This window comes from Periplaneta americana, chromosome 17, assembly GCF_040183065.1.
Source record: "Periplaneta americana isolate PAMFEO1 chromosome 17, P.americana_PAMFEO1_priV1, whole genome shotgun sequence".
Taxonomy (NCBI): Eukaryota; Metazoa; Arthropoda; class Insecta; order Blattodea; family Blattidae; genus Periplaneta; species Periplaneta americana.
In genome coordinates, this window is record NC_091133.1 from 47,011,128 (window position 1) to 47,155,306 (window position 144,179).

At 35.0% G+C, this 144,179-nt stretch overlaps 1 non-coding gene across 1 annotated transcript; it reads right to left on the reverse strand.

Annotated features, from left to right (window-relative positions):
• Positions 1 to 87,575: 87,575 nt before the first annotated feature.
• TRNAT-AGU (transfer RNA threonine (anticodon AGU)) lies at positions 87,576 to 87,648 on the reverse strand. Its single transcript has one exon. It is a non-coding gene; the product is annotated as a tRNA-Thr (tRNA).
• Between the last annotated feature and the right edge of the window lie 56,531 nt (positions 87,649 to 144,179).

Consider the following 144,179-nt stretch of genomic DNA (forward strand, 5'->3'; position numbering starts at 1 on the left):
GGGTCGCGGCGATGTTACACGATGCATGTGCTTGTACAAGCAGCTCCCGAACTATGAAAGTGTTCCATGTCTGCGCCTCGTAGGCCAGCGGTAGAGTGTTTGTTTAATGATTCAAAGGTTGTGGATTCGGGCCTTCTTCAAGTTTTCATTTTATTTTTTAATCGTTCTTTAGCGATGTAAATGCTATTCAAATTATCATTTATATTCAGTTATCGTTCTTTATGGATATCACGTTATTTATATTTTGTTATCGTTCTTTAGAGATATGAATAAAATTCAAGTCATCATTTGTATTCTGTTATCGTTTTATAACGATATGAATAACAATTATTATTATTGTATCTCCAATGGTGGTTAGCCCTATTTTACATATGTATGTTAGGGCTATAGTTTCATACACAAAAAAGATAAGCATAAAGAGAAAGAGAAAAGAAAATTAAATTAGCTTACGCGATGTAAACAAAACATAAACAAACCGTAAATTAGGCATTGCGATTGCAAAATAAATATCAGGTATCAATTTGAAACATACAAAAACATTAACAACACACTTACGTAACACTTCTATAACACAAATACGCAGCCTTCCGTACCATACATCATACATTAATACACAATAGTCACACAAACACAATCAAACTATAATTACGACATTGCGACGACATCAAGCATCACATAACTGACTCACATACATAACAAATCAAGCATCCGTTACAACACATACACTTCAACATAATAACCATACTTTTAAAAGTTACAAATTTGGCTCCAAGAAGAATAAATAGGACACTGTTACTAATTACTATTCTTCTACAATTTCTTAAATATATCTGTAATAAATCTGTGAAATTCCGATATGAATAATATTCACGTTTTTTATATTGTTATCGTTCTTTAGCGATATAGATAATATTCAAGTTATCATTTATATTCTGTTTTCCTTCATTAGCATTATAAAATAATATTCAAGTTATTTATATTGTTATTGTTCTTTCGCAATATAAATAATCTGTATTTTATGTAAGTAATTATTATAACACAAATAACCATCTTTCTTTGTAAAATAGGTTATTTTGTTTAGATAATTACATAATTATTATATAATATCTTATATTAATGAAACAAACCGATATTTATCATTCATATTCTGTTATCGTTCTTTAGTGATACTGTATAAATAATATTCTAGTTATTTATATTGTAATCGTTCTTTAGCGATATAAATAACATAAATTTAATATTAGGTTTGGAAAAATCCACTTGCATAATACTGGTATTAGTTTTTCTTTTTGCATTATTACATTATACTATCTTGAACCACAATAAAATGAAAAGGAGTAACGAGGAATTGAACCTGAGACGTTGACATCTAAATTTCGACGTTCGTCCGCTGAGCTACGAGGGCAAAAGTGTGGAAACATTTTCGGAAAAATTGGCCCAATCACACTCTACGATTTTCTGATGATTCGTAGAAACTAGTCCAGGATGCGGGGGGCAAAGGCTAATTGAGATTTCCCGGTCTCTGATCGGGTCAAACATCCTGATAGAATTAATATTTAACCCTTGCCGTGACTTTCGGTGAAGTCCGGAGGGCCCAATTAGTCAAATCCACTCTCCTGATCTCCATGCTTGGGTCCCCTGGAATTTAATAAGATGCGAAAGAGATAGTGGTGTGCGGAAAGCAACGGGATGTTACCGCATTTATGCCTATCCTTCCCAAGAAAAACTGCAAATATGAACAAAGGAAGCTTTTAATAGAAGAAGAAGGATATTCTGCAGACCTCTGGAAAAAGAACTAAGGAAGAGACTAGTGAAGTGCTTTGTGTGGAGTGTGGCATTGTATGGGGAAGGAACATGGACATTACGACGAAATGAAGAGAAACGAATTGAAGCATTTGAAATGTGGATGTGGTGAAGAACGGTGCTTGTGAAGTGGACAGACAGAATAAGAAATAAAATTGTGTTTGAAAAAGTGAGTGAAGAAAGAATGATGCTGAAACTGATTAGAAAGAGAAAAAGGAATTGGTTGGGTCTCTGGTTGAAAAGAATAATAGAAGACATTAGGATATGTGGATCATATGCGGAGACTAAGAGGAAGGCAGAAAATAGGAAAGATTGGAGATTGCTGGGTTTTCAATGAAAGACCTGCCCATGGACAGAACACTTATGTATGTGGGTATGTTCAGAATGCCTGGAATATCGTGTCTAAGAACAGTCGCTATTTGCAAAGACTAGTCGATTCCATGCCCACTCGACTGCAAGATGATCGAGATAAGAGGAAGATAGACTAAATATTGAATTGTGGCTTTTTGTTTTGTTTTTTGAACGCTTAATTGTTTGAATGTTTTAAGGCCGACGCCAGTAAAGTTGTTTTGTTTATGCCACGAAAGATATTTTTATTGAGAATAAAATCTTTTTTCTTCCCATTTGCAGCCACAATATCATAATGATAAAGTCATGGCATAATATATTAATGAACCTGATGTTAATTACTAAAATAATCGTAAAAGAGAAAGGAGCCATTATGTATAGTTTGTCTCTATCAAAAACATAACAAAAAAGAACATAAAAAGCACGAGGTTGTAGTCGAACGTGAAGCTGTAGTCGGGTGGTCCGGCGATAGTAAGATATTTTTTCTCCTATATAAGTTATAGTATAGTTTCATTTTAGATATTTCTGTATTTCTGTAAGATGTTTAACTTACGCGAGTGGGATCAGCGAAGCGCGTAATAGGCTCTTTATTCACTCAGTCTGACAGGCGCCTAACGCATTTAAGACCAGTAGACGCGAGGTAGGTTACTGAACTTTAGTATAGCATAAAGGGGTTTTTCCTGTCTAGGAACGCGCTGGTAGCGTTGTTTGAATTTTGCAAACAATAGTAGCGTCTGGTGAGCGCGTCACCTTAGTGAGTATTTAAAAGGACGTGAGCCGAGCGTGTGCCCGGAGACGATTACCGGCCTGTGAGCCGAGCGTGTATTTTCTCAGAATATTACCGGCCAGTGAGCCGATCGTGTGTTTGTTCAGAAGACTGCCGGCCAGTGGCGTGTTTACTCACTAATATAGTCTACGGCCTGCGAGCCGATCGCGTGAGTATTAATAATATTTCCGGCACTTGTTCCGATCGTGTATATCTTATCATTCTCCGTTTTCCAGCCGATCGAAGTGATAAAGTGTAGATTTCGCACTTTTTAGCTTTGTGTTTTACTCTAAAAGTGACAGCAGCGATTTTAAACTGGCGTTAGACGAGAAGCCGAAATCACACGGAAGACAACAGCCAGTATTCCGTCGCTTGGACTCAAGCAAGGGAAGTGAGCCGAATAAATACACTTAGTGGAACTCTACTCCTTGGTTTCTTTTCGTGAGAACGACGAACATCACATTATATCCTACGCCCACAAAACCACAAGGTCCCTGAGAAGAGATCTCCTCTACCGTGGGACAAGATCTTCCAGCATCCGTCCACCGACTTCTCCTCTGCCGGCGACGCGACAGAGAGGAAGATAAACAACAACAACGCGTGCCACCAGGTAAACCGTCGCAAACGCAGGACCTCATGAATAAGAGGCCTGAACGCTACCATTACGCTATCGAATCACAGAGAGAATACTTCAATTATAACTGTAGATATCAGGCAACGTAGTCCAACAACATGTAACATCGCCTGTCTCCGAATTATAGCGAAGATACCCGAAGGGAACTTTGTTCCAGGAGAGCGGCCACTTTTCTTTTGACAGCTGTACATGTACCTGATAGTTCAACGATCCAAGACATCGCATCGGTATGAAGATCTTCATTTTCATAGCACAGCTGAATTTTGCGCCATGTCCTGGCAGATGTTTTGCGGAGATAATCAAGGATCACTTCGTTGAAGGCATCTTCCACAGCTGCTGGTAATTATGCCATTGTGTTATAGCGCTCATTTCGCATTGTGTCTTTGATGAACCTCCAGAGAGAATTATCAGGTGTTGTGAGGTCGGAAAAAGGAGCTTGAGCATCTGTAGATCTTCTTCCAATCCACCGGTTGGGAAACATCGATGGTAAACGAACTCTGATTAGCCATGTTTGTTTCTAACTGCACGGTTACCACTGTACCAACGTAAATATGAGGGTACCAACAATCATATATCATTCACAAAGTGAGTGAAATAAGAATGCTTGGATCCACACCTGTGGAATAACGGTCAGCGCGTCTGGCCGCGAAACCAGGTGGCCAGGGTTCGAATCCCGGTCGGGGCAAGTTACCTGGTTGAGGTTTTTTCCGGGGCTTTCCCTCAATCCAATACGAGCAAATGCTGGGTAACTTTCGGTGCTGGACCCCGGACTCATTTCACCGGCATTATCACCTTCATTTCATTCAGACGCTAAATAACCTAGATGTTGTTAAAGCCGTCGTAAAATTACCCAATAAAGTAAAAAGAATGCTTGGGGGGGGCTACGCCCACTTTGTAATCTCACTGTATAATGTAAGCTTTTGATGATTGTAATGAGTATGTGAATAGGAAAGTGTGAGAATGATCAGTAGTAGGACGGCATTAAGTTGGTTTAAGTAAATTCACGTGGGAGACGAAGACAAATTTCGCCCAGGAACATATCTATAAAATATCTAGCAAACTAAAAGAGAAGTTACTCTTCACTAATAGTGAATTGTTAGCAAGTCTTTGTACTTTTAAGGGCACACTTATCAATTTTGGAATATGAGTAATCTACGACGATTAGATCTCTATGAATATTGTCAGAAAAACATTTATACGAGTAGCAAAAACTTCTGAAACGACCTAATATAAAAGCGATATTTGTACTTAAATATTAAGGCCACTCTATCCGATTAATAAGTAATGACCAGTGAAAATACAACTGTTAACGCTCATTTTGTCTATTTACTGTGAAATATTCTACAGTACATACCGGTATATATGGAAGGGACACATGTACGTAATTTAGTATAAGAGAGACATTAAAATGATTACAACTCTGTATCTAGCTTCAAAGGTAATGACCATAGAAAATAGAACAATTTGTATTGTGCAAGTTATTGATTTCCCTTGAACCTCAAAATTAACATAGCAGTACTCATAGCTCTTCGAATTGATTTCCTATCTACTGTCCTCGATTCTTGAGCTCTAATGTATTAGAGGGAGGAAAGTTTAAGAGCAAAATACGAAGCGCACAGACCTGAATATAAGAGCGATTGGACTTGCCTCGGAGCTTCGTAACATCCATATTGAATAGTTATCGATTTTATAATTACGTCGTGAAATGATGTGACAGATGTGCTTCTGGAATTTTTAAATTTGTCACAGCAGTGCTTTTGATAAATTATGTGATGCTATAACTCTTACTGTAACCTACTGTAAATTATGAACTGGAACAGATGAAGTACTAGAAAACTGGTCAATGATGATGTAATGAGAGTCTCTTGATAGTCGATTTTCTTCTCTGTTACGCTGCCAGAGCTTTTGTAAGTAATTCTACACGCTTGTAATAAAACACGTGACCTAATTTAGCGAAAATAGATTTTTGTATAAAAGCGGTGTCCATATAAAATTACAGTATCTATCAGTATAAAACAGTGAGCTATGAACTAGTCTTTCCCTTACTCTGAAATAAGCCAGATGTTCAGGGACTGAAGGATGAATTCCGCTGATCATTTTACGTTGATTTAACTTACATTACGGAGAAAACTTTATTTTGGAAGAATACAGCAGTGACGTCGTCCCCGGTGGTCTAATGATTACCATACTTTTCACTCGATCCGAAATTCCAGAGTTCAAATCCAGCCAAGATGACTAATTTTAAAAGGCGATGATAATACATTGTTTGGCTTTCTTGGGAAGGGAAGTAAATTTGGAGTTTGTGTCATATAACCCTGTTCTTGAGCGATAAACTTCCGACAAAATTTACTGACCATTTCTCTCCCATGCCTAGATTCCGAGTTACATAGCATGTTCTACAAGCATATAATAAAGTTGTGCTTGCCTTAGTATCCACGTGCACTCCACATTTCCATGATATTTTAGTACAATAACCAATATACACAACATGTACATTTTCATGTATATTTATCTCCCTTGTATATAGACTATATTTATTGTATATATAGTATATATACACGAGATGTAATTATCTCTCGTGTATATAGACTATATATACTGTATATACACGAGATGTAATATATATATTGCAGTACACAAAAATATATTCTAACAAACTTAAGCTTCCGATTCAACGTACTCGGGACTTAAGCCTGGTTCACAATAAACTGGGAACGGAAATGACGAGAACGGAAATAGGGCTATTGTTAAAATAAATGTATTTAAATGTGAGCATTCACACTTAACTATTGTGAATGCTTACATTTAATTACATTTAGTTTAAAATTATTTCCGTTCTCGTTATGTTGTCGTTTCCGTTCCCGGTTTAGTGTGAACCAACCTTTACAGTCACAGTCGCAAACATTTGTTATGTTCAGAGTGAGCAATATTACATCATTCGTTAGTGTCCAGTCTGATTTCTAGCCCACAGATTATAACAATCAAATCAAACCCCAATCGTACCATTAGTTTCCCCACCCATATCCCTCTTGGCTAATATTGTACCCATGTCTCTAGATATTCCCTGACGCCCGATAAACGTTAACTACCGTTTCACAACAAACATAATGTAAGGTTCTTTCTCCTAAACGGACGCTATCCATCCTTTTCGTGAATTCCCATGGTTTATCTAAGGCAATGAAATAAAATATTTCGATGACACTTAAGAGAAATAAGTCATGGAATTTTATTTCCACTCCGCATGTTGCGATCACTGCTGATGACTTTTGGCTTATTTCACTTTCATTATGTCATATTCTGTCCAATCACAGGTTCTTCACTTCAAGCCCAGCATTCTCCTATCTTCCCTCTTTTCCCCCTTTCTCTTCGTTTCAGCAAACGATCCATATATCTTAATGTTTTTGTCATCTATCTTCTTTTACCCGGAAATTTTCCCTCGTTTACTATTCTTTCTAGTGCATCTTTCAGTAGGCAGTTTCTTCTTATCCAGTGTCCCAGTCAATTTCTTTTTCTCTTTCTGATTAGTTCCAGCATTATTCTTTCTTCACTCATTATTTCCAGCACAGCTTAATTTTTTATTTTGTCTGTTCATTTCACACGCTCAATTCTTCTTCATCTCCACATTACAATTGGTTCTAGTCGTTTATTTTCATTTCGCCGTAATGTTCATGTTTCTGCCCCATACAAAGTACTCCACTAGTCTCTTTCTTAGATCTTTTTATGTAGTATTTTTTACTATGAGACTGTTAATTTCGAATTTTGAAGAATATTCATATACGAGTAATATAGTATAATATAGTAAAATATTTGTTATTGTGTGTAATTTTTGCTTGCAATAAAATAAAAATTATCAATAAAAAAAAAGTCGCAGAAAAACCTCTCTTTTCCATTAAAAGCTTCCTTTGCCATTGGTATCCTCCTCTCAACTTCTTGACATGAGCTCATGTTACTACTTAGTCTCCTCCAATTATTTGGAGCTGTACACATGTTCCATTATCTCATTTCGAATTCACACGTTTACCTTCTTTATTTCTCTTCAGGTAACTGTGGCTTTGTCTTCTTTGCATTTATATTTATTCGATATTGCTCACAGTTGTCATTTTGCTCCTTTAGCATATTCCTTAGTTTCAAATCCTCTTTTTTATATTATTTTAGTAGGTTATTTTACGACGCTTTATCAACATTTTCGGATATTTAGCGTCTGAATGAGATGAAGGTGATAATGCCGGTGAAATGAATCCGGGGTCCAACACCGAAAGTTACCCAGCATTTGCTCATATTGGGTTGACGGAAAACCCCGGAAAAAACCTCAACCAGGTAACTTTCCCCGACGGGAATCGAACCCGGGCCACCTAGTTTCGCGGCCAGACGCGCTGACCGTTACTCTCAACTCCTCTTCTGCTAATAATGCCATAAGATCAGCAAATCTCATACAATTTACCTTCATTTTCCTACTGTCACCTCTGCCGTGTTCTGAAAACGGTTTTCACTATATCCTCCTATGTGTTGAACAGAATAGGTGATAAATGACATCCTTATAGTACCCCTCTCCGTATTCCACTTCTGACATTTCTTCTCCTATCCTGACTTCAAACTTCCTCTCTTTCCAATCCACACTAATTTTCTTTAGTATCACCGTAAGTTTATTTCATTCCATTTTATCAACATATTTCACTTAAAAAGGAAAACGTTTTACTTTGACGACATAAAAATGTGTCATTTATTTGTTAAGATTTGAAAGTCAATGTATCGAGAAATGAAACTAGATTCTTGAATTCGAATTCTTGTGATTTTAAGGTCTGCAGTGTAAGTCTATTATGGCACAGTCCGTCCCTGCGACTGTCAGACTGTGTTGTATATTGTGCTATGCTCTCCCACTCCTTATCACTAAGTTACAGCCTGCCTTCTATAGGTTTTCTCTAGTCAATATTTTCTATGCTTCTTCAGTGAAACATTATACCCTTCAGTGAGACAAGTGATCAGTGACTTAGATTTCACTACCGTTATATTACATTTGATATTCCTTAGACACTCTGCAAGGACACAAAACCGCATACGACTTTTAGCTTATAATTTCTTCTATCATCGTCACAATCATCACCATCATCTTCGTCATTTCTTGCCAATAAGTCATCAGCGTGTAACAGAAAATTTACAGACAAAAAAATCTCTTGTATTATGAATTTATGCCAAAGGCCACATAAGTTCTAAGCGGTTTTTTACAGTACGAGGTAACTAACCGAAGTTATTTAATTCCCACTGGGAATTATTTTCATATGAATTCTGAATTTTAGCGAAAAGGTGTTACAGATTTTTGGTAGATATCTTTTCTGTCCACAACTGTAGGTCATTTGTGCTTTACGTATGTACTGCTTCTGTTAATCTAGTAATCTTCATCATCATCTTCTTCTTTTTCTTCTTCATGGTTTGGGCTCCAACACGTTTCGACTCCAAACTGCTGAGATCATTTTTCTTAGGCCTTTCTGAGTTCCCTTTCCTTTGAGAGTTACAGGCCAACGTTGCTTTGAGTATTGTACTATTTCGCGTTATGTTTAGGTGTCCTATCCAGTATTCTTTATATTACATAATTGGATTATGTAACCCTTCAATATTGAGTGATTTTCCAATATCTGTATTTATTTTCCTATCATCTATTATTAATGATTTAAAATAAATTAATGTTCCTATTGAGGATTTGTATGCACACCTGAAGCATGGTTCAAGAAATTCCTTACTTATTTTCTTTTTATTTTCGATAATTTTTGCGATAGCTTTTATGAATTGTACCGTATACCTAACTAGACATGTCACTTTATTTTCCATATCATCTTTCGTGCAATGCACATTACAGTACACGAAGTTAAAATATCGGACTTGTGTAATGGATTGGCCTTCCATAGCCCTAAATTCTTATCGGTGCAGTCGTTTGAAAGCAATTGGAATTCATAGGGGACATAATACAATTTGTATGGAGGTGCTACTTTTTTCATTCATTACATAACGACAATTTCAACAGTATTTCCATTTTTTATTTTAATCTGATGATCTGTGAAAGTAAAATAACACTTTTTTCCACTTCGGTATTCATTATATAATGACACAGTAATAACTGCGTAGCTTCCTAGGCTCCATTAAATATATGCAAGCACGAGGTGAGTCCGAAATTATATAAAGGCAATTTGACTGTTTGTCTTCATACTGGAGATGTCTTAGTAGATGATGTTATCTTTTCTTTCCATCTTTATCAGATCTGCCCACATATTTTTTACCTCTTGGAATCATAACCTTAGCTATCTTAATTTGTCTTGTATTATCGCTCTATCAGCATTCCAATCAAATTCCCTCTTTCTCATTTTATAAATTTCACATCTGGTTATTTTGGACTGTTGTCTCACATTTTCATTCATGACTCTACGAGACCTTTAATTTTATTTAAATTTCAAGTCAGTGTGATTCCATATAAAAACAAGTAACGAAATCATTTTGTGTCATTGCCTTTGTTCATTTGCTTGAAAAAATTATTCGTATTCCACTTTATTCACAAAATGAGTTACGGTCAAAAAAAATTTGTCGTAGGAGACACTTATCCTGCTAATTTTTTATTATATATTTGAATTTGAATTCATTTGCAATCTACGGACACAACGAGTGCAATGGACATAGTCAAAATGCATAAGACAGTAATACATAACACTGACAGAGAAGAACGAATACAAACTCATAATACTAATAAAAGATAATAAAAGCAAATTGCAAAACAATATAGAAATATACAAAGATCTAAGAATACTCTAAGGGATCTTTAGCACAATATATTCATTAATATTAGAGAAAGAAAGTTTGATAAATCAATATGAGTTAAACTTATAAACGTTCCTCATTCCCAAGTCAGAAACATGAGGAGAAAATGTATTAATTGCATAAAAATAATAATAATTATTGTTCTTTTTAAATAATCCCCATTTAATTCAATCAAGGAAATGACTGTTTCAAATGTAGAGAGAATGAACATTATTTCTGAAAATGAATATGTGAATATTAACAAAATTTAAACCTTAGTAAACACAGTGAGTTGTTGCACTAATTATATTTTCATTAATATATAAAGGTTCTCGCTGTGGCTTCATTTGTGAATTCTTTGTTATTCTAATTTTGCTTTGTCAATGTGAGTACTGTAGCTCCGTAACAATAAGCTATAGAAAAGAACATTATAAACATTTAAGAGATAAGCAAATCTAATATAAGTCTACTTCTTAGGAGCATATATTTTGAGATTCCATAGACAAAATATAAGATCCTTGGCAATTACTTTATAAACTAGATCAATGTGTTATTCCCACGTAAGTGTACAATCGGCAATGATGACAAAGAGTTTGATACAGTTGTCATTGTCCATAGTATTACAGTGAATAAAAGTTAGTATGTTTTACTTATTGAAAAATTGTTCGTACCCAGCCATTTCGTAGCTTCACTAAGGGCTGAATTGGCAAGATTAGTCAATTCATGAACATCACTAATTGTGTCAAAACTGTAGCTTCATCAGCAAAAACCATAGAGGAGGCAGAAATATTAGGCTACATATTAAATCCTTAACCAATAAATAAGAACAAAATAACGCCCAAGAAGGATCCCTGAGCAAAATCATACAGTATTTTACGATCATGGTTTTCTACCCAAGAGCAGGTCTTTCATTGCAAACTCAGCATTCTCCAATTTTTTCTATTTTCTGCTTTCCTCTTTGCCTTCCTATGCTCCATATATCTTAATGTCGTCTATCATCTGATATCTCTTTCTGCCTGGAACTTTTCTCCCGCTCACCATTCCTTCCAGTGCGCCCTTCAGCAGACAGTTTCTTTCTTCCAGATCAGTTTCAGCACCATTCTTTCTTCACTTACTCTCTCTTATTCTGTCTGTCCATTTCAGACACTCCATTCTTCTCCATATCCATATTTCAAATGCTTCTATTCACTTCTCTTCACTTCTTCGGAATATACATGTTTCTACTCCGTACAAAGCCACACTCCAAAAAAAAGCACTTCACTAGTCTCTTCCTTAGTTCTTTTTCCATTGCTCCGCAGAAGATGCTCCTTTTTCTATTAAAAGCTTCATTTGCAGTTGTTTTATTGTCCTTTTGACATTTTACGATATTAATTAAATATTTTGTACCACCAATGAAGACATACGACTCACGGTTTTTAAGATAAGGAGAGGATAATTTAAACTCATTCCTACTAACTAAAATCACAATATCGTAATTTACTCAGTGAAATATTACGAGAAACACAATCGAAGGCATTACTTAAATCACAAAATGTAGGAGATATAGATTTGCGATCTTCAAAAGCTTCAAGTACATAATCAATTAAATTTATTGCAGCTTTGTTTATGTTAAAATTCGATCGGAAACCGCATGGGAAATTCGAAGATTTTGGCACTCAAAATATTAAGAAATTTGATTTTTTGTCACAAATTCAAAAATTTTAGCGAGAACGGGAATGAGAGATGTCGGCCTATGACTGCATTATTCAGTACTGTTTTAAAAAATAGGAATAGCCTTAGAAAATACTTAGAAAATGATAATTATATAAATAGTTAAAGTAATTGCAATGGTTGGGATAATATGTTTCAATAGTTATTGGATATATCTTTAGAATCTTTACTCTTCCCGTTTTTATAGATGACATAGGTAAAGGTATTCCCGTCATGTGCCATGAAGGTACTTGGGGGGCATGGAGGTAGAGCCCCATGCTTTCCGTGACCTCGGCACTAGAATGAGGTGGTGTGGTCGGCACCACGCTCTGACCGCCTTTTACCCCCGGGAAAGACCCGGTACTCAATTCTATAGGAGGCTGAGTGAACCTCGGGGCCGTTCTGATAGTTTGGCAACGAGAAAAATCCTTTATATATGACATACTCGTGTTAATTATAATTTCTAAATGGTGTAGTTATTATTAGTGAAAATACGATTCCTGAAAATATAATTTACGTTTTCGTTAAGACTGAAAAATTTTGCAATTGAACGGAAAACTTTTCAACGCTCTGCTTTATATGTATCCGTCTCTTGGGAAGACAGTTTCAATAGGAGGGATATAGGACAGGTTAAGTACCTGCATGACATACTCATCTTGAAATGGTTACACAATTCCCCTGATTCTTGAGAAGGAATGGTTTCTTTTCCCTTATTCATGTCGTATGTATATACATGGGCATTGAAGAAACCTCTTTCTTCTGTTCTCGACCAAGGGTTTCTTCCCTTGTTAATAATTCACGCTGCTATGGACTTTAGAGACAGCAAAACACACACAAGTTGTATCATCTTGTTTAGCTTCTGACGTCTCCCACTGATTGAAAGTTTCTTTTGTCCACTATGCTCTTTTTTGTGCTCTCCTATGTGAACCAGGTCGAAGTCTCGTCCTCGTCTCTTAGATTGAAGCTCCTCGATTCAGTTTTGCTCTAAAATAGTTTTCCTTAGCTTCTCAACACTGTAATATTGTTATAACCAGTAACGTACTGTGTAATACGTAATTCATCATCTAAAAAAAAAAAAAAGGAAAGAAAGAAAGAAAGAAAGGGAGAGTTCTATATCTGAAATTTTTACAGGCCGGCTTGTAGCGTGAACATCTGTTACGCATACTAATGATTCAGATTTGATTCAAGATCGGTGTTAGTAAGGAACTTTTCACTCCTTTATCGAATTACATGGCTGGAAAATATATTTCATGTCCACTGTATTTCTATTCGGAAAGATATTGCTATATTCGGAAAAACAGTGATACTAGGACGTTTCTGAAACAATGAGTTATGACACAAAACAATCACTATTAAAACGAATAAACAAAATGAAAAAAAAAATTGCGCGGCAGCCCAGAGCCAGCCGACTGCCGGCCTCACGTCCATATGCCACAAAGAGGTGAAAAATCATTCAACCAGTGCGGGGATAACGTGTGCTTAGTATGATGATTACGTCAGTATTTAAATTTGGCTTGCGAAACAGGAATTCTCTACTTACCGTAGCTCCCAAAGGTCTTCACGATGCTGTGTGAACACTCGTCTCATACATCGGCAGAAATTTCAGGAGTATATTCTTTCCCCACATAGACTCGAACTGACGCTCATGTCTTAATGCAAGTGAAAGGCATGAAGCCTTAGACAATTCAGCTACTTCGCGGAACACTAAAATTAATAAGATTTAGAATAATAAATTAATTTATGCGCGATATAGTGTTCTTTTATGCAAGACATGTAAACTACAAAAAATAATACTCAAGATAAGTCAATGTTGTTCTGTAACTCAAGGTTTTCCCAGAATAAAATGTGTTTTGTGAGTTTCATTCTTTTGAAAATGAAAATAGACGGTTGTTATTTACTTTACCCGAGACGTAGCTGCTCTGTAGCAATCGTTTGTTACTTTGTTGTGTCTCTGTTGTGTATTAGTATAATGTTGGTCGCAAGTTCACTGGCAATGTCATTCACGTGCAGTCAAAATATAAACAAATAGATTACTATCATTCCTAAAAACATGGTATTTTACAAATTAAAGATAAAATTATAAGGAAAAATTAAATTAGAATATGCATTTTATTCAGTAGAACGATATGTACTGCCTATATAATTTTCGCAGCTTATATCGTTTACTCACTGTATTGTGTAATATAATATATAATATTATAATGTAATAGGCCTATAATATAATACAATATAATATAATATAATATAATATAATATAATATAATATAATATAATATAATATAATATAATATAATATAATATAATATAATTAATGATATGATATGATATGAGGCCGACCTGGTTGGCGAGTTGGTATAGCGCTGGCCTTCTATGCCCAAGGTTGCGGGTTCGATCCCGGGCCAGGTCGATGGCATTTAAGTGTGCTTAAATGTGACAGGCTCATGTCAGTAGATTTACTGGCATGTAAAAGAACTCCTGCGGGACTTAATTCCGGCACATCCGGCGACGCTGATATAACCTCTGCAGTTGCGAGCGTCGTTAAATAAAACATAACATAACATAACATGATATGATATGATATATGATATGATATATGATATGTTATGATATGATATATGATATGATATGATATGATATGATATGATATGATATGATATGATATGATATGATATGATATGATATGATATGATATATGATATGATATGATATGATATGATATGATATGATATGATATGATATGATATGATATGATATACGAGTATTATAATACAATATTAGTTAGCAATTGTTACAAATCCCACGTCTTTTATTTAGCTGTGCTTTTATCACTGGCCATGTTTCTTCCAACCATGACCTGGAAGTTAATTTGCTTATGAATGTGTACTGCTCGCAACTCGAATCTGAGTGAGATGTTTTCTTTATCAATAGTACAGTCTCAGAAATCCCATTTTCATCTGAAACAATGATTGAGTGAACGGGCCACCATTCCAAATTCTTTGAGTTAGCATTCAAAAGCACTTATGTGAATACATAATCCCCACAGGAATGAGGGCAGGGCAATCTATCACGTCAAATTCTCTTAAGTATTTATAATGACATGTAGGCATGAGCATAGATAGGCAAACGGACGAGTCATTAGAAGAATCGATATGTAATTGTCGATAAGAAAAATGTATAGGAACAATACATCTCTCTTATAAAATTGTTATTATTATTATTATTATTATTATTATTATTATTATTATTATTATTATTATTATTATTATTATTATTATTATTATTATTATTAACGGTGGTGATAACTATTATGTTATAATGCATCACATTTCTAATTTGGGGGCAAAGGCAGCCAGGACTTAGGACTAACATAACTACTTCTGTTCAATTTCTATGGTTTCTCTCTTATATTGTGTTCTTAGGGGCATCTAAACATATTATCTTTCTTGTACTCTAATTCATAGTGTAGTTTTGTTAGAGTACAAGTATTGAAATCAAAACCAAATACAGAACGCGTCAAACGAGACTTGACTCTGGTAAGGTGCTCGCTCGCCGCTTGTCGCCAGTCAATTTGTTCTCTGACGAAGTCATACAGACACTTCATACAGATAAAACTTAAGCATTCTAAATCAACGTAAAACAGATCGTTGCGACATAATTCCAACACGTACCTCTTGAAGATCTGACCTCGAATTTCGCATCAACCATGTCCGGATATTGTCATGATTTTGAGAGGGTTGTCTTTACATACATAGGCCCACATACATACATACATACAGCTGTGGAGTAACAGCGCGTCTGGCCGCGAAACCAGGAGGCCCGGGTTCAATTCCCGGTCGGGGGAAGTTACTTGGTTGAAGTTTTTTCCGGGATTTTCCCTCAAATGCTGGGTAACTTTCGGTGCTGGACCCCGGACTCATTTCACCGGCATTATCACCTTCAACTCATTCAGACGCTAAATAACCTAAGATGTTCATAAAGCGTTGTAACATAACCTACTAAAATAAAAAAATACATACAAACATACATACGTACATACATACATACATAAGTGTTCTGCGCATGGGCAGGTCTTTCACTGCAAACCCAGCAGTCTCCAATCTTTCCCCTTTCTCTCAGTCTCCGCATATGATCCATATGTCGTCTAACATCTGATATATTCTTCTGCCCGAACTTTTCTCCCGTTCACCATTCCTTCCAGAGCATCCTTCAGTAGGCAGTTTCTTATCAGCCAGTGACCCAACCAATTTCTTTTCCTCTTTCTGATTAGTTTCAGGATCATTCTTTCTTCACAAACTCCTTCCAACATAACTCCATTTCTTATTCTGTCTGTCAACTTGACACGCTCCATTCTTCTTCATATCCACATTTCAAGTGCTTCTATTCGTTTCTCTTCACTTCGTCGTAATGTCAAGGTTTCTGCCCCATACAGTGTCATACTCCACACAAAGCACTTCACTAGTCTCTTCCTTAGTTCTTTTTTCTTTTTAGTTCTTTGCATGTTGTCTTCTTTATTGCTTAAAACTGAGCCCGTTTTACGCTACGTCTTCAACAGTAAAGACGTAGACCTATTGCTTAAACGTTTTTGTAGCTTCTGGAAAACTTAGCCGAAATTTGCACAAATATTTCACTATGAATTTTCACGTAGTAGTGTAACTAGCCATGATTATTTTTACGACTACGGCCTCTTGTTGTGAGAACACCAACAAAACTGATCATTGTTCGGCAATCTGATTCATTTTGTGTCTATCCACAGGTTCCGCTTATCGATTTCTTATGATAAACGAGCGAGCGGGCATGTTGCGAGAGTCGTCTTGTTTTCCGCGCTCTATAAGAATGTGTAATTATTTTAATTCACTTTTTAAAATAATTAAAAACTGGATAGGCAAAAGGACAGTCTCTAGGGAGATAAGAATATTATAATCTCGGTGGTAATTATGACGAAAATAATGAAAATACATGAATGTTGATAGTTCGAAGTAAAATTAACTGCATTGAATATGATTGAAATTTAGGCCATATCTTTTGTTTCTTTATTCTAACTGTAATAATAATAATAATAATAATAATAATAATAATAATAATAATAATAATAATAATAATATCGTGGCACGACAGTCCATGAAGGACCATGACCGACCAGCCGACTGCTGGCCTCACGTCCGCATGCCGAAGCAGAGGTGGACGATCATCCAACCAGAATGGAGATATCGTGTGGTTAGCACGATGATCCCCACAGCCGTTATAGCTGGCTTTGGTAACCGGATTTCGCTACCTATCGTAGCAGCACGATGCTGGGTGGGCACCGATCCCATACATTGGCCGAAATGTCATGGGAAAATTTCTTCCCCCATGTGGACTCGAACCTGCGCGCATTCCGTAACGCGAGTCAAAAGCGGATGCCTTAGACCATGACGCCACGGCGCGAGACTCCTTATTCCAAAGCAATTTAAATTTCAGATTTATAGTTTCTGATAAAGTGAATGGTTTATTTACCATTCCGGAACCTTCACTTCCTAGACGCGATATATGTTTTATTTACTCCTAGTTCTCTGTCTGCACAAAGAAATAATCTTGATCTGAAACTGAATGCCTTAGAGAGACATAGAAATCTTGTGAGTGCTTAGGGGTGAGGACCAGTAGACAAACACAGTATTTTTATGTGATTAAAATCCCGTATTCACATATATCCATGCAATAGCAGTAAGGATACTTGGACATCGTCCACACAATCTTTCTTCACGGAGAAATCCAAGGAGGCTGGCTGGGCTGAGTCCAGATCACTCGATTCCTCCTGACCAGTCTTCCCAAACAGTTAGTTTGCTTCCTGTACACTACCGTAAATCCTCGTCAGGAAATTGGTCCCATCCTGGTATTGACAACGGCATAGGGCGTTGTTTTAGTATTCGACCAGATCAAGCCTCTCCACCCTTCCCTCACAGCCTTACTAACCCATATAACTATCTTGTTCCTTTTTTTATCATTTCATTGTAATTTATTGTAACCGATCGGATTTCTTTAAACGAAAGCGTAGCGAAAAGCTTTCTTTTGTGTTCCAGGGGCTTTGTATTTCGATTTTGAAATATGAATTTAATTCCGGAACAACGCTGATTCGACTGCATTCAATTTAACGGTTACGAGAGACTGTAGCTCAAGTGGAATTCGGGACTCGGTTCATGAACTTTTCATATTATGATAGTATCCTGCGGCCAGTGATAGGCATGGCGTGGAATGAAGGGGGAATCTCTCGAAGTGAATCGAATACATCTGTCAGAAAGAGAGATGCACAAAGAATTCAAAATATGCCAAACATCTCGACAAAAAAAAAAAAAAGCATATATTGTGAAATCATACTCCCAAGATCTTTACAGTTTGAATTCTGAAAGAAAATAAAAATAATACTACTAACAATAAAATAATAAAACAGCAATGATTATTATTAGGACTACTACTATTGTTATCATCCATTATCATTATAATTAGCCTATCACAATTACAACTAATCTAATTTCATACCAAATTTCATAAATATAATTAAAATAATAAAAATAAAATAAATGTAAGATATGAAAGAAAAAAACATAGTGAAACATATATATAAACAATTCACTTTAATTCCTTATAAAAATTTCAATAAACAATCGAAATAATAAATATAAATGTAAGACTTAAAAAAACATACCCACGCAATAAAAACAAGTAGAAAAAAAACACACAATAAAGACAAAAGAACATTATCCCCTAATTACCTTATTTGCGTTCAGTGTCAATACTACTCATTGCAACACTACTAAGTAACTCTTCACCTTATTTCCTCGGATCCCTCCTCCTCGGCCAGTTCCACCCCCAGCCCTAGGAAAATGAATTTATTATTGATCTATTTATAATTAAGAATACTACTATCTGACGGTATAGGTTTTTGCTGTCATGCATAGGCTATGGTGTGGCTGATAGAATTCCAAACTTATTGTGGAAATAAATTGAATAAAAAAATTATAGCATCAGTTTCAAATACTTCATAATATTGTATATGCTGTACTAGTTTCTTAATGATGTCTACATTACCATAAAAGCCATATCTATTTCAAAGTCTACATGTGACCAAACATCTTGTTTTGAGTTACAGGCTTCTAAAATTCTATGCATTGTAGTCTAATGTTTACCTTATACAGTCTAGAAACAACCCGGCCCATATTAAACTTCAAACATTTCTCGGAATAAAATTAAAAGTACTGATATCTACTGTTCACATTTTCAAATAACACAGAACAGCATATAGGCCTAAGTGAAATTTAGAATTAGGACAAAAAAGGGACTTGAAGATGGCGTTATTTAACATTGTAGACTATACCCTAAGTATGGGTTCAAACTATTTGGGTAATACTCCCTAAACATGTAGAGATAATTTTATGGAAAAAAATCATTTATTCCCTAAAATCAGTGTTCCCATAAATATTTATACTAAACAGCGTTACGCGAATATTTTAATTACGCTATTTAATTCATTTTTTTTCGTTTTGTAAAAGAGAGCATATTGTCATATTCAAAGATGACTTTCCCTATCCAGGGAGCGAATTAACGGGAGGATGGGGGGGATTTCCCCCCTGTTGGAAATTTATCCCCTCTCAAAAATTCGTATTAACAACACTGCCAGAGATAACTTCTATCCCCCCTCACAAAATACAATTTTGTTTTAATACGAGTATACTTTATAAAGTAAAAAGTAAACAAAGGAAATAATACTGATGTATTGTCATCAACGGCAACCTGACAGTAATCAATAACTTAGCAATTACACATCCTATCATAAACCTGCTCATTGATAAAATTAGCCTATTATTAAGATCAAGATGCAAGACAAGCAACTCAGTGCGACCAGGCGTTGAGCAGTATCGAATGAGGATAATAATAATTTTATGTGTGGTATTCTCTATCTAGGATTCTAACCCCCCTCATCAGCAATCTTAATTCGCACCCTGACTCTACCCTACATTCCGTTCTATCACGATTTTGAAAGCCAGGTATTCGCTTATGCAAACACAGTACCTACTTTTGAAGGTTCTTTGTTAATATCGTCTTTAACGAGAGGCATTAAGTATTGAGAATATTTCGCTGAATAAATATGATATTCCTTAAAGAAACATTAGGATTTTGCATTGAGTAAAAGCAATACGTGGTATACAGTACAAAGAAGTATATATAAGATTCCATATTCATTTCATTGTTCTTTAATACCGAAAAATATATCTGCGCCTGCATTGTCTTTACCATTGCGATTTATTTGACGAAGAAATGTATGCATGTAATACACACACCAATTTTGTCCTTCGTAACGTCTGAACTAAAAGCGAAAATGATTGTGGTTTCCCTCAATGTCTAGATTGTCAACGCACCACAGGCAGTAAATTACAGCCACATGAAAAAAAGAAATAAATTCATGTGATAGACGAACAATTTCTGGTCTCTGTAGTAAGCTTTATCTTCAGTCCCTCGTGAAACGAGTCCTCAAAACAGATATAAAATTTCTGTTGTGAAATTTCCCTTCCAAACTATGAACTTGTATAAGTGTACAATGTTTTCCTTTTATTGCTCATTTGTTGCGTTTTACAATGCCGAAGCTTTAGTCCCTGAACTCATAAAGTTCGTGTCTTATTTCTTTTGTAACTGCATAGCAGTCTTTCTCGACTTATACTTTCTTCATTCGTCAGTGTACCGCCTGTCCTTTCATTGAATTTCCTAAACGCGTAGGATTTAAGTTTACAGTTTGTATACAGGCAATGTTCAGACTTTTTATATAAAATATTGACTCTGTCTGGGGGTGTGTTGAAGCTCACACTGCAATGTATTCTCGTTGGACTGTTGTATAAAGACAGAGAGGATAGTCTGATAGAGGTGTTAACAGAATCATGTTTACACCACACAATTTGACCCTAGAGACCGCCGGTCGGCTGGGATAGGCTAGACTATGTCTGTTTCCAGGGCTCGGATAACAACCCTCCGATAAAATATATTGCGCGGCCATTTGCAACCCCCATCCAATAGTCAACAACACCTGGTGAGGTTTGTCTAGAATTATGGTTATAGTTGGGGTGTTATTTAAACGTGTTTTTTTAGCGTGTGTCGTAAAATAAATAGGAGTAACAATTGTACGAAGCTTATAAAAGTGCCCAGACGATACAAAATTATACGTTTGAGCTCAGAAACAATATGCTACAAACTACCGTGTAGAGTGATAATATCAAGAACAATCAACAGTTTTCACGTTTAAAGCACTTCGTTGCCGAGTCGTTTAGTTCGTTCTTGGAGCACCATATGCACCAAATTGAATCTATTCACACGCTTACATCATAGCGATCTAAAGTTCGTTTTAATATTAGGTGGGCCAGTTAAACGGAAAGATTTCAAGGCGCAGAAAAAGAATGAAATATTACTATTATATCAATTTAATGAGTAGAAATGACAAGTACATGAGTAACCATTAGGTATGCAACAAAAAAAAAATCTTAAAAATTACGTCAGCCAAGTGACCTCCATTGAAACGCACACATTCTTCGAGTCTGGCCACGAACTGTTGTATAACTGCTCTCAGCATACTGACAGATATCGCAGCGACCTCTTCTCGTATACGTTGTTTCAGGGCTGGAATTGTTCTGGGTGGATTGCCCCCAAACACCTTCGTTTTGAGGTGTCCCCATAGGAAGAAATCCCATACCGTTAAATCAGGTGACCTAGACGGCCAAGCGATATCCCCTGTCCGAGAAACGACGCGGCCCGGAAACAAAGCATTCACAGCGTCCATCGAAATTCTTGCGGTGTGGCTTGTTCCTCCGCCCTGTTGAAACAGTGTGTTTTTATTCACTGGAAAACGGGCGAGTTGTTTAAAATAGTTTTGTATCATTTCAACATATCGCACTGGGTTAACAGTCAATGCATTTCCGGCTTCATTCTCAAAAAAGAATGGGCTGATTATTCCAGTTGATGAAACCGCGCACCATACCAATACCTTATGGGCATGGAGAGGTTTCTCATAACCATTGAAATCATTTAATTGTAGTTTGCAATAACGATGAGCATCATTTAAGAAAACATGGTAGAGACAAACAACTTGGTTTACTAGAGAACGCGGAGATAGTGACGTCACTGCCTAAGGAGTCATAAATTGTAAAGTAGGTAGAGAAGAGACGGTTATATTCGTTCTCACCTTCTCCATATGAACAGTATACTACCATCAAATCTTTCCGTTTGACTAGCCCACCTTGTATATACTTCAAAAACTTTGCAGCCATGTCATACGAAAGTCAGAACACAATTATTGAAATTACTGAAACTTCATTGAAAATCTATGCACGGAAATTACTTCCCGAAATAATATTACTGTTTCAGTTGTTTCATGTTGGTCAACCTGACAACTGCAATAGCGGTACTTAACAATTTAATTATTCTCCCGCTGTTCTTACTAAAGTTGGAGGTAAACAAAAGTAACAGGCACGATACTCTTCCATTCGCTACCGGAGAGGTAATAGACTAGCGGAAGTGTAAAATATACAGAGTGGAAGTAAAATAATCCTGCAGATTGAAAGGGATCATAAAGAACATTTAAATTAATAGAAAACCTATAATACATTGTGAGATTGAATGGACGCTTAATTAGAATATTAAGTTTGAAGTTTCAGCAGTCTGACTACATTACCGCTAAGTCACTGTTATTTCTTCTCGTAATACAGATGTAAGAGGTCAACGAACTCAGGTCTGCCTGCCTATGTGAACTACCTCTCACCTCCCTCTCTGACTACAACGTTGTGATCTATTCCCATCATTTAATGGCTTCAAATTAGTGGTTTAAATTTATACGGAAACCGTCCACGCTATTGAAATACTTAGACGCCAGAGAGATAAATGATTCTTTATTAGATTTTCATTGATATGGACAAAAATCTCTATCCTACTGGCAATAGTTGCCAAATAAGAGGGTTAAACGTTTGGAAGAAAAAAAAATTCTGAGAAAACTATGAACTTTAAACCAATATAGTATTACTTTTTTGTTACATACAACATGAGCTATTACCTCTGAAAATCTGCAGGATTATTTCACTTCCACTCTGTGTATATATGGGTTTAAACGTCTTTGATATCTCCGATCTTTCAAATTTCTTGCTGCTATCACTGCTGTTACCCTAACTCGCCAGGTAGTTCTTGGTCTTTTCCTTTTCCTTCGTTTTGTTATCCATTCGAATACACTTTTGGGAAGTCTGTCTCCATTCATCCTTTGCACGTGACCATATCATCTCAACTGATGGTATGTTTGACTTCCATTTTTTGCATAATAACTTCGTTTCTCATTTTTTTCTTTGGGGTGCTGACAGCTTGACGCCAAAAACCAATTTCTGTTGTCAATAATTTAGCTTTATTTGTTTCCTTCAATAGTCAGATTTCTGCTCCATAAAGACTAATAGTTTTAACAGTATAACTATTATGTTATGTTCAGACAATTGTACGCAGTCTACTGATATGCCCAAATATCGTACTCACGCGATATGACCGTAGATGTTAAAGAGTATATAAATAAACTTAACAAAAAGCAAACAAACCATTTCAGAGCCTCTTTTTAAACCTACAATAACATCAAACACAATTTCCTACAGTAGATAATTGTAGAATAACTTAAATATTTTTACTCAGAAATAAACATGGAATGTCATTACACAATTAAGTATTGCGATATTTGAGACTCAGTATATTGGAGACTGTTTAGTTTCAAAGTACTTCTAACATGATTGAATGGATATCAAGTTTTTATTTTTTTAATTCTACAGGGAATTTATATAAATATATTTATTTATTTATGAGTTAATTATTTAATTAATGTATTTATTTATTTACTGTATTTATTTAGTTTGAGTTTACGATGTAGTAAGCTGGAATTGGCTACCTGCTAGCATCAGGGACAGTCGAAATAAAATTGAATTCAAACGCAAACTTACTAGGCACTTTTTTATTCTAGATACATTATTTATTTATTTATTTATTTATTTATTTATTTATTTATTTATTTATTCTGGTGTAGTCCATCAAGCCTTCTCTTCCACACCACCAGAAATACAAATACAATAATAGAAATAAAAAAATACACTATAAACAAAGTAAAGCCACAAAAGAATTATACACAGGTTGCAGTCACACAAACTTTAAATGAGTGATTATGTATCATAATTAATTGTATCCTAACTAATTAACTAACATAAGCAAGAAACTTACAATTTTAATCAAGAGTAAAAAAAAAGACAAATCAACACTTCTAGCAATACCTAAAAAGCATTAAATAAGACAAAGTTTTCCAATTTAATTTTGAATTGTGATCAAGTCCGGCAGTCCCTGACGTCATTAGGTATCGAATTCCAGATGCGAGATATTTCTACAGTGTAGGAGCATGAGTATAAAGATAATTGGTCAGTAATTGAGACTCGTTCAGGCATTGCTTCATGTAAAATAGTTATCTTTTTCTAGCACAAAAATTTCAATATTCGATAATTTCATCACAATATAATTTTATTTTTCTAGGTTTAATTTGTACTTAAATGAAAAAATCTTTCTTTGTTCTGAACTTCTACAATAAATTGTCTAATCTTAATTTAATAATCTGGTAATCTTTTTGTACTTTGATTTCTATTCTAATTGTAATTATAAATTTAATACTAACTGTAATTTTATTGTTCGTATTGTAGCTGTAATCCCCAGGTAGAGAGAAAGAGAAGGCCTGATGGCCTTATCTCTACCAGGTTAAATAAATAAATAAATAAATAAATAAATAAATAAATAAATAAATAAATAAATAAATAAATAGTATTACTAAAATATTAAGCTATATTTTAAAATAGCCATATTGCGTTAGTATAGCTTTCAAGATTAGAATACTTACTTACGACTTTTAAGGAACCCGGAAGTTCATTGCCGCTGTCACACAAGCCCGCCATCGGTCCCTATCCTGAGCAGGATATCCATCTCCCTCAAACCCATTTTAAAATTATACTCCTTTCTATTTCTCGGCCTTATGTTGGGGTTTCGTAATAAGCTGTTTTTTTACGGTGAAGGGTTGTTAGCCCTTCGCCCAACTCCCAAGCTGGAGGACCACCCCTCATCGGCTGTCCATGACTGCTTATTTAATATACCCTGCATATCTGGAGGTAGTCTCCTCTATCGCAACGGCGCCTGTCTGCCGGTCTGAAGTTGCGTTCGGGCGCGGGTTCGATCCCCGCTTGGGCTGATTACCTGGTTGGGTTTTTTCCGAGGTTTTCCCCAACTGTAATGTGAATACAAGGTAATCTATGGCGAATCCTCGGCCTCATCTCGCCAAATATCATCTCGCTATCACCAATCTCATCGACGCTAAATAACCTAGTAGTTGATACAGCGTCGTTAAATAACCAACTAAAATAAAAAATAAATCTATCCGGAACCTGAGGATTCAAGATTAGAATACACTAATAAAATTATATCATAAAACAAATGAAGTTTGCAGCCGTGAAAGTAGTATTCGTTATTCCAGTTTCTTTCTTACATTACGCTATATACGAAAAATGGGGAAGTGTAACTTAATATGAAACTTTGATAGGAACTTAGATCGTATTATTATTATTATTATTATTATTATTATTACTATTATCATTATTATAGTTATATTAGCTCCATTAGCTTATATATTATATAGGCTAATTAAAATTGGTTATGCAGCTTAATTCGAAGTAATTGAAAGTCTATAGAAATAATGAATTCAAGTGTGTACAGGACAATGATGTTACCATTAATAACACGGGAAGCATTAATTGATAGAAGATATAGTTAAGTTTCGTGTTTCACAAATGCTCTACATAATCTTAATTCGCATAGCTTTAACAATCTATAAAATTTAATTAATTTTCACTGAAGGTCGTAATGTTCCACATAAAATGAAATAATTACTTCATAGAAGTGTCATTTGCAAATGACACATCTCTGTAAATTAGATATAGATTTGCTAGTTGTAACCTTTTATTTCGAATTGAAAACTGAAATCCATTAAGGATTAAACGAGCAATAAATGTCGATACTAAAGTTCGCAATGTGAACATATATTTGAATTACAGTGAGTTGATTGTTCGCTCGTAAACAGGTTTAATTTTCTTTTATGGCAATTTCAGAGTCTAGAACATTTAGCCTACAAATTGGGTAAGACTATGTACTGTATGAGAAAAGTTAATACAAAACTAGTGAATTCCTTTGGTAGCGTATGTATCGAATTTGTCTACGTGGACCTTAGATTTACATTGTTCTAACAGGTTTCACTTTTCCTACATAATGGTATATGTTACCCCATAAATCAAGATTATGGAGGAAAATGTAGAAATATGTAACAAAATAAGCAGCCGAGAATTTTCACAGATTACCTGACATTCGCTTAACGATTTGGGAAAACTTCGGAAAAAACCCATCTAGGTAATCAATCCAAGAAAGGATCAAACTCATACCTAGATTAGATAGATAGATGGATGGATGGATGGATGGATGGATGGATGGACGGACGGACGGACGGACGGACGGACGGATGGACAGACAGACAGACAGACAGAGATCGGTGGGTGGGAGGGCGGGCGGGCGGACGGACGGATGGACAGACAGAAAGACAGACATGGACTTATTAAGCAATATTATTGGCCTATATAGAGATGTACCTACTATATTATCAGAATTTTCTCTTAAATCCAATATACGGGTCTCCTGACCGTACGTACTGTGAAAAAAAAGTCCTATTTTGTAGGTTTCACCCTCTCAGCTGTGATTAGATCCAACCACTCTCAAAAAAAAAAACACAGATTAATATGAAAATAGCACATACAAAACACATTATATAATATATCCTAAACTAAAACAGGCATAAAAGTGTATAATTGAGTAGTTACCATTATCCCTTCAAGAGGAACAATCCAGTCTTTTGTTCCCATTCTCTATTCCCCATGAGGTCAAGACATGCAAGCGAACTCCTATTCTGACTTAGCATCGAGAGCGGTAGAAGTTTTCTCCGGATATGTTCCGATTCGACACACTGCAATACAATATATCTCCAGGAGTTCTTTTTCCCCGCACAGTGGACAAAGGCGCTCTCCTTCGTTGACAATTTTATTACCTTTCCGTGCCCCCAATCTTAGCTACATACCTGGTTAGTAAGCAATCATGCGTAGAGCTTGAGCTACGCCAGTTGCTTTCATTGAAATATATCGGGAAATAAATTTAATTTATAAAGTAAGTAAAGATTACGTAACCTTAAGGAATGCGAAGTGTAGCATTCTACAGAGAAACGGATGAGAAGAAATGTCAAAAGAGAAATAAATACGATACAAATTTCTTGGCAGAGCAATGTTTGTAAGAATATTCAAATATACAGAAATTAAGTTCTAAATGTACATTTTAATTTTATTAAATTCTGAGTGTTCACTGCAGACAAGCTAAACAGAACTTATTAAACCTATTATTACTTCCGAATGTGTGATCCGCAGACTCCCTCCGCGAGTGATTCAAAAGGAGTCCGCGACAATCTTCTCGATGTCACAAATCTGAGACATAACAGGAATTAAATCGCCTAAGGGTTTGCAAGTCCTGCCTTAGACTTCAAATTCTCTAAATGCGTTATCATCTCATTCATTAGATTATTTAATGAGTGCAACATATTTATGGTCCTAAGTTATGCAAAGCAATTTAGGGAGTCCATCAAAATGAAATATGAACTTTCAGGGGTCCGTGACACTCAAAATGTTGGCAACCACTGCTCTACACTGTCTTCTAATTCAGATGCATCACAACTTTAATGTTCAACTGAAACTATGTCTGTTGTAATAACCATATTTTCTTCTGTATCTCTTTGAAATGGCAGTACTAATATTGTCTTACGTTTGTTTTTGATATTTTATCTTATTTAAATTTAACTAATTTTCAGAATAAAAGTATAAAAGTACTCCAAAAGGCAAACAATGACATTTCACAGCTTAAACATATTCATACGCCTGGAACGTTACAAATAAATTAACCAATGTCACTCAACATAGACCTGTAATATTTACATTTGTAATTATATTTGTTGAGGAAGTAATATGATGCAGTTGTACCAGCAAGAAAATAACACATGAATTCATAAATACGCGCATATAAAAAAGAAATACAATGCGGGTTAAAACTGTAGCGGGTTACTGTAAAAGTAATTCGTTGATATTATTTTATTAACAAAATAATTAAAAAAATTATCTTCACAATGATATGTAGTATATTTAATGATATAATGAAAACATGTACAGGTCCTAGGGTTGAATTCTTAGCAACAATTACAAAGTTATACAAAATTAGAATACGACTGTACCCTGCTTCATATGATAAATGTTAATCATGAAATGTAAATATAAATGTTTATTGAATTTTGCATTATTATACGGATTTAAAGCGGCTTTTAAGTTGCAGTTCCGTCCTTGTAATTATTTGTAAAGTAAAGTAAAAAAAAAAGATCGTATCTAAATCTGTAAATCATGAAAATTTATCAACTTGCTACTATCTAAAAAAACAAAAGATGATAAAATTAATACCAGTCTAACCTTCTCGTGGCTCTCCGACGAAGAATAAGGTGTGAAGTTCGAAGTGGCATTCATTCATTATGTTCTGCCCAAGGGCAGATCTTTCACTGCAAACCCAGCATTCTCCAGCCTTTCCTATTTTCTGCCTTCCTCTTTGTCTCTTCCTATGATCCACATATCTTAATGTCGTCTATCATCTGATATCTTTTATGCACCGAACTCTTCTCCCGTTCACCATTCCTTCCAGTGCATCTTTCAGAAGACAGTTTCTTCTCAACCAGTGACCCAGCCAATTCCTTTTCCTCTTTCTGATCAGTTTCAGCATCATTCTTTCTTCATCCACTCTTTCTAACATAGCTTCGTTTCTTATTCTGACTGTCCATTTCACACGCTCCATCCTTCTCCATATCCACATTTCAAATGCTTCTAGTCGCTTCTCTTCACTTCCACATAATGTTCATGTTTCTGTCCCATACAATGCTACACTCCACACAAAACACTTCGCTAGTCTCTTCCTTAGTTCTTTTTTCCAGAGGTCTGCAGAAGATGGTCGTTTTTGTATTAAAAGCTTCTTTTGCCATTGCTAATCTCCTTTTGACTTCTTGGCAGCAGCTCATGTTACTGCTTACCACTAAATATACATATATAGGCTGACACGTATTTCAGCTCTCAATTAAAATCATTTAATTCAATCAATTTGGAAACAGGTAGTGTTTGAGTAGGCCATAACTGTATTACCTTACGGGTTGAACTATTTTCATATTATAATTTAACATCAGCAAGAGAATCTACTTTGAACTGTACTGCGTTCCATAATATCTGACAGGCGAAGTAAAAATTGCCGGGGAAGAAGGGAAGAGGATACTTACTAATCAACCAATGGCAGAGGTCACGTTACAGACTTATCTTGAAGTTGAGTGGTCTGAAGCGTTCTATCTCCGCCCAACTTCAAGGTGAGCCTAGAATGTGACCGCTGCCATTTGTTGATTAGTAATTATCCTTCTCAACCTCTTTACCGGCAATATTTACTTCGCCTGTCAGATATTATGGAACGCAGTATACAGTAAAATTTATTCGTATTGATTATAGGATTGTGGTATACGAGTCTCTTTCCAATAAATACAGTTCTCCAAGACTGTAATATATTTTTCTCCAAAGACGTATATGGCAGGAGACTTTAAGATCTCACAGATGTTTTGTCGGGAAGAAGAATTTTCGTATTTCAAGCTTTTGTTGAGACTTAATGGCTCCGACGTTTCAGAATTAATTCGAGATTCCTCCATCTGGATAATGTTATACAGGGTAATTCACGAGGATTTACCGTCCTTTACGGAGCTTATTTCTTAAGACATTTTGAGCAAAAATGTCGTATAAACATAGTTCCTATTCTCAATATTTTCAGAGTTACACTAATTTAAAGTTGTTTGTAAAATACGTGTTTTCTTTACTTTGAAGATAAAAGAATAATACAAATAGAGAATGAACCATCCAGAAGTATAATTTCTTTAATTAGCAAGTATTATGAAGCTAAAAATGTGCTGTGAACTCTTCAGTTTCTTCGTACAGACATCTTTTTCTATTTATAACTAGAAAATTACAGTATTCTTATGCAATTATCACAACAATTATTACAAATCACACTACTTCCACCGACTTAATTATTTGCAGTTCAATTTTGCATCCTAATTTACAGTCTTGGAGAGTTTACAACACATTTTAAAAAATGTCGCCATCCGCTTGAGTACACTTCGTCGCACGCTTGTGAACGGCACTCGTCGCTCTACGTAACTGCATACGGCTGGCTATCTTTGATTTACATATCGCTAGCACTGGCTGCTGACTGCACGCTGACCAAAATCACGCGTTCACAGCAATGTGTTCCAATATCAAAACGTAACTCTGTAAATATTGAGAATAGGACCCATGTTTATATGACATATTTTGCTCAGAATGTCGTCGGAAATAAGCTCTGTAAAGGACGGTAAATCGTCTTGAATCACCCTGTATAACGAACCAAATAGAGTGGACGACCTTTTAGTTTCGAACAATATTACCTGATGGTGGAAGATGCAAGTTATTTAAGGCTTTCAAGGAACCCGAAGGTTTATTGCCGCCTTCACAGAAGCCCGACATCGTTCCCTATCCTGAGTAAAATTAATCCAGTCTCTATCATCATATCCCACCTCCCTCAAATCTATGCAAGTAGATGCGAGTAGTTTGAAAAAAAATTGGGATACCATTAAGTTTTAAAGCACGGTTAAACATCCAGAACTATTCTTAATAATAATGGCGTTATAACAATCTGGACAAATGCATGCTCGGAAAGTTACGTATCACCCTCGTACGAAGGCAGAGAAACGTTTTTCTCTTTATAGCTAATTAAAAATGTAATTAGAATGCTTCCAACAATACATGCAATATTGCAAGTAATTAACTCGTTATGTTGCTACTTTTTTACATTTCATCGTATCATGCATAATAATTATTACTGTGAATATTGTTGGTGTAATGATACTGTTATGATTCCTGTTATTATTATGGTACCATAAATTAGATTTCAAAAGTGTGGATTGCACGTTTTCTACAGTACACTAAAAAGTATAGAATTATTTTGTGATTAGTCATAACTTATTTTATTATGGAAATAATTGATTATTAAATTCCAAAATTATACCGCAGAATTCAAAGAGAAACAGCACTTTGGGCAGTGTTTGGTGTGATGATAATGTGTTTCATTTTGCATAAAATTGTTTAGAAGGCAAGGAAATCAGGTGAAAGTGTCGGTCTTTGTGAGCAAGGTTTTCTTATTCTAGAAAATATAGTATACCAATTTCCATTCTTGTCTTTCTTTTGGAGGGCCAAACCCGGAATGGATCCATGCATTAAAAATTTCATTAGCCCATTGTTAGTCCTATTTGCGATTATTGTTCCAGTCCGATCAGTAGCCTGAGTGGAATTCATGATAACAGCAGTTGCTAGACAAAATGACGATTGGTATTACTAATGTTCCGTTTAGAATTTAATTTTTACAAGAAAAATAATTTTGTATATATTTACATTTCCCACAAGTGATTGGATTAGGTAGGCCTATATCGTAATAAATAACTTCAATATTTATTAAATACAAATATCATTGAAATGTTTCATACATAGTATTCTCAATTTGTGGTGAAAGGGAATCATTTTGTAAATTAAAAAAATCATAAAAGTAAATCATTAATGCAACATTAGAAATTCTTTACCAAATATCCCGTACATTATTAAGAAAGCGAAAAAAAAAATAGAAAAATAATTTTTTAAACCTCTCTTTCAATTATTATAGTTTTTTGTTGTTTTCCTATAATTTAATATGCGTTGATTGACTGATGCCCTTTCAAAATAGAAAAGAGAGAGAAATTCAGATTTATAACAAACTTTGACAAACAACTGGGTCCCTGGTTAGACTTCTTGACTGTAGTTATAGCCAACAATAACGCAAATGACTCATTATCCCATGAAGAGTTCTCGGTTTCATGTCACCAAATACCATTCGATATCAAACAATTCAACCGATGCTACATAACGTCGTAGTTGATACAGCGTTGTTAAATAACCAAATTAAAATAATACCTTTTTGATTCAAACGCTCTTTCCTTTAACACATCCAAAACAACTGTTATTCAGTTTTCACTAAAGTTCAGTGGTCTTAAATCTCCTAAATCTTCTTTTAGACTCAAAATTCATCATTCTGATTGTTCTTCTCACAATTGTGAATGTCCCATAGTATTTAGGCATTACAATCGACCAATACTTACGATGGAATAAACATATTACATATTTATGTAATAGATTACGTAAAACAATTTATATCTTTGTTATGCTTCGGTCATATTTACCGGTTAATATTTTAGCTTTAGCGTTTGTCTGAACCAAAATATAAAACCAATGCAGCTTTTTATCTTAGCATGAGTCAAGGACCGAGATTATTAAAAAAAATTTATTCTAATATAACTTTAACCACGAATACTCACCAAATTAATAAAATAATTTTAAAAAGTGTATTGGTTTTATAGTTTGGTTTTAAACATATTAAACACTTTTTAATCTGTATTCACTCCCAATTTTAATTTTATTTTTGTCTGTATTGGAATCCCTTCCTGAGCATGAGTCTTACTTATTCTGGAGTGGGCTAGTTTATCTTACATTGTATTAACTTTTATTCATTTCAAACTTACTAGCAATAAAATAAATAAATAAATAAATAAATAAATAAATAAATTTCAATCCATTCTCCAGTATGGAATTTTAGGATGGGGAAATGCTTGTAATTCTAATCTCATTCCACTAATACTTATTCAGAAAAGAATAATTAAAATATGCCTTAATGAACCAATTGATTACTCATCCGAGCTTTTATTCACGGATTTTAATGTTTTGAAAATTAAACTAAATTATATTGCCTTATTAAACTTGATACATAAATATCGCAATAAATTCAAATTGTATTATGGAACTAAAAAACCCGATTTTATACGACTAGAGGAACCAAAATGTTTTACATGCACAGCTCTTAGCCATGGTACTTTGGTCGAAGGTTATGTAATAAAATAATTGAAAAATACCCAAATTTGGAAAATATTAGTATCAGAAATTTCAAAAATAGCGTTAGGAATTTAATTTTTAAAGAATATATATTGATTTAATATGCATATGTATTTGTACGAGTTAAATTGTTAAAATTGAAATTGTATTTTTTAAAGTTAATTTATTCCTATATACTGTATATATTTTTTTCCTTGACCCACTTTGTGTCAAATAATTACCTTTGTTTGTGTTTATATAACTCTCTGAACACGATTTTTTACTCCTTCAAGGAAGAATTAAGATTGTATTTTTGTGCATGTTATTTTTCTAACAATAAACAATATAAACCTGTCCGCGTTAGTTTTTTTTATATGTCTATCTCTCCCTCTCTTCTACACTATAATAAATGAAATTTGAAACTTTTTTTTTACAAGGCGTACGGAAATGCAGTGCAGGGAAGTACAGCAGCCATGCATGGTGGCCCGCTTCCTTGATTCGCTTTTATAAAGAGTAGCAAATGGTATTAGGATTTGTGTGAGGTCTTCATACGTGGCATGCGGCCTGCCCGGTGGCTGATAGTGTCCGGGCTATGATGCCGGTATCCAATTCACTACAGCTCTGTGCTGGTCGGGGCGAGAGGCATTAAATCATGTAGAGGAGTCGAGGTACGGCCATAAACATGCAACACAGCCACAGCTGTACGTGCAAAGAAATTATAGGGCGGGGAGGGATGTGGTCACTGCCACCATCACCGCTACCGGCCACCACCAGACTTGTCCTGGGTTTATGATTTATTGCCTTGTTTTTCCCTTTTTTAGAGGAAACGTATGGTAGAGCAAGATTACAAGTAGAATGGGAAGGAATCTGTCAGTGTGTCGATGTACAAGTATTTCCTTGTCGATAAACGCTTCCCTAAAATAGAGTTGTTCTCAAATTGTGGTCCGCTCACTGTTTTGTCCATCAGTAACATTAGTATTCGGATAATAGATTTTGCTTAGTATAGTTATACCTGGTAAGGTTTATCTTGTCTCAGTAGCAATAAAACCAAGTTCCTTCAAATGAGGGTGGAGATTATAGGAGGGTTGTAAATTTTCAGAATTCCTTTCAAAACCTTGTTATTGTACAGGCTACCGGAACTCAATTTCTTGAAAGACAAGCTCAGTGACGGAACTACACAGGACGAAGAGAGATATTTTATTTTATTTTGCGCTACAGAACATATCAACTAGTCCCTTCCGCCACTAGATGGATGGACAGCATCGCTCCACTCTGCCATCGCCATAACAATACAGACGAAGTAAGACATATCTCCTTTCTCTCTCTTTTTACAGTGAGACAAGATACATCACACAGCTTTCAGGTCCCGGAAGTTCATGTACTTGAATATTCTTCTAGGAGATGAAACTAAAATAATAATAATAATAATAATAATAATAATAATAATAATAATAATAATAATAATAATAATAATGGTTTATTTATCCTGGCAAAGTTAAGGCCATACGACCTTCTCTAACACTCAACCAGGCGTAAAATTGCGATACAAAAAACATTACAAATTTAGAAAGTAAAGTACACTACAATTTTACTCTCAAAACTGAAGTAGATAATCATAATTAAGGGGCGGATGTTGATGAAAAGTCATCTTATTTTTCGCATTAGGACGATGCCTATTAATATTGTAACTTTTATATTTCAACAACAATGTGGTTTTTATTTCCACAACAACCACACACCCGCCAACAATGGGTATTCCACTCAACACTGCAGCACAGTAGTCGTTATTGCACTCCACAGAACGATAATGACTATTCACGTTTATTGTTGAGAAGAAAATGTACTCCTAATTCCAACTAATATTCACAAAGCACTATTTACAAAACAAAACTGTCAGTTCTAGTTCACAGTTCGTTCGCCTTGGCTAGTTCTAGCTCACTCACTCAAGTTCATGTTACGTAGAAACCCAAGACTTCCAGGTAACTGTCCACTGCACTTCGAACCCAAGACTTCCAGAGTCAGTTCACTGCACTTCGAACCCAAGACTTCCACTAGATACGTCTCCACTAGCTTCTCGCAGCTGACTGTCTAACTAGACTGGCTCAACTGAACTAACTCTGCGGCTCACTTGCCTCTTCTATTCGTTAGATCACACATTGTCGAATGTACTGCGTCCCGAAGTTTCTACAACAATCGGCTCGCGTGGCTTTGCGAAACTTCCCCATGTTCCCCCCTGCTCCGCATCACGTCGCATCTTCCCTCGCACTAGATGCGCGCGCAACTTCCCCGACGCGACGAGGTCTTCCAACATGGCGCCACAATATAGAGATTCTTTCTATGTTAATATCAACGTAAAAAAGTAGGCCTAATTATATTATATTTTTTTGCATTTTTTGACGTTTTTGAACTAATAGGTTATTTTTTTTATGTATTTTCGGCTTTCTTTTGTCATTTTTAATACTTTGAAGAACTTTTAGGTCATTTGGAATGCATTTTTACCTTCCTCTTTACAGATAGGTCTGTTAAATCATTTTCTGAGGAAATAGGTCGGTAGTAATTATCTACTGAATAAGTGAATAACAGTGAAATTTGAGTTTTATAGTTTGGAACAGACTCTATAAAGACCATCCCTCATTCCACTGAAGACTTCACTTCACACAACGGAAGTAATATAAAATGTTTGACAGTAGCTTAGTTTAAGTGAGGACTTTGACCGCTACTGTTCTTTTGTCAGTACCAGGGTGTCTTTGCAATTTGTTTGGAAGGGGGGAAACTTTCATCATGTCCTGAACAGGACGTTGTGTCCTCAACATGGTTCACAAGGGATGTCTACTGTAGTAGACAGTACTTTTAACACGAAGATTGCAAGAATGCACTCTGCGCCCACAATTTGTTTTGTCATTCACAGTCTCTCATCTGGAAGATATGGTAGCAAAAGTGAAGCTCGGAAGGAGGAGTAGACGGAGAATGAAGACACTGACATGGACCACCTCTGATTGAAACACATTGTAAACCCTCATTAAAATCTATAGTTCTCCATTAAAACCTTCATTTTGTTGCATGTTCTTTTCCTTTATCTTAGGCAAATTCCAGGAAGTTGTTTCCTCTCTCCGAGATTTGCAGGGCAGTCATTGAAACAAGGTGACTAATGTTTAAGACGTTGTGGTGCGAGGACGGTGATTAATATTTAAATGTCATTTTCTTTTAATTTTATGTAATTTTTCCATTAGTTTAAGTGCATCTTAATGAACATTTTAAGTAGATTTCTAGGTCATCAACATCTGCCCCCTAATCATAATACAATGTAAACAGCAAGTCAGTAGAAATGAGACATAATACAGAAAGAAAAAAAAAATAAATAAATAATAATAATAATAATAATAATAATAATAATAATAATAATGTGATAGTGGTAGTAGCAGCAGCAGGAGCAGTACAATGAACACATTATTTTTAGGTATACACAGTAAGGAAAATTATGATTATATATAGCTCAAGTTATCACATTAAAGATATACTATTATCGGGAAATATGATGAAACTAACTATAGGCCTACTGATAAAATATTTAGAGGAACTGTCAATTTTAAGTAAGACAAATATTGTCTTAAATTGTAAAAAGCTGTATTATTTTGCACTTCTTACAAATATATTTTATTTTAAATACAGAGACAGGACTGTAATTCTCTCAAAAGAATAAGCTAAAGTTTAATCCGTGTCAGAAGCTGAGTCCAAAGAGCTCCTCTTAAGACTAGAGTATGAGGCTTATTTTTTTCCAAAATTATACAATTTTGAGCGTAATAAAATATGCCTTGAGACTCATAATACAGGGCAAGTCAATTACTGGTACTTAAGCTAAGAAAACTAGGTAAACTTCCTTTATGAAAATCTTGTGCGTTTGAAAAATTAAAAGTTTAATTTCAAGAATGAGAAACGGCGATAATTTACTCGTTTATTTAAATTATGTACCACTTTCACGTATTATTTATTATTGAGATGTAAAATAATATTTTCGTATTGTACTCCATGACTCGTTGTTGTTGCTTTTTTTTTACTTTCTCTATGAGGCCGGGAGGGGGAACATCCCTATACACCGCTACCTGAGGTCTATTGTGTGCCTCTCGGATGAGTTGTAGCCCAACGACCGCACCCATGCGGAAGCGAGTTAACTCCCAACACCCTAACGACCAGTTCCGCCATCCCTCTAAGTCCCTATACTATTCCACCCCAACAGCCTCCCCCACATTCCCCTCTCAAACGGTCTGAGGTGTATGCCACCCCTCCCGTCTGGCCAACGGTCTTAGGTATAGGCCACCCTTCCTGTCGGGAGGGCAATGGGTTCCGCTGTTGGATGACCCGGTATTTATTTAATATGAAATAGGTAAATGTAGTTTTTCCGTTCAGTTCCAAGAAATTGAAGTAGACAGACTACACAGTTCGTATAAAAAAGAAATTTAACTTATTTCAATTATAATAAAATCATGCAATAATTGAATATTAATAGCTATATTAAGGTAAATCACAACTACGAATGGAAATTTAGACACCAATCCTATGAAGTTAACTACATCGTGTATTATATAAGTTGTGTTGTTTACGTCAACTCACAGCAATACAGGGACTTCTACAAAGCTTGAATCAAAATATTTTTCGGTATAATCAGGGTGAAATTTCACGAGAAAATTATTACTACTCTTCACTTATTTAAGCATGGTTCTACAAATCTGTACGATGCAATTTAACTTCTATTCTACACATGATATCTTACATGTCTATTGTAAGTACTTGAAAAACAAGAAAAAATTCTGATTTGCACAAATTTTACAATATAAGCCTAAAGAGAAATAAGAATTCGCAGACCTATGTAGAGTCTGAAGCAAGAATTAATTCGAGGACTTAATAGAGAAAATAATTCTTAGTACACAAATGTGGTGGTGATAGTGATGGTGACGTTGATGGTGGTGACGACCTAAACCATTTGAAGACTACAGTATTTACCTGTTATTAAACCATCATCTCACGAAAATCTGAGTTGTTTTTCTTTTAATTTAAACTATTTTTAAAGTACTTTGATTTTTTTAATAACCCCACATATGTTTAAGTGAATCTGTAAATAAATTTCCGTTCGTCATATTTCTCGTACACCATTCAGTTTCTTCACCTTTCTTTGCTTACGTCTGTTGATATCCCCTATCTACAGTATTTATTAGACTCTTAATTTCAGTGATGCTAACATTCTTTATGTGCATTAAAATAACTCAAGATATAGAATTACAATTGTATCTGTTCGAAACTAATACGTATTTCAGACGTTCTGTAGTTTAATCATTTAAGTGGGTATTAATTTACGATCCTTCGTCTTCGTTGGTTATAACACTGCTAGGTCAGCAGACGTCATAAAGGAGACACTTAAATTTTATCGACGTCCTGTCTCTCAAAACATATAACGGCCAATAATATATAAATGGATAGCAGTTTTATTAGGTCCTATTTCACATTTATAAGTCGTAGCTATTCTATAACAAGTATTTATTTTACACATACGAGTAAGCATACACTTTTTTTATAAACTTCATATCTCTTTTTGTGTGATCATTTACAAAACCGAGGAGAGATATTGGCTCCATTATATGCCCTGAATTTTTTTACGCCGTCTGGTAGTAACGGGGAAAATAATTTTGAAGTCAATTGGTATGTATGTGTAATGAGAACTCTCTGAAATATAGACTTATTGAAGCATACTAATGAATTTATATAAAAACAACATGCATTTAAATTAAACTCGTAGTCTTCTAAATTCGAGTGCAATTATGTATTTACCTGAGAGTGTTCATGTACATATATAGGTATGTGAATGTGTAGTATATATACAGGGCGAAAGGGAACGTATTTCATTAATTCACAGAGGTAATAGATCAAGTATTTTTTTTTTTCAAATAAGTTCAATAGTTTTGAGAATACGAAATATAATGTGTTGTTAACTCTGCACAAAGTAGCAGTGCTCCTTGAGATCACTGCTCCACATTGGGACGAATGTAACACAAATCATTCACTCCACAAGACATTATTATTATTATTATTATTATTATTATTATTATTATTATTATTATTATTATTATTATTATTATTAAACAAAAGGTACGAATTCCTTAAGATTATTTGAACCAAAATGCAACACTGCTACATTATTTAATTATAGTAGAAATTTAGGACCAAGAATATATAACAAATTTATATTTAAATACCCTAATCTTGTCAATTCTAATAGTTCTAGTAGTAAATTTATAGAAAAAATACGTATAGGTTTCATAAATAATGAAAAATTGTAAATTTAAATTTATATATTCTTATTGCGTAGTAGACATAAAACAAATTGTATTATATACTTCTTAATTTCAATTCAGGAATCCGCCCCTGCGCACGAGTTCTACTCTTTCAGGGGCGAGCAAAACCTTTTCTGTTTATATTATATTTTATGTTACAATTATTGGCAAAATAAATAAATAAGTGAATAAATAAATAAATGAATAAATAAATAAGTTAATAAATAAATAAGTAAATAAATAAACAAGTAAATAAGTAAATAAGCAAGTAAATGAATAAGCAAATAAATAAATAAGCAAAAAGATAGATAGATAAATAAATAAATAAATAAATAAATAAATAAATAAATATATTAAGCCTGGTGGTTTCTAACCCTGAACCTTTTAGAAGTTGACTGCTGTATTTATTAATGATAACGATTGGAACGGACAACACAGTTTAAGAGTACTTTGCTGTAACACACCAATCAGAGGAGAGCAAATGACGTCAGGCAACGCGACAAGTTCACTATGTGCCAATAAGAATCTCAGCTAATTCTAAAACCACTTAACCCAATTCTGGTTGTGCTTGTTATCAGAACAAAATACCGGCTATGTCTAGTTTTTGTTTAGTGAATTCTCCGAAGACAGGTCTTAACTTCACAAGTGATACCAACTTGGCACCACTTATGATATGAGGCTGCTAGAACAGGTGATAATGAGGTAGGATGGCCATTTCCTTTCCCTCTTCATTGGATAGATTGCCAATTAGCTTCAAATTACACTAATCAGACTTCAGATACAATGTTCTTCCACTGACACACATCGTCAAGTGAGATATGTACTGCCTGATAATAATTACAGATATACATATCACTCAGAACCTCAATCAGAGGTACTATGTCTACTACTCTTGCCTAAAAACAATGTTTTGCGTCGGAAGCTGCCAAAGATTAATAATAATATAGGGTTGAGGATGAGACAGGATCGATTTTGTGTTGAAAGAAGTCGAAACGATTAAAATATATGATTTTATTATGATATTATTTTATTATTATTATTATTATTATTATTATTATTATTATTATTATTATTATTATTATTATTATTATTATTTCCATATAAATATAGATTAAGGGAGCTGAGGATGAGACTGAATAGATTTTGAGTTGGAGTCGAAACAATTGAAATAAATTTATTATTTTTATTATTATTATCATTATTATTATTATTATTATTATTATTATTATTATTGTTATTAGTATTATTATTTCCATATAAATATAGATTACAAGAGCCGAGGATAAAACGGAATAGATTTTGGGTTGAAAGAAGTCGAAACAATTTAAATATATTGATTTTATTATTATTATTATTATTATTATTATTATTATTATTATTATTATTATTATTATTATTATTATTATTATTAAACTGGCTACTTAGAGGTACATAAATTTCAATGATATGAGATAGAGAAAGACAGAAACTTTGTAGTCACTTCGTCAGAGAATATTAAAACTAGAGTTTGTGATATAGAAGCAAAAAACTTTATTTACTTTCATACCTAATGAACAATGGCGATTAAGATTGTGAAACGTATAATCTCATTTTGTTGAAGCTTTGTACACCGCAATTGGATTGGACACTTACACAGAAAAAAAGAGACGTTTCGCTACACTAGCAGCGACTGTATGCGAAAGAGGCAAGCATAGCCTAGAACGGCTTGTGGATACTACTGTTAACATCAATTTGCAATTTAAATTACCCATAGAATATTTTTTGTTGCCTGTTGAAAAGCCTACGTCATCCAGAGTCAACGATTTGTATCGCGCATCTAATCTAAATACGGGCCGAGATGTGTTCAACGCAGCACATACACTCGCCTTTTTGTTATTAAAAATATCGAGCATCAAATACGGTTATTAGAAGATAAGGTTTCACGGCCTTAAACAACAGCAACAGCGGAGACTACATCCAACCTAATTTCCACGTAACCAAATTTTTAATATGATACCACACACTATTGTAGTAGAATTTTATTACTCTAGTACATAACTTAATTTGATTTGCCAGCAGGACGCTACATGATGAGACACTATTACGGCTTCTGCTCTTGTTTTTTTTTTTTTAATATTCCATTCTCCCCGTCACAAAACTAGTCATTTGTTACTTTTTATAGTATCAACGACTTTATTTTCTGCATGTTATAACTTCGTAGTTTATTCAATGTCAACATGGCTGCCGCTGTACATTGCGGTTAACTGTGAGGCAGTGTGCTATAATTTCATACTTTGAAATGAATTAGTATCTTGTAGTGTTATTATTTTATGTAACTGACAAAATAACTTTCATGCAAAAATAATTTATTTTACATACAAATATCTATTCATTCCATTATATAACTTCTAATTACAACAGATGTACCACCAAAGCTATTCGAGTGATAAACGTTTTTATTTTGTAATATTGTACAAACCGTGTGTATTATTATACAAAACCTGTTAATTGTTTATTTAAAGATGTTATATCAATGGTGTTATCTAGCGTTGAAGCAAAGATGATTGAATTGAATTCAGTTTACGGGAGGGGGCACTATGGTCCAGCACTACGATCTGTTACGGTCTATTGCGCTAACCCTCAAGCTAGACGCATTCCTAAACCCACACCGGCTGACTACACTAAGGTTCGCTGCTTTCCCAGGTGTCGAGCAGGCAACCCCCCTGGTCCCTAGGCGAGCCCCATCCGTGCGTCGCTAGCCGGCGATCGGGTAATGCTATGGAATGATGACGAAATGGAGAAATGATGACGAAATGGAGAAATGATGACGAAATGATGTAAATACCTAATATGGGGAAAACGGGAGAACCCCGAGAAAAGCCCCAAGTGCGACTACAAAGATGATAGTTTGGTTATTCGAATCAGATTATCCGGTTTTCTGGAAGACATAGAAAAAACCTACCATGTAATTAGTCCAATATGGATTCGAACTAGTCCCAAAGTAGCCTCACAATACACTACTTCCATACCAAACCAATTTCATAACAGAATCAAAATTTGTCATCACTTTTGTGTTATCCTTTTTACTTAATTTGATGAGTGATTCGGAACATTAATTTCTTATTTAATTTGCTGAGTTTATTGAATAAAAACTTTATGGTTCTTCTAAGCATGGGATCACGAAAAGAGAATGCTATACTGCCAGTGGTTTCAGGCGTTCACAAGCAGATATGGACTTGAAGTTTTGGATAAAACTTTTGTCATCGACAATGCATGGTCTCACCTTTCTTGATACACAGGTTCCTACAATTAGCGCCTATGGTCATCATTTAATCCTTATGCACTACGAGAGACATTATTACGTCCCTAGAATACGGGGTTTTGGATTGCCATATTCAGAGCGCGAGTTGTAGGAAAATTTTGTTCTAACACTTCCCTCTACTTACAAGTCTATTGTTCATACATTGTTCATCTGTTCATTTCTCAACTTAATGAAAAAGACATTAAACGCCGATACTTTGGGCAGACAATGAAACTGTTCGCATGTCTTGTCATACGATGGGACTTTTAGAGAAAATCTTTAGGTAAAGGATCTTTCATCTTTAGACTATTTCTCCTGGAGCGGGTTAAAATCTGCAGTATATAAAAATAAACCGAAAACCGTTGATAAATCTAACTAATAATACTAATTTTATTCTTCTGTAAATTTCAGAGAAAGTGCTTACAAACACGTGCAAAAGGATGGAACTCCGTGTACAACAGTTAGTAAAGCACTTCCAGCACCTACTTTGAACATGGTGAGTACTTTCAGTATTTTTTTTTCACACGTACATCATTCAGAGAGTGTAATGTTCTTATGTTACTAATAGTCATTGTATATCGTAGAGCAAAATATATAAATATTGGGAGAAAATTGGATAAAAACTTAGACTTGACAGGCTGCAGTAAGCCTCCTGTATGGTTAAAATGATCTTTTTTTTTTACCTTTTTCACATTAAGTAGTCATACGTCTCAATCTACAGTAACAATTCTGATTTATTCATTGGTAAAAGTTTTTAATAAATAATATATTTTTCCAAAAATGTCGAATCACCCCATTTTGTCCAACCGGTAGGATAAAACAGGGTAGGCATTTAATGTAAAAGTGCCTGTTTCTCATTTCTAAGTGATATGAACCTTGCTGGGTAACTTTCGGTGCTGGACCCCGGACTCATTTCACCGGCATTATCACCTTCATATCATTCAGAAGCTAAATAACCTAGATGTTGATACAGCGTCGTAAAATAACCCAATAAAAAATAAAAAAAGATATGAACCTATAAAGACTGTAATTTAGGACATAAACAGAATGAAAGACATAAATAGCGACATAAATAGCACAAAATATTAGCCTATTACCTAAAATATTTGTTAAAAAATTACGCAACAAGTTTGTAACAGTAAAAAAAAGTGATACATTTCAATATTTTGAAATTTTAAAGAATTGTAACAAAGTTGGAATATATAAATTTAAGACATGAAATAATCATGGCAGGAAGCATATGTAATAATGATACAGGAGTATTAAATAACAATAAAATGTAAACAGTTTTTTAGACTGAGATTTTGAGCACAATTGCCACAAATGAACATTTAATATTTCTCATCAGCATCACTGTACTGTTCATGAATCGAGTTTTTACATTGACAGCACTGAATCCATCCTTTGTTAGATACTGATTCTGAGTAAAGTTCATCACACTAAAGGCAGGAAGTCTCGTCTTCACTCTAATAGTTGGAAACACTTTCTTCTTTTCTTTGCACCGAGAACAACTTCCTTAGATTTTTTTTTCAAGACAATCTGAAAGAATCTTCAAATCTGCTTTTCCTTTTTTTCCTCTTTAGATCTAATTCTTTTTCCATACGTTGGTTGTTATATGATGACGATATCAACACTGTAGACATTCCTGTCTCGAGATGTTTGTAGTGGTTCTTTTTCCTTGGGGTAGTTTTAAAATATCCGAAGGGGGGATATTTAATAAATTAAGTCTATGGTAGAAAATTATGCCCTTTTAGTATTTCTTTACAGGAAAGGCATGTAAGCCTAAGTGGACATTGGATATTAATGCTAATTTGCATCCTAATCAAAATACTCCACTCCATTCGTTCATGCACAGGCCCATATTTCTTCGATGCCTTCTACACAGACATTCCATTTTTTCCTTACTTTTGCGACTCTCGCTTGCACAATTGATTGATGCACCTGAAATGTCTTGCTTGCCTTAAAGTATGTCCCATCCGACCACAAGACTGCCGCGTAGTAGTTCTTATATTTATTTTGTTTAGGCATCCTTAAGCTTTTATTTAAATATTCCGTTAAATATTATGAACTGTTTCTTCTTGTTGAGGACGTGAAAAAGAGAAACTGCCATAAATAAAGATGGAAATTTAAACATTGTGACGGCTTCAATGAGTAGGTTGTTCAGTAAAATAATAACTTCAAGACTTGAGAAGTTTATATCTCCCTACGTATCAGAAGAGCAGACAGGCTTCACTGCTGGAAGATCCTCTCTGGATGACATATTTGTATTGAGACAAATTATGGAGAAAAGGACTACCAAATCTCAAGAAACCCATATTGTATTTGTGGATCTAGAGAAAGCATATGATTCAATTCTTATCATTAGACTTTGGGATTTAATGGAGAGAATGAATGTATCAAAACCAATAATATTACATCTTATTAAAAGGAAGTATTATAATTGTAGGACACCTATTAAGTGTGGAGAATTTATATCTTCTGAGTTTAATACATCCAAAGGACTGAGACAAGGATGTGGGATGTTCCCATCTTCATTTAAGATGTATTTGGGTACAGTTTTAGCACATTGCAATGTTTGTTGTCGAAATATTGGGATTGGAGTGGAAGATGGATTTATTCATTCATTACTCCTCGCCGATGATTAGGCAATCATTGCACAAGATCGAGATGATATTAAATTTATGATGAGAAAACTAATTGATTGTTATAACTCGGCAGGCCTTGCGATAAAGTCCACAAAGAGAGAATATCTAATAAATGATGGAGATGGCAGGAATTTGAAATTTTCTAATGGCATAGTGAAGTTAGTGGATCAGTTTAAATATTTGGGATCGGTTCTCCACCAATCTGGTACAGAACGATTATTCAATCCTGACAGCTCAGCGTCGCGAAAGAGGGGAAGTAATAGGAGTAGTGGGGAGAGTTTCGAAGTAGAGATAAGGGCGAGCGGTCGGTAAAGGAATGCAGTATAGCTTAATTGTACTAGAAATATACCGCTCCACCGCACATGACATCTGACCGCTCCGAAGGCAAGAGAGTAACTAACCCAAACACCCCTTGACGTAACTAAATGGACTCGCCTGACCCAGGCGCACATCTCCGGAGACTGTCAGGACTAAATAATCGTACTATGCGTGCTTTAAAGATGTGGAAAATCGTGTCGTACAAGCTATAAAACAACTTAATTGTGTGCTTTGGCATAGGGATGTTAGAATGGAGACAAAGAAAATGATACTTGATGTAATTGTAGAGAGTATCTTGACTTATGGAAGGGAGCGCTGGACTCTGACAGAAAGGCAAAATGACCGTGGAAATGGATGGACTAAGAAGGAGTCTAGCATATCCCGTTTCCGAAGGGTTAGAAATGAAACGATTTTGGAAAAGTGGAACATACAGGAAGATGTGATCGACCATTTGGAATGTCGAAGGCTTCAATGGTTTTGAGTGTTCAGAGGATGCCCGAGGAACGATGGTCTAAAAAGGTTTTGAATTGGTTACCCCAAGGAAGGAGAAGAAAAGGACGACCTTGACTTACATGGAGAGGAGGAATTTCTGAGGCCATGGAAGTTAGAGTGTTGGAAAATTGATCTTGGGATGACCGACAATAATGGAAAAGAGGAATAATGGCAACCGCTGAAAGTGAAAACGCCTAAAAGAGTAAAAAAAAAAAAAAAAAAAAAGCAAGTAAATTTAAACAGTTGGACAACATGGTACGCGGTTTGTTCTACTGTGCACTGGCGCAAGTTAACCAAGGAGGTTAGAAATGAAATCATCGGTTGCTTAAACATAAAAATGAAGGCAAATTGAAATGGTATACTTAAAGTTTTTATGGTGTTTCTAAGTGCCATGCACTAATAACCAGGCTTCGAGACTTCGGACCCAATGGAGCAGTTCAGTGGGAAATCCGCATAACGGCACACTGAGTATAGTGGTAAAGCGTACAGTGGGTGGGGTACTGTAGAATGAATGCCAACAAATACGCAAAGAAAAACGCTCTGGATTTGAAGGTTTTGACGAATAATTTGGTTTTCATGCAAACTGTGTCTGAAACTATTACACGGTTAGAAAAGTCAGAGCAAGAGATGCTTGATGCCCTCAAATTAATTTAGAAAATGATGGGGAGAATTAATGAGACATCAAGTACACCGGTTACTGAACGTGCAAAACAGAAGTGGAAATCAATTTTATGTAGAAATAACGGATATGAAACATTGTGCAACATAAACAGCAAATTAGTGGACGTAGAATCACCCGAGAATAAAGGACTATCTCTTAGAGACTGCAATGATGTTAGGTTTTTTCGTTTTGCTCCTATCACGTCATGCGACGTAGAGCGCAGATTTCTACAGTACAAACTTTGGCAGATAACCGAAAAAGATTTACGTTTGAGACACTGAGTAAATGGAAATATCATATCATATGTACTTCGGTACATTGAAATAATATATATGATATGCGTAAATCACGAAGTGATTTAAGACGGCGCTTCTCCGTCGGATCCCGGCCAACTAGTCACTCACAACGAGTGCACCTCAGCACATGTGTGGACTTCGGTCCTATGTTCATAGACATCTATGACGTAGTGCAGAGGGCGGCCACTAGAGGGAACCCAAGATTTGGAACTTAATCAGAGACAATTCTGTCCGACGCCGGGGTGGTGTCCGGTGTGGCTTAGTGAAAAAGCATCAGCAAGTAGAGCTGAAAACCCGGGTTCAAATACCGGCGCCGGAGAGAATTTTTCTCCGTTCCATTACTCTTTCATCGTGTTACAGAAGTGTTTGCCGGTCAGACATTCTTTTGTCATGGTAGTGAAAGGACAAAGCTGGACGGGTCCACTTGTAAAATGCGTATTGGCAGCAAATTTTCGTATTATAATTTCTTACAACAAAAATCACTTAATGATTATTTAACATTTTATATAAACACTGCAATTATTAATAAGTAAATAATACATCATAAATTATAGAAACATATCAGCATAAAAGTACATGACAAATTTCGCTCTCTTTTTATTACAGTTGAACGTTTATGCTGAAGTAGATATAGACTATTGTTAGTTCGTTATTCAGAGGTGGACTTATTGATAAATATTGTAATAAATAGTTTGTCCAAGTCTTAATAAATAAAATATAAGGGCTCTCCTATATAGATAAGCATAGACGGACTCTTATATTTGATTTATTAAGATTAAAGCTTATCGGACGTCCATTATGGCTTTTAAATTTGTTCAAGTCTGTTAACGCAAAATGGAAATGAACATTTTAAACATCAGGCTAAATTACATAATCAGCAATGAGGAATTACAAAGAAGGAGTGGGATGTAAAACGCAGCAGCTAGAGCACAATATCTGTAATCACGCTGGAAACGATAAGTAGCCAGAATGCGCTAGGACAATTGGGTCTACGCTATAAGTGTGTGGGAACAGGAAGAGGAACAAATGACTCAGTCGGACGAATTTAGGGCGGCGGCTGGTGTTAAATCGTCAAAAAAAGCCAGGGAGAGAGTGCTATGGAAAGAAATCTCAAATGAAAAAAACTTCAGGTTAATAACCAATGTAAAGATTAATTAAGAACTAATTGGAAAAATTGGTGTCAGTATGTGAGGAATAAAAAAAACGGTCTCACTGAAATTGGCTGGCCTTGTGAGTATTTGAGACAGTCTACGTAAGGATGATTATTTTTTGGTCCTACAGAATATATCTGTTACGGTAACAATTAATATTAGTACGTAGAACCAAAGACCCGGGTTCGATCCCCGGTGCCGGAGCGAAGTTGTCTCCTCTAATATTAATTATTTGAGACAGGCCTATCATTGTAGTAAGAGGCCTTTACGCATATATATATATATATATATATATATATATATATATATATATATATATATATAGCGCTACGAGAAGGATTGTTCACTAATAGGAAATATTTGCATTACCTCAACTCGATGCACTTTAACACACCATGGAAAAAGGTTCACGCATGTCGTTTTTATATTTTGTCCTCCTGACATTTTTCATACGAGGAAATTTATGGAGATTTTATTGAAGGCAATCATGTAAAAATGATGCTAATGAATTTGCACACCGTAAGACAGTGCGATCAGCTGTACACAGAATATTTGTGAAGAATACTCTAACATTGCGTTGTCCTTACGTCTAGCGGCACGGTATTGCAATGGAACTTGGACAACATATTCTTTGACTACGGCGTTACATTTAAAGCGATTATTCCGAGAAAGGACATATAGTCTTTTGAGCCTTTCTTCTTGTTCTGATATATATAGCGGAACGATATAATTAAATTTGGAGACATTGTTCTTTGATTATGGCGGTACATTTAAACAGAATGTTCGGAAAAAGGACATATGGCCTAATGTGCCTTTCTTCCGACATATGCCTCAATTCAGAGATGTATAAATTTCGAAGCAGTCTGGTGTAGAAATTCTTTCACCATGAATGGATAATATCAAATTAAACTTGTTTCTGAATAAATGATAATTTATTCATTTGTAAATTTTTGTCATTTAATCAAGCATAAAGGAATATCAACTGCGAAAGAAGTAAATAATAATTAAGAGCAGATATTTAATCTCCAAGAATTTAGTAAATTTTTTATCAATCCAAATCAAAATTTCCCTTTTTCAGTAAACCGTTTTGTGCATAAAAAATTAACTCTTTCATATTCCCGCACGAAATGACGCATTAGATAGACAGTTTTTGAGAATAAAGCAAGGAATCTCGAGGAAATAACGAATTGCGGATACCACTGGGACGGAATCACAGAGTCTCGAAGAGTTTAGTGTATTTTATATTAGTCTATAATACAAATTCATTTTCATTGAACAGCATACATAAGAATTTAATGCGTTAACTAAGAGAGAAATTCGAAGTCACTTTAAATTCAGATTGAACAATTTATTACGTGTTTGAAGTAACTTCAGCGTTTCTGAAGGAAAGCGTCTAATTTAACTCGGAGGAAGTACTACTGAATTAAGAGAGCAGTTTAATTAGAATGCTGGAGTAGTATTAAACTGAAATATCCTCCAGGTAGCATCATTTTAATTAAGCCCAGATCTTAATAATTACACAAGATTGTGCCAAATATAAAGTCTTTGTGCTACTACAGCACAAATTTCGAAATAAATTGTCTGGGTCATGATTTGAAAGATGTGTTCTACATTTCATTGAGTTGCTTAAGAACATTTAACTTTAGGGCACTCAGTGTTACATATCATTAGGATGTGTATATATAGGATGGAAGTGAAATAACCCTGCAGATTTTCAGAGCGAATAACTCATGTTGTATGTAACATATTTGTAGAAAGCTCATAGTTTTCTAAAATTTTTTTTTCTTCAAATTTTAACACCCTTTTATTCGGTAGCTATCGCGAGTAGGATTGTGATTTTTGTCCATATCGATAGAAAATGTAACAAAGACTCATTTATCTTTCTGACGTATTTCAATAGCGTGGATGGTGTTTGTGTAAATTTAATTTAAATATCACTAATGCAACTAGTTTGCAACGTTGTAGCCAGAGAGGGAAACAGTTCACGTATACTTAGTTCGTTGCCCTCTTACGTATGTATTACTAGAAGAAAGGGGACTGTGTTAATGGCAATGTTGCTAGACTGTTCTAATTTTCAATTTAATTTTCTAATTAATCGTACATTTAATTACAAAACGTATGTACAGGCCTACATTCTGGTTTGAGTAATTATGCAAATTGCAAGTAATGCAAGTATTATTAGAAAGAAGACTTATTACTAGAATCCTGCGTTTGATTACTTTAAATGAAAGTTAGCCGTTAGGTGTGCATCGATCTTGTAGTTTCGTAGGCTGCTAACGAAGTCGCTCCAAATCAGGGATGGTATGAAAGGAACGACGACTGAAGTCGCTCCCACGCGGAAGTTATTTACCTCCTTGAGGCGTCCTACACTGTTTATGAACTCGCTCCAACACCCTTTCCCTCGAAGGTCGTGGACTACGTATTACAAAGTTACACAGATGAAGACAATACTTTCATTCTAGAAATGTAGGCACAGTTCTCAGAAACCTCCGTCCGTACCACAAATAACTACGAAGCGTTTTCTTGCTTAGTTAAATGGACTATTCTACAAATCGCACCCACATATATTTCAATTAATTTAAGTTTCTAAGAACATTCAAAGACCACACACCTTCTAATCAGATAAAAAAAACGAAAAAGCAGAGTAATAAAGCCCATCATGCATAAGATGATGGAATATAAAACACAATGAATAACAAGATACGATTTTGTTAGATGCGTTGCTTTTAAAATTTTACCTTTTTAGATTTTACCATATCCATTTTTTTTTTTTTTTGACGAAGTGACTCTGCACCAAGTAAGCTTCTGCATCAAACATTTTTAAGTCTGCGTAAAATGGGAAGGAAAATGTTTATACGAAATGAGCCCATGTGGCAGTCAAAGTCTGTATAAATGGGAAAGAAAATGTTTATACCTGAACGGGAGCGAGCCCATGTAATCATTTTGGATGGGCTCATGTATAAAAGTGGTAACCTACTTAGGACCGACTTCATGAAACCCCGTTTCGTATGGAGTTATAGTTGCAAGTCAATAGGTCACCTTTCAGTGAACCAGGGAGTCGTCCCTTATGCACCGATACAGTGTGTGTATTTCCGTGTCTTCGTATATCTGTGTTTGTAAGTCTGTGAACAACAGGAATGCCACTTGCATTTAATAACATCAATAACGAATTACGAGTATATATTTAAAGGCAGGTTATATGCAATAAAGATCATTTTTACTATGGATGGACGAAACTAAAAAAAAAAATAAATAATAATAATAAAATAAACCAGGAGGCAGCTCCTTTTACTTTCCGGAGTCATCATATATCATCCGGACATGCAATGAGAAAACCATTCAAGCTAAGATAAAGATACATTTACTGAAACATATTAAACAAGTTAAATATCTATGTAATGCAAACACACGCTCTCAGAGACGCTCTGAGGCTATGTAGGACAAATCTTGAGATACGTAACAAATGCAACGATATTAGTTAAAAATAACATTCGAATTTTTTCCTACAACCGCTTTTATTGATATTATTTATTAGTAGTAGGGATATAAAAAATCGAAGTCTTAAAAAATTTTGAACTCAATAAACAATTCAGGCGCCACATACACTTTTTAGTCCCCATGGCTACCTAGCGCCCGGAATTTGTCTACTCCTGACTGTTACAATAAGTAAAACGCATCTAGTTACTTTAGATCTAATTAAAGTTTGGAATTAACCAATCAAAAAATATAAATTTTATCACAAACTTAAAATGAAAGACATTATGAGTGCGTGCTTTACGAGTTTCTACATTTTACAATCAATGACTGTAAACATTTCGAATTTAGCTAGATTATAAGTAGAAGAACTTATGAAATTATGATGGGCATAAGTGGATTTTTGGAAGTTCATATAGCATAGGGTACACGATGAAATACCCAAAAGCCTAATTCTGATGAGAGTCACCGTAGAAGCCCTTTACACGCATGAAGGCGCAAAGGAACATGGAGGTAAAACTTCATGCTTGTTTGACCTCCGTATTAACCTCTGCATTCTCTCAAAAACGGCCGACCGAGCTCTCTGATCAGTCCTCGATTGTGAAGGAGGCAGCCGGAAATGATACGCTCGAGCGCATGCATTCGAGAATTATAACAGAACTGTTGAAACGTTTACTAGGTCGGTAGCGAGCGCTCGAGGTTGTTGCACTACAATTGCATCACCTTTTAATGCCTGATACCCAAAACGGGCTACTTTAAAGTTTACCGTTTTTTTTTCTATTTCTGATAGCACGAAAACGAGGAAGTATTTGAACATTTAAACAAGGAAACTTAATTTTTAAGTAAAACTATTTCTTTAAATGAAATAATGCTTTATATTATTAATAATGTTATTTAGCATTCATCTTGTAGAACTCATTAAATCAGTAACGAAAATGTTTAATGCAGCTTAGCAAATATGTGGTTGTATAAATAGAACAGAGATTTTGCGATGCGTGTCAGATTTCTTCAAAAGCCGACATAATCTATTTCAGCCACAGTATTTAAAAAAATCGAATCCACATGTTCACTTCGCGTAACATTATTACAGTGGTGTATATTAAGAGATACTTAATCGCAGACAATGATTGACTTGTAGCACAGATAAGGTGTATGCAGATTCTATTATTCCACATTCAACGACCATATCACAAAAGGTCAAGGATGGACCAAACAAAATTCGTGCTGAAGTTATTCCAAAATTAAAAAAAAAAAAAATGGAAAAATCGCCATTTCGTTTCAAAATTAATAATTTTTTTCAGTCTTATCTAGAATTTCCTCCTCGATTTCTTTAATATCTTTTGCTTTTTTCCTTTGCCATTACAAATATAAAACTGTGTTATTATTTAAATATTTTATTGTAATTTTTATTCATTCTGATAGCCTGTATACCTACTAGGTTCACTAAAAACGTGCTAGGACATCAGGTAGTTTAATAATTTTCATAGCGCATACTGTAAACACATCGATCGAAGACAGATACCCTTCATACGACCGGGATGAACGGTCGTCCGTGATTCTTCATTGGGTATTTTGCTTTCTGCGGAGTCAGAACACGCGACAGCCAGGCTGTTGCGTATAATACGGAGCGAGCGACCGACCGCGCGTACTATCATGACTCTCAGTAGGTCGTTCTTAATTAAATGCAGAGCTCTACTCCGTATAGGCCATTCTTTACTTAGTGAAACCTACTTTGCACGTGAGAAGCAGAAAGTTGACTGAGAAACTTCCCTCCCTCACTACGCTTCACTTGGCACCTAGCTAGCTCTCATAATCCTACCACAAGTTTCTTACTATAAGCTATTGCGCACGCTTTCATTTCTTTTCACGGGATAACGAATACCTATACTAGAATAATGTGTCGTTATTGGCTCCGGCCGCTTTTTACCTCCGGCAGAGAACCTGTATTCAATTTGATAGGATGAGGGGACCCAGGAGGCGTTCTCAAAGTTTTAACAGAAAATAAACTCGCCACCACCTGGGATTGAATCCGGAGCCGTAGCCTGTTGTTCTATAGTTTATTGGGGATAGGTAAAATAATCCTTCTCTACGAGGGCTGGAACCCCATTTTGCTATATTTATTAGGAGGGAACGCAAAATGAGCTCATTCGTTGAAGATATGTATTCGCTCTACTACCAAAAATCGAACCCGAATTCGTAACTGGAAAGCATTCTTTGTGGAAAAAGAAACCATAAAATTGTTTGTAATATTGTGCGATGTTTTTTTAACACAGTGTGATCAGAAGCAGCGCGGTATCCTTTCTTGCTGATTCAATACTCTAAAAAGCCATAACCATTAGGAGAAAAGTGTGCAGAGGTAGAGATTCGCAAAAGACCACTGTTCCCTTGGGACAGGTAACCCGAGACATCCGCAAGTTCATCTGTTAGCCCCTCTCTCTGTTTCTCTGTCTTGCTCTCTTCAGAGATCCATTTAATTTTAGATAGTGTCTCTCCGTTAGTGCGTCTGTTCATTCGGGGCCCATTGTGATACAAGGTCCTCCCTGTAAGAACAATGGTGTATTCCGCTTCAGTGTTTGATATTGTACTTCTACAGATGGAACGACTTTTTGTATGATTCATGAATCACCGACGAGAACATTAGCAAATGGGGATTTTTATATACAGAAATAAAAAGCAAAACGAATATAGGATTCGTCTTTTCTAGTTAAGGAACTATTGAACGGGAGAAGTGACTAAAGAAAGTTATGTCTATTTGGCAATATTATCATTCTCCCTTAATTTAATGGGATTTGGTCGTTGTTTTACAGGCACTTGTTTTAAGGGTGAAATTCCATTTACAGCATTCTTCTGAGTGACTTCTACAAGACTGAAATAACTTTTACAAAAAAGAGTCCATCGAGATGTTAAAAGTTACTGCAAGAGGGAAGAAATACATAACATTGCGACATAATTTGTTCCGAAAAGCAAATAGAGAATTAATTAAACGATGAGTTTGAGAACTGCCGGCCGTCAGGACTCAAATGTTGGCAATAAAATTCTGACTGCTAATATTAACGGAAACAAAATTGTGGTCATTCTTTTGTCGACAATTGTGACTTCTTGCCGTAATTTCGCCAATTCTCCATCTAATGTTTATTATCACAGTCTAAAGAGGAATGTTCAGCCTTCCAAAACTTTATTGTAACATGTTCTTTAGGAGATATTTCAATTTTTATGTGTCAAACCACTTCATTAAAATAATTATTAATGGAAATAATGAGTGCAAGAAGTGATACATAGCCAATTATCTAATTACACCTTTTACGCATTTTGTATAAATTGACTTAGCCTATATTGCGAATGGTATTACTGTTTGACTAATTTTATAATAATAATAATAATAATAATAATAATAATAATAATAATAATAATAATAATAATAATAATAATATCTATTTATTTATTATGGCGAAGTTAAGGCCATCAGGCCTTCTCTTCCACTTAGCCAGAAACAAAAGGTGCTGATACAATTTTACAGACTATTTTAACTATTATTTCAAACTTATACTTGTTTGGATGATGATGATGATGATGATGATGATGATGATGATGATGATGATGATGATGATGATGATGATGGAGTCCAAACATATCTAAGTGAAATCATTTAAGATGACTTGTACAAGAACGCAAGAAAAAAATTGTTATGAATTCTCTAATAATCAGGGGTAGTCTTAGTCCTCAGTTGTTTAAAATTAGGTTGTTTAGATGTATTTTAAATGCAAAGAATTAGTTTTATAGGTATCATTTTTATTTATTATTATTATTATTATTATTATTATTATTATTATTATTATTATTATTATTTTACACAGTCATTACTTTATTTTTCCATTAACACTTATATCTAGGTAATTGTCATTGTCTCAGTGTAACACGTGCTGTGCTGATCATACTAATTCTACTATTCCTTTAGTTGTGAGATTATATTCATATGTATTAATTCTTTCATTTTTTTTAAGTTAATACTGTATACTATATGTATTTTCCTGTTTGTGATTATGTATTCAGTCTCTTTTTTATTATATTTTTTATTATTGTTATTTTAAAGTTAATACTGATTGTGTATATGTATTCAATCTCTCTTTTTTACTTAATTATGTTTATTATTATTTTTAAGTTAACATTTGTATACCGGTATGTATTTTTTGTATGTGATTTTATCCTGGTTGAGTGGAAGAGAAGGCCTGATGGCCTTAACTTTGCCAGGGAAAATAAAACTATTATTATTATTATTATTATTATTATTATTATTATTATTATTATTTAAACTGCAAATGCACAAATTTGATGCAATTTTACAGAGTTAGAATGGGTCATTTAGTGTTACTTTAACGTGTGACAAATAGTTTTTACGTACACAGATTTTTTTGACACTCTACAACATTATATATATATATATATATATATATATATATACATATATATTATAAAACAAGTTAATAATGTTACATTTCATGGCATTAGTCAATCTCTAGGGAACGAGCGAAGTGAGTTTTCTAAGTTTTGACGAATGCTATAACTGTATAAAATTATAAACGTGTTTCATACGTTATTTTTGTACGACAGCATTATAAAACAATATTAATAAAGAAATAACATCAGATTTATAATAATGGGTAGTTTGATATCATGGTCTATGAGAAAAGAGGTTGCTATGGCAAGAATGATGTGTTCAATATTATAGTATGACATATCGTTTCACAATGTTAACTTTATGAGCACAAGTCATGACGTTTTAGTTGGCATGGTAAAGTTTTACGGCTCTGGTAGAATAATGTGACACATTATGCACAATCTTCACTAACGATAAAGACTGTTTATGGGGCTGAAATACAAAAAAATAATATATATACATATGTGTGTGGATATTTTTAAATTTTGCATATAGGCATAGTACACAATCTCAAAAACAAACTGCGTTACGAAGTTGATATTTTGTGTAGACTGTCGAGATTCAAGTACTTTAAATGCAGACTATTATTATGTAATCGATTTAAGAATAATTTATTTATTGCCATAGAAATATTTTGATGGATTTATTCAGCAATATTTCATATACAGATGCATTACACTATCAGAATTTCCTCTTAAATCCTATGTTTTTAATTCAATAAAACTAGAGAGAAAACTTATTGATGTTAATAGAAAAATGATTAGTTATTTAACACATGTTCTTAACTCGGAACTTGAAAGTATCGTAAAATGAAATACAGTCCTATCACTGAAAGTATAGCTCCATAGAGTTAATATGTTTTACGATCTTCTGTTACTTTTTTATTGGGGCACCCCGTATAATCTATTATAAATTATATTGGCAAATAAGGTATAATTTCGGTTTACAGAAAAACTGTAGCCTAGTTTTGAACAACAATTTTGCCGATTTCTTGTTGCCTCGATTTATATTCAACTTGAGTTAATGTTTGATGTTCCATTAATATACACTGAATATTTTCGGTTAAAATTTTACATTCCCTGCGTAAAGAAGTATGTTTTCCAAATTGAATAATGCATTTTCTATAATTCTAGTTGGTAACACCTGGTACTGAAAATCGTAAACTAATGAAGAATGTTTTAATCATGAGTACGGTCCGTTTTTATCTCCGTGAGATTGTATTAAGTCTGGATATGTTTGGAATAGGGCCATATTTACATTCGTGTTTCTCTTCACCATTTGCAACCAATAACAAGTCAGTTTCATTGTAGTTAACGGTGAGTAGTTATTATGATGAAGGATTACTGCGTGATTTAGTACGTATTCATGTCTCTTGTAGTTAGAAAAATTTTAGCAATTCAGTTTTCTTGCAAGTCTAGAATATTTATAATATCTAATAATTTTAATCTACCCTTATAGTTAGTTAAGCAAGTTTCCTATGAGATGCTTGTATATGCACAATAGTGGCATTGTGCATGTTTTCTTTTGATTGTCTTGTGTTTCTCGACGGTGAGCCTGCTTATGCTAACCACAGGTCCAAGGAGAGCCGCATTATGCTGTTAACTAATGAGTTTACAAAAAGAAATGAAAGGCGAGGTTTGTGAGGGCATAAAATGTTAGAAGTAGTAGTAGTTTGTTACATAGGCCTATATGATAACTTGGTATCCTTATGCTTTTGTTGTTAGTCAGCTGTCCGAAGACAGATTTGAACCTCATAAGCAGGCTTCGGCCAAGGAACACAGAGTAACCAGTATGAGGTTTAGAGTACATGGAGTATAAATGACGTAATGACCCTTGTGCAGTCACCCGACTGCAACAGCACAGGTGGGTCCGTAATGTGCATTACCGTTGTGTGTAGGCCTATTGCTGCTTGGCTGCGGTACGTGTAACAGGCTTCAGCGTAGGGACACCTGATTGAAGGTTACAACTCACGTTAATACTTTAATGGTAGACATTTATTGTCTACACTAGGAATATACTGTATATACTGCATCTGTACAGAGTGAAATATATTTTGTGCCGTACTATGACGGACTGTTTACACGTTGAGACACGAAGTAACGGCGCACTCCATCTCCCATCCACTCGACCGACACAACACTATCGTTTGTGCGTCCTGAACTTCATGCGTTTCTGTGCCCAGGACCGAAGCCTGCTCATAAGTGACTCCAATAAGGATACAACCATTCGAGCTGTAAATGTCGCAGATTTTCTGTGATAAATGTAGCTCGAATTATAGACTAAGTTGGGTCAAATGCAAGCCGCCAGTAAATATAGCTTGTGAGGCGCATTCAAAGTCTTGTCACAACTCGAATGCGCCTGGGTCCATTTCTCCTGATGCAAATACTGCTGCTGTGTGGACAGACGTGGCTTCAATGATGAGATGAATCCATGACTATCGGCCTGATATCGCACTCGGCGAAGATTCTCTTGCGAATACTGTATCGACGTTTATATTCTAAGATGGATAAACAGTTCGAAGAAGAGCAGTTTGGCTTCAGGAAGGGATTAGGTACGAGAGATCCAATTGGACTACTACGAACAATTGGCGAAAGATACTTCGAGAAGAATAAAGAATTGTGTATAGTACTTGTGGACTAAAAAAGGTTTTTGACAGAGTGGATTAGAATAAACTAATGGGAATACTAAAGAAAATATTCTTTAATGTCAGCTTCCGCATGTGTACATATGCGTTTATAAATTGACATTATACTAAATTATTGTAATTCTCTACTGTAAACTAAACGACATTATTTTGTTACTTCACTGTTTTTGAAATCATAATTTGTGTGTCCTTTACGTGACATTTGATTTTCGCTTTCTATCTTATTACTAAAAAATTAAAACATGACCATTCATTTTACATTGTTGTTTGTACTTGCATTACAATTCTGTTATTTGCATGACATTTATTCTTTATTTATTATGAGTTAAGAGATAAAAGTCTTTTGAGTTGTATATTCTTTGTCTCTCTGAGTCTACTTTGGGATCTACTACAGCAGAAATAAATAATAAATCTATTAATGTAAATTTCAAGTTTAACAATATTGATTTCATAATAACTACTCCAAGAGATAATGGGGAGGGAGGTGGCCCGGGTTCGATTCCCGGTCGGGGCATCGAACCTGGTTGAGATTTTTTTCAGGGTTTTCGCTCAACCCAATATGAGCAATTGCTGGGTAACTTTCGGTGTTGGACCCCGGACTCATTTCATCGGCATTATCACCTTCATCTCATTCAGACGCTAAATGACCTAATATGTTGATAAAGCGTCGTAAAATAACCTACTGAAAAAATAATGGGGAGAGTGGCCAGTTTCTTTCCTCCGCCATTGAATACATCGCTGACTAGTAACATTATTATACTAATCAGACTTCATATGAATGCACACAATTGTTCTGTAACACTGTTTATTATTATTATTATTATTATTATTATTATTATTATTATTATTATTATTATTATTATTATTATTATTATTATTATTATCAGGGAACGGATTTATATGGACTAAAAATATATGAAATATGTAAATATATATGTAGTTATTTTTACCAAAATATGGAATTAAATATGGATTTTTACCAAAATATGGAATTAAATATGGACTTAAAATTATAAAAAAATGACTATGTACGTTAAATATTGGTACATTTTAATCAAACTAAACAAAAAATATAATGGACGTACCTTATCTTCCAATGTAGTTTCAACAAAACACAATTTTTATTGTCTGTTACCACAACAATAGGTTACAAACATTTCTTTCAAGTGCTGAAAAGTGAATCTTCTTCTATTGTCTCTGAGGATAGATTTATACTGACTAAAAGAGCGTTCGACGTCACAAGAAGTAACTGGTACATAATTCAATTTCACAATGTCTGCTGGGGATAAGTCCAAGTTAATCTTCACTGTTGATTCACCACTCATCACAGCAACAACCTTTTGTAGTTCTTCATATCCAGGGTTTTTTGAAAGTACAGTGTCCACCTTAGCTCTTACTGCATCTGCAACTTTACCTCTACCACGATTCAGTTGTTCCACAGTACTATTTATAATTTCAAAACTTTCAGATAGTGAAAGGTGCCTATTTTGGAGACTTTTGAGCGTTTTTATGATGCATGAAAATGTATGCTGAATGTGAGCTAAGTCATTCTTCACACTTATGTCACAGGTAACTGTTTTCGCAGTATCAATTGAGACTGCATCTTCAGAGTCCAATGCAAGGAGAACATTGTTAATAGAGTCTATATGTTCGGCATAATATTCAACTGCTTCTAGCCATGTACCCCATCTAGTTAAAATTGGCTTTGGTGGCAATGGAATTTCAGGGTACATTTCTTTCAACACGTTAACTCTACTGGGAGCTTTGAGAAATACTTTTTTCACTGATGAAATCAACAAATCTACTTTAGGGAAATTGTCTCTGACCACTTCTGCCACACGATGAAATGGATGCGCCACACAAGTAAAATGAGTCAATTTAGGATATACAACAGATAATGCTTGTCCAGCTTTGACCATATAAGGGGCAGCATCGCTAATAAAGAATAACACATTATCGTACATAATACCCTTTGGCCATAGGATACCCATAGCTTCGTTGAACAGTTTAACTATAGTTTTGTTATTGCACTTTTCTAGAACATCACAATGTAAAAGAATTCGTTCAGAATATTGTTCACTTAACAAACCGATAACTACATTACCAACAAGTCTACCTTCTTTGTCGGGAGTCTCATCAATGGAAACCCAAATTGAACTATCTTTAATTTCATCTCTTATCTTCTGTATTGTCTCATCGTAGATGGATGGAGCATACGTCTTCCTAAGTGTTGACTCATCCGGGATTGTATGTTGAGTATATTTTTCAAGGAATTCCCTGAAGACCTTATTCTTTAGTTTGTAGAGAGGAATATCAGCAGAGATGAGAGAACGGCACAGGTCGATGTTAAACTCAGATCTTACATTCGATGTTGTTGGTTGTGTTAAAAACAATTGTCTCTGCTTGGAATTTAGTTGTTTGTTGGCCTGATGTTTACTAGTTGTAATGTGTTGTTGCACCAGGAACTTTTGTGTAGATGATACTGCACACTGACACAAATTACAAAATAATATTTTATTGTCAGTTGATAAACCATCTTCTTTAAATTCTGAAATGTAACTTGTTAGTTTTGATTTTAAATTGACTGAATGACGTACTTTTGGCATATTTACCGTCTTTATAGTATGATTTACAAAACTGAACCTATGTGTACTCTGACTGGCATTTAACTGTTGAGCTGCACAACTGAAGTCTGTTAAAAATTTTAAATTAAATTAATACAGTTTTGTAACTTACTTTCCCATTGTTGATAGGACTGCTAATTTTCAAATAACTCTGATGTTAAAGGGATTACTGAACATGTGTTTAAATCTCTATTGTTGAAATGTATTTTTAAAAGTTAATGGAATTTTGTTTTGTTTTATTGTTAAACCTAATATAATATGGACTGTTTTATATGAAATATGGAAAATATATGGAAATTAACGAAAATATGTACTAAACTCTAAAATATGGAAAAATATGGAAAATAAAAGTAGGATTTTTCAACCCTACACATTGTGAAACATAAAGATAATGCAAAATATAAATTATATTAGCTTTATAAGTAAATATGTATTTACATATAAATCCTTTCCCTGATTATTATTATTATTATTATGCTGACTCCCTCGGTATAATTATACTTTTATTAATACGATTGTTTTAAAGTGGTATTCAACGACGCTGTATCGAATATGAGATTACCTAGCGTCGATGGAATTATTGAATAGCAAGAGACGTTTGGAGAGATGAGACTAAGATTCGTCATGGAATTACTTGACATTAGTGTTACAGTTGCGAAAAAGCCAAGATATAACCCATCTATAGAATTCGAACCCATGCCCGGGTGGAAGCTAGGATCAGTATATAATTTTTCGCTACTACCTCATTTATTTTCGTGGCTAACAATATTATTAAAACTCACGAAGTGTGCAGGAAGTGCAGAACTACATACGAAAGCCGATTTTATACGTATTTACAGTTTCGTGCGGCTTGTTGTTGACGTTAGCGAGATAGGGTACGACAAGGGAATCAATGCCGATAACAAACTTCCAAGTGGAAAGTGTAGTGTAATGGATATAACAGAATTAAATACAACACAGTGGACAAAAACTGTGGGAACGTCACGCTGCCTGAATACATGCCGAGATGCGACAGGCATTCTAAGTGAAATATATGTGTGTACTTGATATTCACCTATGTAGAACAGCCAAACCTATCAGGTCCTGTTTATCAGGAAGTTTTTTGAAGCACATGAACCTAATTAAGCTCTTAGAGAGTTAACATCTCTATTCTATTTATGATTTTTTTTTTCAATTTTATGTCGTACGAACTCAGTATAACACATACTGATTATCAATTATTTCAATTTTAATCAAATGTAAGCACACTATACACCTGAAATTTGTTTTCATAAGTATTTTAATATAAACATTAATTTCATATCTATATATTATGTTTGGATTCGATCGGTAGCTTATTTTAAAGATTTTATAAGTAAATTTACTTGAAACCAACACAAATTGAAAAATTTGTTTCGCAATAATCTTCTTGTACAGTAGAGTAATACAGGGACATCACTTTATTTTTACTAACATTTCTAATATTAACCTGGCTATACCTTTGGATCAACGGTTGACAATCGTAAACATCATTTGCTACCCCCTTCCACGACCGGAGTTAGATGATACTGGCGTAATATACAAACAGGTCACTTTACTAGGTATAGGAGGGAAGAAAAGTAGTTCATCCATTTACGTAAACTAGGAAATATCGCAATTTTGAGTTTGATAATGTTCATTAGATTTTTGTTTAATCGAAATACAGTACAGTATTAACAATGAGTGTTTTTACTCACGAACTGAGCTGTCCATGCGGACGTATTCATTATGCAGTGTATATTATACTGTCTAAAACACATTAGCGTACACTAATAGAGAATGAAGTTAAATTGAAAAATAATCATAATATGGATATTTAAACACATTTTTGAAAATGGTGGCTGTTCATTTCGATACAGACTTCAGTTCTAATATGCATATTATCGCAATATAGACTATTGCACCTAATTCCAATTACCAGTTTCGTCCTTCGTACCAGTAACTCATGTTGAAATAATTCTGTACCTACTCTATATAAGGGTACCTTAAGTACTGTACTCGTAAATTCAATCTTCACTTCTGCCCGATCAGAAATGATAAAATTACTCAGACATGCTATCTACCGTCCGTCCAAGTGGTTATGTCACGGGGTCGTAGAAAGGGGGAAAATCACATGACAGTTAATTAACGACGTCCTTTTATTTAAGTTATTTTAAACAGTTGTATAATATTACGTAGACGTCCAATTCCTAACAGAAATTAATGTTTTCAGAAAAGAGTTAAGACAGCCCAGCCAGTAGCATTTACAGAGAGGCGAATAGAAGCGGGTGGGGGAAACCGAGATGCGACGTAGGCAAATGGACGACAGTAGGCCTACCTGTGCGACAATGATTCAATATTGAAAGCTCTTTCGTCACTGGAAAACGCGAACATATTTTTGGAACGTACTGTTTACTATGACCGTAAGGCTACTATGACTGTATATGCGGCCTTGGTTCTGTGTGGAGGACGATTGAACTTCATTAGTAGAATGAGTGGGAATGAAGTACATTAAAAAACTCAGGTACAATAAAAATTGAAGTAAAAATAAAATTATGTCCCTATATAAGTAACAAGTGACATTTGGGTTGTTTTCATTCACAGAATTATAATTGCTAGTAACGTAATGGTTTGTTACATATTTTCGTACCATTAAAAAGAAGGTGATGTTTTTATTTGTGGTTATTTTAGAAAATACATTTACATCATTTAATATAATTTAATAGCAGTAATGAAAGTAGCAATAAACCACGGACGTAGCTCAGTTGGCTAAGGCGCTTGCCTACCGATCCGGAGTTGCAGTCAGGAGTGGGTTCGATTGCCGCTTGGGCTGATTATCTAATTGTGTGTTTTCCGAGGTTTTCCCCAACCGTAAAGCGACTGTAAGGTAATCTATGGCGAATCCTCGGCCTCATCTCACCAAATACCACCTCGCTATCACCAATCCCAACGACGCTAAATAACCTAGTAGATGATACAGCGTTAAATAACCAAGTAAAAAAAAGTAGAAATGCAACTACGTACTACAGAAGAGAATGTTTGGCTGTATTTTTCAACAGGAAGAATTAAACCAAAACTTAGTATAACGTATATTTTGGAAAACACTGTATGCAGAGTGTTTCCGAGGTGGTGTTACAAACGTTCAGGGATGATGGCGAAGGGCACATGTATCAATTTGAGATAAGGAACCCTGGTCCGGAAATGACAGAGTCGAAAGTTACAAGCAAAAATAGTTCTATGAAAATGAAATAATTTTATTCCTCTGTACACCTTATTTATATGTATTTATCTGTACATCTTACACATACTGCATTCATCTGGCGTTGTTTACGTTGCATACTTACAGTATTCCATTCAATGCGCTGTCTGAGAGATGGGGACAGGAAACTACACTAAAGCAATGCAGATAGCGTAATGTGTAACGGACATGGTCGGTCCTGATATGCACGTCTGTAGAGAGCAGTGTATGTGTACAAGTTGCAGTGTCCAGTCGATCAGTCCTAGTGAAATGGAGGAGTACACGAGAGCGGAATAAGCAGACCTGATTTTCGAATACGGATGAGCCAATGGGAACAGTAGACAAGCCCACAGATTGTATCGGGGCAAGTACCCACGTAGGAGACATCCGGCCCATATCATTTTTCCACGACTGTTCCAAAAGTTAAGGGAAGAAGGGCACGTGGTGCCAAATTACAATTCCATTTCCACACAACAATTTTTGCTTATAATTTTCGACTCAGTCATTTCCGGACCAGGGTTCCTTATCTCAAATTGATACATGTGCCCTTCGCCATCATCCCTGAAAGTTTGTAACCACCTCGGAAACAACCTGTATATCCTATTGAAGCAAAACCTGATTTACTGGACATTAATTATTAAGTGTACTGTCTACCTTAATTTATAATCCCTTTAACACAAAATACTGTGTAAGATTTCTAGAATATGTCTACAATATATCCAACAAGACATATTACTCAATAACAAAAAAAAAAAAATATTTCCCAATAATTTAAAACCTTAATGAATGTTGTAGATGTACGACATATAAAAGAAACCTGTCCCTGATAAACGGTCGAAGACTAAGATTGTCAGACATTTTTCATCCACCCAAAATTGCTACAACTTCTCCCTACGAATTGAAAATATATAATTTTAAAGTAATTTCCGGAATAAGTAATGAATGACATTCCATTTTAAATTCGTTATACCATCGACAGTGATTACAAAAATACACAGAATGAGTGAATCAGTGGTCTTGAGTTCTGTGATTACCTCCTATCTATCAGAGGGGTAATTATTCTAATATCAAATAAATTTAAAAATGAATATTTTTATTTTATAAATATAATACTAACGTGTTAGAAAGGTACACACATTAAGATTTTGTGAAGTGTTGGTAGCCTACGATCTTGTCCACTTGATACTTGAATTATGACACCGAAATATGAATATACTTTTCCTGACACATTAATTACTGTGTAGCAAAGTCCATTCTCATACTAAATTATATCCTGGTCTCAATATTAGCATCTGCTACTTTTCAGCTTGAGCTGAAATTACCGCTGCTATACTGTAGAACTGGGTCGATTCTTTAACGAATCGTTCATTCAAACGACTAATAATATAGACTCGTAAGAATCGATTCGTAGTATCAACGAATCGTCGTTCAAAAGATTAGTAACGAATCGGCATTGTATCGTAACCCACGATTCTGTTTACTTGTTTGATGTAACCTGTCAGCGGACATTTCCAATCCGTCCCGAATGCTCCCGAGCGAGAGTGAAATCAAAATACAATACTGATTTGTTACGTGTGAAAAATAATGAACACGGACCTGAAATTTGCATAGTTAAATAGAGATGTAATGCAATAAATGTACTTGATAATAAGGTTCAGTTGATAAATTATAATATTAAGAAACACTATCTTGGATAATTTGTAGACTAATGGAGGTCATGATGAATGCTTCCAGCCAATGAGAAAAAGACAAACTAGTGTTTCGTCTCTTATGCCATCTATGCGAGAGATGTAGAACTTTTTTTCTACCCATGGTTTGCAAAGGAAAGTGTCCTGTGTGTCGTTCGTTGACGATTCAAAAGAATAGTTGGAATCGCAGACTGAGAAGAAGCGTGAACGAATCGTTAGAATCGATTTGTAATGTATGATTGAATCGTTGGAATTGACTTCTAAAAAGAATCGTGTTGCCCAACTCTACTGTACTGAGTGCAACGATTGATAGCATATGAACGACAGCCAAATGCCAGTGCTGAGCGGTGTTGCCAAAACTAATAGGCATATGATCATACTGTCAGTGAATACAAATATGGTATGTTATGGTAATTTTTTTAGTTCATTGTGTTTTTTTTTTCGTTTCATTGTGTATTTTTTATGTCTTACACTTACGTTTATTATTTGATTTATTAAAATTTTACATACAATTAGATTTAATTGTTATTATTATTATTATTATTATTATTATTATTATTATTATTATTATTATTATTATTGCCTATTATTTAATTTTTTTTACATTTTGCATTGTGCATAGTTATAACAGAAATGACCGTACAGACTCGTGCGAAAGATCATGTGTATGCATGTGTTCGTGTAAATATACATACATATATATATATATATATATATATATATATATATATATATATATATATTAATTAATTCTATCAATTACTTTTCAAAGAGGAATTTGTGTAATTTCGGAAAGCTCTCTTGTAATGCAAATGGTAGTCAGATGGGATTAGGCAACATGATTACTGTAATCCAACCACGAGAAAGTCTCCAGGGAATGAGAGGGAGCGGAGTGATGCTGTGAATGAATGTTGATGTCATAAGATGTCATAAGGTCACACACATGGGCACTCGTATCTCTATTGGCTAGCTCTCACAGCACAAACAATAACACTGATATACACATTTTTATACTACCCTAGTTACATATGCATAGACATTTCGCTAGACCGCGTTACGAGCGTGCTAAACTAGCCCCGGTTATCGACTGATTACTTGTACAGGATTCATATCATATCGCTAACACTGGTTTATGAATACGAAAAAACATTAGTTCGCTGATCATCCACTGGAAGCCCGCGCTAAGAATGTCTATGAATATGGCCCCTGGTCTTTTAATCCCTCCATACAGGAAATAACATATGCAGGAGAGCGCATGATTTTTAAACTGACATTATAACTCTAATATTATCTATCTACTTCGCTCCAATAGATGACGCAATAGTAAGCACATTCCTTTCACGATTTATCTCCTGGTTGGAGAACAGTACAGATTTCATACAACGCTAAAAGAGCGCCTAGATTGCACCGCGTTCGGCTTTAAGAAAAATTCCTCTCCTTAAGCTCATTATAATGTTTTCAAAAGCGCGAGCTAGGCATAAGCCACTCTAACACTAAGATAATGACGTTACTATTTATGCTATGATTCCCTTGTTCTTGCTTCCTTTAAGCGGCAGCACAGGTGGCGCTTTCAGTGGAGAAACGAGCAATAGCCGTAATGGAAGAAGAGGTCGCCCCAGTCGCCTTCAACCTCTTTGCTAATGAATAATTGTGTTCCCACAGAGCAGCTGTTCTACCGAGTAATGATTATAATATTGCTTATGATTTATACACGGCTACGGTTTAACTGTGGAATAACACGGCCAACCGAACGCAACGCAATTTCTTACGGTTGTACGCACGTTATAATTAAATTGATGGGTCGTGATATTCTTCCGAAGGAAAAGGGGAGAGCTAATTTGGGAAATGCATGCATCGTTAACTATTACAAATTCAAATATTGTTTTTGATGGGTGCATAAATTAAGTAGTAGGTAAGATCGTATTATCTCCAATTCAGTGGTTGGGGTTCTTAAATGTTTACTCAATGTATATTTCAATTACAGAGTATATTTAGCTTGTCTTATTTTGTTCTACGGAGGAGGGTTTCGAAGGCTTGCACCGCAGCCTGAAGCATATTGTGCTTACCACTCCTGTCCTGTGATATTTGTTGCCGAAGGTGTCCTCTTGTACGAATACTACAGAACGCTGCACCGTGAACTTAACTCGGTCTGTGGTAGTGATGATAGTAGTATCACAGTCTAGTATATACAGTCACGAAGCTTAATACTTACTAAATATGCAAACGTAGACAGTTGAAAATGCATCCATAGATAGTTGCTCACCATCAGGATCGCTACTATCACCTCATCACAGAGTCTTTCCCTAGCAGACCATAAAATGTATTGTACTTTCGATATCGTGTTCTTTTGAAAAAATTAACATCTTTCTTCCACTATTGAAATATGAAATACATAATGTTTATAGACTATATTATTTTCATAAAATATATACTAAATTCTATAAACTCACCTTCCTGGAGTCCACACCTGTGGAGTAACGGTCAGCGCGTCTGGCCGCGAAATCAGGTGGCCCGGGTTCGAATCCCGGTCGGGGTAAGTTACCTGGTTGAGGTTTTTTCCGGGGTTTTCCCTCAACCCAATACAAGCAAATGCTGGGTAACTTTCGGTGCTGGACCCCGGACTCATTTCACCGGCATTATCACCTTCATTTCATTCAGACGCTAAATAACCTAGATGTTTATACAGCGTTGTAAAATAATCCAATAAAAAAAAAACTTCCTGGATTTTTCGGTAGAAGGATAACTCTAACCTATTCTTACAATTTATAGTATTACAAACGTCTCCTTGTCCCATATTATTATTATTCAAATTATTGTATATTAGCCATTTACATTTATTACAACCGATAACGAACATTTCACAGTTTACATAGCTTTTCACAAAAATGCGTAATACGGCACAGTCAATGCTTTTTCGATCTAGATCAGGCCGTAATGTTTGTTCGGGTTTTCTATTTCAGTGTATGGAGCTCAGTGAAATATTATATTATAAATTTATTGCTTATCAATGCTAAGCTTTATTTAGTGTAATGTGTCCATAAGTTCCGTTTACTCCTTTTGCATAATATGTTGCAGAAATAATTACAAAAGTGTGTTAGTTTAATGTGAAGACAATTTTACATGTTAACATATTCTGTTCCCGTCAGCATTTCAAGTTTATAATGGAAGCTATTTTGAGGTTTAATAAAAAAGAATTTATATTGTGATTTCAATTTAGCACATCTACCTTCCTTAATTTTAGACAAAACATTTACCATACCACTCCTATGAAATTAGTGTACGTACAATTGTGTTACCTCATCTCTTAAGTAGTAGATAAATAGAATAATTGAGTACTCAATTTTAGTATTAAAATACAGACAAATTGAATGTCCGGGGTATCATACATGACATTATGCTCAATTATAATGTATAATTGCGAATTTAGGAATATAAGTTAAATATAGTAAACATAACCTATCATTTTCATGTGAATGGCAAGGCATTGGAGATCACTAAATTTAGACAGAAAGGGGCAACTCGTACAGTAAACATAACCTATAATTTCAACATATCTAAATATCCGTGCGGTGCAATGGACAATTATTGAATCGTGCATAAATGAATGTACAAGAATTTCGCGATATTTAATCGAAATAAAGGTAGGTATTACACATACGAACAACGTAATTTTCACACCATAAATAATATTACATCTTAAATCGCAACTAAATTATGTCTGAAGTGTCTCATAATCATAGTTTTAAATTTTATTAATGGAATTACACTACATTTTAGAGAAACATATGTTACTGTTTATGCATTCCAACTAATTTACTGTATATGGTTGAACGCCGCCCTTCGTGATCGGGTTAAGCGAGTTACATGGTCTGCCTTACGGCCTGTATTAGATCACGTTGGCTGTGGCACAGTCTATTGTTCCTAGTACTCACAGCGCTCCAAGCGGCTACCAACTATTGCGAGATTTGCAAAAAATCATCCCAAGCTTCGTGACTGTATATAGTAGACTGTGGTAGTATGCCAATAAATAATGGCGGAATGAGTACGAGGTCCACCCGCGAAAGATACTCAGCAAATCTCTTTTAAAAAAACAACTAGGACTTGAACCCAGGCACGTAAGATATGCTAACCGTTACCTACAGCGGTGGACTAGCTATGTTTGCTCCTTGCCCCGGATGAGAGGTGGGTGTACGGCTGGAGAGAGTGCAAAGCCAGTGACGGACAGACTATGTTATCTTCCAAGATACGGAGAGTAACAAGCGTCTCGCGTCGGTTATAATAGTGAACTAAGTTAAAATGTGGAAAAAGGGACATATTATTAATACAATAATTATTAGATAATTGTCATTTATACCACTTAATTACAATTATTAATTTCCAAACACATTCTTTGTATACAGTGTCTATATAGGCTATGTAATAAACTACCGGTACTCTTCTATCTAAACTTACAAATCATAATGTCCAATTGTAACTGTTACGAGGTAACCCCTGGCGTAAGAAATCCGCAACGCATATTCTTTAAAGTTTTGGTTTTTCAGAACCGACGCATGCGAGGCCCGCCTCGCACAAATCCGGACTACACGAGAGATAGTGAGTGGTTTCTCTGGCTGCGAGGTGCTCAGACCTCGCGTCTCGCAGTTATAGAAACCACTCACTATCTCTCGTGTAGACCGGATTTGTGCGAGGCGGGTCTCGCACCTCGCATGTCGCATGCGTCGGTTCAGAAAAACCAAGGCTTAAGGTCTTTTTCGTATTTTATATGGAATGTTATTGACCTTAGCGGAACATGCTTGACGTGCAATATCTCCTGGTTCTATAGGCGTTTGGACACCCATACTACATAGTGATAATAAATTATTCTTATAGCGTGGTCCAACTTTTTTGAACTGAAGTACAATCATGTTAAGTAATGGAAATTGAGTCGTTAAATAAGTTTAAGAAGTTAATGCATATTGCCAGAAAATAATGTAGACTAATAGCCTAATTATAATTTTTCTTACTAAGTTTAAACATTGTTAATATGTATAATATTTTGCTCACATATTAAGCGATTCAGGTCTTGCCAAATTATTATTAAACTATTAATATTATTAACAACTCTATTCAAGACAATAATATTAAGTCATTTACGAAGATTAGCCTATACATAAGAAAACATCTTTTATGACACTTTACGAAGTGAAAGTTACGTGTGTGTTTTTATAATTAAACTGTCAAGCCACCTCTGATTGAAGTTCTGTCTGACATGTATATCTAGCGTATTATCAGGCAATACATTTCACTAGACGATTGTGTCAGAGGAAAAACAATAATTGTTTGTATGCATCTGAAGTCTGATTAGTGGAATATGTAGCTAATCAGCGATATATGCAATGGAGAGGGAAAGGAACTGGCCACCCTACCCCATTATATCCTGAGATAGTTGCCTCATGAGTGATGCCTTATATGTGTTACTTATGAGCTTCAAACCTGTCTTCGGACAGTTGATTAAATAACTGTCTAGTTATTTATAATTCGATTAATATAAAAAGCAGAAAAAACTCTGTTCACGCTCATAATGGCTATCAAATGGTAATATGTCCATATTGCGAGTGAATTATAGGTTTACAAATGCCTTTCATAGAATCCGGAGGTTCATTGCCGCCCTCACATAAACCCGCCATCGGTCCCAGTCCCTACTATCATATTCCACCTCCCTCAAATCCAAACACCCTTAGCCTCTGTTCCTCTCTCAAAGTCAGACTCCAAGTTTCATAACCATACAGAAAATTGGTACTAGTAATATAACTGTTTTATGAATTCTAACTTTCAGTTTTTTTTAGAATTACTGGTTTCCCTATGAGAAAGGCATATGACGGACAAATGAGAGAAACTTAAAGAAATAGACTTTTCTTTATTTTTTTTTACACTTATAGATGATTGTTCGACTCATGAGTTTGTTGATGCACGCTGCATTATGACTGAAGTTAAGCATTTTTTTTATAACTGTCTCTCTTCTACTGTCTAACCGCCCCTCTATTAACAAGAAAACAGAAGTAGAGACAATGTTAGTCTATTATTTGTTTTTTTTCATATTTACTATCATAAATTAATTCTTAACATTAATTCTGTTTCTGTCATTCCAAGTTAAAAACATATTTCAAATAACTCAGTTTTTATACGATAGCATGTTTCTATTACAGTGGCGAAGCTCTTAAGAGGATTTTAGACTTAACCTACCCAAGAAAAACATTGAGTTATTATTCCTAGTAAGTTTGTAATGATTATACTTATAATTATAATAAGTATATCGTGACTCTTAGTTGCACTCCAATTTTTCCATATATTAAGTTCACTTTAGATCTCGTTAAGATAATTGGTCAACGTATTTTGTCAGTTTAGGTTAAATTGTTTTAGCTAATATTTTTTGGCCATATTGATGCAATTTATTACTGTTTGGTAAGTTTAGAGCATCTGTTTTCATAAGATGATCTTTTGATATAATATGTTCGTGCTGCTCTGTTTTCAGCGTACTGTTTTTTACGGAATCATAATACACTTGTACTGTAGGCCTATTTGTCACAGACGTCATATATTATTCTCACTGGTACGTGCTGAGGACTGCTTCGACTGTCTAACTACATCAAGGTTTGGAATTCCTGTAGGGTGTCAATGAAGAGAAATATGTCGGGATGTTTATGACATGAGGAAAAACTGAACTTAGACTGGAACGATGCCACATAATTTGATTTTTCTTTCGTTTCTGTACAGTGTACGCTTGCCCACATTCTGGGAAGGGTGGAACTTGGCGTCTGGAGAAATATAGTTCTCGAATATTATGTGATTGCAAAAGGAATCTATTGTCTCCTTCAGGTTTGCTAGCCATCAAGTCATCTGTGAAGCAGTATCCAATGCAATGTCTTAAATTTGTAGAAATGAAAGTCCAACAATGTAGCCCGAAAATTTACCAGATTCATGACCACTTAAAAGAAGTTTAGGTGCCGTGGGGCACTTAGATATTGTACCTGCAGTAATTGCTCTAGTCGCGTGTCGCTGCTGGAATGCTTACCAACGCACATTTGGGGATTGAAACTCCAACCGTGTCGCACCTGGTATACACCTCTTGCTCTTTGCCCTGCATTTCACTTGTTGAACGTGGCTGGGCCTGTCTGTTGGAATGCAGTAGGCCTATCTTTTTTCTGCAGACTGGCGTTCTTGATTCCTATCGATCTCGAGACATTATTGAAAATAAGTAGGTTGATTAACAAGGACAATATCGTGTTGATTAAACAATCTATATAATAAGTAATTAATCTTCTACAAGAATTTCATTTCTAAAAGCCAAAAGCCTTGATTTACAAAGCATAAATACTAAGAAATTTAAATTTACTTTTTTCTTAATTTCTTTAATTTTAATATAGGGTTAGATAATTAATTTCTAAATATTAATTTTATTTACTTATGTGTATTAGATCCTCTGAGGGGAAAGGAACTAGCCATCCTACCCCATTATCTCCTGGCCTAGTTGCCTCATAAGTGGTGCTATTTGGTATCACTTGTGAGAGTCAGACTTGTCTTCGGACATTTGACTAAACAACATGTATATTAGTTATAAACTCCTTCAATTGTAATTACTTATTTTATCACATAATTTGCTATCTATATTATTTTATTTTCATTACTTAAATTTATTACGTATTTTTTTCTTCTTTCTGCCTAATCATAATGCAATATTGAACTCCCGAAGACGAACGTTTGCTCAAACGGGGGTAAAATTGATTTAAATTGAATTTATGTTTTAATATTTAGTATGTTCAGTATTGTTTAATGCGTTTAGAAATATTTAATGTATTTAAGATTTTTCGCATTCTTTTAGTTTGTTTGAATACAATTTCAGCATTGCTTGTAATATTTCAATATTGCTAGTAGGATAGTGTGCAGACCTAAATTATAACACCTAACTTTCGGTTAAATACGTTGTGCATACATTGACTGTTTGGATGGAATTTCTACTTTTCAATTAAACATGTCGTAAACATGGAGTGAATCACAACATTATACAGGAATTCTGTAACACATATTTGCTATAGGACAGGAAAATAACAACCATAGACATATGAGAAGATGAAAGACATTTCATTGAAATTTAGTAAACTATATTTGTAAATGTTATATTATTGGCTAAGATCACACACACACACACACACACACTGTACACTAGCCTGGCTCTTACAGTAGTGCCTAGAAATAGTTTCTGTTGTACAGTTTTAAATTTGTACTCACTTTGCTTACTAGCAAAAAAAACAAAAACATTTAACAGTACAAGACACGACTAAAATATTAAATCCAATATTAAATAAAATATTTCTTCAGTAAAATTGTAATAAATTCTCAAAAAGAACTATCACAATATTACTCATATCACAATATTACCAACCTTTACTCTATATTACAGACTTCCTTTTGTGATTCCTGTAGTTTTATGATCTTGTCCATTTATTAAGTCTCTTATTTAATGGCGCTGTATTTACTACTAGTTTATTTAGTTTCGATGCAATTAAATTTTTGATAGCGAAATGAAACCGAGGATTCGCCTTACAGTTTAGAAGAACGTCGAAAATCATAACTAGGTAAGAAGTGAACGAGAGCAACTCCTGAACAGCAGGAAAACGCTCTACAACCTGTGCTACACCGGTGTTCTTATCAAATTTTCGCACTTCCGCAAGTAAATCCCATTTATTTTATTTTATTAATATTCTTGTTCTTTCTATTAAATATAGGTATTTCATACTGACATCATAGTGAACCCATCTTGCATCTGTAATGAGGCCGAAGAGAGCTTATAGGATTACAGCGCCGTGTGTGTAGTACCCGTGGCATCGCAATTTCATTTCTAACACCTGGAGGTAGCAGGTTACTCCAGTTGCTTTATTTGGCCATCTGTGTGACGTGAATATCCGTCTTTGTTTGTAGTATCGACATGGGCTACAAGAGAATAGCACGTACGAGACATGGGGGCGGTGGTTAAAGTCTGATAACAAATGTTTGGTGCAGTGCCGAGGTCTACCGGACAACTACTCTTTCCTTCTTGCCTTCATAGAATGAAAGACTACCGCATCACGTATATAGAAACGTATATACTGGTATATTTCTAGAATTGTTTCCATCTTCTGAACAGGATAACATATTTCCCAACATTCTCGTTCTCCTTATACGTCAAAATGACGGATACTGTATAGCTCATTACTTTGTCTTCCCTCCCTTTCCTGTATCCGTACTTAGCACTTCCATGTACTGGTAAGTACGGTTATAATTAAGAACGCATCTATAGCTCACAGTCCAACTTTGTATAGGCCGTAACTTGTGTGAAACAAGTTGTAGCGCCCGCAGACTTCAAACTTCCTTCGTGACTGGTCTTTTGTTTGACATTTGCAAAAGTTGTGATACAAAGCTAGGTACTTTGGCGGTATTTGTAAGAGCAGGAATTATTAATATTTGTACCTCATTCACTGTTACAGAATATCATTAGCGAATGTGACCTATACAGCATTAAATAATTATGTGCCGGTCGAAATTTCCAGGATGCAAAACACCAGCTTCTGCAGTGCTTTTATGAATTAAGAAGTAGGTTCTGTAGACGTGGGAGCCTACACTATAAAATAGACACGAATGGAGTAGACGGAGAGAAAGCAAGCTCTTCTAAAGTTACGTAACTTTATAAGACAAGGGGCTTCGTAAATAGAGAAAGTTCAACATTTGCCGAGGGTTGGAAGTAGACCAAGATCAAAGGAAATTAATAAAAAATAATCTTCGGATAAAAAAAATTAAGTAAAAGTTACAGATCTCTGTATATAATAAATAGTAGTATAAACAATTGGGTGAAATGGCAGGGTTAACAGTTGTAAGAAATTTTGTTATATTGTACGCCCATTTTGCATTCTCGCTGCCAAGTGACACTTTTCACTCCTTGTAGCTGTGCAACCGGTGTCCCTCTCGTGGCTCGCAAGTTAGTTGTAAAAGAATCTCTTGGACAGCCAGTAATAATAATAATAATAATAATAATAATAATAATAATAATAATAATAATAATAGTAATAATAATAATAATAATAATGCTTCATCATCAGGCATTCTTATTAAAATATAATATACAATATGTAAAAACAAGATACTTCTCCTCTTGTCAGGGATTGCCTTTTATTAGGGCCCACTTGACATCAGAATATTCTGTCCACTGAACCTCATCAAGGTTCTGCATTTACATAGCCCTGGTAATTTCTCCTCTCCAAGTGATGCTTGGTTTTTGTCTTTTTCTGTCTTGTCATTGTGGTGACCATGACAAGTTCTCCTTTGATCAACTCTCTTCTTTCATCTTTTGAATGTGACCTTACCATTGTAATAATCTACCTTCCAATATTTGATCTACGAATTACTTTTGGTTCAGTTTTCCTCTTATTTCATTATTTCGAAATCGTTGTAGCCTAGAAGCTCTGAGCGTTTTGCAAATGTCAGCGCTGAGCAATCTGATGATATCACGGTGTTCCGAATTTCAACGATAACGTCACTGATGCTCCACCGGTGTCGCACCGGTTCCAGCAGCTTGCAGAGGTGGTGGCAGTCTCCATAAGCCGCCATCAGTGAATATGATTGGTTCTTGTATAGGGCGGGAATTAGCAGACGAATGACATCGTGAAGTGTTTTCATGGCGGTGTGTGCTGCTTTGGTTCTGCTGTATTGTTTGTAATGAGCACAACGTAATATATATATATATATATATATATATATATATATATATATATATATATAGACTATATATATATATATATATATATGTTAATGGCTTATGAGCGAACATGTCAACGGACCAGTTATTACGACTGGTTCAAGAAATAAATTGTTTATGCTCTCTTTTCTTTGAACGAGATGACAGTACGGAAATTTCGCAAAATCTTGCTAGCGTAGCACAGACAACTTGTACAGCCGCCATGATAGTCATCGAACCTTCCAGCAGTTTTGTTGCTATTACGCTACAGCGTGACGTCATTGTTGTACACCGGTTCGGTGAGATTCGTAATACCATGTCTGCTACTCTCGCAATCCATCCATTTTCACCGAACCAAGTTTTTATTATTTTTTTTTATTTTTGTTTGTTTGTTTTTTTTTTCTTTTTTCAGACTGACCATCCTTCTCCTCCGTATGTTAAAATACTTTCAACGATGACTTTCAAAATCACATTTTTCGTCTTTCAGTGGATTTCCCGACTCTAAAGTACCTATATCACTTAGTGCTAAAATTGCACCCCTTGCTCGACTGATAAGGTACTCCACATCTTTTTACGTGTTACAAATTTATTAATAATAAAACTAGGATGTTTGAAGGGATCAACAGAGCTTATCTTACCCAATCCATCTATGTCCATATCCTGTCTGTCTAAATCAGGGCTGGGACAAAGAGCGAATTCTATTCTCTCACGGGGAGCCATATGACTTCTCTTCAACCCCTTTCTTTCCCGCCGAACACCGATCAGCGTTGATGCCGTAACAGATGAATATTAATCGTCCCCGTTTATAATTTGGATTCGCTCTCGATGCCCAGCCCTGATCTAAATACTCTGTCTTATTTGCATTTTTTCTCAATCCGCCTGCTTAATATATCTTATACAGCTTTTTTTTTCTCCATATACAGAGTGGAAGTGAAATAGACCTGCAGATTGAAAGGGTGATACAGTGCACTTAAATGAATAGAAAACCTATATTATGTTTTGTGATTAAATTCATGGTTAATTAAGAAGTTACGTTGGAAGTTCCAGCAGTCCGGCAACCTCGCTGCTAACACAATCCTCTTTCTTCTCATACTACAGATGAAAGAGTTCAACGAACTCAGTCTACGTGAACTTCCTTTCGCCATCCCCTCTCGCTACAACGTTCAGTCTGGGAGCATCATTTAATGGCTTGAATTTAGTGGGTTTTAAGTTAAATTTACACGAGAACCGTCCACGCTATTGAAGTACGCCAGAGGGATAAATGATGCTTTATTAGATTTTCTATCGATATGGACAAAAATCGTGATCCTACTCGCAATAGTTACCGAATAGGAGGGTGTTAAACATTTGGGAAAAAAGTTTGAGAAAACTGTGAACTTTTTTACCAATATGGTATGACAGTATTTTGTTAACTACAACATGAACTATTCGCTCTGAAAATCTGCAGTGTCATTTTACTTCCACCCTATATACTGCATCTTCTCTGTCCTACGCTATTATCACCTGATCGTCGGCAAATAATGGGGAGTACACATGTTGTCCTTCTTCGAAACATCCATAGCATAACAATAAATATAAAATGTTTACCTTTATTCTAAAATTAACTAAATGTAGTGTTAAATCATTTATGAATTTCAGGGTCAAAATATACAGCTTCTTTATACGCATTATGTCTTTATAACTTCCAATCTCTCTCAATTTTCTAATAAGATTATATGCTGTTGGAAAGCTAAAAATGTTACGCCTAGAAATTATCTGAAAGCTTTCCTTCCACTTGCCGGTCAAAGTTAATGAGAAGATTAGCTATATAAATGGACATTCTCTGTAACAGGGCCTATATTAAACTGAGATACATCGATTCCAATTACACGATTACCACAAAATAAATTCTCACTCGTATTGACTGCAGGAAACTTCTTTTCATAGCGACTGGGTAAATGCTATTGTCCCGCGATTAATCTGCGCTATTTTATTGCTAACTCAGGTCCATTCTTAGCCACAGCTTGAGGTGCATACGGAAACTCAACAACATAGCTGCTGGAGTAAGTGTCTTATTGTGATGATGATGATATTATTATTATTATTATTATTATTATTATTATTATTATTAGCCACAAAATTTAATGAAGGGCTTTCAGCCTAGGCAAGGTTGCTTTGTAAGCAGTTCACTTTGTGGTTAGCCTCTCCGAGATGGTCGCGCCTGCTAGGGGGGGGGGCTAAGTCACTAATGATCAGTTTCTCCAAGAAATGTTTAATTTGGCTTAACTAGTGTTAAATTAACAGCCTGTTTATTTTTAACATTTTGTTAATACATTTTCCATTTCTTCAACAACATAAACCAACCAACACTTAACTGTAACAGTCGTTAACATTTTTTAACCACTCAATAGCAGTTGGTAATAATTTTGCACATGTAAGGCAAATTTTATTGGCTGATATTATTGTTTAAGTTCTGTATTGTGTAGTAAGTCATGAAACATGTATAAAATCCAGTGCCTGCTGGATCACATTCTGTGGCTACTTACACTGCCTGCCCAATCAACGCTTATGCGCGAGTAAACGCTAGGCGGCAGATAGTGACTTTGCATATACTGATAATGTTAATAGCGGTGAGCACTGCCTGCCACCTAGCGGCAAAATAACTTTGATTGAGCAGGCAGTTACGCAGCTATACGTTGCGATCCAGCAGGCAGTGATAAAATCATAACCTGGTACAGTAAGCCATGATCGATAATGAAGAAGACAAATGAAAGTTGTAGGTGACTACTATTGAATAATAATATTATTACAAAGTAAGGTTATAGTAGTAATGCTAACATATGACTTCTCAAAGAAGGAATTTTTCCTGAAATCTTTTTAATATAATATTCACTGTGTATTTTGAAACACTATTGTACTTTGAAACACTATTGACATTGGCTATAATTAGTTGAAATCAAGAGTAAATAGTAGATGATGAATTGGAGTAAGTGGTCTATTTCTAGTTGTAGGATATGCAAGTCTGGTTTAAATTTCTTGTACAATTTTTAGGCCTACTTGTTTTGAAAATCTATATTATCATAAATTGAATCTCATGCATAGCATATAAATCATCATTCCTAGTTACCTTGCCACGTTGAGATACCACTTTTTCTAAATATTCAATATATAATAGCTCACTATCAAAATAAGTAGCCAATATGTTAATAATCAGATCACTTTTGAAGATTATCTTCCATATATTAGCTTTCCAAATTGTCTTTTAAATGTTATCAGTAGAGCGGTGCAGACGTAGCACATGACAGACAGAATGGCATCATAGCAAGGGTTCCGACGTTACTCGGCGTGTTCCCTGTGTACAAGCGACGGTCAAGTACACGATGTGTTGACGTACAGACGACACAATAGAAATGACACAGTTCCCTAACGTTTCTACAATTAATTTCCTACAGATACTTTAGTAAGATTTCAAAATTACAAAACTAATTAACCATTTCATCCTAAACAAATAATATACTGTATACATGTATGATTTCATACAGAACGCAAACAAAATCACTGTTTTATTTGTAACGGGTTCATGATATTCTATTCGCAAAAGCACTTGAACAATTGTTTTTTGTTTTTCCTTTTCTTTACAATGAGTGTGATTTATTAATGCACATATGATACGTTATCTGATTTCTTCCAAATATTGTTACAGTGCACAACAAATGACATTTGTACGTTATTAACAGAAAACGATTTTCGTCTATCTGATAGCATGGCCTTATATGTGGAGAAGCTTCTTTCTACGTCTGTTGAGACAACTGGGGCATACGTAAAATCCTGTAAAACATTTTTTTCAACTTCTGTTAGTTCTTCAAAGGAATCCTTATCTCCAGAAATACTGTCACTAATCTTTCAGAGTTTATAATATCCACCATTTTTTTCAACTTATTTGTTATTTTCGCAGATATTATTTTACCAATTTTATCGTCTACTTGAGTCACTTTCTTCCAGATATTTCGCAGTAGGGAAATCTGATAAACCAGTTTTGTACCAGACTTTTCTAAAGCTGTTACACAATCAGGAATAAACCCATAATTCGATTCAATGTATTCCAATTTGTTTTATGCTTGAATCAATTAACAAAAATATCACCATATTCGGAATTAAGTCTCTTAACTTTGCCGAACGAATTTGCTCCGCCTTAGGCATCGTAACACTAGAACCGAACTGTTCTTATGTTTCTTCAGTACTGACGTTTGCTTTACTACGCTGTACCTACTGCTTGGAGCTATCCTGTGTACCGCAGAGTCAGACCTCTGCGGGTACACAAGGTGAATTTACAACCCTTGCCCTGTTGCCGGTGTGTCGAACAACTGCTCCCTTTGCACTGCTCTAGTTATCAGTCATTCACGAAACATTCCTTAAAGAGAGACGTAGAATATTATTTTCACAACTTCTGTTTGAACAGCTCTGGTGTAATCTGCCATATTTAACTATCTGTCAAATGAGTTAACTGGCTAAAATCCTACATTTAAAGTTAACAAACATTTAACAATCTGTTAAACCAAACTAGTATTGAAGACATGAAAAAAACTATATTTAATAAACTGTTTAGAGTTTAACATTCGTTAAATATTCTAAAATACTTGGAGAAACCGGCCATTAGACTTCTGCTTTTAATTAGAACTGCTTTAAGTTGCAATCACTTCCTGGGTTAACACTGAATGTTTCGCGGCTGATTAGAACTACTTTGAACTGCATTTGCTTTGTGAGGATCTTTCATTTTCGTCATTATTAGCAGTAAGTAGGCAAAACTTGGCATTAGTTCGACTGTCTTGCCTTCTATCTGTCGACGTTGCGTTCACCGATAATTGTGTCCCAAGTCGTAAGAAGTATGCGTTCACCTGTTTGTGTTGAGGTGCTTCATGTGTTCTGTTCATTTTCTCTTCACCTTTAAGACCGTTTCTGTTCTGTCTTTAACTTGTGTTCTCCGTATGCCCTCTCTGCTTAGTCTGTCTATGAGTGTAGAGCTCAGCATTTTTCTTTTCAGTTTTCTTTGGCAGTTTCTCAGCATGTTCTGCTCTCTTTCTGTTATATAGTATTTTCGTGCTTCGTATAACAGAACTGGAAGGATGCAGCTGTTCATGACTCCACTTCTTAGTTTTAAATTGTATGTCCGGTCTGTCAGAATGAATCTGAGGCTCCAGACTTTCTTCCAGGCGTTTGTTATTCTTTTATCAAAGTGTCTCGTAGTAATAATAAAATTAAACGGATCATGTCGGTTTCATAACTTAAAGTCAGCTTATAACTACAGTGACTGCTTTGATTTATTATACAATAATATGAGAATGCAGCAAGAGTGAATAGAAAATAGCAGAAAATCTCTTTTAATTTGTTTCAATATTGCCTCAAATCTGCTAATCTTTTCTTGTTTACTTAATAAAAACAATGACGTTGCACTCTAATATCTCTTTTCATAATGAATTAGATATAAAAATTATGTACTGTGGAAGCTCTTAAGTTTGACAGAAAACAAGTTCTACATTCTATAGTTCGACTACTTACGTAGGAGAATTAGACACGCCCCTATACGGGCACTAAGAAATGGGTTCGCCATTTGAATGGGAATTGGTTCTGTGTCTTGTAGTGATACTTTTGTTAAAGGAAAACAGAATATTTTATTGATTAGGCCATCCATATTAATCACTGATTTTAAATTAATGAATTCTTCTTTTTCTATTTGAGAATTTTGCCTTTAGTGAGACGGAACTGTCGAAACCCACTGTGGTACTTGAAGCGCAAGTGTCGGCGCGGGCAGGAAATGCAAGTGCAGTACTGTATATTCGTTGATGATAACCTATAAGAATTTGTATTCGTTTCACCTGCCACACCTATCACCCTTATTGAACTGAAATTTCAATTATGTTCAGTCGAATTTAGGAGAGTCCACTGTAATAAGATTTAATAAAATATGTGGAATAAAAATGAAAATATTAAATAAGAAGACAACCAGAGAGAGATATTTAAAATCCCATGAAGTCTTAGCAGTACCTATATTACAGTACGGTTCACGGTCTTGGATAATAAAAAACAACAGACGAAAGTAAGATTACAACTTCTGAAATGAGATTTCGCCGTTGGATAAGAAATTGCACAGAGAAGACAGAATTTCAAGCAAAATGATAGACATGATTTCAAAATATTTTCAATTCAGGAAAAGATACAAATATACAGACAAAATTGGAAAGGCTGTGCTGATAGATTGGACCAGAAAAGATACCGAAAGAAAATATATATGATGCTGTCAACTAAAAGGGTGGTTAATATACATACAATACTGTGACAATGAAGTCGAAACAGGTGTACAAAAGCTAAACCATGTTGTAAATGATGTTGGTAAAAAGTACCATAGTGATGATGAAGATAATAATGATAATATAAGGGATTCACAACAAGAGTGGACACAAGTCCTTCTGGAATAATTTTGAAAAATTGAGTCTTAAAGTTCCTGGCTCATGCTTAGCAACTTTCACCTTCCATAGGAAATGCTGCCCTCTCTGGAGTAACAAATGAGTTATTGACTTTGTTTGTTATGGCAATGAATAAATCTAAGTTTTCTTTATCCGAGATTGTATTAATCCACAAACTGACCACTGGTGGACTTCATCCACTCTGGTTGTGTGTCCCTCATATAACGATAATAATGATGATGATGATGATAATAATAATAATAATAATAGTAATAATAATAATAATAATAATAATAATAATAATAATTTATATCTCAGCAGTTCATAAGCAAAATGAAACGAACATTTTTCTGAATAATGAGAGAGTAAACTTTATTTCTAAGAATAAAACACCTAGGCTATCTCATAATACTAATATGGAACTCAGATAAAGATAAATGAATGGAGAATGCTGAAATGAGCTTATTAAAGCTACTGGTAGGGCACATTAATTGACCATAAGAAGAATAGAAACCTAGAACGGAAATTGGATGTAAGAAATATCATTAAAATAGACACATTCTTAAATAACTAAAGAAATATGTAGAAAGAATAAACCCCAACAGTGTAATGTAAGAACTAAATTTAATAACATCTAATGGCAGCCCCAAGAAGCACGAGCGTACCTAACTTTGAACTTAAATCGATTGAAGCTCCAAAGCTAAGTGCGGGTGACCAGTGCGGGTTCAAATTGCGCTTGGGCTGATTGCATGTTTGGGTTTTACCCTACTCTAGGTTTTCCTCAATTGTAAAGGGAATCTCTTTGAGAATTCTCGATCTCATCTCTCTAATATCATCTCGCTATCATCAATTCCGTCGACGATAGATTACCTTACACTTGATACTACTTTGGAAAGATGAACTTTGTATTCTACATTCATGAACTCCTGAAGACAAAAAAGACCGAATTACATAACATTTCAAATAGTTAGATGGAGGACTACGATGACATTTCAACAGAGAAACAAATTTTAATTTGGCGAAAATTGGACAAATTATATCACTTATTGGATAGCCTAGTGCATCAAAATTTGACACAGTAAAAACCCATAAAAAGAAAAACTGTATGAAAACATGCTTTGGACGTAAAATGTTTTTTATATAGAGAGATAGTTTGGGAAATCGTAAAATGAAAGGAAATATTATTTATTTGATATTTTGTGTATGAGCTACACTTACACACTATATAGCGATATAATATTGTATAAGCGTCCGAGAATAATGATAATATGAAGACGGTACAAGAAAAACAGTATAAATTTATTAGGGCAGTGATGCGACCATTAGTAAAATACACATCGGTCGAACACCAGAGGAATGAAGGTATTCGACAGCAGTTGAACATAAAATCGATGTCATATCCAAATATAGGGTGATAGGTATCAACATATGTCACGAATGAATAATGATCGTATCCCGTTCAAAATATTACAGTACCAGCTAGAAGGAAAAATAGAGATATGAAAATCCAGAAAAAAATCGGAAGTACAACTAGACAATATCTGAGATGGTGATGAAGATAAATTGTAATATATATATATATATATATATATACATAATTATATTATACGCAACATTTCTCTCTGTTGTATACTTTTCGTATTTACATTAACAGTGTTTTTTCTTACAATAACTAGTAACTTGTGTGGATTTTTACTCATATTAATATTAATGGCGTTAAATTTATATATCTACTGTACAATTGTGGTTCTGATACATACCGGTAGACTACATAACTTCGAATTAAGGAAGGAAGCAACAAAATGAAATCAAATATTATTTAAATTTGAATAAAATATGTACATTGTAGTCATACCAACCTCAAGGACGACGACGACCTGGACGTCCACAGAAACGTCTATTGGATCCTGTATAGCTGGAACCGAAACAGGCCAACAATGGCCTAATTTCGTGCCTGGAATATGATGATGATGGTGATGATGACGACAACGACGACTATGATGATGATGATGATGATGATGATGATCATGATGACATTGTAGTCATGTGGTAGGAATTTCTATACCGAGATTCTGAAGGAAAATTTTAGGATGGGTACATAGAGGAAAGAAAAGTAAAGGGGATACCAAGGAATATGAATGGATTTGGGTACCAGTTAATACTTACTTACTGGCTTTTAAGGAACCCGGAGGTTCATTGTCGCCCTCACATAAGCCCGCCATTGGTCCCTATCCTGAGCAAGATTAATCCAGTCTCTACCATCATATCTTACCTCCCTCAAATCCATTTTAATATTATCTTCCCATCTACGTCTTGGCCTCCCCAAAGGTCTTTTTTCCTCCGGCCTCCCAACTAACACTCTATATGCATTTCTGGATTCGCCCATACGTGCTACATGTCCTACCCATCTCAAACGCCTGGATTTTATGTTCCTAATTATGTCAGGTGAAGTATACAATGCGTGCAGTTCTGCGTTGTGTAACTTTCTCCATTCTCCTGTAACTTCATCCCTCTTAGCCCCAAATATTTTCCTAAGAACCTTATTCTCAAACACCCTTAATCTCTGTTCCTCTCTCAAAGTAAGAGTCCAAGTTTCACAACCATACAGAACAACCGGTAATATAACTGTTTTATAAATTCTAACTTTCAGATTTTTTGACAGAAGACTAGATGACAAAAGCTTCTCAACCGAATAATAACAGGCATTTCCCATATTTATTCTGCGTTTAATTTCCTCCCGAGTGTCATTTATATTTGTTAATGTACCAGTTAATAATCTTAATGATATAATATAAGTTAAAGATTGTCCTATATTACCTAATAATATTAATAATAAATGCCCAGCAATTATATTAGTTGCTTATCTGACAACTAATGGGAATATTAGTAATTTTTACTACTGCAATTATTGTTAAAAATAAGTAGGAGGCTAATATAGTTGTAATGACGTTTCTTGGTTGATTTTATAATTTTATTTATTTATTATTTCATTTTCTCCTATATAAATATTTTCGGAGGATGAATCGATATAGAACTGACAAAAAAAGATGGCAGCAGATACAACGGTATGGAAAAATACAATTTTGTTGAAAGGGAACTATTGTGCAATGCATACATTTCATCTTTCCACGTTCAACATCGTGCACTGCTTTAATGATGGATAGATAAACTGCATATTTATGGATATTATTGAGTAAAAGAACATTAATTAAACACGATTAAGTTTTGAATTATTTTCAGATTTGTTAGGAAAATTGATAGAATAGAAATATGTAGTTAAAATTATAGGTACATTATATGAGTGAGATATCAATAAACGTGAAATCTGACAATTTAATCCATTATCAAGAACGCCAGAATTAATACATAAATTTAAATACTATTCGTGATATAAATTTTGACTGTTGAGAGTAATATTGGAACCGTTTTCATCACAAATCGAGTGGATATTTTTTTCCTACTTCTTCTGGGAACTTCGACAAGCATCATCTTAACGTGGGTTAAGACAGGGCACAGAAAGAGCACGCCACTTCCTGCCTAGGTCAACACATCCTGTAACGATACTTCTTAGAAAGAAAAATGAACATGCAAGTACCTGTTCTGTTGAATTAGTTATAATACTGTATTTTTACGAAATAATAGTTGTTTGCTATGTATCAGCATGCACAGAATAATAGGATGTCTTTATGATTTCGTATAAGCAACAATATTAATATCACAGTAACCGCGTAGAATCCCAGTTGTGACGAACTGTCACACGTTTTATAAGCATTTCATGTACAAAGTGATATAGGAGATAATACACAGTGAGTGGCGTAAAAATCAGGGATGAAAATTCATAGCCAGTTTATCACTTAATACATTTTTGAACTAAGAAAAACTATATTATATATTTATTAATTTGCTCTACAGAATGATATCTGTAATATTGACAATTAATATTTGAGGAGAAAAATTCGCTCCGGCGCCGGGGATCGAACCCGGGTCCTTGGTTCTACTTACCAAGCGCTCTGACCACTGAGCTACGCCGAATTCAATCCACAGTACCGGACCGAACCCTCCTCCTTCAATGTTTCCTTTTGTGGCTGACTCCAAGCTAGGCATATATGATCCGTTCAGAGCAAAAGTGGTGTATGTCAAAATTGGGTAATGAGATTTAAAGTAAAAATTCTGTAAAATACACCGCAAAGTAGCAATTAATATGTCCCTCCTACTATTCAGTGACTACGAATAGTTTAAATAAATTGAATATTAATTGGTACTTTGCGCTGTATTTTACAGAATGTTTACTTTAACCCTCATTACCAATTTTTGACTTACACCACTTCTGCTCTGAACGCCTCATATGTTGACGTATATGTCCAAAGTCAACTGCCATTATTACTGCGGAATCCCGGCCAAACAAGTCACTCAGCTAAGTGCGCTCCCAGTATAATGGCAGTTGACATTGGACATATAGGCCTACGTCAACATATATGTCTAACTTGGAGTCAGGCCACAAAGGGAAATATTCAAGGAGGAGGATTCGGTCCGGTACTGTGGATTGAATTCGGCGTAGCTCAGTGGTCAGAGCGCTTGGTACGTAGAACCAAAGACCCGAGTTCGATCCCCGGCGCCGGAGCGAATTTTTCTCCTCAAATATTATTTAAGAAAAACTAGTTCTAGTGCATAGATAGTTATAAGTATGTTGTTGTTAGTCAACTGTCTGAAGACGGGTCTGAACCTCACAAGTGATACCAAGAAGGCACCACTTATGAGGCAACTAGTCCAAAAAATAATGGGTGGCCAGTTCGTTTTCCCAGTTAGAAGTGTGCACGTGGTTAAATTCTAATTTAGTTCCTTCTCGCTTAATAGGCCTATATTAAATCATTACCTTGCTTATAATGCTTTAATATGCTAGATGTGCAAACGTTGTGTTACTTTTTAAGGCTTGAAATGTGACAATAACGGTACCTTTTTGATCATTGTTCCTTCAGTGGAACGGCAAAAATCAGAGTGAGACAAGTAGCTAACAGGCTTGGAGGTCACACAAACGCTTTCTCAGCCCCAATTTCCCTTGCTAAGAAAGCGTATTCATGTACCTTTTAAATGTTGCTCCTTCCATTTCCCCATTGACATGGACAGTTCATCAGTAGCACCAAAGTAATCAAAGTTTAAGGGAAGTTGGTCATTAACGAGGCGAAAAATTGCTACCTTTGCTTATATTGGAAACAAATTTTAACAATTATTTATACATATTCGTATTCAACAAAGATGTTTATTCAAATCGTGGCGCCATACTGACTAACAATATGAATTTGCTGTTTTTCTGAACCTACATTTTTCAAGTTGCTGGTACACTATGCAGAAAAATTGTCTGAGATAAACTTATGAAATTTTTAAGCTGTCTTATCAGTTTTATAATAAAGCCATCCTACCAGATTTATTGAAATATATTAAAATTGTTCTGACCTAAATTTCTTTATTTAGAAACATTAATGTTTTAATTGTTAAAGACTTTCAAATAATATGTCCCATGACCATAACATTTTAGAGCACTTACATACTTACAAATGGCTTTTAAGGAACCCGGAGGTTCATTGCCGCCCTCACATAAGCCCGCCATCGGTCCCTATCCCGAGCAAGATTAATCCAGTCTCTACCATCATATCCCCAAAGGTCCTTTCCCTCCGGTATTTTAGAGCCCATGCAGGCAAAATATGTGTTTAACACAAAACAAACTCTGTGATCGCCGTGAAGTCAGGTTACTCCCTAAGCGAAAGCAAAATCTACCGCAGATATCAGTACTATATTTCTTGTTCTACCCGCCTTGTCATTTTGTTGTCATGGAGGCTGTATTTATTCATTTATTTATTTAAATTTAAATATACAGAATAATGAATATAATTACAAAACAAACAAGAGAAATAGCAATAAAATAATACAATCAATATAAAAAGAAGATACAGTAGTATTAACAAAATTTGAGACCGAATGAGCAGCGCTCGTGCTCGGTCGCAGTTCAGATATAATATTTAAATAAAATAATAATAATAATAATAATAAAAAATAAGTAAAATAAAATAGGAACTAAAATATAATTACAGCGGCAATGGAATTATATAATATAATATTAACACTAGAGAAGAATAATATCGCACGTGAAAAGTAGCACTAATATATATTTCAAAATTATAGAATACAAATATAATATAGGTTGATTAATTCATACACATAGGCTATAAATTTATTTAATCAAATTGAAGATATTAACACGTTTCTAATTTTCTTGTTATATGTTAGTGGGTTACATGTTAGAAGTTCTGGGTGTAATTTAGTTAAAGCATTGTACAACCGAGGGCCAAAATTTATGCTATGCTTTAGACCAGCAGATGTGAGACATTTAGGTTCTACTAATGTGGAATTAATATTTCGTCTTGTGTCATAATTGTGTGTCTGTAATACAAACTTATTACGATTTTTATGATAAATTTTAACAGCGTATACTTATAAATTTGTTCAATATTAACTACATTAAATTCAGAATAAATTAATTTAGTTGGATAATCGAAACGTTTCTTCAAACAAATTTTAATTATTCGTTTTTGTAGTAAATTTAACGGACTAAGATTAATTTTTGTACTTCCACCCCAAACAATTATACCATATTGAATGATAGACTCAATAATGCCCAAATAAACATTTCGTAGAACTCTATTAGGTAAGTAGCATCGAAGATTGACGAATTTATAAATTGTTTTACGAAGCCTCTTACAAAGATAAGTAATGTGATGAAGCCATTTTAAATTCTGATCAATAATGATACCCAGATATTTGACATACGTGGCTTCTTTCAAAGGTGGACATTTACAACTTTTGGGATCTAAACAATTTTCACTGTTTATTATTAGTCTATATTTATCACTAAATTTTAAAATTTGAACATTAGCAGCTGTTAACGAAAAAGGAACTAAAGTTTATTTAGATATATTTAAAGAAAGGAAGTTGGAATTAAGCCATTTTTTAACAATGTTAGCACCTGTATTAGCATTTCTATATGCTTCCTGCCAAGAAAAACCACTGAAAATAACTACTGTAATCAATTGCTCTTCACATTTTGCCCGCTTCTATTTTAGAGGAACCTTATTCCATCTGGCAAGAGTGCCTTCTGCTAGTTATAAATTGTCTTTCACTACTTACAAGTTTGTGATTCATACTTTTTTAATTTGTAGGTAAAGAGAAAATTATACGAAAGTATTACAATTATTAATAAAAACTTAATTATGATTTTTTTTTCAAGGAATAGACCAATGTATCAGTATTTTTAGTTCATATTTAAGGAGTAGGAAGAGAATTATAATAAGCAAACAATCATATAAATAGTTGTGAGTTTAGACCTAAGCTATAACAAAATGAAATGTGGTTGTTTTTTCGCAAATGTATTATTGCTTAGCACAAACTCCCCTTAATATAAACCATCAATATAACCGAATCCAACATCATAAGAAAAGTAATCACTACAATAACCAAACCAAAACTAATCTCTACGTACACTAATTTAGATTTTAGTGCAAAAGTCACAACCAAAATCATGACTGTAAACAACAGAACTAAAAATAGCTTTGAAAATACAACAAACACAATATCAATGTCACAACTAAAACCAAAATCGTAGCCTACTGCGAACATAACAATCAAGAGGGTCACTGCAAATGTGAGATGAAGATCATTACTGTAAAAACAGCAACCTGGTCCATCATTGCAAACAACAACAACAACAACAAAAAACCCAGTCTGTCACTGAAAACGTGATAATCAAACTTCTCTGCAAACAACCAAAACCATCACTGATTATAAAAATTTCATCTCTTAATCGCTCATTTAATGAAACCGTGTCAAATCCAAGTTAATTTAACGTCATTGGAGTTGGTGATAACGAGGTGTTATTTTGGCGAGATAAGACTAAGAATTCGCCGTGACAATTGTCTTACATTTTGAGAAAACCACGGAATAGTTGCAACCAGGCAATCAGCCCAAACGGGATTCGATCTCATGCTGGAGTACAGCCTCAGATCAATTTCTTACTCCTGAGTTATGCCGACTATCCAGTTTTCTTGTATAGTTTTACCATAGTCTAGTATATACAGTCACGAAGCTTGAGTTGTGAGGGTGCTAGGAACAATAATGTTCTCCAACCAGGAGATCAACCGTGAAAGGAATGTGCTTACTATTGCGTCATCTATTGGAACGAAGTAAATAGACGATTTTACCGCTATAACGTCAGTTTAAAAACCATGCGCTCTCCTCCATATATTATTTCCTGTATGGAGAGATTAAAAGACCAAGAGATTAACAGTGATCTAATTTTGTAACTAGGGTAGTATCAATATGTGTGATCAATGTTATGGTTTGTGCTGTGAGAGCTAGCCAATAGAGATAAGAGTACCTACGTGTGTGACCTTATGACATCTTATGACATCAACATTCATTCACAGCATTATCCCGCTTCGTCTCAGTCCCCGAAGACTTTCTCGTGGTTGGAGTACAGTAGACTGTGCCGGTACTAGTTCGCATTGTCTGTAACGAGGCGATATTAGGGATCCTGGTGGTTAGCAACTATCTATGGATGCATATTTCCTACGTATTGAGCTTCGTCACTGTATATACTAGACTGTGATTTTTCTTCCACTTCTATCTCCCTCCATTCCTCTGTCACACTCAAGTTCTCTCTTCACTCTCCTGTTTCAAGCTTAATCCGAGACTGATGTGCCTCTACACGTACAGACGTGGTTTTTATTTATCTTCTCTTTCTCTGTGAGCGCACCGCCAAGTATGACGAGGTATTAGCATGCATCACATGTAGATGACGGTTGACGACTCGGCAAATGGAGCATCCGTCAACCTCGAAAGTTTTTCTTCCTCACGTCCTCTCAAGACGTCGGATGCTAAGGTGTAATATGAGGAAGCTAGGTCCATGGACTTTATGTACAAACCGTATTCAAAAGTTCTGTGTCAACCGATAACATATGAACCCAGTTGGATTTTATGTACTTGTATATTCGAATTTTCTGAATGAGAATATCATAAAGAACTTTTTAAATAAGGGATAAGTTGGTGGTGAATTATTCTAAATAGATACAGTTTGTATTTTTCCCATTGCTGGTGGAGATTAGCCTATAGAAATCTCTCAAGTTTCGAAGGTTCACTATACCTTCGTCTTCAGATATACAGAACCTTAAAATAGATGCACTATACACCAAATTTTTAGGCATTTCATGGCATTTCGTGTACAAGATCGGGGTTTTCTGCACTCAAATATATGTTTTTCTGTGTCACTATGTGACCATATAAATAAAAACATGCTTTATCTGTGAAAAATAAATAATTTAAGATAAACAGAGGTATTACTAACATTTAGAATTTAGCCTATGACATCCCTTGAGGGTTAAGGTCTCCTGCACCTAAGCAGGGTAGCTCTCATTCACTCTTTATGTGAAATAGCCTAGAGCAGGCCTACACAAGGTTTGCGCTCTCCGACCCAGCTCCCAGCTTACAGCTCATGAGCGGAATGCAGATATTAGACTGCGCTCTGTATAAGGGTGGACTCGTACAAAATATAGGCCTACACAAAAGGAAGTACTATTACGTGTTTATGAAATGAATTCCCGTTCAGTGTTTGCAAAACTATCTTGGACTAGGCCCTATTATTAATTAATAATGAAATATTTATTTTATAGAAATAATAGAAATTCTGTAGCTACTTAAATGTACAATATCATTTTGTTATATTTTTATTTATCAGTACATCAAAACGAGGTTTTATGCTGTTCGCAGCTGAATGGAACAATAGCCTACTGATCATAAATGAAATATCAGTTACAGATGTTCGATGTTTGTCTTTATTAAAGTTGATAATAGAAAACAGTTGCTCACAAATATAAATGTTGAGCCAAACATAGCAATCATTTTCACAGTCAGCCTGTGTAGTCGTGGATATTATTGCTAATGTTTAGTCTTGTAAAACTCAACCAGTCTAGTAATATTATTCGAACAATCTTTAGCCCTTAGGTCACATTGAAGATCAATAAGTTAGAGCTGTAAATCGTTAAATGTTAAATGTTATGTTCCGTCTTTTAGATTCCTCCATACTGCACTGTAGCAGTAGGTAAGCAACGTGAAACAGTTACTGAGAATAGACCTACACACTGCACTCCACTAGATAGCTGAGTGGCCGTTTCCCTCTCCTCTACCTATAACAAGTCTATGTCATTCTGACGTATCTTCCTCTCCGTTTCGGCGAGCGGTAAACACAGCTCTCCCGCTCCGAAGGAGCGCGCGCGCTCGTTGAGCGCTGTTTGTGCAGGTATGGCCTAGAGAAGTAGTGTCATAGTTGTAAGCTCCAAAACCGGTTGTGGAGCTAGAGTCGGAGCTTGAACTTGCTTATGTCTGTGGAAACACCGGAGCACGCAACGAGTCTAGTGGAGCGCTCCGCTCCGTTTAGTCTCTGTCTGACAACGCTGGCCTAGAGTGTGTTCGACCTTGTTCTCTTGTTCATCGTCTCTCGTGTTGAGTATGAAGCACTTTCACTGGTTTATGACCACTATTCACTGATTCTGTCGCGCACTTTGCATCATTTTACTATTCACATGTTCGTTCGCGTTGCTGCTGGCACTTCAGAACACATTTCACTTTTCACCGATTGACGTTTCTTTCGTTGATCTGCTTCTTGCACGCCTCGTCCACTGCTTTCCCGCTCTCTGTGTGAATGTATCCGCCCATCTGGTTCTCTGTCTTCCTGCACTCCGCCTAGCATTATGCAATACCAATTGCAGGAGTTTATTCTACTGACATTATCATGTGGCTGTAATTCCTGAACAAATAAATAAAGACGTACATCGCTTTTTTATTACACGCATTAATTTAGAGATCTTACAGTAGCCTAGATATTCTTGTAGTATTGTATGCGATTTCTATTTAAGGGGGATCTTAAAGATAGGCTAAATAAAGTGTATCGGAATTACCTGTATAAGTTGGAACAACTGAAAGACAATATAAGATAGGAACTAGCAGTAATTTCAGAATAAGTAATGCGTGTTAATGTAAATTTCGTTAGAAGGTGTTAGAGATGTGGTGGCATAAAAATTTCATTTCCAAAATCTTCTTCGGTAAAGGTACCAGATTATTGTAATTGTAATTTCAGTCGGCAATCTATACACTTAGGTAGGCTATAAATATCCAATTCTGCCGGAAACAGCGGCATCCAGCCGTCATCACCACGGCCGCACACTCACTGATGAACGTTTATTTGAAGGCTCTGTAAATAAGACGACTATCCAGCATAAATTCGAATAGGCAATTCACGTGAATTTAGGCATTGTTAATGACTCAAGCGGGTAGAAAAACTTAGTTTTCTCTTTCATTTTTGTCATCTTATTACGGTGTGCTTTTTAGGGTCATTATGAAATTACTAAATCCATATGATTGATTCGGGTGTCGGAAACTGCACACCAAAATTTTCTACCTGGATTTTGGTCATATAGGAACTGCACACCAACATTTTCTATCTTTATTACGGCCATATGGAAACTCCACACCAAAATATTTTCTACCTGCTTTGCCAATACTATTTATAGATAGTTTTAATTTACCAAACTGTTTTAATTTTGTTCGAAATGGAGCGTCTGTTTACATCTGAAAGTGAACGGGGTAATTTAGTACTGGTATATGACGACTGTAAATTTTATAAAGCCAAGGAATTGAAAAACTATGAAGTAATGTGGAGGTGTTGTGTTAGAAGATGCAATGTGAAAATTTATAGCTTGCTGAACAATGTGGAAGTAATTAGAAAAGGCGGTGGGCATAACATGTGGTGGACATTAGTATATTAAATCGCTAAATAATTAATGCAGCTAAGAAAAGAAAAGTCATCGATGTTGTTAATAGTAAGTAACCAAAAATATTTCATGCTGTTTGTCAAATCTTGCCTACAGAAAACCTAAAAGTGACATATCTCGAATAAAAGGTAACATACAAATCGTGGAGGAAACTCCAACCTAGTCTACCTAAATCGCAACCCGAAGTTCATGACAGACTGAGTCATTTAAACTTTATTACTCAACGAAGCGAAGATTTCGTTGTTTTGAATGACAAGAAGTCGGGGATTTCTTCGCTATGGAACTGGCTGAGGTAAAACCGATAGGTACTACACTTGAGAAATTTGCAGATTGTTTAGCCTACTAGAAACGTACATCTCCGAAGATGCAATTTTCTCTCCTATTGTATGGGCAGTCCTGACTGCATCGACCTCTCGCACAACAAATGGCTGTGAATCATTTCACAAGCATTTTAATTTCAGTTTTTGCAGCAGTCATCTTTCATTTTATAAATTCATGAATCAACTTTTAGACATACAAACTGAGACTTATATTATTAAACAAAAAAAAATAAATAAATAAATAAATACTGAAGGAAGTACCCGAAGTTTCAATGTAAAGTCAGCCAAATGCAAAAGAAACATATTTTGTAAATTGTGCAGTTTCCGGGTAAGATTAGTAAAACCCTCGGGAATCAGTGTGCAATATCCGGGTAGGATTAGTGGGTCCCTCGAAAAGCGGTGTGCAGTTTCCGGATCAAAGTGTGCAGTTTCCATCTACCCGATTGATCCACATGGATTTTGTCATTTGTGACAATCCTAGGAGTCAAGATATTTTGTCACACTTGTTTTTTTCTTTGCCTGAAGAAAAAAAAACATTGTGATAGTTATATTTCTGTTTTCTTTACCAATAATGAGTTAAGTTCTAGGTAAACCTTTCCTCATTCTGTATTTTAAATATTTTGCTGCCAGCTGAGGCGATATAAAAAGTCAGTTCTGTCTTGTAAATTTCAAGTTTCAACTCTCCCTTTGAAATAAGCTCTGAATTCACAAGTCTTATTTTCGCATTCCGTCGTTTATCGAGGATGAAAATGGATATTTGCTCATGCCTCGCATTCATGGAATGTTTTTCAGAGAATTGCTACTCGTTTTAAAGTGAAGGCTGGTATTACATTTAGAACATAATATGATCCACTTTCTTCAACAGCCGCATGTTATATAGGATACATAATTTATTAATAGGAAGCGAATTCTGTCCCAGGGCGTACGGAAATAAGGTTAGTTGTCCATAGACCACATTGACATGATGTCACTTTGGCGCGGGGCGCAGGCACTATCAGGAGAAACATGCGTCTTGTTTGTGCTGCAGTTGATTCAAAACTAGACCTCATAGACATAGACAATGCATTACAGTGACTATTACACTCTTACTACGTCATACTACTTTTGACCAATAAAACGGTACGAAAGGACGTATTTCAACTAATCATGGCTGCTTATCGCACAATTTTATCGCGTCCCTAGCATTTGTTTAATTTTATCGCATCCCTAGCATTTGTTTAATTTTATCGCGTCCCTAGCATTTGTTTCTTTGTTTGCCAACATTTGAAACTGTGCTGGTCTGGACGTCAAATATATATATATATATATATATATATATATATATATATATAAAATTACAAACCACTCCAGTCGATGCACAGCAGTTTCAAATATGACTCGCATTGGCAATCAAGAACAAGAACAAGAATAATAAAAATCACTGATCATACCTATGCATCTTCTGAAATCCTATTAACAAATAAATGAAGAGCACCATTCGGAAATCCTGAATAAGTTGAATACACCATGTAGGCCTAAATCGACGAGTTCCACTTCTATTACGCACACGTCCAATATAACATCAATTGATCAATTGAATCATCAACCACATTCAAATTTGAAAATTGTGCGTTCAATAATTATTCCTTTTAAAATTATTCATTCTGAAATCCTGAATAAGTTGAATACACCATGTAGGCCTAAATCAACGAGTTCCACGTCTATTACGCACACGTCCAATATAACATCAATTGAACTACCAACCACATTCAAATTTGTAAATTGTACATTCAATAATTATTCCTTTTAAAATTATTCATGTTTATTTTTTATGTCATCGTCGTTAATAAAAATTTTTATAACACTTGTGTTTGTTAGTTAGGTTATGTTATAGCTCTGCTATATGATATTATGGATAGTCACGTATCAGAGATTGTTTAATATTAAGATTTATTGAAAATCATCTCTTAAGTGACGTTGATTACTGGGATTCGGATAATTGAAATGGAATGCAACTGTTTTAATAATAAAAATGAAACTGAATCAACAAAGCCTTCTTGACTAGTAACATTGCCATCGTGTATAGATCGAGAACTTATCGACGACAAGGCATTGCTAGTAATCATAACTCACTACTGCCATCTAGCATGCATCTAGCGTAATATTTGTAATGTTAAGATGGTACAGTAATACATTTGAAGACAGTTGTATTTTCGTAAGTCAATTAATATTTTATTGTATTGGAGTACTTCGTTATTTCTAATCTTTATATACTTTCTTCTAATCGTGTAATAGTCAATTAAATCCCACTCGAGTTTTGATTTTCTCTAGATAAATCAAAACGTCTAGTGATATTACTGTTGATAAAAACTGATACTACGATGAGTTTTCCTACAATTTGGATTATTTGCTCATTTACTTAATTGATTTATTTTTACTGGCAGAGTTAAGACCATAAGGGCTTCTCTTTCACTCAACCAGTATAAAAATGCATAGAAAACATAAATAACAGTGAAACAAAAACAATGGAATAATAATAATAATAATAATAATAATAATAATAATAATAATAATAATACGAGAAATGTAGATGTATTTAGTTACATGTAATTCCGAGAACTTAACTGTTTAATTTAGTATGAAATAAGAAAATTTGTATAAAAGAAATGATAAACATATTGGAGGACGATTATTGATACATTAAAAATAAAAATGTTATTCTACAAATGTTATATATGAAGAAAGATCATATTCTGGAGACGAAAAGTATTCTTCTTACAATCGGCTTTTAAAAGTGGTCATTGCCTGACAGACTCTTTACAATCTATTTACAAAATAAGTACTCTATACTATTATGAAATAAAATGCCCTGCATTATAATACACAACACTGCATACAATAGTGTAATATTAATGCTTAATAAATGTATAGGCCTACCTACATTCTTTATCATAGTGTAGATATTAAAAATAGCGTATTCTGGTGTATGTAGTGTAAATAATATAAATTATAAATATCATTGTAATTGTTAAACTTGTCTGTGCTTTGTTCCGCTAATTTTATCAACAAGAGTCGCATGAGCAGACAAAAGCACTTCGCTTGGTAGATGCACTCGTGTCGTTCGCTACAGTAAAAACTTCAGTACTACTTAATCTTGTAACCCCTGGGACAAAGTACGGTCCCTAATTATTAATATACACAACGATGAAATATTAATTTCGCTTGTAACCTACCTATATTGAATGTCAATAGGACTGCGTGCGTAAGAATATTCACCAAGCCCAACTCCCACCTTCAATTTGCTTACAGAATGAAAGAGGGACAGGAGAAATATTGATTTTAGTAAAAAACATACCAACATTGGGTCAAATGAATTCTGAAATTCTCTTACTAATACAGATTATTCAATGTACCGGGAGAGCAAATTATTTGCGAGTAGAAAAACGGAAACTTTGGGTATCAGAGGGTGTACCAGTATCGGTGATTGGACAAACCATAAACTCTTAATACACAATATTTTTAAATATTTACTCACCCAAATTAACAAAGGATATTCATAAATATTTTCCATTTTGTTTGAAATACTTCGGGACCTCTTTAAGAAATGACACGTCTCTCACTCATTTTCCTTTGAGAAATGGAAGTGATTTTACCCCGTGATTGATTCTTGCAGGTTATTTAATTTTTTTTTTTTACACTTTACTTTTTAAAGTTATCCAGATATAAAATTCTCTGGGAGTGAGGTAGGCGGATTGAGAAGGCCACACATTCTCAATAATATCTTTTCTCAGAAGTTCATCCACACGTCTATAATAGACCGCTGTACGAGTATATCGTCGGCTTTATTCTAAAACTTCGTAAGCCCAATTTTTACCGAATGTCGAAATCTGTGTATATTTTCAAAATGCGTCTGCTAATAATACATCGTAGTCAGCTCACCAAAATTCACTTTCTTAATTTAGGGGAGTAAATTATGCTTTAATTGTTAATATTTGATAAGGTTTCATATTAATAAATTATGTTGTCGATTCGCCGATACTACTCTATTTCCGTAACCAGAGTGCTGGAATGAGCCCGCCGATAGGCCCAGATGCCGTTTCCGGTTGGGAAACTGTTTGCTTACCCAGTACTTCCATCTATCTCGTATACAGATCCTATTTCACGTAGTGCTCTAACTTTGGCAGCAGCTGTTAATACCACAAAATAGCTATATTACAGAACATGATTGATATACCTATAATTAACCTGTCAGGAAATTCCCGCACTTACTGAATGCTCACTGTAGGCTAGTTTTCTAAAACTTGAAAAGTAAAACCATAGAAAATATTTATCATCAGAATAAAATTTATTGAAATAGTAATAATTACGATCAGAATTATTTTATGAGTAGAGTACTTTTATTTCCCTTAAAAATACTTTAATCGCAAGAAAGTTGTAGTTAATATTATTCATATTATAGTACGTTAAATATTGTTAATTTATGTGTAGATGGTACTTTCTGATCATCTAGCATGTGCACTTTCCTATAAGTTTAACTCTAAGTAATTAAATAAATAAGTAAATATATAAATAGACAAATGAATCTTTTCACCATTTCTGAGCTGCCACATTAAGGATTCTATACTTATATATACATATATATGATTACTTATTTACTTATTCAATTATATACATTCTGAGTAGGTCTATATGTAATGTGTGGAATGTAAAAAAACACCTTTAGATATACTCTGAAATATTGGTTTTATGCGAAGAAGATCATATTTGTAACACTGGATGGTAAAAATAAATTTTTTAATACACAAAGCACTATTTCGATTAAGTTTTCAAGTGTAAAACTACAACTATTATCCTATTCTCATTAATCGAACCACTTTATTTTTTTATAATTACTTGATTTGTACAGCATAACTTCACCTGACCGAACAGTGGCGGACAAGGTAAAATGATTTACAATTTCGCACGTTATTCCCGGAAGATGATACTTTGATCATTGATAATATCGAGTACCGTCATTTCCCATAACTATGGTCCTGGAACACAACTATGATCCACGATACAACTCTTGAAAGAACATGATAGAAGTAACATAGACCGTCGTAGATAGCTGCAGTGACTTGACTTCAAACTACAGTACAGGAAAGATAGATAAACGAGGTACTACATTATGGAGTACAAATTTTGAATGGACCATAGTTGTGTTCCAGGACCATAATTACGGGAAATGACGGTACATGTTGTGGAAAAGATCAGCTAGAATGGATTTGAATAATAAAGTAGTTCACGTGTACTTTCAATATACGTAGAAAATTGTAGTGAATTGAGTGTTATAAAGTTGTAAATGTAAAAATCGAAACGAGCTTTATAGTTTCAAGATGCTAATTTATACTATGTCCACGATAAATTCGTGTATTACAAGGATAAAAGGAATCATAAACCGATAAAACACATTATAACGTGATTTAGTACTTAAATTTAGCAATATTTCTTCACTCAGTATTGATAATCTTTATCGAAAATAATGCCCATTAAGTATCATATTCTTAAGTTTTGCCATTTTCGTAATACAAGTGGTAACAATGTAGATGTCAGAAAAAAAATGTATTGAACCCGTAATGAAATTAAATTGAAACAATTTGACTTTATTACAATAAATTGTCAATTATTTCATTGTTTTTTCTTTGTTTTGATGCTGGTGTGTTACAACTGTACCAGTATTTCGAAGGGAAAGACACAGGAATTGGAATTAACTGCACAGCAGCTCCAAAATTCTTAACTAGCGTGCCTTTCTATCTAGCCTGCACTTGGTTATTACCAGAATCCTGCGTTTGGTTACCTGGAAGCTCCGAACAATCCACAACAGTATGGATATATATAGAATGTAGCGCGGCGTACACTCTTCAGGTCTGCTGCTCAGAGAACATGACAAAACAAAACAAAGCTAGGCGCTCCGATATCTTCGGTGTAATAGGATTCGGTAGCGAGCATTTCATTACGAAAGAAGAAATTGTATTTTATGAGAAGTAGAAATTTTTAATTTGAAACATTTAAATTAATGTTCAGTCACTCATTGTAATTGCAGGAACTTATGAAGCCAGTAGTCAGTATAAATAATTTTGTTTCTTTGCTGTGATTTATTGTGTTATAGAAATTTTTGACCATATAATTTTATTTTATTTTTTTTTACTTTTCTAGTTAATTATTAATGACTACACATTAACAGACCCTAATTATATTCATTTCTTCAAAATTTACAAAACAATCTTTTGTCCAATTACGTATAGGCCTTATAAATGCTTCAAAAACATACATTTATAGACAGAACATCTGTGCGTGATTAAAGAACGCACCAACTTAATTACGGGCCAGAAAACACTAGCTTAACACTTGTCAATTGCAGCGATTAGCTAAGAGGGTAGAGAAATATACAAACGAAAGGTACCCAGTTGCCAGATATAATGAGTGCTGTCATCTCGGATCACTAATCATAAATAAACAACTATCATTATTGTGGTTCACGCGACCATTGCAGAGTTAAGAACATAGCAAGTTTATGCTATTTTTATACCGGTTTGGTTTCTTAAATTTTAGCATCTGTTTCTGAGTAAAATGTATGTTACCCTGTTATTCGGTAAATTCCTTAATAACGAGATTGCATTTAGTATTTAATGGAAAAGCGAAATAAGTAGATTGGCCTATATAAAATCCTTACAAAAATGTTTGTCTTATATTTATGGAAGTTAAATGTTCATTTGCGAAATTAAATGAACAGATGACAGATAAAAGTTTGTTTCCAGTGTGAAGCGCAAAAATATATATCGATATCGAGTATCTATTAATTCTGATATTATTTTTAATTGTAATCTGAATCCATTTTAAACTAAACCTGTGACGTTAGTTTTCACTCTAATTTGTAAACTCTTAGACTTGATTGTCCCATTGACTTGCAGGGGTCTTGAATAACATGAATAACCCTAAGTAATAAGTCCGGGCATATCCGCCTACACTGCCCGTTATACATACAGATATGTAGGACGTGAGAGAAGGGCTACACGTGGATGAAAGCGGCATCCCACCCCATACGAGGCTACCAGTAGGCATTGTATAATACATTTATTCGGAACGTGACTGGAATAGGGATTCATTGTTTTGGATGTCGTGCTCTGTAATCTCCTCTTTTGTATTTAATTCAACATTTATCAATACTAATAATACAACGGAGTCGGTACAGAAGTCACCAATATCACCAAAATCACCAAGAGCGGAGTATGGATTAGTCCAAATAGGTCCTTCCACCGCCACTCAAAACTGGCCATTTCAATGTTCTTTTAGTCCGTACAGTTCTCCTTTGTCCTCTCGTTAGTATTCTTCGGCTATATTCGGTTGTGGAGCGCCTTGAATTCGTGAAAGAGGGGTTCTTACAACAGTTTCTGTATTTCAGAACGAATTCAGTACTGCCCAAATTTGGTCTCGTCTCCTTCACTTCATATTTTTTATTCCATACCCATGCCCACATCTACAGAGTGTCAAAAATGTATCCAATATTTTAGGAGGTGATAGTATGCATCAAAACAAGAAAAAATGTCTAATAAACATGGGTCCTACAACACATACTTTCTGAGATCTGAACACTTGTTCATAGGAGGTGCTCAATGTGACGTCCATTCATGGCAATGCATTCCTCTGCCCTTCGGCGTAAGGAATCATGCACTCTTTGAAATTTGTTTGAATACTTTAATAAAAAAGTCCTGATAACGATCCCCAGTTAATCTCTATGGTAGCACTTATGGCCCTATTAATCTATCACCAAGACTGCCTGCTCGTAAGTTGATTGAGAATACGTGCTGATGCCTTGTTTCTTCAACTGCATGGGCATTTTCATCAGCCTACACATGCTGATTACCAAAATTAACAACACCAGTTCTACTGAAGCCCTCTCATATCCGCAACCAGACTTTTGTTTTCAGTATTCCTTTCGACGTATCAGTATTTCATTCCAGGGCTGTCAACTACGGTATGAATATATCTGGTAGTCTGCTGTATTGTAGGGCAGTGAAATGCATTGTCATGAATGGACGTCACATTGAGCACCTCCTATGTACAAATGTTCAGATCTCAGAAAGTATAATATTTCGTAGGACCCATGTTTATTAGACAATATTTTCTTGTTTTGATGCATACTATCACCTCCTAAAATACTGGATACTTTTTTTTTAACACCCTGCATACCAATATAAGGTTTAGCCGCGTCTGTGGTTCAGCGCTAGCTCGCTCGTCTTCCAACCTGCGGTACGGGTTTGATTCCAGAATTTGTGGTGGAAAAAGAAGACTTTGTCAATAGAAGCAAGTTAGAACATTAATAATAGAACGAGGTTACACTCCGCTTAATAAAAGTTATTATATGTGTGTATGTGTGTGTGCGCACACACACACACACACACACACACACACACACAAAACACACAACACACAAAACACACACACACACACAACAGTATCTACAGATATAAGAACAGAAGGATTATTAGTAAATCAGGGACTCAGATAATGTTGTAGTCCTTCGTCCGTCCTATATAATATATATTTAGATGATCTTTAAATCACTAAAGTAAGAAGTTTATCGGGGGATAAAGATAGGAATAAACACATATTTAAATACCTAATATTCCTATTTGCTGATGATGCGGTAACAATACATAACAATGAAGATAACTGTTGTTGTTTAGTCAACTGTCCGAAGACAGATCTGAACCTCACAAACAATAACATTGCACCACTTATGAGGCAACTAGGCCAGGAGATAATGGGTTAGAATGGCCAGTTCCTTTCTCCCTCCATTGCATACATCGCCGATTAGCTACATATTACACTACTCAGACTTCAGATACAAACAATTATTATTCTTCCTCTGACAAATATCAAGTGAGATGTACTGCCTGATAATAGATGTACATATCAGCCAGAAACTCAATCAGAGGTGGAACTATAGGTCTCGCAAGCAGGGAATACCGACGGAAGGAATGCGAATGAAACACTGCAAGATATTCAAGAGTACAGTCGGAAAAGAAATGACATCGATAGAATCAGTCCTGCATTGTGATAGTTACATTACGGCTTTAGTTTGTTCCACTGCTTGTGAATACGTGCCTTGTATCGCACTGTATTATTATTTCATTCGTAAACATATGTTGCGCGTTTAATTAGCTTCGAATTTTTCTCTTGCTACGTTCTTTATTTCCACAGCGATGTCCTCATTTGTCCATCTTTTTGAAAGAAACAGTACTTCCATCGGCCCGAACCTCCCCCTCTCCCACGGCGTGCCAACATACACACGTCAAAACAGAGAGCAACGCCACCATTGCTTTTCGGTAATCGTTCCTTGCGCGAGCTATACAACTACATGTCTGTATATTAATTAATTATACAAACATCATTAAAGGGAAAAAGATGATGATTAGGTCATATTTCCTTTACAATCTTTACATTAATCACCGGAGAGGTAGCTTGCAAAGAGATTTTCGATCTAATACTGTGAAGGATGTTCTGGTGGGTTTTGTTAGAATTTAAAACCCTTGAGCGCATTTCGCATGAAAAATATACGTGCGAATATACAAAATTTTACCCTGAAATATTGGCTTGTAGATTTTTTGACTTCATCGCAGGAAAGGTTTTGCCGGCTATGTGCTTGTTCTGAAGTGAGTGACCCCTATGCTTGGCCTTACTTTCTCATTGTATTAACACACAAACCCACTCCGTCGCTTCTGACGGCGGCCTTTTGTAGAATGTTCTGCGAGAGTTAATCCTTCTCATGCATGATACAATGTGATGAATGAGGATGAAGCACACATGTAGACCTGTACACGGCCTGACAGGTACAGTCAGGATAGATGTGAGTTGTTCACACTAAAAACGTACATTTTAATGCGCTTGCAGCCCACAAAGCCGTAAGGAATGTGAAGAATAACGATAGTGAAGTTTGACATATTAATTCCATAGTTTGTGCATACTACCGTAGTAGTGTACAGAGCAGACTGTCTATGATCTTGATCAGAATACAATGTACTAAACTTGTTTATGCGAACTTTAAATCGTGAGGAATTAAGAAAATACTTGGAATTATATACATTCCGGGAGTTCTGAAAGGAAGAGACAGAGAAAAGAAAATTGATTAAATAGTGAAAGAATGAAAGAAGGGACCGATAGAAGTGAAGGTACTTAAGCAATACACATAATGAAATAATAAATTCATTAATAAAATTATATAACCAAACAACAAAACTAATTACAATTATATTAGCCTGGAATTCGTACAGGTTTTATATTAATTGGTTTCATATTAATTGTTGTAGAGTTGAAGTTGACAGCTCCTAGAATTGAGGAGACACCGGGTAGAAGAAGGAATGAAAATCCACATAACTGTGAACAAGAAACAGAAAATAAACAATGAAGTAAGAAAAACTAAAATATAATAGTACATTATGCAACGAGCCTATAATGGTAGTAATTAAGACGCGAGTATGTTTGTTTATGAAACGAGCGCAAGCGAGTTTCATAATTTTCATATTTTTATGCTCGACCATATTTCTAACTTGAAATTATTCATAAGTATTCATATTATGGTTATGTAAGTGAGGAGCGGAACTGACCTAAATTGTGAGATGTGCGCAGACGCGAAAGTATTGATTTTTTCCGAGGCACGAATGTCATTGACCTTGATATAATCTAGAGAATAACATGAACATTAGTCTTAATATAACCTGGAAATTGATTTAGAATTGAAAAACGAGATTACAAATTGAATTTATTTGAATATTATTTACAATTAACGCTAATTATTATACTAACAGAACATAACCTTCTGCGACAGTATTGGATTTCCAGCCTCCGTGACTTTTCGCTAATTGTCTGTCGATTGTATATCCGAGAATAATCGATACTCGCGGTTTTATAATGGTACAATGGTGATTTCTCATTGGCTGAACAACTGAATTATAATCAATAGGTGTACTTTAATGAGGTGCATTAAAGGGCTACTACCAGGTGTATATTACTACATTTCGGCATGGTCGAGCCGTTGCTTACGAGATTATACAAGCTGGCGCATAGAGCTTGAAAAACGAGTCTGAAGTGGTTCCCTCGTAATGCCAATTCCGCCGCTCGGAGCGCTGTTCTGCCCTATATATTCATAGCAGAACACTTAAATGACATTGACATTTGGGACATTTAAAGGACTCACCATTGCTTATTAAATGCTTCGTACAATATTTTATGGACAATAGACGTAATTTCCAAACTTCTACTCCTCAATTATATTACAATAAAAGGCTGTCATTCTTGATATTAAAACATATTACATATAAACTGAGGGACTGTCTGCTCTGTACTTCAGTTCATACACCAAACATTTCCGGAAATAAATTAACTTGACATCTTACATATACGCACTATAGCCTACCCTTTTCACCTAATATTATTAATATTGTTATTAAATAAGATATTGCAACTAATTAAGGTACTGCATTATCTTTAATTTCCTTGAATTCATAATTACGCATTTGCAAGAAGGCCTAACTTTTCCCTCTCTTTAAAAAAAAAATACGGACGTCACAATAACTGAGAAGTATAATTATTGCGCGATTTTTTCTTGCAGTGGTGAAAACATTTCTATAGGCCTACTGATTAATCTATTGAGCATAGTAATAGTAAACGCTGTAGTATTTTAGTGCGTGTACGCGTAATGTATTGGTAATGATACAAGAATAAAAAGAAATTAGGCTAGACATAACCTCACAAAATTACAAACACATGCTAAAACAAAAAAAAAAAAAAACCTTTACGTATCCGCATATAATAAAACTAGATATTCCAGATATAATTTGTTTCACACGATAATCACCTCAGCCTATTTCGGAAGCAGCCATTATTAGTTACAGTTTGAGGTGCATTACCTAATCTCATACTAACCTTGTTAAGTTCTCTAAACTAATTCACTGATAATTACGTAACAATACACAGGTCTAAAATACAGACAAATACACATTAATTACCTAATAAGTACAGCATGAAGATAATTCATTACTTTTGTCGGTATTTTCTAAAAGAGAAAGGGAAAACAGTAACAACATTATCTTCAATGTTTACATCACGTCGTTCACATTTTCATTAGGCCTATATCAGTAATGCTTGGTAAGTGAAACAATGCATGAAATTATTTTACATTTCGGGTCACATCATTCGAGAGTCGGAAAATGCAATTCGCCACTTTTAACATAGCATTGCTTGTTATATGAGAGAACTTTGACATTTACCTTAACCTATAAAGATACGACCTGTTGGTACAGAGTTCTTCACATAGCAAAACACAGACAATTTTCGAATATAACTTAGCTGAACAAACTTCAAATAACACTGTAATATACTTGGCATATTTATAATATTCGTACTCAATCAGTAATGCACAATTAATCGAACTATTTTCACGATGCACAATGCTTTGTAATGGTACTATTCATCATTTCATAGGGCAGAGAGGCGAACCTAGCGGCAGAAATTGTCATGACTCACAGAGACCTACTCTCGAACGTGCTATGCGCCAGCTTGTGTAATCCCGTAAGCAACGGGTCGAGCATAAAAGAATACATCTTGATTACACAACTTTTAACACTATTTCACTTTGGAAAACGTAATATATATCACACACTCTTTCACTCCACATTACACTACACAAACACACCCTCACAGGAAACAAAACAAAAGGTACCAAGACCAGCAACGACCAGTTCTGGTGATGGCCGATAGCAAGCCGAAACATGGTAACAAGGTAACATAAAATTTAACAAGTGAATGATATATAACACGTTTTACAATATAAAAGAAATTGAAAACTAAGCAATCGGAGTATAAAAGTAAAGAAACTATCCACATAACTGACCAGTTATAAAATCAAAACGAAATGAAGAAATATATAAATTAAAATATGAAAAGTAAGTAAAGAATATATAAATAAAAAGAGTATTAATAATTATAAAAAGGAACATGATGTGAAAAAAAATAATTTGGCAGAACATAAAGGACGACGAAGAAAAATTAAAATTATATTTAAAGAAAGGAAACAGAGAAAATGTCGAAAGACAATAAGAAACATACGAGACGACTCGAGTGTCGATTATAGGATACATTAAAACATCGAAATAAACCTATAAAATGAAGCTAATTCAGATAAACTAGTAGAAGGAGAGAAACGGAATGGAAGGGAAACTTAAAACAATCGGGTGAATTGCGAAGGAAAATGGAAAGAATGACAGAAGGAGAAGTAGAAAGGACCTAAAGACGAATTGGAAGAAATATAAATTAAATATAAAATAGAAGTAACAGACAGAATATGGATAGGTAAGAAGCAATGAAACTTAAGAAACTTGAAAGGGAAGGGAATAATGAAATTTTTATTTTATTTTAGTAGGTTATTTTACGACGCTTTATCAACATCTCAGGTTATTTAGCGTCTGAATGAGATGAAGGTGATAATGGCGGTGAAATGAGTCCGGGGTCCAGCACCGAAAGTTACCAGCATTTGCTCAAATTGGGTTGAGGGAAAACCCCGGAAAATACCTCAACCAGGTAACTTGCCCCGAACGGGATTCGAAACCTGGCCACCTGGTTTAGCGGACGGACGCGCTAACCGTTGCTCCACAGGTGTGATAATAACGAAAAGATGAATAGGAATATAAATAATAAAGGGTAAGGAAAGAAATAATAGGGGTTAGCAAGAGGATATGAAAAAAGGGTGGATGAAAGTGTAATAACTGGAGGTAAAAATAAATTTACAGAATGGAAAGATACAAATTTTAAGGAAGAAGGATGAAATAACAGGATGTAAGGATGAAAATAGCAGGTAATAAAGAGGAAAACAAGAGGAGATGAAGGTGAAAATGACATGAGAAAAAGATGAAAATAACAAGAGATAAAGGTGAAAATGGCGGCAGTAAAGATTAAACTAGCGGGCATAAAATTACAATAACGGGAGATAAAATGAAAATAAATGTGGTAGAAATAAAAACAGGAAAAAAAAGTAAAAATAACTGGAGTTAAAGATAAAGATTACAGGATATAAATATAAAAAGAAGAGGGGATTAACATTAAAATAATAAAAGACAAAAAACAAAAATAGCGGGAGAAAAGATTAAAATAACGGGAGATAAAGACAAAATAACAGGATATAAAGTTGAAAATAAAGGAGGCAAATATAAAATAACATGTAGCGAAGATAAATATACAGGCAGTGAAGGTAATTAATATGACAGGATGTATGACTTCAGGCTTTCTCGGCGTTTATTCATAATGATGGATTCACGGACTATCAGCAGAGTTAAAGTTGTGGAATACTCCAAGCTTTCGACTACTCACTCTCATGATATCATCAGTTCCCTGAAGATGGCTACAGAGTCAGTAGTCGAAAGCTTGGAGTATTCCACAACTTTAACTTGGTTGATAGCCCATGCATCCATCATTATGAATATGACAGGAGTTAACAGAAGGTAAAGGTAAAGATAACAGGAGGTAAAGATATAGAAGAGAAAGATAGAAATTGAAGAGAGAAGGATACAAAATTGGGACAAATTAAGAGAAACTATAGACAATAATTACAAATAATATCAGTGAAGTGGAGAAATAAATGAGAGGAGAATACCAAATCATGATGGACGAAGAGAAGTAAGAGAACTTAAATATAAAATTAAAGAAAAAGAAGAAAAAACATGAGAATGGGATATAAGTAACAGGAGACGAAGTTAGAGATAGCAGAAGGTTGGTGTGTTACGTGGTTGGTTGGTAGCTTGTGTGTATTGTACCACCTCAAAATCGTCGTGTCAGTAGGTGTTGCATGTTGAAACTCCCATTTGAAAGGACGCTGAATTCTCATTATACTCCGTGTGCTGTGGCATTCCAATACACACCTACTACGTTCCTGTGGATTCTCCATAGCTTTATAAATATTTCAGAATTTACGAGTTGAAATATAAACATTCACACAAAAAATAATACTACATAAAAGAGGGAAGGATACCAACGCAGGACGAATGAAGAAAGATACGAGGACTTAACATCAGATGGGATGTATGCAAAAACCGGGAGGAAAGGATATAAAACACGAAAGAAAATAGAAATAACAGACAGAAAGAAAAGAAAGAACATGATATAAAGATAAATATAACAGGAAGGAAGGATACAAATGACATGACTGAAGCTTACAACAAATGGAGAATTGGATACAATACAAATAACAAGGTTAGGGAGAGATACAACAAGGCTTATATATATATATATATATATATATATATATATATATATATATATATATGTGTGTGTGTATATATATATATATATATATATATATATATATATATATATATTTGTAACAGAAAGAAAAGATGAGTACGATGGGAAATAATTAAAAAATTAAAGCAGAAGTCGGCTAGACCAGAAGGAAAAGATAAAAAGGAGAGATGAATGAAAGCTAGAGAGAAGCTATTGAACCCTGTGCGTTGTTTCCGTTTGCATATTTATACAACGAATCTTAACAGCTGATGATGTATTCCATATCCCAGCTAAAACTAATTTTCCGCCTAAATGGAGAACTGACAGTACTTCGAATCCTCTTCGTTTGTTAGAGAGTAATTAATAGCCGTTACTAGCTGTATATACATACTTGAAGCTAAATGTAGATGACGTCACATGATGCTGTGTCAAGTTTAATGTCATGTAACTTGAGATTCAGCTGTAATTACTAATTGCATTATGATAGAACATTAGAGATACAATTATACGCTGCCAGATTGTTCTAATAATGAACTGAATTTCAAGAAATCACGCAAGGTGTCATTTGTAACTAATCCACAATAATAATAAATATGGGCACCGACCTTTTATTCATAACGAATAATGTAAATTGTCATACAGTGTCTTTTTCTCTGATAGTGTCGTTATAGAAATATAGGCTATAAGTAAAGTCAAGTGCGGAAGGTATTTGAAAACATTTTATGTTCTTTTTCATCAAGAGCTAGACAGACAGTGAGTGAAATTGTGAATTAAATATTACATTTACGAAAACTACAAGGAAAAAACGCTACTTGTAACCGGCGGGAACGAATGCGATTCGAAGTTCTTTAATATAAAAACGTCATGGTCTGTTGGTTACAATTTTGGGCGTTGAATCTGAGGTTCGCAGATTCGAAACCTTTCCAGAGCAATGGCTTCTTTTTACTTGGTTATTTAACGACGCTTTATCAACTATTGCGTTATTTAGTGTCGATGAAATTGGTGATAGTTAGCGATATGAGGTCGACACTCTCTTTACGCAGGGATGCAGAACTGGGGAAAACGGGGGTGGAAGAATGGAGAAAGAGTTCGTTTCCCGTCCACAATACCCCGGCCTTGAATTACGTATCTGAGATGTCCGCAAGCTCACTGACTGCATACATATTTTCTCTCTCTCCACCATATCCAATGATGTGTGGGGGTGAAGGGAAGGGAAGAGTTATGTGTTCCGCCTTGTGACGTGTGCCATAATTGTAACATAGTTTTGCATCCCTGCCTTTAAGGTTGAGGAAGACCTCGGAAAAAACCTGACGAGGGAATCAGTCCAAACAGGGATCGAACACACTTCCGAACGTAACTCAGAATCAGCAGGCAAACGAGCTACCGCCTCAGATACGCCGGTGGCTGCAAATAAATGTACAGGGTGTATCGAAAATGGTGGGTAAAACATCAGGTATAGATTCCTCTTATGTAGAGAAGAGAAAAAGATTGTACCAACATGGGTTCGTAAATGCTTGGTTGCCGCTATATAGGGGTTATAAGTACACTGAAGTATGTGTGTTGGATTTAGATTAATATTAATGATACAGTCTGTATACATTTGCTTATATAATTTACTATTTCATTATTAAAATTTCATACTTCCAACTAGTAAAACAGCTAATTTAGTTGATATAATTGCGTCATGCCAAGGTTGAATATTCAGCCGATTATTTGAAAATGTTGAACAAAGTTCTCGTAGCCTTTCTATATAGGCTATTTCATTCCGTTCCATTCCTTTGTCCATAACATGCACACTATTTTAATTATCATGGGCTTTTCGTTCATTTTTGCATGTTCGCTGTGTTTTCTTTCATTGTTCAGTTTCCTCTATGTCCTCAGATATTTTGTTCTCATTTTAATGTTTACAATTAATATTTATCTAATAAGTGAACTGTTTCAAATACTTGGAGTGCACTATAAGCAGTAACATGAGTTGCTTCCAGGAAGTGAAAAGTAGGTTAGTAATAGCAAAGGAAGCTTTTAATAGAAAAAGGAGCATCTTTTGCGGACCTCTGCAAAAAAAGAAATAAGGAAAAGACTAGTAAAATGCTTTGTGTGGAGTGTGGAATTGTATGAGACAGAAACATGGACATTACGGCGAAGTGAAGTGAAGAGAAGCGAATAGAAGGAATTGAAATATTGATATGGTGAAGAATGGAGCGTGTGAAATGGACAGACAGAATAGCAAATGAAGCTGTGTTGGAAAGAGTGGATGAAGAAAGAATGATGCTGAAAATAATCAGGAAGAGCAAAATGAATTGGTTGAGTAACTGTCTGAGAAGAAACTGCCTACTGAAGAATGCACTGGAAGCAATGGTGAATGAGAGAGGACTTCGGGGCAGAAGTAAATATCAAATAGACAACATTAAGATATGTGGATCATATGCGGAGACAAAGAGGAAGGCAGAAAATAGGAAAGATTGGAGAATGCTGGGTTTTTCTAGTGAAAGACCTGCCCTGCAGCAGAATACTTATGTATGTGCATAAAGGCTATATATACACACAAGACTAAACATTTGAAATTAGGCTATACGAGAGGAATTTCTCCCAAACGGGGAAGTAATTTTTCATTAAGTTAAGATTGTAGCCTGTGTAAAAGGTTGGTGTGGTTACGCGGTCTAGACCGGCAGTCTTTCCCGCTGGAGATCCGAGTTCAAGTCCTAATGAGACCTGGGAATTTTCATCGAAATATGCATAATAACTTAATAACACTTGTGGCGGATAGTGTCGCATTTAGTGTTTATTCTTGAGGTTCTCCCGTTTCCTTATGTTAGGAATTATTCTGCTCCATCTGTTTTTCATGCAGCACTATTAATACGTAGGTATACGGTGGTAGTATGCATGTCCATGTGATGTGCAAAACTGTTCTTTTCTACAAATAAAAAAGTAGATTTCATATGATTGTTAGTTTTGGTACACATACATCTAGAAACGGTGACAATTTGGATCAAAAAAATATCTTTCCTACAACATGTTTGCTGTGAAATACGAGTACCGCTGCAAAATTCTCCTTTTCAACTTCCTGTGCACAGAAGAACTTTCCTTTTCCATGCAATTAATTTTGTGACCAAACTTTCCTTTTCTTGCAATTGTGTCTTATTTAGATAACACTGTAAAAATCTGGTCTTTTCCTTCCGAACTATCAGTGATTGAATTCTTGTCAGTATCTAGAAGTACAGAAGTGAATAATTCTTCGAAATCACTGCCGCAGTGCTGACACAAAACAAAGACATTCAAGTGTTAGAACTCTAGGACTGCATGATATTCGGGGCTTCCATCACTGTTTTTATGCAAATTCTAACAAAGCGGTACAAAATTGTTGTAATTTGAAGTACACTTATCGGAGCTTTCCACAGAGAACATCTCGAGCAAAGTACCAAACAGTTCCAGTTAAGCATCAGCAAGCAAGTACGGTACTACCTACGTGAAAGGGCCGATACAGGTAGTGTATGTGCTAAAACCTTCTTGTCAATTTTGGGGAAATCCAGATACTTTGTCAAAAACTTATGCAGAAAACCTTTAAACACTAGACTTTATAGTATTTATGGTATAGAAAACAGGGATTGTGATAGATCGTCTAAAAATTCTGACAAAAAGAGAAATATAATTAAAGAGTTTATTAAGAAATTACATTCAGCTGGAGAACATCATACTAATAAATATAATTGGAAACTGATTTTTCTTGTTTCAAAACTACCGTAATCCGAGGTCTTTATTTTCAAAACTGCCCTTTTCCTCCAGTTTGCTACAAAACTGTCTTTTTCGAAAATATTATTTAAAATAACTCTATAACTTTTAAGAGAATATTTATTAAACGTCTGGAAACAACTCATTTCATTGTAATTTTACACCAGGATATGGTTCCTTTCTTTAAACACTTAAATTTCTCGTGTTATAAGATTTTCATGTTCAGTGGTTAAACATCTATGATGAATAAGGACAGTTTTGCAAACCACCTGCTCAAATATTCTCCGATCGCCGGCTTGCTACGCGTGGAGAGAATTGGTCTAGGCTAGAGTGGGGTGTGGGGGTTGTGTGCCAGAAACCTGAATACTCAGCGAACCCTAGTGTAATAGCTATGTTGATGTGAGTTGGAATTGCGCATTGGTAGAGGATTAGCACAACCATCCGTAATGGTCGCAGTGCTGGGTTATAATGACGCTCCTATAACTGATATAACATAAGATTACACAGCGCAATATATTTAAGCCGCTAATATATTAATTTAAAGGTAACAGTAGAAGCTAAGTATGCTGGAAAAGCTTAAAATGGGACATGAATCATGCTTACGATACTTTGTAATGAAAAGGAGACGTGAAATGTACACTAATATGTTCATTTTAAGCTTTCGTTTAAATTTAATTTCGGGAGGGAGCCTATACGACTCAGCACTGCAACCTTTCAAGATATATTGCGCTAGGCCTCAAGCTAGGCGCATTCCCAAACCCACACCGGCTGACTATACTAAGATTCGCTGCGTACTGAGATTTCAAGAAGGCAACCCCACTCGTACCTGGATTAGCTCCTCCATGCGTCGCCAACCGGCATTTTCTAATGTTCATTTCATTTATAACGCCTTGCGCGCAATTTTCGTAACTTTTTATTGTCGCGTATTCCTTTCAAAATGTGATTTGATCTTGATATTCCCAGAAAATTACGAAATTTGACATTTGTTATTTTATTGAGTGCACTACAAACTAAGATAAGTGCTTCGCACAAATCTTCATGATAAAATGTTGGACTGAGAGGGAATTATTTTTAATTACTTACTTGCTTACATTCTTACTGGCTTTTAAGGAACCCGGAGGTTCATTGCCGCCCTCATTGGTCCCTATCCTGAGCAAGATTAATCCATCATATCCCACCTCCCTCAAATTCATGTTAATAGTAACCTCCCATCTACGTCCCGGCCTCCCCAAAAGTCTTTTTCCCTCCGGCCTCCCAACTAACACTCTATATGCATTTTTGGATTCGCCCATACGTGCTACACGCCCTGCCCATCTCAAACGTCTGGATTTAATGTTCCTAATTATGTCAGGTGAAGAATACAATGCGTGCGGCTCTGCGTTGTGTAACTTTCTCCATTCTCCTGTAACTTAATAATTAATGTAACTTAATTTAATTAATAGAAACAATTTTAAATTATTAAGTTATCCAGTCTTCTGGTAAAATGTGTCTTTTTGATTACAAATAAGTCGGATACTGGCTCAAATAGCGGCAGAAAAGCATGGGTATGCTTCCCTTCTATAGGATGTATAATAATTATGCCCATTATTTTTGTGTTCATGCTGTATTAGGCTATATTAAGTGTTGGAATTGCGTCTTGCTGACAAGATGATCAATGAGTCTCGTTAATTGCATATGTAATTCCTTAGCGTACAATACTCACCTAGAATGAGATACCGGTACGCCTATGATTCCAAACCTTGGAGTAAATGTTAACAGTGACTACTTTATATCTTGCCATATTTTAAGCGGAAGTTGTTTACCCAAATTAATGTCAGAAATACGGAATCTGGCGGTTGCATTAAACTTCCAGTTGGCTTTAATTAAATTTATGATATAGGTATGTTGATTACCGATCTAACTTTGTTCACGTTCTTTCTTCCTGTTCATGCCGCTTTTCATGTTCTTACTCTTTCAGTTTCTGTTAATTTTTATTTTATTCTATTTTTTTTTTACTCCTTGTTTTCCTTTTCCTTCCAATTGTCATGTACATTTTCCCGTTCATTTCTCACATCTTTATTCTCTTGTATAAAATTCCCCCTACTCTCATATTCCTGAACTTCCTTTGTTACCTTTTCCTTTCCTTTCTGTTCCTTTACTTTTCCTTTCTCTTTCCTCCTTTTTCTTGTTTCATTTTCCCATTTCTTCCTAATCTTTTACTCTAATTTCTCTTTGCAATTTTGCCCATCTTTCCTTCTACCTATTCGTCACTCCCTTCTTTTCATTCATTCATTCATTCATTCATTCATTCATTCATTCATTCATTCATTCATTCATTCACTTTTTTCTACCTACTATCTCTTATCTTTATATACTGTTCCTGTTTCTTTCCTCTTTCTACCATTTTTCCTTCTTAATATTTCTCTCTTGCATCTCCTCTTACATTTTCGTCGATTTTACCTTTCATTCTTCGTATTTCTCTCTTCTTCCCAATACTTTTTCCTCGCTTCCCCTTTCCATCCTCACCCTTTCTTTTCTGCTTCTCATACTCGTCATTTTTCTTGCTTCCTTTTTTTTTTGCACTGTTTGTTTATTCAGGACATCTAGTTACTTTAATATCTCTCAGCAGAGACCGGAAGTTTAGGCATTATGAATCATTAAAATAGATAGGCAAAAAGGCATTCCAAATTGCTAAAATAGGCACGCAAAAATGCATTATAAATAGCTAAAATACGCAATAAAAGGCCATTACAAAAACCTTGTACTAGACCCACAACCTTGCACTTTCCACAAAAGGATTTCGGCAGCAAGAAAAGCTTTACATAAGTCGAATGCAAATTGAGATTTTCGACTCGATGTTGCAATTACCGTTAGAAGCAAAGAAATCTTCCCAGTAGCCTTGGAAAGTGCATTTTTGTGTTTGGTTGAACTAATATGTTGCGATATGAGATATTTAGCTAGCTACAACAACGTCGCAATGAAAACTTATAGAAAAATAACCGTTAAAAATAACGTTAGACCCGCACTCATTGTTGCCTTGTCAAATAAACACAAGCGATAATTAAAACGCCTACTGTTATACATTTTTGCACGGCAGCACTCATTGTTGCAAAGAGAATATGAACTGACTGAAAGACAATAATATAAATTCGGTGAAGTCACTTTCATTGTAGCAGTTATAGAAATAAATTAAAATATACTTGTTGTCAATTTTTAGTAATAAATAAAAAAATAATAGATAAATAATCAAATAAAGGCAAAAAAAGAAATTATTTTGTAAATTAGGCATTTATAAATTTGAAAAGGCAGAAAAAGGCAACATAAAACTGTGACTTTTCAATCACAAAGGTTATTAATTCGTACAGATTTACTTTCAAAATGAAGATAGATTTAACACATTTAAAAAGGCATTCTGCCAAAGTTCCGGTCTCTGAGACTCTCAGTTATATCCATTCTTTTAACGATATGATGTTGCCTAATTATAGCTGTTACATTGTATATTTTGTCCGCACTTCATTCATTGAAGTGGTTAAATTCTGTGTATTTGTCTAATGCCTTGGTTTCTATGACGGTCAATTTTCTCCCTTTCTTTTTTCACAGAGGAAAGGTCCGTAGGCTTACACCGCACTGCAGCGAGGCTTATTGTGTTCACCACTTCTGTCGCAGAGTTGATTCTTGAAGTCCGTAGAACCGCATTCCTGTAAGTATAATGATTCATTATTTGACACAATCTATCGATTCCGCTTTCATAACACTGTTTCGACGAAGTGCACTTTTACCGCTCCTCCATCATGCCTAGAGTTCTGTGACTCTCTTAGAGCGATAAATGTGTGTGTAAGTTAACGGTATTACATCTTGCTGCATCCTTTGTTGCCCTCAGACTATTCAATTATGATAAATGAAGTAGAAATTGATGAACGCGTAATGAAAACAAAGTTCAAACACCGAAAATTGCTTAACATAGATTGAGGAAAAGCCCCGGAGAAATCAAAACATGCAATTTGTTCCAACCAGAATTTAATGATTAATCGTATAGCGTCCTACCGACAGAACAGGATGTCCTATTCATTTACCAATTTCAAGTGATTATATAGGATTTCCTGTCCTGTGGAGAGAATGTTCACCTAGACTATTGCCTAAAGCGTTTCTTTCTCTATTAGTGCAAAAGAAAAATGAAATTGGTACGACACATTTTTGCTGAGATATGGCGGATTCTTTCAGTAACGGTGCGCGAGTTTTCGCTAAAGCAATTCTCTTTGATGCAGATGAAAATAACACTTGAGTAAGTCTGTTTTTGATGATACATGATCTGAAAGTGTTTCTGAAGGAACTGTGTTGAAAGTACGTGGGAAACTTGTTAAACTAAAATGGAATATTGATAACAGAATAACGTGGATTCGTGCCTCTGACATAACTGACATAGCCAACAGTGGCACTTCCTCTATCTCCAATAATTCTTCAAAGTCTGACAAGAAACAATAAGAATCCAGAGAAAATGTATTGTTTCCTCCACAATCAGGACGATACAACAAAAAGCTAGTTACTTTTGTGTTGCTTGTGGCCTAAGAGCAGTTATGTGTAATCCTCAAACTAAACGTGACTGTTTTGCAATTCACATTAAGAATGGAATTCCTGCATAATTCATTAAAGTTAGCACTCATTGGACTATAGCATTCATTGGACTAAGTCAAATCATATAAATGACATTTTAAATTATTTACTTTCAAATTTATTTAAATGATCGAGTAATATCTGGCCTAGTATTCTATTCCACAAGCATGTATTAAAAACAATATGTTAAAAAAATAAAATAAGAAAATGTTATGATTCACACATGTATGTACATAATTTCCTATCCTGATATGTTTTGAATAAAATTTTATTTATTCAGTTATCATCCTAATGTTACAAATAAAAGTAATATAAATTATATTGAAAATAATAAATATAATTATTAATTTACTACTTTTATCTTTCTATTTGCAGTCCACACCTGTGGAGTAACGGTTAGCGCGTCTGGCCGCGAAACCAGGTGGCCCGGGTTCGATTCCCGGTCGGGGTAATTTACCTGATTGAGATTTTTCCCGGGGTTTTCCCTGCTGGGTAACTTTCGGTGCTGGACCACGGACTCATTTTACCGGCATTATCACCTTCATCTCATTCAGACGCTATATAACCTAAGACGTTGATAAAGCGTCGTAAAATAACCTACTAAAAAAATTCTATTTACAAAATCAATAAAACAAATGTAAACTGTATTGAAAATAATAAATAGAATAAATGAATAAATAAACAAACAAAACAAAACAAAATAAATAATACGTCCTTCTGACAGGATAACAGGGTACTATCGGCAGGACCCGTAACTTGCGTACTGCCGGTAGGACATTGCATAAATATGTCCTGCTAGGACAGCATATCGTCGTTGTTCCTGAAATAACTCCTATGTGACATATTTATCGATTCTCAGAATTTTGCTCTATTATTAAATAGTGATACAGCAAATAATAAAATCTTCTATATGTAATTATATTTCTTTCTTTCGAAAATTTAAGAATTCACAGTCTCCTACGTACGACTGCCATAGGACGAATAAATGTGTTTTTCTTCCTACTGAAGAATTTTATATTTTGCACATAGGATTAATTGCAGGAACAATAACGATATGGAAAATATTGTTTAAGAATCTGTCCTAGCGGAAGGACAAATTCCTATGTACAAAAGTCCTTCTGGAAACGCTTCAGGAAGGATATGACTCTGTACGATCAACCATTAAATACAGCTCGCTAGTTCGATAGACGTGTTGACCACTATTACATAGCGGTGGATCATTTTATCTGTATTTCTCATTACGAATTTATGTAATTTTACATTATTACATTGGTAAATTTGCGCATAACAACTTGTCAAATCGTGTCGTATTTTTCCTTATTAATATACCTATGAAACATGGGAGTATAAGGGTACAGTGCATCAGTTATTCATAGATTTAAAAAAGGCATATGATTCGGTTAAGAGAGAAGTTTTATATGATATTCTTATTGAATTTGGTATTCCCAAGAAACTAATTCGACTATTTAAAATGTCTCAGTGCAATGTACAGCAGAGTCCGTATAGGTCAGTTTCTGTTAGATGCGTTTCCAATTCACTGTGGACTAAAGTAAGGAGATACGCTATCACCTTTACTTTTTAACGTTGCTCTAGAGTATGCTTTTAGGAAAGTCCAGGATAACAGAGAGGGTTTGGAATTGAACGGGTTATATCAGCTGCTTGTCTATGCGGATGACGTGAATATGTTAGGAGAAAATCCACAAACGATTAGGGAAAATAAGGGAATTTTACTTTAAGCAAGTAAAGAAATAGGTTTGGAAGTAAATCCCGTAAAGATAAAGTATATGATTATGTCTCGTGACGAGAATATTGTACGAAATGGAAATATAAAAATTGGAAATTTATCCTTTGAAGAGGTTGAAAAATTCAAATACCTGGGAGCAACAGTAACAAATATAAATGATACTCCGGAGGAAATTAAACACAGAATAAATATGGGGAATGCGTGTTATTTTTCGGTTGAGAAGCTTTTATCACGCAGTCTGTTGTTAAAAAAATCTGAAAGTTAGAATTTATAAAACAGTTATATTACCGGTTGTTCTTTATGGTTGTGAAACTTGGACTCTCACTTTGAGAGAGGAACATAGGTTAAGGGTGTTTGAGAATAAGGTGCTTGGGAAAATATTTGGGGCTAAGAGGGATGAAGTTACAGGAGAATGGAGAAAGTTACACAGCACAGAACTGCATGCATTGTATTCTTCACCTGGCATAATTAGGAACATTAAATCCAGACGTTTGAGATGGGCAGGGCATGTATCACGTATGGACGAATCCAGAAATGCATACAGAGTGTTAGTTGGGTGGCTGGAGGGAAAAAGGCCTTTGGGGAGACCGAGACGTAGATGGGAAGGTAATATTAAAATTGATTTGAGGCAGGTGGGATATGATGTTAGAGACTGGATTAATCTTGCTCAGGATAGGGACCAATGGCGGGCTTGTGTGAGGGCGGCAATGAACCTCCGGGTTCCTTAGAAGCCGGTGGGTAAGTAAGTAAGTATACCTATGAGTAATGCAGCCGAGCTAAAAGTGTACTAAAAAGCAATGGTTATTTTGGCCTACACATTTTTCTTGTCCCTGCAAGCTATTTATTCTCCCTTGTTGATTGAGATCGCTGCCCTTCTCGGATTACGACCTAACTCGCATTAGGTACACGTAATATAAAGCTTTAAATAGATTTCAATCATCGATCCACGTGGAGGTAACATCCAATTAGCTTCTGGAAATAACGTGACCTCAAAACAAAATTAAAAAAATAAGCAACACTAGTACATGTCGTGTTAGGGATCCACTTTGCACCCGAGTGCGTTATAGACTCGACCGCAGCGCGGACCGCTCACCTCGGTAAGCCTATTTATTCGTGGCTGATACGAAGTGTAAACACACACACATGCAGTGATTACACCCTCTCTCTACACTATCGCTTTCTGAGCGTATCCGAAAATGAACTCTTTAACCCTGCACTACCAATCGCTTTTAAAGGGAGGCGGGGGTCGAGTGAGGGTGTCGGCTGGAATTATGTGTCACAGTTATGATAGCAAACATCCCCTCTTGCATAATTGTGATCTACAACTCGCCATGTCTGTGTTGAAATGTTTGGTGCGGAATTTGGAGAGCAGGTATTTTTGGTTCCACCCAATATCCCTTCCCCCCGCCATCACCGTTTCTCCACCCACCGACACTTATCACGGTTGGAGTGCCCTATTATAACAACCTACAACGTCAGGGAAGGGTGCAGGGCGAGGGTTTGCATGTGTGAACAAGATATACATGTTTTATTACTCCCAAATCCGACCACTAATGTACCGAGTGTGCAATTGGGGCACCCTGATGCTCCCTCTCCCCCCGTTTTGAGCCCTTCCGAATGGATGTGTCTGCACCTCAACATATAGTTGATTGGTTTCCAACATGCACCACTTCACCCTCTTCCCACAGCCCCGTGTCTCCGGTCGAGCCACAGACTCTACTCATCGTTACAGTAGCATGTGCTGCGGTTTATGTCGGGTTAATTATGGTATATTGTTAAAATTTGAATAAAAATGAGTTCGTGTGTTAGTAATTGGACAAAGCTGGGGTTTTCATCCGAAGTTTCGTTATTTGGTGAAGTTCCTAATTTGAATCGTTAATTCTAATAAAATGTTTCTTTTAGTACCATGGGTAGCGATTAAATAGGATATGTTTTCCGAACACCTTGGTTTTCCTAGCATTTTATTTGCAACAATCGTTACATTACCTTATTATTTTATGTCTTCATAATGAGACTAATCATTTTAGTTAAAATTCGTCGTTGTTCCTGCAATAACTCCTATGTGCAAAATATGAAATTTATCAGTAGGAAGAGAAAACACATCTATTCTTCTATGGTAATAGTGCATAGGTCATTGTGAGTTCTTACATTTTCGAAAGAGAGAAATATAATTACATATAGGCCTTGGAGATTTTACTACTAAGATTTATTTCAAATCATCCGTCCTCAAGTGAGGTTGACCACCGAGATCCCGAATTAACAAACAAAAGATAAAGGGAAATGAAACGAGTAAAATAACGATTCGATTTGTACATTAAAACAAAAAATTACATGTTAACATATAGATGATAGTGTAGAATTTGAAGAGAGACCTTCAGAATTTCCATTACAATCTTCCGAACCTCATAAAAGGGAATTTGAAAGGATTTAAGGATATTACATGTAAATTTTGGTAAACAACCCCTCGCTCCAAATATTAAGCCTGTAACATCCCAGTTGTAAAGCGAAATGCCATATTTTTCACTAAGGTATGAAAGACAAGGTACATATTTAGCTCGCTTGTCATCATTTATCTGCAGTGCTTGATTTGTGTCTCGTTCAAAGCAAATCGTAGGGTCTAAGACCATCGCTTTCTGGGTTCTTCTATTGATGGCGATTATATCGACCCTTCTATGAGAATCATCTTCAGACACATAATGAATCTCCTCATGTACTTCCCATCCTCTGTTTCTTAGCAGGTTGGCAATTGCTGTACGGGCACGATGGTGTCTGTTGTTAAGCAGTAGCTCTCCCTTCTTACAGAACCCCAGTACATGGCCAAGTGTATCACTATTGAAGTTATTTAATAGAGCAAAAATCTGAAAATCGATAAATATGTCACATAGGAGTTACTGCTGGAACAACGAAGATTTACTTGCTTCATTATTATTTAAATGTAAATATACAGGATACAGAATATAATTACAATAATAGAAATAGGAATAAAATAATACTATCAATATATAAAAAGAAAAGAAGATACAGTAATATTAACAAAATTTGACGACCGAATGAGCAGCGCCTAGGCCTATAACAGAATATACAAAATAAAATAAAATAGGAACTAAAATTAAAATTACAGCTACAGTGAAATTATATTATAATATAATATATTAATATAAGAGGAATATAGAAAATAAAATAAAATATGAACTAAAATTAAAATTACAGCTGCAATGAAATAATATAATATAATAGTAACATAGATAATATAATATTAACATTGAAATATTAGTTAGCATTTTTAATAAACGGTGAAGATAAGTCAGACAAGTAACGAGTATAAATTTCGAATTTTATACACATTTTAGTATAAAGAAACTGATGGAATTACAAGCTTCTAAGAAGGATGTTTTAAATTGTTATCAGTACTGTCGAAAAAGCGGTAAAATATTGAACACTATCGCCCTAATCATAGTCTTCTTTTAGGATAAAATCACACTGTCTCTCCTTGCTCAATATTCCATGTTTCCTAAATTAATAATATGATCCGATGCTTAAATATTGGATTTCAAATGTTCTTATTATGTTAATATGTTTACTGCGATCTTGCAAGACATATTACGCTAAATCTGTTGCTAGGGGCTTTCCCAAACCAACACCGGCCAAATTCACTAAGGTTCGCTGCGTACCCAAGTTTCGAGCAAGCGACGCAATACAACCATAGGCCAGCCACCTCCGTAGGTCGCCAGTCGGCATTAGGGAATGCTACGGAATGGAGAGATGTTGACAGAATTAAGAATTATGTACTGTAGATGCTACAGAGTGATTTATATTGAATTAACACCTTTCCTTCTTTATTTCAAAACGAATGATGTAGCCACAATTTGTTATACCTCAAATGTAAAGTATCTTTGGGAGAATACTAACCTCTATAGCAAATGTTGAAAATTCTTTATTTATTCGGCTGGAAATTCACTTAATGACCAGTTTTTAACGTCAAATTAAACAGGAGTTTTAATTCCCTGTCACACGTCATACGTCAAAATCGTATATGAAATTACATAGGGGAGAGCAGCTATCGATGAACAGTTGCTTTCAATGGACCGCTGCCATATTCTTGGTCATATTGACTGCGTATGCCTGAAACGTCACCTCAAGGCTGTCACTCCCGAGTGGCAGCAAAAACGTGGGCTGAACAAGAAGCTCAGATAAGTTTTTGTTATTTTTACTATAATTTCAAAGTAACTTAAAGTACAGAGCACATTGACTTAATAATATTAACTTAAATATATAGCTGGAAGCAATGTTCTGTCTGATTCCTTTTCAATTGTATATTCATAAATTTTGTATAACCTCTTCAGCGCTCTTAAAGTTTGATTAGGAAATGGCGAAGTCGCTGTGGATAGACCAGCTGGAGTTCCCATGAATGGACTGCATTTCAAAATGGATCATTCCTGGAAACCAATTCCCTTCACGAAGCAATCAAAATCAAGACTTCTGGTTTTGTTTGATGTATGAAGAAACTATCGAGGAAAATATGTTACAGTGTATGTCTTGAAGGAAATGGGTAGGGGAAGGTGTTGTACCTTGGGTCATTTTTACATTTAATTTCTATTTTTACCATATTATGATTATTAGGTTGTCAGAAATATAAAATAAGATGAAGCTACTCTTTGAGATATCATTGGTAATCTTTATTTACGAATTTAATTACTCTGATAATTTTTATATTCAATTAAATGTATACAAGTATAATGGACCAATGTACAACATGAGGTTGTACCTTGGGTCACCCGATGTTGTACCTTGGGTCACATTATAAATTTAGCCTACAAGAAAAGAAACAAGAATACAAATTGTGGATAAACATAAATATGAATGCAAAGTGTAAGCTACATATCTAAAAATCACGAAACTTCTGGAATATAATAGGAAACAAACTAAAGATACAATTCCTTTGCAACATGTTCATGCAATAATGCATTTTAAGCAGATAACAAACACAAAATCGATCTACTTAACATCATAACTACTGAAATCAACTGCGAATTGTAGTTGGGAAGTTTGTCCCTTAGATTAACCTTGTTGGTAAGGAGGTGGTAGCTTCATGACTAAGCCACATGTCGCCAGCTTTTTTCTCGATTTTCCAGTTCTCTGGAATAGCCAAATTATTTTCATATCCATATTGATATGCAAGTTTCAGAACTTCATTTATATTTAGACCGTAATGTAGCCTTGCTGCCTGTTTCAAATACTCTACTAATTCAATCTCTTGTGGCAAAGTAAACACTTTCTTCACATCATTGTTAGCTCTGTACACAAACTCGTTTTAATTAGAATCCTGCATATTTTTTAAGTGCCTAGACAACGTAGTTTTCGAAATATCGAAATTTTTGGCAGCAGTTTGCACTTTAGTTCCATTTGTTAACACATCCTTTATAGCCATGCGAAGTGCTTCTACATCTACTTTTTCCCGCTTTTTTCCATTCTTGCTTCTTGGCATGGTTCTATAAAAATAAAAGTATGACGATATAATATTTCCAACATATTGAGGAATAAACTATATTAAATTAACTAATAATTTATATTAATTTGTACACTTCTGCTCATCATCAGTTCAATGTTGTACCTTGGGTCGACTCAAGGTACAACGCTTCAAGTGGACCGAGGTACAACTACTGCTCATTGTGAATTGAACATCTTGTTTCAAAAGTTAGATTATATTCTAACAATAACCTAATATACCATTCGAACAAGAAAGAAACAAAGATCTTACCTTACTATTGGAAATGTCTTGAATTATAACACAGTCCCGTAAAAAAAATAAAGAACACACTACAAAGAAAATACTTTCTGAGATCAAAAACAAATTTCTTCACAAAGAAAGCAAACCACTGTATCTGAAGATCACCAAGCTTTGTGAGAGGACTCTTATGTACAAATATGTAACTTAATTGTAATACTTCATTTTTCAAAACACAAATGGCAGAGAAATGATGAATGACCCAAGGTACAACTGACCCAAGGTACAACACCTTCCCCTACATAAAGTTTGTGCAAATGTTAGACGGAGTCAAAAGAAATACTTTGTGTTGCATGTGTGTCTTGAAAAAGAATCTCAGATTTCAGAAAATAATATTATATGTACAATCACATCATTATATTGCTGTCATGTAATTTAAAGTTGTATGCTAACATTTTTAACTACTATATTAGCTAATTTGAAATAGTCTAAAACTTTAAAACATTAAAATGACAAGGACTGTGTTTTTCATGATTTTCAGTTTAAAAATACGATTATAATTGGATTAAAAGTTACTTCAACATCCATTAATCGAATCCGTGTTTCTTCAGATATGATATGTCATCTGTTGACATTATTTTTAGATAGTTTTTAAGTTTTTCTTTTGGTCCATTCATGGGAACATGGTGATCCATTCATAGAACCCTGTCGCCTTCATTGGACTAATAGCCCAATTTTTTAAATGAGCTGATCTTTAAACAGATACAAATAGGATGTAGCCCTGAAACTTAAGTTTATCATTCCTTATTAGTAATGTAATTGAGGGGTTTGCCGGAAAAAGGGCGTATACGTCAGTATGGCGAATTGAGATACATGCAATCCAAGATTTTAAAACGCACCTGAATAAAATGTTATACACGCACGCAGCCCTGTCCTGCAGGTATATACAGTACATTCAAACAATATTTCGCTACTATAATTAGCGAATTACTCACTACATTTTAAACCGTTTTTTCCAAAGAAGGGTGTATAGGTCTATCCGCCTTTCTTCCGGCAAAACCCTCAATTGTTCAAGACTATGAAGGGAATTTTAAGGCATTGCCTTTGTTTGATAAAATAAGAAATCGCTAGCTGGTCCATTGATGGCTACTTTCCCCTATATTTTATTTCGGAGTGTTTAAATGCGATCTTCACTCCGTTCAAATTGAGGCTATTTTTTCACTGTGTACCCAAATTTGTTCGTTATTATTGCGATTGATATTTTCAAAATATATTGCTGCTAAATTCATTTCATTTGTATGCCAATTAAAATTTGTTCTATATTCTACAACTTAATATTCTATATTTATTACGTAGTCGCTTATTATAAAATAATAATAATAATAATAATAATAATAATAATAATAATAATTATTATTATTATTATTATTATTATTATTATTATTATTATTATAACAATAATATAAATCAAATATTTCTTTTCCATATACATTCTTTCACATTTTTCTAAGAAAGATGGAAGGATATCAAGGCATTCCTTGTAAGTACACAGGCATAAAATTGTAAGCTATAAACCTCTAGAGTGAGACAACGTATATACTACAGAAATTCTATTTTCTTTTGAAATACAAGCCTGAAAAGGAGTGAACAAATATCATTCCGTGATGGCTGGCTATTTCTACACCGCGAATGCGGCGTCAATATTCCGCCTTGGAGGAGCACCAATTTTTTACAACAATAATTGGCAAGGCCTTCTCCGTGCCTAGTGGTCATTCCAGACTTGATGGCGCGTTCTTTGGGTGTTTTCATTCTGTCTTATCACCCTCTTCCAGACTATGCCGAAATAAATCCTGAAATAGCAGGAATGTACACAAACTACAAACGTTGTCATTAAATATCAGTTTAACGCTAAGTTCACACAATTTCCTTTTGCTTCTAATTGCGACTGTGTTTTTTATTAAAAGTTAAGAATTACTAAATTATAAGTCTGAGTGAAATATTGACTTGCTATAATGGTACAAATAATGATATTTCTCTCTTTAAATCAGGACCGGGCATGAGAGCGGCTCTATTTAGTCGGCCAGAGCTGCTCTCGCTCCGCAATGCACTTCAATTCCAAGCCAGAGCAGAACGCTCACGCAGTGGCGGACTCGCATTACAGCTACCTTCCCTGCATTAATGTAACAAGAGCCACGGTTGTTCTAGTCATTCAGGGTGTCAGTACATAATAGTTTATAAGGATATTACATCAATCCATTGTACAGTACAGAATTTATAACACTCTTATTAATGTAATGAAATAAATTTCGCTCTATGCACACACAAATCATTAGGCTTATTTACATAACCCATACGTACATAATGCAATATTCTCACCACGATTCTACGAGACAGGCGTATGGCTTCCACTTCCCCTACTTGCTGTGGACAGAGTTCATCTGCCAATATAATTAAACATCGCTTGATGAAATTACGTTCGTTGAATGTTTTCAATTCCTTTGCAATTTCGTGGCAAATTTTGTAGCTAATTCTCATGGCCGATTCACTAAGTGCATTATTGTAATTCTGTTAATATATAATATAATATAATATAATATAATATAATATAATATAATATAATATAATATAATATAATATAATATGGTATGGTATGATATATGATATGATGTGATGTGATGTGATATGATATATGATATAATATAATATAGTATGGTATGGTATGATATGATATATGATATGATGTGGTGTGATGTGATATAATATAATATAATATATGGCCATAAATTAATACAACTTAAAGAAAATGTTTCTATGTACATAATATTAGAGTATCTATTTGATATTTATATTGCATTATAAGTTATTATAGTACATTTAGTAATATATATATATATATATATATATATCATAAACTGTAATATAGGCCCTACTATACTATGATATATCATAATACTTGTATAATTTAAAATTATATATTACTAAATGTATAATAACTTATAATGCAATATAAATATCAAATAGATACTCTAATATAATGTACCTGAGAAACATTTTCTTTAAGTTGTATTAATTTATGGCGTTAATTACAAACATATTTGTCATATTCAGTAGCATGTTCTAAAGAATAATGCCGTTGGATATTGAAGTTCTTAATCAGTTGGAGTGTTTTATGCCAAATTAAACACTTTGCTAATCCTCTGCTCTCTACCAAAAAGAACTCCTCCTCCCATGATACATTGGGAGTAGCGGGCCGCTTTAATGTATGAATGGAAGCTCCGTCTTCAAAGTTCGAAATCATACTGCAGAGTCACCACTGCACCGACACTGAATGACGTACAGTATGCATACGTCAGAGCGTTCTCAAGACTCGCTCTTTAAAGCACACAGCGCTCATTTCTCAAAATCACGTAATGTGCCCAGCCCTGCTTTAAATCAAGCCGAATATGCTGAACGTATATAAATGGTATTCTAAAGTTTCTCGCTGGATTGTAGTCCTACATGGCATAATCACAGTCTAGTACATACGGTCACGAAGTTAAATATACGTAGGGAATATGCATCCAGTGACAGTTGAACATCATTACAGTAGCATGTGCATTACACATGCAAATGATCAGAAAATTCATTCCTTTCAGAACACAGGATACAATTTTATTTTCATGTCATCCTCTACAGTTGAACTTCAGTTGCTAGCCATTAGGATCAATACTATCGCCTCATCACAGGCAATGCGAAATAGTACCGACACTGTCTATCAGAGTGCTGCATTGGAGTTAAATCGCTCGCTTGAACTCGATCGAGTGTCGCACCCTCGAGTGAGATACGATCGGTCGTGATAAGCTCGTAATAAATAGAAGCACAGTACAAGGTCATCTCACCAACATGTCTTGTATAGAATGCGACAGATAAGATACACATATGTTTTCTCACACGGTAAAAATAAGGCTTTAGTTTCTGCGTTTATGACAAACGTTTAATGGAACAGTCAATGGAACGTACCAAAACAGGAACATGAAGTTATAAATAAAGTAGTATGAAAAACTTTGATATACAGTTATTATTCCTAATTAATAATTATTCAATATTTGATTTACCACATATATACTGTGATAGGTCCATACATAGTGTCAATGTAGAAACGTTTTACAAAATATTATTGCTACAGCAGTAGATTAATAACAATATTAGCACAGAGATAACGTCACAGAAAATATAATAAAACGAATAATCATACTGCACAACTGTTACGGACGCAAAGATTGATGCACTAATTATTAGAGATTATTATTATTATTATTATTATTATTATTATTATTATTATTACCACTACTACTACTACTAATAGAAAACTTGATACAGTTCTTGCATTATCGTGATTGTGTTCTCCGTTTATAATAATTACATTTACATCCAGTAACATCTATCAGATGTGGCAAAAACAAAATCACTCTTGTGTGTGGGGGGAGGGAGAAAAAAAACATTTACCTACAACATTTATATTATATTTTAAAACAAGTTTTGTAGTTGTACTATGGAGATGTTAGTTAAACACTGCAAAGTTTTGAAATGATAAATGTCTATGATGTTACTACACAGTTCATCACTGTAACAAGAACGAATGTCTATTTTTCCTAGTATTCTCAGTTGCCTAACCGCTTGGAGCGCTGTATCGCGAGAAATGCAAAAACTCACGTCAAGCTTCGTAGTTGTATGTACTAGACTGTGGCATAATATTGAAATTCGTTTCCTTGAAATATTTTAAATGTTTGTGAAACAAACCATTCCGTTACATGTGATATAAGTAAATATGTCAAAATACATACTAAACAAATATTAAAGTATTATTGAAAAACATCCCATGTTATTACAATATATTACTTGTTCAACTATTCTGTTTTCTCCCATTCTTTCAAAGCGTTCTTTCCACTTATTTTTTCCTTCCTGTATTCTTTCAGTCACGCAGTATAATATCCAATTCTCTTCGAATATCTTTAATTCTTATTTCATTTCTATGGGTGCATATCTTTATTCTTTTTAAAAATTTCATATCCGTAGATTCTGTTCTTGTTTGATTAGCATTTCATAATATCCAAGGTTCACTCCCATATAACAACATAGGCACTGCCATCACTGTATAAAATTTAATCTTTGTGTCTTTCCTTATTTTATGCCACAGTGTCCTATCTATTGTACCACATGTCATTTGGAATTATTTTATTAGTGATGTCATTTTCATATTCATAATGGAGTTAGAGGTTTTGAGCTAAAAATAAATGCAACACCAGAAATCTCATCACCCATCAGTTTAACATATAGGCTAATTGAATACACTTTTTTGTGTTTATGAATTAAATTTTGAATTGCAAACAGACAATTCGAAGCTCGCGTGTAATTTTCAGTGAAAGTTTTATATTAATCGACACGTGTAGTTTATACACAATTCTCGTTAAAGCAGACTTGTACAATATGCATTACTTTCCCGTAAAACCAACTCCGTTGCGCAGTAAAAGCTTTGCCTTTCCCAGGCTTCCATTAGCGTAAGCCTATTATACCTAGTAGCATAACTTGTCCCATAATCTGTGAGCTTTCTGAGCTAGAAAACTCTACTAGAAAAACTCATTTTAATATTATATTAACATGTGCATATGTAGCACACTTTGAATAGAGGCAAGTGCAGAAATTGTATAACTAGAAGTTTTGTAGCTTAAAGTTATTTCTTGTCTGTTGATGTTCACAGTTGTGTTTCTTTAATTTTAATGTTATCATAATGTTTAACTGTGCTGATGCATCAAGATTTACGCAGTGGCTGTTATCGATTTAACGCCGCTTGGGGACTCCTGTTTTCGATTCTAATTCCGCCATTTCATGTGTAATCTACGGTGTTGCTTGAAATGTAAATCAAGCGTCATGTTGATTCTACGTTGAAACATGTGGTCGTGTAAAAAATTATCATAGACAAACGTAATACGAAAATATAACTCGAAATCTCATTACAGTGCCGAGGAAGGAAAAATTCAATTAAGAAGAGAGACAAGAGATTGAAATAAAACAAAAATTATCATAATTAGTTGTAAAATATAAAATTATTTCTGTGGTGGTAGTGTTAGCTTTAGTAGCAATTATAGTTATGCGGTCAGTGCTATTTATAATAGCAATGATAGTTGTAGTAGCAGTTTTAATTGTGATAGCAATGATAGTTGCAGTGACAGTCGCCGGAGATGTGCGCCTGGGTCAGGCGAGTCCATTTAGTTACGCCAAGGGGTATTTGGGTTAGTCTCTCGCTTGCCTTCGGAGCGATTGGATGTCATGCGTGCTTTAGAGCAGTATGTTTCTAGTACGATTAAGCTGTACTGCATTCCTTTACCGACCGCTCGCCTTTATCTCTACTCCGGAGCTCTCCCCACTACTCCTATTACTTCCCCTCTTTCGCGTCGCTGAGCTGTCAGGACTAAATAATCGGTCTGTAGTAGCAATGCTAATAGGAGGAGAAAGGGTAGACCAAAAATGAGGTGCATGGACGTTGTACCTAAACACCTTGGAAGTGAGAGCCTGGAAAAATATGATGGACAACAGAGTGCAGGGCTATTCTAAAGTCTTTTCCGGGTTTTGGAAGTCCATAGAACATTAACCACGACAGACGTAGCGAAACGCTTATATCAGTGGATACAGTATATCTTCAAGTTTGCATTCGTAATAGCTGCTTTGGCGTATTTGTAAAGTTAGCCGCTGGAGGGCAGTCATAACGAAAACTTAGCGTTCATTGGTGAAAACAGCTTTCTGCGTGTGTTAGAATTTGCTGAATGTGAGTCGGTTGTGACGGTAGAACGATTATTTCGTACGAAATATACTATGTATGTATGTATGTATGTATGTATGTATGTATGTATGTATGTATGTATGTATGTATGTATGTATGTATTTATTTACACTGCAAGTGGGCAAGCACCCGGTGGCAGTGGTATATACAATATTAACAATACAGAGTTAAAATGATCAGCAATACACAATAAAATTTACAATACATAATACAATTTACAACACATATACAATTTTATACACAATACAATAAGAATACACAATACAATTTAACACAATAATAATAAAACATAAAATAAAACACCTAATTTTACAACACAACCTACATAATTATGTATAGGTCCTACATAAGTTTCAATAGTCTTTCACTTTACTCTCATCTCATTCCCTGTAGTGGCACTATGACGCATTTCACTGACACTTTAGCACATTTCACTAACACTCTGTAACACATTTCACTGACACTATAGAACACATTTCATTGACGCTATAAATTATCACTGATCGGAACTGTTCACTGCACTGTAAAACCATAACTTCACTGACTCACCTCGCTTCACTGATACAACAGTTCAAATAAGTCAAATAATTGCATTCTTATGCATACTTATAAACAGAACTACATTTAAACTAAACATTTCTAGTCTAAGGCCCTCTTACACGCTATTTTTAAATAATTTACAATTCAAACCAAGGAAGTAAACTCGTCAGGCTAGATAAATACATGTCACCTTAAAAAATTAAATGTTGAATGTCACCTTAATTTTAATTTTCACTTTATACACAACTCTTTAAATTATTCTTGAATCTCCTTAAGGAAGGACAGCCCTCAAAGACCGCTGCAGGTAGGTCATTCCAATCATTTATAGTTCTATTTAAAAATGAGAATTTACCTACATCCGTTTTCTGTTTCCTACATTTGATTTTAAAATCATGATCGTTCCTACCATAGTACGTTGGCTTTTCTAACCGAGCCGTTATGTCTACCCATGCTTTCTGACCTAGATGTGCTCTATACAATGATGTTATTCTAGTTTTCCTACGTCTGTTTTCCAAAGTTTTCCATTTAAGTTCTTTTATCGTATCGTTCCCATCTTCTCTTTTACCTTTAACAAATTTAGCTGCCCTATACTGGATTCTTTCTAAGGAATTTATCTGATATATTCTATAGGGATCCCAACACGTAGTTCCGTATTCCATTAACGGTCGCACTAATGTTAGATATGCTATTTCCCTCGATTTGGGGCTAGCCTTTCTCAAGATTCTCATAATAAATTGAAGTGCCCTCCATGCTTTGCCTGTAAACCACATAGAGTCAGAACAATCCGTGGATGGAACAACAAGTTTAAAGAGACTGGCTGGCTATGTGAACCATCACAATGTACGCATTTGAGGCGTGGAAAATTCTGGTGTTGTGGTGGAAGACGTCCGTGATTCCCCTAAAGTGAATGTGTTTTGTGCTGCTTCCTCTTGGAAAGTTTAGGCCTGTGGCCCATTTAGCAAACTGTTGCCGGTTTAGTGTTCCTGGACATGCTTCAGCAGTTGTTAATGCCACAATTACAGGCAGATAGCCAGGATTTCATTTGACAGTAAGATGGGACTCCACCTCATTTTATCATATCGTCCGTCATTACCTCGATGCTAAGATTCTATGTCGTTGGGTTGGACATGTTTCTCGAGATGACTCTCCTTTTCATCCGTAGCCCACATGGTCACCTGACTTAACTTTATGTGATTTTTTTTTCTTATGGGGTTATGTCAAAGATCATGTATTCGTCACCCTTTCCTACATGATTTAGCACAGCTGCGAGAGAGTATCACCCGTGCGGTCTCTAGTTTAGACTGTCAAATTTTGGAAGGAGCGTGTGTGGTAGAGCTTGACTACAGTATTGATGTCTGTCGTGTCACAAATGATGGACATATGGAACATCTGTAAGATATGTAAGAAACTTGGAGAGATACTCTATTTACTTATAGGGTAAACCATACAGTTATTGGCCACCTTACAGTTATTGGCCACTTGAACTTTGATGTGTTATTATAAGACAGGATGTGCAAATAATTAATTAATATTTTGCCAGATGGTAGCAGCATGTTTTCTTATTTGGTAGCTACTTTAATTTTCAACAACAGATAGCCCTGTGAGATGAAAAAGATATTTCTGCAAAACATACGTTCCCGGGCTTTGGTTTCTTGTGAAATTCTTAAGAACTGTGTTGTGGTTGAGTCGTAATAATTACTGTTTCTTTTAACTGGTATTCATTGTTATTCCAATTATGAGGTAAGTACATCTCTATTTTGACTTTACACCTATAAAACGTAATAAAATACAATCCCTAAATTTTTAAAATTTGCTGGCTAATAACTGTTTAATTATAACGCATTTTTCAGTTATTGGCCACCCCGGCCAATAACTGTAATTTTAAAGTAATTTTAAAAATCAATTATTTTCCTTCATTTAACTTATTAGATGCCACTATTTCACTAGTATTTTTATTTTGAGTCAATTAAATGTGTGCATAGTTATTAGCCACTTGGCCAATAACTGTCTTAATAGGTGGCCAATAACTATACTTATTTATTTTATACCCTGGTTAGGTTATTTTTAAGATTCCAAAATGGGCTGACTATAAGTCAAAGGCGTTGAAGGTAACATTGGAAGAATTGGAAACTTTCAGGACTTCACTTGGAGTCATTGCTAAAAAGTACGGTGTTCCTATGGCAACCATAAAAATCAAAATAAAGAATGCTAAAAAGGAAAGGGATTTGAATCTTATAGCTTAGGAGGAAATTGATGAGTGTTCTGAAAATGTCATTTCATATCGAATACTGGATGCAGAAAAGTCTACAGGGTTGTTTCCGATCTCTGAAACGAATTTGAATGACATCATGTACGTCAGGAGTCACATGACAGCTGAATTGTGGCGCGAGATGACAAACCAGTAGCGAGTGATCTCATAGTCAGAGTGCACGGCGACTCACAGCAGAAATTCCCAAGAAAATCGAGCCTTTTTTGGGAGGGGTACATTACGACCCTTTCCAATGCCCAGTACAGTTAAGTGAAAATAAAAGAAGCCTGCAAAAAACGAAGTTTCGTTATTTCCAAGAAAGGCATCTTCTGTATACTTAATAAGATTGGTAAAGCTCGAATGGAATTAATTTGTATCATCTCGTGGGGTGCGGCGACTTGTGATGGGGGGGGTGGATTTGCTTGCTTTTTCCACTCTGGAATTAATCCCATCCGAGTTTTGCCAGTCTTATTAAGTACACGTAAGATGTCTTTCTTGGAAATAATGAAACCACGTTTTTTGCAGGCTCCTATGATTTTCATGTAACTGTACTTGACATCGGAAAGAGTTGTTATGTACATCTCCCAGAAAGGTTAAATTCTCTTGGGCGTTGCTACTGTGATACACCGTGCACTCTGATTATGAAATCACTCACTATTGGTCTGCCACCTCTCGCTGCAATTTAGCTGTCGGTGTGATTCCTGACGTACATGACGTCATTCAAATTCGTTATCAGAGATCGGAAACAACCCTGTACTCAACAAGAAATTTTGGCTGACAATATTGACAGTTACACCTATTATAAAATGCAAGAGATGAACCCCGGAATGTGACTCTCCATGACAATTTTTATATTTTATTTTTGTTGGCTATTTAACAACGCTGTATCAACTACTAGGTTATTCAGCGTCGATGTGATTGGTGATAACGAGATGGTATTTGACGAGATGAGGCCCAGGATTCGCCATAGTTTACCTCACATTTTCCTTACAGTTGGGGAAAACCTCGGAAAAACTCAACCAAATGATAATTTCAACCGGGAACGAACCCTCACCAGGGCACAAGTGTGGATCGGCAGGCAAGTGCCTCAGCCGACTGAACTACGCCAGTGGCCGACTCTCCATGACAGTACATCAACAAGTGTGAATGCAGGTTGCAGTAGTCAACATTCTGGTTGTGGTAACATATCTAAGTGAGAGCCACTGGCGTAGCTCGGTCAGTTAAGGCGCTTGCCTGCCGATCTGAAGTTGCATTCGGGTGTGGGTTCGATTCCTGGTTGGGTTCTTTTCGAGGTTTTCACCAACCGTAAGGGAAATGTCAGGTAATCTATGGCGAATCCTCGGCCTCATCTCGCCAAATATCATCTCCCTATCACCAATCCTATGGACGCTAAATAACCTCGTAGTTGATAGAGCGTCGTTAAATAACCAAGTAAAAAGAACATAAGTGAGAAAATATCTTCCATGCTCAAAAGAGCCAAGAATACATCACTCGGCAAGTTTCTGGTGTGGCCAGAGACACCTAAAAGAGAATGCAAACATGATATAGAAAGATTGCCATTTTCAATAATATCACAGAGCTACCAGGATATGCACAGAAAGAAGCGCGAACGGAAAGTTGTCCAAGAAAAGAAAAAATAAAGAGAAAACGTAAAGTTGCGACAGAAAAAAGAAAACGAATACTCTTCAGAGAATTGCAAAATTAATCAAGTCCAATTTGTGACATTTGCAAGAAGCTTCCAGTGAAATTTGATGTGAAGATTGTAAAAAAGTATTTTATGTAAATTATAATTCACGTAAACACAGACGACACATTCTTGAAAAAGAAGGTGTTATCTCCCTGTGTCACTCATTTTTATAAAGGAGAAGATTTACATAACAGTATGGACCTTAAGGGTAGTTCGGAGGACGATGATTTCCTTGAAGAACTTGATAAACTAGCAACATATAAATAAGGGTCTACAGGAAAGAGACATGTGGATTTATATTTTACATAAAACTGGTATTAGGGGAGTGCAATGCATGTGTAAATAATTAATGGAAATAATAGCAACAGTTCAAAATAATATTTGCAGCCAAAGCAAAAATAAATGTCTGTTATAGTTGATAATTGTTAAGTGGCCAATAACTGTGCAGTCAGTGGCCAATAACTGTCAAGAAGTGGCCAATAACTATAATTTCACACATATTCATTTTAATTGGTCACTAGTATCACACAGTATTATTGATTCCATTTTTGTAACAGTGATTTGAATAAAGAAATAATTGACAATTACAGGTGCACAAACAGTTCTTTCTTACAATATAATGCATTGAAATCCTCGACTTTCAAACATAAAATTTACCTTAAGTGGCCAATAACTGTATGGTTTACCCTACAGTATAAGTGTTTCCGATATTCTGCCATGGTGATTGTTCCTTTCTCCCTTTCATTGCATACATCGCCGATTAGCTACATATTACACTAATCAGACTTGAGATGCATACAAACAATTGTTCTTGCTCTGACACATATCTCAAGTGAGATGTATTGCCTGAGAATAGATGTACATATCAGCCAGAATCGCAATCAGAGGCATTTAAAAGTTTATTATATAATAAATGGTGCGGAACATAAAGGATATAAGCTGTCAAACGTATGCAGGCGGTAAAATACGATTCACTAAAGAAATAAATATCATAACGTATTATTCTTACTCTAATACGAGTAATATGAACGGTGAAAAATGTTTTCGCAAGTCTCAAGTTTTTGCAAAAATGAATGCCGTTGGAGAAGGAAGGTGCATTGAGGAGGTGAGACCCGTTCACACGGTGAGGGAATTTCTCCAAACGGGCATTCATTCTAATCGATTTCTTGCGGACAGCAGTGTACATACAGTTCGATTCTTTCCCGTGCATAATGAAATTTAAGTTATAGCCCATCCACAAGGTATTGGAATTTCTCGAAACGGGCATTTATTCGAATCGATTTCATGCGGACAGAGTGTACAAACAGTTCGATTCTTTCCCTGCACAATGAAATTAAAGTTACATATGGGAAAAAATCGAACCGTGTGTATATTGCTGTCCACACGAAATCGACGCGAATAAATGTCAGTTTCGAGAAATTACCGCACCGTATGAACGGGCCCTTACACTGCATCCTTACCAAGAACAATTTCCGAGACTTCGCCGTCTTACATTTTTAATACGTTACCGACTATTATCGATCCCACAAAAATGACATTTTTACATGGCAATTAAAGTGCGAGGTAGAACTAAAGTGTCCACACCTGTGGAATAACGAGTAACGGTTAGCGCGTCTGGCCGCGAAACCAGGTGGTCCGGGTTCGATTCCCGGTCGGGACAAGTTACCTGGTTGAAGTTTTTTCGGGATTTTCCCTCAACTCAGTATGAGCAAATGCTGGGTAACTTTCGGTGCTGGACTCCGGATTCATTTCACCGGCATAATCACCTTCATCTCGTTCAGACGCTAAATAACCTAAGTTGTTGATAAAGGGTCGTAAAATAACCTACTAAAAATAGAACTAAAGTTCATTTTTTCCTCAATTTAATGCGCTGTATCATATGTATAAATGTGGTATTCCATATTTGTTATGCAGTTTATCCAAGATTAATTGGATATATCTAGTTCAAATGAAGAACTATGAAAGTGCAAAGGTGAATTAAATTTAAACATACTGCAAATTCTTGTCACACGAATAATTGAGTCGCTCTTCTTTAAGGGGTTAGGTACAGCTTATAGCGGTAAAAGTTTGGAAATATTCAACATTTTTTTCCTCCATTACTGTATTTTGTACGATAATAAAAATTAGTATGTGTAAAACACTGTCCTTCTGCTATATAAGAAAAAATATTTTTACCATTAAAAAGAAATATTTACATTTTTTTTTTTTCAAAATTCAGTTCACTGTGCAGTGATGAAGCGTTTCCCACATAACTTAAAAGCTATCCAACATTTTGTGATGAAATTTTGTGTGTGTATTTATCCATGTCATATCTACAATATGATGCAAGATCACTTCTCTACCTCTCATAGATTGTCCGATAAAAAATAAATTCATTAAAAATGGTCAAATATCTGTATTTTCTTATAACACAAAATAAAAAAAGTATTTATTAAGGAATGTAGTTGAAAGAGTATGATATTGTAAACATGAGTTTCAGCAATAAAATAAAAGAGAGAGAACATGAAAATTTAACAAGTTTATGAATTATGAGGGAAACGCTTCATCACTGCACAGTGAACTACCACCGCTATGAATTAAAAAAAAATATATATATAATCTTTTTAAATCGTAAAAATATTTTTCTATATAGCAGAAGGACAGTGTTTTACACATACTAATTTTCATTATAGTACAAGATACAGTAATGAAGAAAAAAAAAGTTGAATATTTCCAAAAATGTTACTGCTGTAAGCTGTACGTAACCCCTTAATCCAAAACCTTTTGGGTAGAGAGATGTAGACGAAAATGAACCGACAAAAATCTAAAAAGACGGAATATACTTACTTATTTACTTAATTACTTACTTACCCACCGGCTTCTAAGGAACTCGGAGGTTCATTGCCGCTCTCACATAAGCCCGCCATTGGTCCCTATCCTGAGCAAGATTAATCCAGTCTCTATCAACATATCCCGCCTCCCTCAAATCCATTTTATATTATCTTCCCATCTACGTCTCGGCCTCCCCAAAGGTCTTTTTCCCTCCGGCCTCCCAACTAACGCTCTATATACATTTCTCGATTCGCCGATAAGTGCTACATGCCCTGCCCAGCTCAAACGACTGGGTTTAATGTTCCTAATTATGTCAGGCGAAGAATACAATGCGTGCAGTTCTGCATTGTGTAACTTTCTCCATTCTCCTGCAACTTCATCCCTCATAGCCCCATATATACAGTATATATATATATATATATATATATATATATATATATATATATATATATATATATATATATATATATATAAGGAATATACTTGATTGATTAGTGATGGTGATGGTAAGCAAAGTATTTTATTATAATTATACTAGAATTAGAAAATTTGTTATACCGTCTACGTAATATTGAATTCCAATTTTTTTCTTTTTTCTCTTCGTGTCTGCAGAATGAATGATATAGAGCTTGACTAGTCCATGTTGGAACTTTCTCCTAAATTAATTCACAGAATAGGAAGTCACTCTCGCGAGATATTCTGTACACAGCCGAGATTCCAAGAAGACGATACAGGATATCATTGACAAATAGACATCCAAACTGTAGACGCTATTCAAACTCATGACAATGTCTATCATGTAGCGTTAAAATAGAGCTTTACTCGCCTACACAGAGAGAGACTGATGTGATTAGTTGTAAACTGATTTGTATTCCGATGTGAATATGGTTACACTCACTACGAAATCTACTGCGAATTTTTAATTAAACGAATAGAAGAATGAACAGTTTCTTACGCATAGATGAGAATAATAATAAAAACAAAGAGTTGACTTAAAAAATTAATGTAACCGACATGGTACATTCAAGACTACGAGGTATTACTACTACGAATTTAATAGTGCGTGGAACTTGACTTCTGAATTTGAACGTAGCATTAATTGAATGCATTTGTCTCATTTCTGTGCAATGCATCGGATTTACGGGCACATTGTCTTCCTCTAAACTGGTTGTAATAGTCATAGAAATCTTTAGTTGAATGAATATATTGTTTACTTTTCAGTCAATGACCTATCGCATAATATTTAAGGATTTATTCCTTTATATTACATATTATAATGTTTTCATGAACGTTTTCGTCGCGTAGCGACATCATCAAATAAAACATTGTGAATAGACAATATTTTAACCTCAAATTTGTCAATACAAGTACATCAGGCATCAATTATCACTAAATAAAATAGATAAAACAATAAAATAACAATAATGAATTTAATTAAAATCTAGATAAAATATGTGAGAATACAAATATTTACAAAATATATTATGGATTTTCACATACATTTTAAGAGTGTGCGTATAATTGGTTAATGTAAGTGAAAGCTCGCTTATAATGTGACCCATTATATTTAAAATGTGTAAGGTTTAGATCGTTGTTTACTCTAAGTGAAATTGTGGTATATTACTCTAAATGAATTAATGTTAGCCATGATATCCCATGTTGGGCACAGGCCTCCTGTGATGGGTTTAGAACCCCCTCGACAGGGATGGCTCAATTGTACTCGCTTTGTGAGACAATCCAGGCAAGCTTGTCGTAACATGTTTAATAACCCTGTTAGACTTTAACTAGTCTCAGCACTCTGTACTTTGTTCATTTTTTTTTGCACTGCCCACATCATAATAACACCAGCAGTTTGACAAACACTGATTGCTATTTACGCTACTTAACTGACACTTTCTCAACACTGACTTTACTATTTACAAAACGTATCTCACACTTTCACTGACTTTACTATTTACAATATCTTAACACTGATTACGTTACCCATTTACAATGACCTTCCCTAGTTCTTTCCACAAAACTCTGTTCTTTGCTGTCCTCGACCATTGTTTCCCCGCCTCTTTGGTAAATACGTCAGACCATCTGAGACGTGGTCTTCCCTGTCCTCTCTTTCTGACTTAGGGGCTCCACATCTTGACTGCATGGGTCCATCTTGCCTGGTGAAGTCTCGCCACATGTCCACCCCAGGTCCACTTCGTTGCCGTGGCTCGTTCTGCTGTGACAGTAGTGTTCGTCAGTCTTTGTAGTGTTTCGTTTGTCATTCTGTCTCTTAGCGTGATGCCCATTATTTTTCTTTGCATCTTCCTCTGGCATGTATTTTATTCTAAATAGAAGAAGTCAATTGATCTTTGTATTACACTGGATTGAATATACAACTTCAGTTTACAATTTATGTTCACTTAGGGTTATTACAATGATTTTGTAGTTTTCAACATAAATGGTAAATTAGTAAATTTATAATATGTTGTATGTGTTTTGGTGTTAGTATTACAGGGGATATCGAGATATTTTATGGTTGAAATGTATTAAACTGTAACATAATGAATTGCAAAAAAAAAATCATAGAAATGTTCAATATTACTACAGGGCTATATATTCTATAACAAAATATTTAGTATACAATTTCAACTTCTTTCTATGTCCCCGCTACACCCAAAATTTATAATTTCTGTTGGATAAGCCTGTGCTTGGTATAGAGGAGTTTTTTCGGTTACTCCAGTTCCCTTGTGACAGCCAGTAATTCTCCACAGCCACAACTATCATAATGGTCGTCCATTACGAATGTAAGTGCATTCTGGATAGTCTCTGACGAACCAAGTAGTACGCTTCCAGGCACTAGCGAAATATATGACTCTGCTCGTAGAGTCGAAGCGCATAACGGCAAGTTAAATGTCCTGCCATGGGACACATATACAGATTGATTCACGAGAGTCGGCCTGAGTTGCGCAGTCGGTATAGCCTGGCCTTCAGTGCTCCAAGTTGAAGGTTCGATCCCGGCCCAGTTCGATGGTCAATGTTTATATGCAATAGACTCATGTCAGTAGATTTACCGGCATGTAAAAGAACTCCTGCGGGACAAAATTTCTGCACACCGACGACGCTGATATAAACTCGACAGTTGCGAGAGTCGTTAAATAAACCATAATTTAATTTTTCACTAGGAGTTACCGCTACTTACGGAGCATATC